The 122,316-nt window shown below is 45.8% G+C and overlaps 1 protein-coding gene across 3 annotated transcripts; it reads right to left on the bottom strand.

The window, feature by feature from the left end:
• Positions 1–1,078: 1,078 nt before the first annotated feature.
• On the bottom strand, positions 1,079–95,893 carry nipal3 (NIPA like domain containing 3). 3 transcript variants are annotated; one of them, XM_041212730.1, is made up of 12 exons: positions 95,750–95,802; positions 87,815–87,883; positions 86,687–86,782; positions 79,354–79,525; positions 78,994–79,053; positions 78,019–78,164; positions 73,810–73,906; positions 70,060–70,195; positions 67,175–67,263; positions 43,977–44,040; positions 28,558–28,649; positions 21,193–21,930 (listed from the first exon to the last, which is right to left on the bottom strand). In XM_041212730.1, exons 3-12 carry the CDS (start codon positions 86,750–86,752, stop codon positions 21,752–21,754), a joined length of 1,101 nt encoding a protein of 366 aa, XP_041068664.1. In that variant the 5' UTR covers positions 86,753–86,782; positions 87,815–87,883; positions 95,750–95,802; the 3' UTR covers positions 21,193–21,751. The 3 variants fall into 3 exon arrangements, with proteins under 3 accessions (XP_041068665.1, XP_041068664.1, XP_041068663.1); XM_041212731.1 differs by lacking the exons at positions 21,193–21,930; positions 86,687–86,782 and adding an exon at positions 1,079–1,173 and having other exon boundaries at positions 95,750–95,893; XM_041212729.1 differs by lacking the exon at positions 86,687–86,782 and having other exon boundaries at positions 95,750–95,893.
• Positions 95,894–122,316: the final 26,423 nt, after the last annotated feature.

The following is a 122,316-nucleotide window of genomic DNA, read 5'->3' as shown; positions in this document are numbered from 1 at the left end:
CTGCCAAGCTTGCTGAGTGTCTCCAGCATTTCATTTTATATTCCAGATTTCCAGCATGTGGGATATGTTGTTCTTGTTAATGTTGGAGCAGTACTGGAGCCTGACACCTGGTGGAAAATCAGTGATGGTGTTTGCATAGCTTCACAATAACTCCTCTCTCAGCCTGCATTACTGGAATGGAATCTGTGACTGTGGGGCCAGTGAGAGACAGCATTACTGGGTGTGAGGAACCAGTGAGAGACAGCGTTACTGGGTGTGAGGAACCAGTGACAGACAGCGTTACTGGGTGTGAGGAACCAGTGAGAGACAGCGTTACTGGGTGTGAGGAACCAGTGAGAGACAGCGTTACTGGGTGTGAGGAACCAGTGAGAGACAGTGTTAATGGGTGTGAGGGGCCAGTGAGAGACAGCGTTACTGGGTGTGAGGGGCCAGTGAGAGACAGTGTTACTGGGTGTGAGGGGCCCATGAGAGACAGCGTTACTGCGTGTGAAGGGCCAGTGAGAGACAGTGTTTCTGGGTGTGAGGGGCCAGTGAGAGATTGTGTTACTGGGTGTGAGGGGCCCGTGAGAGACAGTGTTACTGGGTGTGAGGGGCCAGTGAGAGATTGTGTTACTGGGTGTGAGGGGCCCGTGAGAGACAGTGTTACTTGATGTGAGGGGCCCGTGAGAGACAGTGTTACTTGATGTGAGGGGCCCGTGAGAGAGAGTATTACTGGGTGTGAGGGGCCAGTGAGAGACTGTGTTACTGCATGTGAAGGGCCAATGACACAGAGTTCAGACCAGTGCCTTTACTTCACAGTTTTTACTGGTGTTCAGTTTTAAGGACGTTCTTTTGGGGGAGGGCAAGCAGCTAGAGGTTGTGGTCCACATTGGAATCAATGACATAGGCAGGAAAAGGGACAAGGTCCTGAAAGCAGGTTTTAGGGAGTTAGGGTGGAACTCGAAAAGCAGGATCTCAAGAACAGTAATCTCAGGATTACGCCCAGTGCCATGTGGTAGAGAGCCTACGAATAGGAAGATTGGGCAGTTCAATACGTGGGTGGAGAAATGGAGTAAGAGAGAGGTGTGGAAACACACTCGGGGAGGCTTCTTAGTCAAACGAAACAAATTTTATTTACATGAGAGCTTCCGTGGCTGCTTGTATCCAGCCAGTCCCTCATCCAGACACTTTCCCCTAGGAAACCAGAAGGAAACATAATTCAGACCAGTATTCTTATTTCCCAGTTTTGACTGTTTTCCCTTCTAGGAAACCTCTCCTTAGAATTTATTCCCCTGTGCTAGCCACACATTGCTTGACCAAATCATGCGATCCATACTCAGTTGAACTAATCTCTTAAAAGTGACAATCATCACATCACTCCCCCCTTAACTCCTTTGTACAGCTTTTCAGTTAAGAATTGCTTTATACAATTAAACGAAGGATTTTCTGAATTCTAGAAATAGTTACATATATAGTTATAAATTAAGTCTTTGGGGTGGTTTTCGAATTTGTGTCGAGGTGGGTAGCGCAACAGATTGTGAGGCTTCTACTGGATCGACATCTTCCTGAATTGTTTTAACAGGTACCTCCTGGGGGACCACCAGTTTCTGCTCAGTCCTCCCCCTGCTTGGAGCTCCTCCTTTTGCAGGCACAGGGAAGGTTGCCTCCTGCTCCCTGGCAGTCCTCTGCTCCAGCTGCCCTGGGCTCACAGCCATATTTGGTACAGACAATTCATTATCATTAGCTTTCACAAGGATGTCCTTGACATTTATTACAGGTCAACTAGAATCTTCAGTGTACACAGGTTCACCAACACTCGTTGAGTGAGAGAGTGCCTCTCAACCCCTCAAATGGTCAACATGCTTCTGAACGATCTGTCCCTCTATCCTTACTAGATACGAAAGAGGTCTGGCCTCAGAGACTACCCACCCAGGAATCTACCTAGGACCGCTACCGAAGTTTTTCACCTACACATTTTCATTAGTCGAGAACTTCCTAGCTCTACTGTGGGAATTATGACTCGTCTTCTGGTTGCACTGACTTGATTCTACCCTCCCCTGCAAATTTGGAAACACATGACTTAGCCTCATCCTAAGATTACGTTTCATTAACAGTTCAGCAGGAGGAACACCTGTAGTTGCCTGTGGGGTGGTGTGGTAACTCAGCAGAAAATGTGAGACTCTCGTTGCTAAAGATCCACCTGATAGTTTCTTCATGCCGGATTTAAAAGTTTGGATAGCTCTCTCAGCTAAGCAGTTCAATGCTGGGTTGTAGGGCGCTATCTTTATGTGTTTTATACCATTAGGAGTGGTGAAGTTTTGAAACTCCTCACTTGTGAACACTACCTCATTATCAGATATGATTATTTCAGGCAAACCATGAGTTGCAAAACAGTGCCACAGCTTTGATGGTCACCATCAATGTTGGTGTTTTCACCTCAAAAATTTCTATCTACTTAGAGTGTGCATCAATTATGAGGAGAAACATTATATCCATAAATGGGTCTACAGAATCGACATAGATGCAGAACTATGGCTGCTAAGTTCATTCCCAAGCTGTGGCTGGAGCTGTGGCTGGCAGGTCTTGCTGCAACTGGCACTGTTGGCAGTGCCTTACCATGTTCTCAATATCAGTGTCAATTCCGGGCCATTATACATAACTCCAGGCTAACATTTTCATTTTCGAGATACCAGGGTGGCCACTGTGTAGTTCCATCAGGAGTAGCTCCCTGCCTGGCACAGGAACGACCACTCGCGCTCCCCATAGCACAAGACCATCATGACAACTAAGTTCATGTTTACAGGTGTAGGGGTTCATGCACTCTGAAACTGCCTCATTTCCCCATCCCGTAAGGATTTTATCTTGTACTCCAGATAACAATGGCTTCCGGCTGGTCCAGGTTTTGATTTGTTTTGCACAGACTGGTAGTGTATCCAAAAAGGTTAAGGCCAAGACAATTTCTTGAGGAATAGGTGTACATGTAATACTTTCTCTCAAGGGCAGGTGAGTTGGGCATCCACATTTGCAATATGTACCCCTGGTTGGTGTTTGAAGGTATATTCATATGCAGCCAGGATCAATGCCCACCTCTGTATTCTCGCAGAGGCTATTGGTGGAATAGCTTTGTTCACCTTAAAAAGGCCCAGCAGCAGCTTGTGGTCTTAAACAATAGTGAAGTGCCTCCCATGTAGATATTGATGGAATGTTTTGATGCCAAAAACTATTGATAGGCCCTCTTTTTTGATTTGTGAATAGCCTCTTCCAGCTACTGATAGTGTTCTTGGCACATATCCAATCAGCCTTTGAGCCGTCAACCATTTCATGGGACAACACAGCTCCAATGCCACATGGAGAGGAGTTACACATCAGCATTAGTTCCTTTGATGGGTCAAAGACTGCAGCAATTGCTTTACCTTGTTGAAAGCTGTTTCCTGAGGAATTCCCCAAAACCAGCAATGGTGCTTCTTTAGAATTACCTGGAAAAACTCAGCAGGTCTGGCAGCATCGGCGGAGAAAAGAGTTGACGTTTCGAGTCCTCATGACCCTTCAACAGTTCTGTTGAAGGGTCATGAGGACTCGAAACGTCAACTCTTTTCTTCTCCGCCGATGCTGCCAGACCTGCTGAGTTTTTCCAGGTAATTCTGTTTTTGTTTGGATTTCCAGCATCCGCAGTTTTTTGGTTTTTATCTTTATTAATGGTGCTTCTTTAGTAGGGTCAGTAAGGTGGCCTGCACAGTGGAAAGATTTGGCAAAAACCACCCATAATAATTGACTATTCCTAGAAACGATTTAAGTTCTGACACATTCGTAGGGGAAGGTGCTTCTTTTGTGGCCCTGACTTTCTCCTCGACAGGGTGTAGCACTTGAGCATTGATCCTGTGTCCCAGGTAAGTCAGCTCCATGGCTTGAAAAGTGCACTTTTTTTTCTTGAGGCAAACTTCAGCCTCCTGAAATCTTTTTAAATTTGCCGGATGTTCAGCCTCTGTGGCTCCTGTGATGAGTATATTATTGAGGTATACCACAACCTGTGGCAACCCCTGTAGTAGGCTCTCCATTGTGCGTTAGAATATTGCACATGCTTGCAAAAGGCAGGTGTGTGCACTGAAAATGCCCTTTGTGGGTGTTTATTGTGACATATCCTCAGGAACTGTCATCCAACTCAAGCTGTTGATAAGCATGACTCATATCCATCTTGGCATATGATTGGTTCCCAGCCAGCTTTGCATAAAGATCTTCAACCGTGGAAGAGGATACTTATCCAGCTCTGTGGTTTGATTGATGGTTTGTTTGTAATTACTGCAAATGTGGATAGTATTGTCAGGCTTCAAAACGGGGACCATGGGTGGAGCCCTTTCTGAAAACTGAGCTGGCTGGATAATACCTCGTTCTTCTAACCTCTTTAGTTCAGCCTCCACTTTCTCATGCAGGGCTTACGCAGGGGCTTGCTCTGAAAATCGAGGGGTGGATTTCGGATTCACGTAGATTTTGGCTTGTAAGCCCTTAATTTTACCTAACTCATCCCGGGAGACACTGTCATATTTTCTTAATAATTCTGACAATCCCCCTGACCTCACCTGGAAAACGTTAGCACAATTTAACTTTACTTTGACAAAAGCAAAATACTGCAGATGCTGGAAATCTGAAACAAAAACAGAAAATACTGGAAAAACTCAGCAGGTCTGACAGCATCTGTGGAGAGAAAGACAGAGTTAACGTTTCCAGTCCGTATGACTCTTCAGAGATAAAGAGAAGTAGAAATGTGATGAAATTTATACTCATCTTCCGAGTTTAAGGAGAGGGGGTGGAGCAAGTGAAGCTGGATAGAAGACCAGTGATAGAGGGATATGGACCACGGAAGTGCAAAGTGTTTTAGCTTGACAGGCAATATGATCGGCGCAGGCTTGGAGGGCTGAATGGCCTGTTCCTGTGCTGTACTTTTCTTTGTTCTGATAGGTGGAGGCAAAGGAGAGAGATTGCCAGAGATGTCATGGACAAAAAGTCAAAGGGGTGTTAATACTAGTGGTACTGGCTAAAGGAGGTGCTGATGGTGGCATTAAGGTCAGAAAGCAGAATGTGATAATAGCAAGACTCTGCACTCTGGAAAGAACAACATGAACAAGTGTCAGATAGCCCTTGTGGGGGTGGGGTGGCGTGGAGGGAGGGGATGGTGGTGGGAAAAAAAGATTGTTTTGTCTCCACCTCGTGTCCTGTTTTCAATGAATAAAAATTAAAATAAATACAAATAAAAATAAGTGGATAAAAAATAAAATGAAATGAACACTGAGAAAAGGGGATAAAAAAAAATGTGAGGATGGAAGAAAGAGTTCATGGAGTTGTTGAACTCAATGTGAAGTCCGGAAGGCTGTAAAGTGCCATGTCGTAAGATGAGGTGCTGTTCCTCCAGTTTGCGTTGAGCTTCACTGGAACAATGCAGCAGGCCAGGGATGGACATGTCACTGTCACCGTCACCAAGTGAAAAAAAAGTGACATCACAGGAAAACCGTAAGTTCATTGGTTGGTAAGTAACTGCTAGTTTGAACTACCTATTCTAAGTTGATTTCAGATTAAGGGTGACTACTGGGGCCAGGATCAGAGGTCTAACACTTCAGCTTTAACTCAGCAGAGAGAGCGAGTTCCAGTTGATTTTAAAAAGGGTATTTTGAATCTCAATTCTAACTTGCTTTCAGATTAAAGGTAAATAGGAGAAATGTTTTACAGATTGATAAACTAAAGACCAGTAGGAAATTTAAAAACTAATTAAATAAAATAGAGATGCAGAGCCAGGCGATGTGTTGTAGCTGCATGATGTGAGAGCTGGTGGATCCCATTGTGGTTCCTAATGACAACTGTAGCAAATGTTGGTTGCTCGAGAAACTCCGGCTCAGGGTTGATGAGCTGGAGTCTGAGCTTCGGACATTGCGACACATCAGGGAGGGGGAGAGTTACCTGGATGCTGTGTTTCAGGAGACAGTCACACCCCTTAGATTAACTATCTTAAATTCGGCCAGTGGTCAAGGACAGGAGGGTGTGACTATGAGTGAGGCAGGTAGAGGGATCCAGGAAGTAGCACTGCAGGAGCCTCAGCCCTTGCCCTTATCCAACAGGTTTGAGATTCTTGCTCCCTGTGTGGAGGAGAGCAGAGACTGTAGGGAGGATGGGCAAACTGACCAAACTGGTACAGGGAGCCATTCAAGTGGGGGGAGAAAAGAGGAATGTAGTTGTAATCGGGGTAGTATAGTTAGGGGAATAAAAACTGTTCTCTGTAGTCAGGATCGAGAGTCCCGAAGGCTGTGTTGCCTACCTGGTGCCAGGGTTAAGGAAATCTCATCTGGGCTGCAGAGGAATTTGGAGTTGGAGGGGAAAGATCCAGTTGTTGTGGTCCACGTAGGTACCAACGATATAGGTAGAATGAAAGAGGTTCTGCTGAGGGAATACGAGCAGCTAGGGGCTAAATTAAAAAACAGAACCAAAAAGGTAATAATCTCCGGATTACTACCTGAGCCACGAGCTAATTGGCACAGGGTCAATAAGATTAAAGAGGTAAATGCATGGCTCAAAAGATTGGTGTGGGAGAAGCAGGTTCGAATTCATGGGACATTGGCACCAGTACTGGGGAAAGAGGGAGCTATTCCGTTTGGATGGGTTCCACTTGAATCAGGCTGGGACCCAGTGTCCTGGCGAATCGCATAACTAGGGTCGTAGATAGGGCTTTAAACTAAATAGTTGGGGGGAGGGTTCAGTTGCATGGAAATATAAAAAATCAAAGTTTAAGGGGAGGGTAAGAGTGCAGGTTAGTGACGAGGCTGATTGCTCTCAAAAAGTGAAAGGAAGGGACAGGGTGTGTGAATGCCATATTACACCAAAGAATCATATACGAATAGGGAAAATTGACAACAGGGCAAACTTAAAGGCTTTGTATCTGTTGTATTTGAATGCACGTAACATTCGGAATAAAAAAAAGATAAATAGGTATGATTTGGTGGCGATTACTGAGACGTGGTTACAGGGAGAACAGGTTTGGGAGTTGAATATCCAAGTTTCAGAGGATATCAGTGTTTCGGAAGGATAGGCAGGAAGGAAAAGGAGGTGGTGTAGCTTTGTTAGTAAAGGAAGAGATCAGTGCTACAATGAGGAATGATATAGGCACTGCAGAGCAAGACGTAGAGTCAGTCTAGGTAGAAATAAGAAATAGCAAGGGAAAGAAGTCCCTGGTGGGAGTAATCTAGAGGTCCCCAAACAGTAGTTCAGAGTATAAACCAGGAAATACTGGGAACGTGTAAGAAAGACACAGCATTAATCATGATTTTAATATGCATATAGACTGGACTAATCAAATTGGCAAGGGTAGCCTCGAGGGAGAGTTCATAGAGCGTATTAGAGATTGTTTCTTAGAGCAATATGTTGTGGAACCAACCAGGGAGCAGGCTATTCTGGATTTGGTTTTGTGTAATGAGTTGGGACTAATTAATGACCTCTTGTAAAGGATCCTCTAGGGAAGAGTGATCATAGCATAATAGAATTTCAAGTTCAGTTTGAGAGTGAGAAACTTGAGTCCCACACTAGTGTTCTGGAGTTAAACAAAGGTAACTACATAGGTATGATGGCAGATTTGGCCCTAGTGGTCTGGGCAGGAAGACTATAAGGTAGAACAGTTGATGAACAATGGCAGATATTTAAGGAGATATTCAATTCCTCCCAAGTAAAATATATCCCAATGAGGAAGAAAGATGGTAAGAGGGAGAAAAGCATCCATGGCTAAGCAAGGAAGTTAAAGATAACATAAAGGCAAAAGCTAAGGTATACCAAATTGCACAGGTCAGTGGGAGGTTGGAAGATTGGGAAACTTTTAAAGATCAACAAAGGGTTACTAAAAAAATAATAAAAAGAGCAAAGGTAAATTAAGAAAAAGATTAGCACAAAAAGTAAAAACTGATAGCAAAAGCTTCTACAAGTGTATAAAAGGAAAGAGTGGCTAAAGTGAATGTTGGTCCCTTGGAGGACGAGACTGGGGAGTTAATAGTGGGGAATGCAGAAATGGCAGAGACGCTTAATCAATATTTTGCCTCAGTTTTCACAGTGGAAGACACTAGTACCAACCCAATAGTAACAGGTAGTGCAGAGGATACAGGGAAGGAGGAACTTAGAACAATTACCATCACTAGAGAAAAAGTACTGAGCAAACTATTGGGATTAAAGAGTGACAAGTTCCCAGGACCTCATAGCCTACATGCCAGGGTCTTAAAGGAAGTGGCAGCGGAGATAGTGGGTGCATTGGCTATAATATTCCAAAATTCCCTGGATTCTGGAAAGGCTCCTGTGGATTGGAAAAATTGTAATATAACACCCTTATTCAAAAAGTGGGGCGGGGGGGGGGGGGGGGGGGGGGGGGGGTGCGGGGTGGAGGCAGAAGGTAGGAAACAATAGACCAGTTAGTTTAGCATCTGTTGTTGGGAAATTGTTGGAATCCATTATTAAGGAAGTAGTAATGGGGCATTTGGAAAGTCAAAATGCAATCCATAAGAGTCGGTATGGTTTTATGAAGAGTAAATGGTGTTTGACTAATTTGCTAGAGCTCTTTGAAGATGTGACAAGCAAAGTGGATAATGGGGATCCTGTAGATGTCATATATCTGGACTTCCAGAAGGCCTTTGATAAGGTGCCGCACAAAAGATTAATACACTAGATAAGATCACACAGAGTTAGTGGTAATATATTAGCTTGGATAGAGGATTGGCTAACCAACAGAAAGCAGAGAGTCGGGATAAATGGGTCTTTTTCTGGATGGGAAGCTGTAACTAGTGGGGTGCCACAGTGTTCGGTCCTTGGGCCCCAACTATTTACAATCTATATTAATGACTTGGATTCAGGGACAGAAGGTAATATAGCTAAATTTTCAGATTACACCAAAATAGGTGGGAAAGTAAGTTGCAATGAAGAAATAAGAAATTTACAATGGATATGGACAGGTTAGGTGAATGGGCCAAGATTTGGCAGATGGAGTTTAACGTGGATAAGTGTGAGGTTATCTATTTTGGTCAGAAGAATAAAAAGGCGACTTATTATTTAAATGGAGAGAAACTTCAGAATGCTTCAGTGCAGAGGGATCTGGGTGTCCTTGTGCATAAATCGCTGAAAGCCAGTATGTAGGTACAGCAGGTAACAAGGAAGGCAAATGGAATTTTGGCATTTATTGCTAAAGGAATAGAGTATAAAAATAGGAAAGTGTTGTTGCAACTGTTCAAGGCATTGGTGAGACCGTACCTGGAGTACTGTGCACAGTTTTGGTCCCCTTACTTGAGGAAGGTTGTAGTTGTACTGGAGGCAGTTCAGAGGAGTTTCACTAGATTGATTCCAGAGATGCAGGACTTGTCTTATGAGGAGAGATTGAGCAGTTTAGGCCTTTACTCGCTAGAGTCTAGAAGGATGAGAGATCTAATTGAGGTATATAAGATGCTAATGGGGATAGACAAAGTAGACGTGGAACTGATGTTTCCCCTTGTGGGGCATTCTAGAATGAGAGGCCATAGTTTTAAGCTAAGGCGTGATAGATTTAAATCAGAGATGAGGAGGAATTACTTTTCTCAAAGTCGTGAATCTGTGGAATTCACTACCTCAGAGTGCAGTGGATGCTGGGACGCTGAATAAATTTAAGGAGGAGATAGACAGATTTTTAAATTGTAACTGGTTGAAAGGTTATAGGGAGAGGGCGGGAAATTATAGTTGAGGCTGAAAGGAGATCAGCCATGATTTTAATGAATGGCACGGCAGGCTCGAGGGGCTGAATTGCCTACTCCTGCTCCTAGTTCTTATGTGGGCATAAGATCAGGACGCGGTGTTGAAATGGCAAGCGACAGGAAGGTCTGGGTCATGCTTGCAAACAGACTGAAGGTGTTCCGCAAAGTGGTCACCCAGTCTGCGTTTGGTCTCTCCAATGTAGAGGAGACCGCATTATCCACTTATTTTTATTTGTATTTATTTTCATTTTTATTCATTGTTTCATCCCCATCTTGTATCCTATTTTCAATCTTTTTTCCCACCCTCACTAGGGCCATCTGTCACTTGTTCATGTTGTTTTTTCCAGAATGCTCACCCTTGTCCTGCTATTATAACATTCTGCTTTCTGACCTTAATGACACCATCAGCACCTCCTTTAGCCAGTACCACTATCATTAATAAAAACAAAAAAACTGCGGATGCTGGAAATCCAAAACAAAAACAGAATTACCTGGAAAAACTCATCAGGTCTGGCAGCATCGGCGGAGAAGAAAAGAGTTGACGTTTCGAGTCCTCATGACCCTTCGACAGAACTTGCGTTCGAGTCCAAGAAAGAGTTGAAATATAAGCTGGTTTAAGGTGTGTGTGTGGGGGGTGGAGAGATAGAGAGACAAAGAGGTGGAGGGGGGGGGGTGTGGTTGTAGGGACAAACAAGCAGTGATAGAAGCAGATCATCAAAAGATGTCAATGACAATAGTACAATAGAACACATAGGTGTTAAAATTAAAGTTGGTGATATTATCTAAACGAATGTGCTAATTAAGAATGGATGGTAGGGCACTCAAGGTATAGCTCTAGTGGGTTTTTTTTTATATAATGGAAATAGGTGGGAAAAGGAAAATCTTTATAACTTATTGGAAAAAAAAGGGAAGGGGGAAACAGAAAGGGGGTGGGGATGGGGGAGGGAGCTTACGACCTAAAGTTGTTGAATTCAATATTCAGTCCGGAAGGCTGTAAAGTCCCTAGTCGGAAGATGAGGTGTTGTTCCTCCAGTTTGCGTTGGGCTTCACTGGAACAATGCAGCAAGCCAAGGACAGACATGTGGGCAAGAGAGCAGGGTGGAGTGTTGAAATGGCAAGCGACAGGGAGGTTTGGGTCATTCTTGCGGACAGACCGCAGGTGTTCTGCAAAGCGGTCGCCCAGTTTACGTTTGGTCTCTCCAATGTAGAGGAGACCACATTGGGAGCAACGAATGCAGTAGACTAAGTTGGGGGAAATGCAAGTGAAATGCTGCTTCACTTGAAAGGAGTGTTTGGGTCCTTGGACGATGAGGAGAGAGGAAGTGAAGGGGCAGGTGTTGCATCTTTTGCGTGGGCATGGGGTGGTGCCATAGGAGGGGGTTGAGGAGTAGGGGGTGATGGAGGAGTGGACCAGGGTGTCCCGGAGGGAGCGATCCCTACGGAATGCCGATAAGGGGGGGTGAAGGGAAGATGTGTTTGGTGGTGGCATCATGCTGGAGTTGGCGGAAATGGCGGAGGATGATCCTTTGAATGCGGAGGCTGGTGGGGTGATAAGTGAGGACAAGGGGGACCCTATCATGTTTCTGGGAGGGAGGAGAAGGCGTGAGGGCGGATGCGCGGGAGATGGGCCGGACACGGTTGAGGCCCCTGTCAACGACCGTGGGTGGAAAACCTCGGTTAAGGAAGAAGGAGGACATGTCAGAGGAACTGTTTTTGAATGTAGCATCATCGGAACAGATGCGACGGAGGCGAAGGAACTGAGAAAATGGGATGGAGTCCTTACAGGAAGCGGGGTGTGAGGAGCTGTAGTCGAGATAGCTGTGGGAGTCGGTGGGTTTGTAATGGATATTGGTGGACAGTCTATCACCAGAGATTGAGACAGAGAGGTCAAGGAAGGGAAGGGAAGTGTCAGAGATGGACCACGTGAAAATGATGGAGGGGTGGAGATTGGAAGCAAAATTAATAAATTTTTCCAAGTCCTGACGAGAGCATGAAGCGGCACCGAAGTAATCATCGATGTACCGGAGAAAGAGTTGTGGAAGGGGGCCGGAGTAGGACTGCAACAAGGAATGTTCCACATATCCCATAAAGAGACAGGCATAGCTGGGGCCTATCATTAACAAACTATCACAAACTATCATTAACACACCTTTGACCTTTTGTTCATGACATCTCTGGCAATCTCTCTTTTGCCTCCACCTATCACTGGCCTTCTATCCAGCTTCACCTTCCCCACCCTCCCTCCCCTTAAACAGTATAAATTTCATCACATTTTTACTTCTCTTTAGCTCTGAAGAAGTCACATAGACTCGAAATGTTAACTATTTATTTTCTTTCCACATGTTTTTAGACATACTGAGTTTTTCCAGCATTTTCTGTTTTTGTTTAACTTTACTTTCTTGAGTCAGTCACAGCCCAGAAGGCTTAGTCTTTCTCCCACTACTACTACGATGGATAGCTGGGCAGACTGCTGTCCATAGCTTAGAGGTACAATGGTGGTACCCCTGTTTACATTTACTTCTTCTCCAGTGTATGTTTTCAGCTTGGCTGAAGTGCTCTTTAAATTTAAAGGCTGGGCACCACTCTCAAATACTGGAATGTGTGCTCGCCCTTCACAGTGACTGATGCACCTGTATCTACTTCCATATTTAGAGGCTTCCCATTTGAACAGAGTGTTACAGTGATTGGGTCTGGCTTAACATCCTTGAGGTTGGAAAGAGCGTAAATATCAGACTTACTGGTACCAGGGTCTTCCACGCTGTTTACTTGCAACATCTTGTTGGATTGGCTATTCGGTTGCCTGAACCTGCATTGTCTCCTCAGGTGTCCTTTTTTCCCCCACAATAATGGTGCTCAGTGTCCTTAAACCGACAAGTTTCAGGAGTGTGGTTACTCCTACACTGATAACACTGGACCTTAGGAATCACTGTCTGACTGTCTCTGCTGTATCTTTTAGTTCCATAGCTTACTGGAACTGCTTCCCGTTTTCCAGTGGCCACGGCCAATTTGGCATCACAGCTGGCTGCTGGTTTCCGCCCTAACTGTGCACAGTGCCACTTTGTGCACCCTGTAGTTCCAATGCACCTACCTCAGTGCTTTCCATAGCGATGCAATGTCCATCGCGCGTTTAAAATAAATATCAACTTCCGCTAACAATTGACGTCGTATGGTATCGTTACACGCCACAGGCTAGTCGATCACACAGCACATCAGTTATGGTCGTACCAAAATTGCAATGCAATGTTTGAGTTTCACAATGTATGTCGCAATCGACTCCCCCGGGGCTCTCACTCGTGAGTTAAACTTAAAGTGTTGCATTATGACTGAACGTTTCGGTAGGAAATGACCCCCTTCCTCTGCAGAGGAGTCGAATCGATCTATCCAGCCAAAAAGCAGCATCGCGGTGAGCAAGATAATTTCCTATTCACATTCGTCGATTAAACACGATGCTCACCGATGCAGGCGGGAGACAGTGCCAGGATAGCTTTGGGAGGCTTCTTAGTCAAACAAAACAAACTTTATTCACACAAGAGCTTCCGTAGCTGCTTATACCCAACCAGCCCCTCATACAGTCCTTTTCCCTAAGAAACCCCTCCCTAGAACCTATTCCCCTTGCGCTAGCCACACATTGGTTGAACAAATCACATGACCCCTACTCAGTTAAACTAACCTTAAAGTGACAGTCATCACAGGTGGGCTTTAGATTTCTGAGGCATTGGGACCAGTTCTGGGGCAGGTGGGACCTGTACAAGGACAGGAGCGTGACCAGTGTCGTTGTTGGAGGTTTGCTAGTGCTGTTGGGGTGGGTTTAAACTAGATTTGTAGGAGGATGGGAACCTGAGGGGAAATTCAGAGAAGAGAGGAGAAAAGCTGGCAGCGGGAAGGAGAGAAGTACTAACTGATAAGGAGAGTTGTCTCATGGCAAATAGAATACTTGGAGAGTTTGACAGAACTCGTTTAGGCAACAGTAATTAGATGGGATCAGAGCAAGAGGGAAAGTTGAAAAGTCTAAATCACTATTAATATGTATGTATGTGAATGCACGGAGTGTGGTTAATAAGATTTTTACTTAGTTCTGTTGAAGAGTCATATGGACTCGAAACGTTAACTGTGTTCCTCTCTGCAGATGCTGCCGGACCTGCTGAGTTTTTCCAGGTATTTTTGTTTCTGTTTTGGATTTCCAGCATCTGCAGTTTTTTGCTTTTATCTTGGTGATCTACAGGCACAGGTTGACAAATGAAATTATGATATTATTGCTATAACAGGAGAGACATGAAAGGAAGAAAAGGGGGGAGGGGGAGTGGCAGTATTGATTAAGATGGTATTACAATACTGGAGAGAGAGGATGTTCCAAAGGGGTCAAGGATGAATCTCTGGCTAGAGGTAAGGAATGAAACAGGTGCAATAACATTGATCGGTGTAGTATATAGACCACCAGCTAGCAGAAGGGATGTAGAGAAACAAATTTGCAAAGAAATTATAGAGGGGTGCAAGAATTATAGAACAATTATAATGAGGGACTTTAATTATCCAAATAAAGACTGGGATAGGAATAGTGCAAAGGGACAAGAGGGGAGAGTGTTCCTGGAATGTGTTCAAGATAATTTTCTGCAGCAGTATGTTTCTGTTCCAATGAAAGGGCAGGCACAGTAGAACCTGGTTCTGGGGAATGAGTTAGCCCAAGTGGATCAAATATCAGTGGGAGACCATTAAGGAGGCAGTGACCATTCTATCATAAGGTTTAGGTTGGCCATGGAGAAGGACAAGGAGCAATCGAGAGCAGGGATAATTAATTGGGGGAAAGCCGACTTCGATGGGATGAGGGTGCATCTGAGTCGAGCGAGTTAGAATCAAACGTTGGCAGAAAAGATGGTGGCTGAACAATGGGCCACCTTAAAAGAGATAGGATTGCAGGCAATGTCAAGGTATATTCCCTTGAAGGGGAAAGGTAGAACAAATAAATCTAGAACACCCTGGATGACAAGAGAAATAGAGGTGAAGATGAAAAGGACAAAGTATGCGTATGACAGATGACACGTAGAAAATACAATGGAGAATCAGGCTGAATATAGAAGGGCCAGAGGGGAAGTGAAAAAAACTAATCAGAAAAGCAAGGAGGGAGCATGAAAAGAGACTAGCAGCTAACATAAAAGGGAATCCCAAGGTCTTCTATTAGCATATAAATAATAAAAGGGCAGTAAAAGAAAGGACAGGGCCAATCAGGGATAAAAGAGGAGACTTGCATGTGGGGGCAAGAGAAGAAGCGGAGTTGTTGAATGAGTTCTTTACATCTGTCTTTAAAAAGGAAGAGGATGCTACCCAGGCTGAGGTGAGAGAGGAGATAACTGGTACACCCTAGGAATTTACAATTGAGAAGAAGGAGGTTTTAGAAAGTCTATCTTTACTCAAAATTGATAAAGAGCCAGGAGTGGATGAGATGCATCTGAGGATACTGAGGGAGATAAGAGTGGAAATTTCAGAGGCACTGGTGATAATCTTCCAGTCTTCCTTAGACACAGGGAGGACTGGAGAATTGCGAATGTTACACCCTTGTTCAAAAAGAGGAGCAAGGATACAGGCCAGTGAGTTTGACCTCAGTGGTAGGGAAACTTCTGGAAACTATAGTACAGGATAAAATCAGTAGTCACTTAGACAGGTGCAGGATAAGTAAGGGAAACCAGCGTGGATTCATTAAGGGAAAATCATGTTTAACTAACGTGCTGAATTTTTTTGAGGAGGTAACAGAGAAGCTTGATAAGGGGAATGCTGTTGATGTGGTGTATATGGATTTTCAAAAGGCATTTGATACAGTGCCATATAATAGACTTGTGAGCAAAATTCTAGCTCATGGAATAAAAGGGAAAGTAGACACTTGGATAAGAAATTGGCTGAGTGACAGGAAACAGAGAGTAGTGATAGATGATTGTTTTTTCAGATTGGAGGAAGGTCTTTAGTGGAAATCCCCATAGGGACAATGTTGGAGCCCTTGCTCTTCTTTATATATATTAATCATCCAGACTGTTGTGAGCAGGGCATGATTTCAAAATTTGTGGATGATACGAAGATTGGAAACTTTGTCAACTGTGATGGGGATAGTCTTGAACTTCAAAAGAATATAGACATGTTGGTGGATTGGGCAGACAAGTGGCAGAAGTGTGAGGTGATCCATTTTGGCAAGAAGAATATGGAGAGACAGTATAAAATAAAGGGAGATCCTCTAAAGGAGGTGCAGGAGCAAAGGGACCTCGGTGTATATGTACATAAGACACTGAAGGTGGCAGGGCATGTTGAGAGAGCAGTTATTGAAGCATAAGGTATACTAGGCTCTATTAATAGGGGCATTGAGTACAAGAGTAAGGAGGTCATGTTAAACTTGTTTAAGATACTATTTAGGCCTCATCTGGAGGACTACATCCAGTTCTGGGCAAAAACAGAATTACCTGGAAAAACTCAGCAGGTCTGGCAGCATCGGCGGAGAAGAAAAGAGTTGACGTTTCGAGTCCTCATGACCTTTCGACAGAACTTGAGTTCGAGTCCCTTGGATTACAGATTTGATGGGTCAAATGGCCTCCTATACTGTACTGATTCTGTAATTAAGGTATACAAGACCAATTCGGACCAGTATTCTTATTTCTCAGTTTTTACTGATTTTTCGTTCTGGGAGTGTTACTGGGTGTGAGGGGCCAGTGAGAGATAGCTGACCAGATTATACAAACAAAATTCTGTTTTTGTTTTGGATTTCCAGCATCCGCAGTTTTTTTGTTTTTATCCAGTTCTGGGCACCTATCTTGATGAAGGATGTGAAGGTATTGGAGAGAATACAGAGGAGATTTACAAGAATGATTCCCGGGATGAAGAACTGTAGCTATGAGGAGAGATTGGAGAGGTTGGGACTGCTTTCCTTGGAGAAAAGGTGGCTGAGAGACTTGATGGAGGTGTTCAAGATCCTGAGGGGTATGGACAGGGTAAATAGTGAGAAACTGTTCCCACTCAAGAGGACATCAAGAACCAGAGGGCACAGATTCAAAATAATTGGCAAAAGGAGTAGAATTAATGTGAGGAAAGGTTTTTCACCAGGAGGGTGGTTGGAGTCTGGAACGAATTTCCTGACAGGGCAGTGGAAGCAGGTTTGATCAAGATATTCAAAAAGGAATTGGATTGCTACCTGCAAAGAAAGAATGTGCAAGGTTACAGGGATAAAGCAGAGGAGTGGGATTAGGTAGAATGCTCTTTCAGTGAGCCAGTACAGATTTGATGGGTCAAATGGCCTCCTATACTGTACTGATTCTGTAATTAAGGTATACAAGACCAATTCGGACCAGTATTCTTATTTCCCAGTTTTTACTGATTTTTCGTTCTGGGAGTGTTACTGGGTGTGAGGGGCCAGTGAGAGATAGCTGACCAGATTATACAACTGAAAATTGGGTGGGCAACTCTCTCACTCTTACGTAAGATATGATGCGATGACATCTGGTCAGCAATCCACCATCATCTTGCCAGTTTCCAATAACATGGAAGGCATGTGGGTGCTGAGATCGGAAGCCTGCCCGCCATTTTGAAAATAAAACAATCTGCAGACTATCGAGCTTGATAAAGAGGCAATCGTACAGACAAAGCTCCATTAGGCCAGCTAGGGTACTTGTCAATTATAAAGATTTTTATTCCATCACTGTCCAACTTGAGTGTGACCATTGTCAAAGAATCATGCAGGTTGTGCCCGCTATCCTGGGAGTAGTCTTACATCCCTAGACACTCCCAGGTGCCACGGATGTTCTGTCTACCAGAGCCATTGGAGGGTTGGCTCCTTGGAGACAAGGGACACCCACTGTAGAGTTGGCTTATGACTTTGGTAAGAAATCCGTGGTCTGCTCAAAGTGAAATTTTGATGCTTGGAGCGTGCAGGCAGCTCTCTACAATATTCTCCAGTTTGTGTCTCACTAATTGTCATGGTCTGCTGTGCCTTACACAACCTGGTGCTCCAGAGAGGAGAAGCCCTGATGGAGATGATCTAATGGAGGCTCCCTTTGCGACACTAATTGGCCGGCCCTCCTGCCAGGCAACCAATTGGCTGAGCAATGCTTTATTCACCGTGCTGAAACGGTGAGGGTGGGAGCAAGCAGACAGCACACTTCCCATTCCACCTCCCTTGCCCCACCTGAAACTGTAAAATCCAGTCCAGTGTTACCGGTTGTGAGGAGCCAGTGACACAGAGTTTTATGGCTTTCATGGGCGAGGGAGAGAGAATGTTACTTGTGAGGACTTGGTTCTTAATATTCAGACATTCAAAGTGTTGAGGAAAGATAGGGAAGGAAATAAAGGGAGGCAGGGTGGCTGTAATGATTAGAGAAGGCATTGTGTGGCAGCATGGAAACAAAGTTAGCTAAGTGACAGGAAACAGAGTAGTGAACTTCTGTTTTTCAAACTGGTGGAAGGTATACAGTGGAGTTTCACAGGAGTCGGTGTGAGGAACACTGCATTGCACAGTTTCAAAGTCTGCAGATGACACAAACTTGCAAGTACTGTGAAGAGGTTGGTGATCCACTCCAAGAGGACAAGGAGTGCGTGGACATGTAGCCAAGAAGTATGAAGTGATATATTTTGGTAGGAGGGGATGCAATATAAACTAAAGTTAAAATTCTAAATGGAGTGCAGAAACAGAGACACAATCTGTGTCCATATGCAGCAAGACCTGGACAACACTCAGGTTTGGGCTGATAAGTGGCAAGTAACATTCACACTACACAAGTGCCAGGTAATTACCATCTCCGACAAGATAATTTAACTTCCTCCCCTTGACATTCAATGACATTACCATCACTGAATCCCCCACGATCAACACCCTGGGGGTTAAAATTGAGCAGAAACTGGACTGGATTGGACTAGCCATTTAAATATGGTGGCTACAAAAGCAGGTCAGAGGCTAGGAATCCTGCAATGAGCAACTCACCTCCTGACTTCCCAAAGCCTGTCCACCATATACAAGGCACGAGTCAGGAGAGTGATGGAATACTCCCCACTTGCCTGGATGAGTGCAGCTCCCAGAACACTCTGGCGACACCATCCAGGACAAAGCAGTCTGCTTGATTGGCATTGCATCCACAAACATTCACTTCCTCCAACACTGCACAGTAGCAGCAGCATGTACCACCTACAAGATGCACTGAGCAGCTCACCAAGGCCCCTTTAATAGTACCTTCCAAACCTGCGACTCTACCACCTAGAAGGACAAGGGCAGCAGATAGATGGGAAAACCACCACTTGGAAGCCACAGGTATTCCTGACTTGGAAATATATCGCTGTTCCTTCACCGTCGTTAGGTCCACATCCTGGAACTCCCTTCCTAAGAGCACTGTGGATGTACCTACAACACAGGGAATGCAGCAGTTCAGGAAGGCAGTTCAGCACCACCTTCACAAGGGCAATTAGGGAATGGGCAATAAAAGCTGGCATAGTCCCATCCTTTAAAAGAATAAAATAAACCTGAGGATGTGTGTGCAAAAAATCATTGAAGGTGGCAGGACAGTTTGAGAAAATGGTTAAAAATACAAGATCCTGGGCTTTATAAATAGAAGCAGAGTACAAAATCAAGGAAGTTATGATTAACTTTTATATTAAAAAAATCTGCTTTGACCAATGCTAGAATACTGTACCCAATTCTGGACAAACATTTTAGAGATGATGCAGAAAAGATTTAAAAGAATGGTTTCCAGGGCTGAGGGACTTCAGTCGTGTAGATATGTTAAAGAAGGTTAAGCAGGGATTTAATAAAGCAGTTCAAAATCTTGAAGGGTCTGGACGGAGTAGATAGGGGAAACTTCTTATTGGGGGAGGGTTAAAACACAGAGGGCACTGATTTAAGGCAATTGGCAAAAGCAGCAAAGGTGGCAGGAAGAAAAGCAGGCCACTTGATTGGCACCACATCCACAAATATTCACACCCTCCACCACTGACGCACGTAGCAGCAGTGTGTACCATCTATAATACACATTGCAGGAATTCACCAAGGAATTCACTTAGCACCTTCCAAACCCACAACCACTACCATCTAGAAGGACAGGGTCAGCAGATAGATGGGAACACCACCACCTGGAAGTTCCCCTCCAAGTCACTCACCATCCTGACTTGGAAATATATCACTGTTTCTTCACTGTCACTGGGTCAAAATCCTGGAACTCCCTCCCTAACAGCACTGTGGGTGTACCTACACCACATGGGCTGCAATGGTTCAAGAAGGCAGCTAACCACCACCTTCTCAAGGGCAATTAGAGGATGGGCAATAAATGCTGGCCCAGCCAGCGAAGCCCACATCCAATGAATGAATAAAAAAAAACATTTTATGCAGTGAATGGTTAGGATCTGGAATTCACTGTCTGAAAGCAATGGAGGCAAATTTAAAAATGTCTTTCAAAAGGGAATTGGGTAATTATCTGAAAGGATAAAATTTGCAGGACTACGTGCAGGACTCAGTTACCCTTACAGCTGGCACAGATTTGATGGGCTTCAACCAGTCTATAATTCGAAGTCCTCAATGTTGGGAGGGAGAGGAAGAGGGAATCTCCTGCTGCTGTCACATTGTCAGTTCATCCACTCCACAGCTGGAAAAATCCAGACTTCAAGCAGCCACTTGTGCAGATAGTTAGCAAAAGGCACTTCAGAATAGAAGGACCGCCTTCCCTGTACCCAACCCCATTGCCTGTCTACCCCCTCCCCACACCTCTCCCCTCAAGCCCGTGTCCCCCGACCCCTTTCTCCCACCAGCCCGTGTCCCCCAACCGCTCTCCTCCGCCAGCCCGTGTCCCCCGACCCCCTCCCCGACCCCTCTCCCCCGCCAGCCCGTGTCCCCGACCCCTCTCCTTTGCCAGCCTGTCTCCCCCGCCAGCCTGTCTCCCACGACCCCCTCCCACACCAGCCCGTGTCCCCTGACCCATCTCCTCCGCCAGCCCGTCCACCTGACCCCCTCCCAAGATAGATGGGAACACCATCTTCTCCCCTGCCAGCCCGTCTCCCGCTGACCCGTCTCCTCGGACCCCTCTCCGCCGCCGACCCCTCTCCGCCGCCGACCCCTCTCCCCCGCCGACCCCTCTCCCCCGCCGACCCCTCTCCCCCGCCGACCCCTCTCCCCCGCCGACCCCTCTCCCCCGCCGACTCCTCTCCCCCGCTGACTCCTCTCCCCCGCCAACCCCTCTCCCCCGCCAGCCCGTCTCCCCCGCCAGCCCGTCTCCCCCGACCCCTCTCCCCAGTCAGCCCGTCTCCCCCGACCCCTTTCCCCCGCCAGCCTGTCTCCCCTGCCAGCCCATCTCCCCTGCCAGCCTGTCTCCCCCGACCCCTTTCCCCCGCCAGCCCGTCTCCCCAACCCCTCTCCCCTGCCAGCCCGTCTTCCACGACCCCTACTCCAAGTGTCTGCCCCCCGACGACCAAACTGTTTGCATCCAGAATCTGCTTCTAGCCTAGAATGGGATTATCTGCATGTCCAGGGCAGTCAGTGTTGACTTTGATTTATTAGCCTATACAGAAATTTCACACCAGTCTTCTTCATTTAGCAGTTAGAGTGCAGGAAGTAACGAACAGGTACCCTTACACCTCCACCACAACCCCAACCCCCACCAACCCAGGAACTCCATTCTTTCACACAACACAAAGAAGTACATATAATCATTAAATAAACTGAAACTTCGCATTTCAAATAAATGATCACACTGCATGCAGGGGCCTGGACAAGGTAAGGAATTTGGCAGTAGATCATGTGAGCGAGTGAGGACCAACAATAGATCGGGTAACCCAGCACACTAGGGATGGGGACAAGGCCATCCATGTTATATGTCTCCATTATTCTACATACATTTCACGTACATTTTTTTCTGTCGCTCCAACAGGCCCAGCAGTGGCAGAACAGGATCTTGAGGTATAGTGCTGCTTCACTCAGCTGTTGATGCTGCATCACCACAGGATGCAGTGTCCAAGAGAAACTGGGAGTAGAGCCTAGAAACCAGGGCTGCCTCACATGGGCTGAGTTTCACATTCCCCTGTCTGGTCAGAGTTCAGTCCAGCTTTGACTCCAAGGCTGGGTAAGGCGTGTCAGGTTCCTGCTGTGTCTCAGGCAGCGCCTGTAGCTGCTGGCTATCGGTGGGATTGACACTGTTCTCCAGGGTGCCATAGGAAAAGGAGCCGCTCAACTCTGGCTGCACTGGGCTCTTCCTATCAAATATACTCCTGAGTCCTGCAAAAAAGACAAGCTTTCGTTCACCATCAGGGCTCAGTGAAGGGTGAAACCCAGGGGAGGTGGGGGTAGACGGCAGAAACCCCCAGGCAGGGCAGCATATGTTGGAGAATTGGGATGAGGAGAAAGGGGCAGGGCTAAGAGACCTGGGAATATAAAATGATAGAGGGAAAGAGAGAGAGAGACACACACATAGCAGAACTAGGTGGTTACAACTTCAGAATAGGCTGAACAGAGGAAAGAGAAGACTGAGAGGTGATCTGATAATTAAAATCAAAATGGTAAAAGGTTGAATAATGTATTCACAGAGATGTTCCCACTTCTGGGGAGTCCAGAACTAGAGGTCATAAGTATAAGATAATCACTAATAAATCCAATCAAGGATTCAGGAGAAACTTCTTTACCCAGAGAGTAGTGGGAATGTGGAAATCACTCTCAGAACAACTGGTTGAGGTGAAGAGCAAAGGTGTATTTAAGAAGCAATTAGTTTGAAAATGAGGGAAAAAAAAGAATAAAGATATGTTGGTGGGGTGAGATGAAGTAGGGTGGGAGGGAGGATGTTCATGTGGAGCATAAACATAGGCATGGGTCATTTGTGCTGGACATCCTCTTTCTGCGCTATCTTTGCTATGTAACAATATCTAACAAGCAAGGGCTAATATAAGCAACTTTAAATAAATAAATAGTAACCTCGAATAAAATGATGAACAGCTGAGACCCAAAACATTTCAAAAAACCTGGATAGCCATGTCTGCAGGGAGCTCCCCCAGCTGCTCCAACTCAAGCTCAGGGTTTCTGGAGCCTCTGTAGACCTTATTCGAGGCTTGAAGCACAGACTCCAGAGTCCAGGAGGATATAGAGTGAGTGGCCACCTGGCAGGGTAGGGAGAAGCAGATGGTACAGAAATCCTCTGGGGCTATAACAACCTCAACCAACTTTCAGCACTTAATACCAGTGAGGGTGACCAGAGGCTGGGAAATGTAGTCTAAGGCACATGTACAGCACCTTAGGGCAAATGAATGCACGGGTACAACAAAGTGTAGAAATGCAGTAGTCATAGAGGAATTCAACAGTCAGAAGGAAAGACAAATTGTGAGAAGAGTCAAGAAATACAGACATTCAAAATTTACATGCAGGAAAAGACCTGTTGGTCCATAGTCACACCACAATGGCCATAGCATCCTGACTAATAGGAGGGATCAGACAGGGTAAGAAATATTAAGCAGACTATTGTTGACATGGAGTGCATGGTAAATAAGGTTGGTGAGCACAAGTTGCCACATGGGCTTATGATATAGTGGCAATAATGGAAACCTAGCTCAAATATGGGCAGTAACGGGAACTTAATATTCTTGGCTACAATGTATTCAGCAAAGGTAAAAGAAAAGATGTGGCACGTGGGGGGGAGAGATGCATTGGGGTTAATGATAGTATTGATCAAAGATAATGTTACAACACTAGAAAAGGATAATGCACTTGAGGGCTCAAATACAGAATCTATTTATAATTAGCATTAAGGAGCAAAAGAGATGTTACACCACTGAGTGGAAACTTTAGATCGTCAAGTGGAAAGGAGATGGAGGAACAGGTCAAGTACTGATAATAGGAGACTTCAGATATCCTAATATAGACTGGAATAATTACAGTGTAAAAGAAGAATTCCTAAACTGTGTACAATGGGGAAGGAAGCAGTGCCGGATCTAGTTCCAGGGAACAAATGGGGGTTTTCAGTGGGGGAAGCATTTGAGAAACAGTAATTCTAATACATTCCTCTTATGCTTCCTGAAAGGATTCTACTCCATTCTTCTTTTTGTCCGACCATGCCACATCTGTTCCGAAGATACGATCTCTGACACCATTGCTTTCAATATATCTTCCTATTCCACTCCCTAGTGGTTGACAGGTCACTCAGCCGTGGCTATCCTGCTGCACAAACTTTGGCCCTCACACTTCCCCTCCCTCCGAGAACCATGAGAGTTTCCCTTGTTCTGACTTTCCACATGCAAAGGATTTTCCTCTGCCATTCCTGCAAAACATCCCCCCTACCTTCCAGCATTCCCTCCATATCTCAAGTCCACTTTCAATTATCCTCAACACCTGGCCTTTCATCTTCTCCCTTTCCATCATCTAGGCCCCAAATACTCCTCTGAAGTTAAACAGTAATTCACTTGTACTTTTCGCAATTTATTTTGCTGCTCTCTATGCAGTTTCCTCTACACTATGGAGAACAAATGCAGATTGGGTGTCACTTTGCTAAACAGCTCTGCCCATAACCCTGAGCCTCTGATCACCCATTATTTTAATTCTCTCAATTTCTTTCTGTCCTCAAGATTCTACACTGATCCGATGAAACTCAACATAAGCTTGAGGAACCACTCCTCATCTTCCAATCAGACACCTTACATTCTTTCCGATTCAACACTTTCAAAAATCTTTGAGGATGGCAGGACAGGTTGAGAGTGCGGTTAATAAGCATACAGGATTCTGGGCTTTATTAATAGGGGCATAGAGTACAAAAACAAGGAAATTATATTAAACTTGTATAAAACATTGGTTTGATCTCAGCTGAAGTATTGTGCCCAGTTCTGGGCACCACACTTTGGAAGGATGTGAAGGCAGGGTGCAGAAAAGATTCACAAGAATGGTTTCAGGGAACTTCAGTTATGAAGATAGATTGGAGAATCTGGGACGGTTCTCCACAGAAGTGAAAGTTGAAAGGAGATTTGATAGAGATATTCCAAATCATGAGGGGTCTGGACAAAGTACATAGGGAGAAACTGTTCCCATTGGTGGAAGGATTGAGAATGAGAGGGCACAGATTTAAGGTAATTGGCAAAAGAAGCAACAGTGACATGGGGAGAAAGCTATTCATGCTGCGAGTGGTTATGGTCTGGAATGGACTGCCTGAGTGTGAGATAGAGGTAGATTCAATCGAGGCTTTCAAGAGGGAATTAGATCATTATCTGAAAATGAAAAATGTGCAGGGTTACAGGAAAAAGGCAGGGGATTGGCACTAGGTGAATTGCTCTTGCAGAGGGCCAGCACAAACATGATGGACTGAATGATATCCTTCTGTGCTGTAATCATTCTGTGATTCTATAACACTAGAGTTCAACAATTTCAAACACAACCACTACTCCAATTTTTTTCCGGCAGCAGGTGCTGCTAATGATTGTGTCGCAAATTAAATCATTCTGTCTATCCTTTCACTCTCTTCTCCCCTTCATCCTGCTACTCTTGCTGCTGTACTTGCTTAAAGCCTGTTACATCTGTAACATTTCACAGTTTTGATCATCTGGTTCTCTCTCCACAGATGCTGCCTAACTTACGCATTTCCAGAATGTTTTGATTATATTTCCCAATATCCACAGTACTTTGCTTGTCATTAGGTATACAGTAGTTACAGAAAAGGATGAGGAACAATCAAAGGTGAAGATTCTGAACTGGAGAAAGGGTATCTACAGTTGGGTGGGAAGGGATCTTTAAAAAAAATCTTGCATTGATATTGTCCTTCATGACTGCCAGGCATCTCAAAGATTCTTACAGGCAATGAAGTACTCTTGAAGTGTAGTCACTGTTGTGATGTAGGAAATGCAGCAGCCAATTCATACACAGCAAACATCCCTGCTCTTCTTCAAAATAGTGCCAAGAGATCTTTTACATCCACATGAGACAGTAGCCAGGGTCTCAGTATAACATCTCATTCAAAAGATGGCACCTCCAACAACACAGAACTCCCTAAGTATCACATTGGAGTGTCAGCCTAGATGTTCGTACCCAAGTCCTGGAGTGGGGCTTGAACCCACAATCTTCTGTCTCAGGAGCAAGTGTATTACCAACTGAGCCACAGATGACACACAAACTGATTGGAATCAAAGATTAGCAGACCAAATAGTAAAGAAGCTTTAGAAAACCTTCAACAAGATGATAGCTTGGTACAGACTAGACCACATTCCTAGCTGGGGGAAAGAAAGGGCATCCAAAGCTACAGAGCTCCCTGGATGATGAAATAAATTGGCATTTAAATGAAACAAATATGAGGCTTAGATAAAGGTCACAGTAAAATAATCAAGCAAAAATCGCAGGAAAATTGCATGGGAAATAACAGAAGCAATGAAGATGGTTGGGAAAAATTAGCAGGAAAGAGGAAAGAATATTTTATTAACATATAAATAGTAAAAGGGTAGTCAAAGGAAGTGTGGGGTTCGTTAGTGACTGAAAAGAAAATCTACTTGAGAAGGCACACAGCATGGCTGAGGTACTAAAAGAATACATTGCATCTGTCTTCATCAAGGAAGACGATGCTGCTAATGTAGCAGTTCAGGAGGGGGTAGTGCAGAAAATGAAGATTAAAAAGATAAAGAAAAAGTGCCCAAAGTGAAAAAGTCACATGGCTTGAATGGGATGCATCCCAGGCCATTGAGCGAAGGGTGTAAAATTGCGGAGGTCTGGGCAGAATCTTTTAGTCGTCCTTGGCTGTGGGAGTGGTGCCAGAGGCCTGAAAATGATACAGCTCTATTCAAAAAAAGAGAGGGATAAACCAGACAAACTCCAGGTAAATGCAGCTAATGGAAGTGGGGCAATTTCTAGAAACAATCAGTTGGAACAAAATGTTTACAGAACGCAACTTATACAGTTTCTTTAATATGGTAAAATGTCCCAAATAAGTGTTATCAGCCAAAAATTGACACGCCAGCCAAAAATTGACACCCAACCACAAGGAGATGGATAGGTGACAAAGTTTGGTCAGAGGTAGGTTATAAGGAGCATTTTAAAGGAGGAGAGAGGTAGTCAATTGGAGAGTTTAGGGAGGGAATTCCAGAGCCTAGGGCCAGCCATCTCTGGTAAAACAGTTAAAATTGGGGATGCTCAAAAGGCAAAAAGCTTTTGGGAAGATTGTGAGACTGGAGGAGATTATAGAGACAGGCGAGGGGTAAGGCCATGAAAGGTTGATTGTCGTAAGAGGAGAGATTGGGCTGAATTTAGAAGAATGAGGGGAGGTCTCATTGAAACTTAAAATTCTGACAGGGCTGGACAGACAGATGGATGCAGGGATGATATTTCCTCTGGCTGGGGGATCTAGAACAAGGGGTCACAGTCTCAGGATATGGGGCAGACTATTTAGGACTGAGATACGAGAAACTTCTTCTCTCAGAGGGTGGTGAACCTATGGAATTTTCTACCACAAAGGGCTGTACAAGCCAAGCTACTAAATATATTTAAGGAAATAAATATATTTCTGGACACTAAAGGCATCAGGAGTATGGGGAGAGCGCAGGAGTATGGCGTTGAGATAGGGGATCAGCCATAATCATAATGAATGGTGGAGCAGGCTCGAAGGGCTGAATGCTACTCCTGCCTCTATTTTCTATGTTTCTAGGATTTAAAAACGAGGATGGGAACTTCAAAATTGAGGCATTGCTTCACCGGAAGCCAATATAAGTCGGTGATGGTTGAATGGGGCTTGGTGTGAATAAGGAGATCGGCAGCACAGTTTTGGTTGACATGTTTATAGAAGGTAGAATGTGGGAGGCCAGCCAGGAATGCATTAGAACAGTCAAGTCTATTGGAGCGTTTCAGCAACAATGAACAGGGAAGCAATGGGGTGATGTGGAGGTGGAATTTGTGGCAGGGACCAAAGACAATGTCTTTAGTATTCCCAATATTTAATTGAAGGAAATTTTGGCTCTTTCAGTATTGGATTTCAGACAAGCAGTCTGACAAGTTAGAGACAGTGGAGGGGCCAAGAGAGATGGTGGTGAGGTAGAGCTGGGCATCATTAGCATACTTGTGAAAACTGACACTTTGTAAAACTCTTCAGGAATTCTTCAAGGGTTAATAAATAAGAGCCAACAGTATTTGTAATAGGAAAATGCTATCTGCCATTAGAGTTCTGTGAAGTAGCAGAGAGGATTGAGGACCATAGTGTGGTTCATGTTGTGTATGTGGACTTTCATAGATACTTGACCAAGAATGACATAATAAACCGATTACCAATATTAAAACTCATGGAACTAAAGGGACAGTGCAGCATGGAAATGGACTAACTGCTCTCCCAAAAATGCAATCCAAGAATGATGGGCCAAATGGCGTCTTCATGTATTGGATGGTACTAAACATTTCATATAGACACACACACCTCATTTCCCCAACACACCCTGCCTCCAAAACAGCCTTCTTATTCATTCTCCTCCGCCTCGCTCTCACGCACCCCTTCATTCTCACTCCCTTACCACCTCACCATTTCCACATACTCATCCCTCTAAATCCCGCCTCATGCTCCCTCTCACTCAGCCTCTCCACCCTCTCACTCTCCTTCTCACTCAGCCCCTCCTCCATCTTGCTCGGTCCCTCAGCTCCACTCACTCCCTCAGCCCCTCACCTCACTCACTCCCTCAGCCCCTCTGCGTCGCTCACTCCCTCAGCCCCTCTTTCACTTCGCTTGCTCCCTCAGCTCCTTCTCCACTTCACTCATTCTCTCAGCCTCTCCTCCACCTCGCTCACTCCCTCAGCCCCCCTCCGCCTCGCTCACTCCCTCCTTCAGACATCCCCGCCTTATGCTTGTTCCCTCAGCCCCTCCTCTGCCTCGCTCTCACACTCTCTTCGGTTCATTTTAACATCACTAACCTGGAATTGCATCCATCCTGATGTATGGTTCAAATGTCGTCTTCTTCTTACTCTTTGTAATCAAAAACACGCCTAGGAAAGCCATGCAGGAGCTAAGAAAATGAAGATTAAACGATGAGAGCTGAAATGATTAATTCTGCATACTCCTGTCGCTATCTTACACAAGAATTACTAGCAGAATCCAGAAAGTAATTAGCACCCTTGAGAGCCAAAACAAAGTTAAACATTGGGTATGGGAATTTCTTTGTGCACAAGTGGAGATTAGGTATGATGTGGGAAACATTAGACAAAGAGAGCACAAAAGGAGTTGTAATTGAAAACTGTGCTTTACCCCTGGAAACGCTGCTCCCATGTACAGTACCGAATGCAGAATATATTACACCTTACTCCTGACAACATAGGGCTTAGAAGCAGGAGTAGGCCATTCAGCCCTTCAAGCCTGCTCCAATATTCGACTAGATCATGGCTGACCTGGTTGTGATTTCAACTCTACTTTCCTGTCTGCCCTCCATAACCATTGACTCCCTTGTCTATTAAAAATCTAACAGCCTTGAATAAATTAAATCACCCATCGTCCACTGCTTTCTGGGGAAGTCTATTCCACAGACTAACAACCCTTTGAGAGAAAAAAAAGTCTCCTCACCTCCATCTTAAATTTCCTCATAAGGCATTTTGTCAGCATCGACCCTATCAAATCCCCTCAGGATCTGAAATATTTCAACAAGATCACCTCTCATTCTTCCAAATTCCAAAGGGTAAAGGCTCAACCTGTTCAACCTTTTCTCATAAGATAAGCCCTTCATCCCAGGAATGAGTCAAGTGAACCTCCTCTGATCTGCTTCAAATACAATTACAGCATATCCTTTTTCAAATAAGGAGACCAAAATCAGTGCTCCAGATGTGGTCTCATCAATGCCTCACAGCTGTAATAAAACCTTCCTACTTTTATATTCCATTCCATTCCCTTGCAATAAATGCCAACATTCTATTTGGCTTCCTAATCACTTGCTGTTTCTGCATACTAACCTTTTGTGATTCATGTACCAGGACACCCAGATCCCTCTGTACCACCAAGTTGTACAATCTCTCTCCATTTCAATGGCATATTGCTTTTCTATTCTTTCTGTCAAAGCGAACAAGTTCACATTTTCCCTCATTATACTCCGTCTGCCAAATTTTTGCCCCTCACTTAGCCTATCTAAATCCCTTTGTAGACTCTTTATCTCTTCTTGGCAACTTAGTTTCCTATCTATCCTGGTGTCACTGGAAAATTTAGCTACCATCCTCATCCAAGCTATTGATATAGGTTATAAATAGTTGAGCCCCAGCACTATTCCCTGTGGCTGTCTATTAGTTATAGCTTGCCAATCTGAAAATGACCCACTTACCCCTACTCTCTGCTTCCTGTTTGCTTAACCAATCCTCTATCCATGATATGTTACCCTCCTACACCATGAGCTCTTATTTTGTGTGGCAACCTTTGATTGGTACCTTACCAAATGCCTTTTAGAAATCAAAGTACATCACATCTACAGGTTCCCCTTTGTCCACATTGCTTGTTACTTCTGCAAAGAGTTCTAATAAATTTGTTAAACACTATTTCCCTTGCACAAAACCATGTTGACTCTGCCTGATCCCACTGTGGTTTTCTATGTATCATGCTATAACATCCTTAATAATGATTCTAGCAATTTCCTTGTGTTAGGTTAACTGGCCAATCATTTCTTGCTTTCTGCCTCCCTCTTGTCTTGAATAAAGGGAGGGAGGACACGGGAAAAATACAATCACCCCAAGGGAAGTGTAATTGAGCAAATTGTTGGGGCTGCGGGTCAACAAGTCCCCAGATCCAGATGGACTTCACCCTAAGGTCTGGTTTTAATTTTCCAAAACGCCCTAGATTTGGGGAAGGTTCCAAATAGCAAATATAACTCCTTTATTCAAAAAAGGAGGGAGACTGAAAGCAGGAAACTACAGGCCAGTTAGTCTAACATCTGTCATGGGGAAAATGTTAGAAGCTATTATTAAAGATGTTATAGCAGGGCACTTAGAAAAATTAAAGGCAATCAGGCAGAGTCAACATGTTTTATAAAAGGGAAATTGTGTTTAACCAATTTATTGGAGTTCTTTGAAGGAGTCACATGTGCTGTGGATAAAGGGGAATCACTGGATGTACTGTACATGGATTTCCAGAAGGCATTTGATAAAGTGCCACATCAAAGGTAATTGCAGAAAATAAAAGCTCATGGTGTAGGAAGTAACATATTGGCATGGATAGAAGATTGGCTAGCTAATAGGAAGCAGAGAGTTTGCATAAATGAGTCTTTTTCTGTTTGGCAGGATGTGAGGAATGGTGTGCAACAGGTTAAGTGCTTGGGCCTCAACTTTTTACAATTTATATAAATGACTTGGCTAAATTTGCTGATGACAGAAAGATAAGTAGGATAGTAAATTGTGAAGAGGTCGTAAGGAGGCTACAAAGTGACATAGATAGATTAAGTGAGTGGGCAAGGATCTGGAAAATGGAGGATAATGTGGGCAAATGTAAAATCGCTTATTTTGGCAGGAAGAATAAAGGAGAAGCTTATCATCTAAATGGTGAGAGATTGCAGAGTTCTGAGGTTCAGAGGGATCTGGGTGTTCTAGTACATGAATCACAACAGGTTAGTATGCACGTACTGCAGGTAATTAGGAAAGCAAATAGAATGTTACCATTTACTGAGAGGCGAATTGATTACAAAAGTAGAGAGGTTATGCTTCAGTTGTACAGGGTATTAGTGACACCACATCTGGAGTATTGTGTACGGTACTGGTCTCCTTATTTAAAGAAAGATGTAATGCCTTAGCAGTTCAGAGAAGGTTTACTTGGCTAATACAAAAAATGGGCAGGTTGTCTTATGAGGAAAGGCTAAACAGGTTAGGCTTATATACACTGGAATTTAGAAGAGTAAGAAGTGACTTAATTGAAACCTTTGAGATCTTGGGGGGGTCTTGACAGGTTGGATGTGGAGAGGATGTTTCCTCTTGTGGGAGAATATAGAACGAGAGGTCACTGTTTAAAAATACAGGGTCGCTCATTTAAGACAAAGATGAGGAGAATTTTTTTCTCTCAAAGGTTTGAGAGTCTGTGGAACTCTCTTCCTCAAAAGGCGGTGGAAGCAGAGTCATTGACTATTTTTAAGGCAGAGCTAGAAAGATTCTTGATTAACAAGGGGATGAAAGGTTATCGGGGGTAGGCAAGATTTGAGGTTACATTCAGATCAGCCATGACCATATTGAATGGTGGAGCAGACTCGAGGGGCCAAGTGGCCTACTCCTGCTCCTAATTCGTATGTTAGTATGTAGATTAGACAGTTGGAAATGCTGGGTAGAATTACAGAACAGCAAGATTCTGGTTGACAGAGTGACAGACCTCCTGATAATACTGATGTACTGAAGTGATTTATAAATACAGAGATCAGGGAAGCATGTAGGAGAAATAAAGTGATTCTAATTTTCACAGAGATTGGAGAATCAGAACAGCTCAATTATGAAAGGCAATGGATTTCTAGAATGTTCTCAGAAACTGTCCTGAAAACAGTGTTGTAGAACCAGCAAGGGAACAGGTCACATTAGATTTAGTAAAGGGTAATGGACCAGAATTCATTAACTATTGACAGAAAGGGAATTTCTTAAAAATATTGACTATAATATGATTGAATTTGATATTTGGTTTAAGAGGGAGAATGGATTCTCACACTAACTCTAAGTTACAGAAAGGCAAACTTCAAAGAAACAAAAAATGAATTAGTCCTGGTAAACTGGGTGGAAATGTTAAAGAGAAAACGTTAATGGGAAAATCTACAGGCAGTGGGAAGCATTCAAATTTGTGTGTACAAAATAAAACCTGTCTAAATCCCTAAAAGGCAAAGTTCTACTTGTGTAATCAAGAAATTATGGTTAACAAATGAGATATGAAACAGTTTCAAGCTAAAATAAAAAGGAAAAGTGAAAATCCAACAGACTGTGAGACCTGTAAAAACAACACAGGGATATACAGAAAGTAGGAGGTGCAAAAAAAACTGAAAGCAACTTACAAGGGCAAGCTACATTAAAGAAAGATACAAATTACTGTAATGGACAGTAAGGAAATGGTAGACTTGTTAAATGAGGAATTGTATCTATTTTTCACAGGAAAAGGACAAAATAACAGCTGTAACACAAGAATATAAAAAATAAATCAAGGGGAGGAAGCAACTGAGTTTCATTTGGGTTAAAAAAAGGTGGAAATAGAGAAAATAACAGGACTTAAGTTTGACAAATTTCCAGATCTGGTGGTTTCCACCCTTGTATACTAAAAAAATAAACAAATAAATTGCAGAAGTGTTTTGTGATAATTATCCACATTTTCTAAATTTGGGAATTGTGCTTTGGACTGGTAAATTGTAAATGCCACTTCAGAAAGGAGGAAGGGAGAAACCTGGAAACTACAGACTTGTCAGTTTAACCTCATCTGTGGAGAAATTATTGGAATCTATCAACAGGGAGGAGTGACTAAGCGCTTGGACAAATCATAGAGTCACTATGAGTTTGTGAAGGAGAAATCATGCCTGAGTAATGTAGTTTAAATTTGTGAGGAGCTGGGTGGATAGAGGCACGTCCATTGATGTTGTTTACATGGACTTCCAGACGAAATTTGCTAAGGTTCCACACAAGAATTAGCAAAAATAAACTGGATAGAATTGAAAGTAACCTTATGACAAGACAGGAAGTAGGGATAAATAGGACGTTTTCTGATTGGTAGGATGTGATGGGTGGTGTTCCGCAGGGATCTGTACTGGACCTCAGCTTTTTACTATACACTTTTTTAAAAAATTCACTCATGGGATGTGGGCTTCGCTGGCTAGGCCAGCATTTATTGCCCATCCCTAATTGCCCTTGTTCAGAGGCCATTTAAGAGTCAACCATATTGCTGTGGGTCTGGAGTCACATGTAGGCCAGACCAGGTAAGGACAGCAGATTTCCTTCCCTAAAGGACATCAGTGAACCAGATGGATTTTTACAAAAATCGACAATGGTTCCATGGTCACCATCAGACTTTAGATCTTTTGTTATTGGATTCAAATTTCACCATCTGCCACAGCAGGATTTAAACCTGGGTCCCCAGAGCATTACCCACCGATAATACCACTACGCCAGCATCACCAACATATATCAAAAAAATAACTGAGTGAAGGAATAAAGAACTGTATATCCAAGTTGTGTAGATGGGAGCAGTTACAAAGGGACGTTGATAAATTCAGTGGAAAAAAATGAAGATGGAGTTCCATGTGGGGACATGTGAGGTCATCACCTTTGGATCAAGAAAGGCAAGAGTATCTTCTTAATGAAGAAGCAGACATTTGGCAGTCCATGTACACAAATCATTAAACATCAGTGGACACGTGCAAAAAGCAAATGATAAGGTTAATGGAATGTTGGTCTTTATCACAAGAGGGCTGGAATAGAAAGGGGGTGGAAGGTATGTTACTGTTTCTGAACTCTAACCAAACCCAATCTGGATATAATACCATGTTCAGTTCTGGGCAACACACATTACAAAGAATTTTTTGGCTTTGGAGGGGGTGCAGGAGAGATTCAGCTGAATGATACCAGAGATTAAAGGGTTAAAGAAAAGAGAGACTTGCATTTATCTAACCCTTTTCATGACCATCAGATATCCCAAAGTGCTTTCCAGCCAATTAAGTACTTTTGAAATGTAGTCACTGTTGTAATGTAGGAAACACGGCAGCTAATTTGCTATTTGTGGGAGCTTGCTGTTTGCAATGTGATAATGATTGTTATGTTGACTGAGCAATAAATGTTGACCAGGATACCAAAAATAGCTCCCCTGTTGTTCTTCAGAATAGTGCCATGGGATCTTTTATGCTCACCTGAGGGCAGACTGGGCCTCAAGTTTAATGTTTCATCTGAAAGACAGCACCTTCAACAGCAATTCCCCGGTACTGCACTGGGCTGTCAGCCTTGATTTTTGTGCTAAGGTCGTGGAATGGGACTAGAACGCACAACCTTGTGACTCAAAGTTGAGAGTGCTACCAACCGTGGCACAGCTAATACAATTAATGTTATAGCATGGGCCAGGAGGCATAAGGCGGGGCTTCTCAAATGAAAACAGAAAGCACTGAAAATACTCAGCAGGTCTGACAGCATCCGTGGTGAGAGAAACAGAGTCATATTTGACTTGAAACGTTAACTCTATTTCTCTTTACAGATGCCGAGCTTTTCCAACACTTTTTATTTCAGATTTTCAGCATCCACAGTATTTTGCTTTTATTTTAGACTAGGCTCCTATTGCCTCGAGTTCAAATAGTTGAGGGGTGATCTAACTTGAGGTTTTTAGATTGGTTAAGAAATTTGATAAGGTAGATGGAGACAAACTATTTCTTTTGATAAGGGAATCCAGAACAAGGGGGCACAATGTTAAATTTATACTTTGGCCATCACTGTAATGACAGGAAGAATTTCTTGACACAAAGATAAGTGGACATCTGGAACTCCCTGGATGGTTTGCATCCCCGGTTGCTAGCAGAAAGGCTGGTCATAATCTTCCAATTGCCTCTAAATAGAGGGGAGGTGCCGGAGAATTGAAGAGAGGCAAATGTGACACCCTTATTCAAGAAAAGGTGTAAGGACAGTCAACTATCGGTGCAACTACAGGCCGGTTAGTTTAACGGCAGTGGTAGATAAGGTTTTAGGAACAACAATCAGGGAAAAAAATCAACAGGCAATTGGAAACATTTGAGTTAATCGAGGAGAACCAGCTCAGATTTGTAAAAGGCAGATCATGCTTGACTAATCTAGGTGAATTACTGATGAAAATTAGAGCACATGGGATTGGGGGTAACATACTGGCATGGATTAAGCATTAGTTAATGGACAAAAACAGAGGAATCAAGATAGGTCATTCTTTGGTTGGCAGGCTGTTTCTAGTGGGTACCGCAATGATCAGTACTTGGGCCCCAACTATTCACAATCTATATCAATGATTTGGAGATGGAGGCCAAATGTAATATTTCCAAGTTTTTCTGATGACACAAAACTTGGTGGAAATCTGATTTGTGAGGAAGATGCAAAGAGGCTTCAAGGGGATTTAGACAGGCTGAATGAGTGGGTAAGAATATGGCAGATGGAATTTAATGTTTGAAAATGTGAAGTTATCCACTCTGGTAGGAAAAACAGAAATGCAGAATAATTCTTAAATGGAGAGCTTGGGAAATGTTGATGTTCGAAGAGACCTGGGTGTCTTTGTTTACAAGCCACTGAAAGGTAACATGAGGGTGCAGCAAGCAATTAGAAAGGCAAATGGCACGTTAACCTTTATTGCAAGAAGATTTGAGTACAGGAGTAAAAAAGTCTTGCTGCAATTGTATAGAGCATTGGTGAGACCACATCAGGAATATTGTGTATTTTTTATTCATTCAAGGGATGTGGGCTTTGCTGGCTAGGCCCGCACTTTATTGCCCATTCCTAACTGCCCTTGAGAAGGTGGTGATGAGCTGCCTTCTTGAACCACTGCAGTCTCCTTACCTAAGGAAGGATATACTTGCCACAGGGGGAGTGCAACGAAGGCTCACCAAACTGATTCCTGGGATGGCGTGTTTGACCTATGAGGAGAGACTGAGACTGGGCCTCTATTCGCTAGAGTTTGGAAGAATGAGAGGTGATCTCATTGAAACATACAGAATTCTTACAGGGCTCAGCAGGGTAGATACAGGAAGGATGTTTCCCTGGCTGGAGTGGTCTAGAACCAGGAGACACAGTCTCAGAATAAGAGGCAGGCCATTTAAGACTGAGAAGAGGAGAAATTTCTTTACTCAGAAGGTGTTGAATCTTTGGAATTCTCTACCCCAGGGGGCTCTGAAGGCTCATTGAGTATTGATAGATTTCTAGATATCAAAGACATCAAGGGATATGGGTTAGTGCAGGAAAGTGGAGCTAAGACAGAAGATCAGCCATAAGCTAGTTGAATGGTGCAGCAGACTTGAGGGGCCAAATGAGTTATTCCTGCTACTATTTCCTATGTTCCTCCAAAGTAACCGAAAGCTGATGAAGGGAATGGTATGAAAAAGAGCAGGAACTGTAGTGAGGATGATCAAACTGACCATGAGGGGAGCAAAAAGGAATGTAGTTTGTAGTAGGGGACAGTATAGTTGGGGGTTAAAACTGTTCTCTGCAGCAAAAGTGAGTCCAAAAGGCTGTATTGTTTGCCCAGTGCCAGGCTTAAGGACATCTCCTCAGGGCTAGAAAGGAACTGGGAGTGGGAGAGGAAGGATCCATGGTCTGTATGGGTGTAAACGTCAGAGGTAGGATTAAGATAGAGGTTCTGCTAAAGGAGGAAGAGCATCTACGGGCTAAATTAAAAAGCAGAACTTGCAAAAGACAAGGCTGAAGCATTTGCAGCCATCTTCAGCTCAGAGGTGCAGAGTGGATGATCCATCTCATCTTCCTCTGGAGGTACCCGGAATCACAGAGGCCAGTAATCAGCCAATTCGATTCACCCCACATGATAACAAGAAACGACTGAAGGCACTGGATTCTGCAAATGCAATGGGCCCTGACAATATTCTGGCAATAGGACTGAAAACCTGTGCTCCAGAACTAACCACAACTAGTCAAGTTATACCAGTACAGCTATAAAACTGGCATCTACCTGGCAATGTGAATAATTGCCCAGGTATGTCCTGTACACAAAAAGCAGGACAAATCCAACCCAGCCAATCTACTCTCAATCATCAGCAAAGTGATGAAAGGAGGTGTCGAGAGTGCTATCAAGCAGCAATAACCTGCTCACTGATGCTCAGTTTGGGTTCCACCAAGGCAAACAAGCTCCTGACTTCATTACAACCTTGGTCCAAACATGGAAAAAAGAGCTGAACTCAAGAGGTGAGGTGAGATTGACATCAAGGCAGCATTTGACCAAGTGTGGCATCAAGGAGCCCGAGCAAAACTGAAGTCAATGGGAATTGCAAGAAAACTCTCCACTGGTTAGAGTCATACCTAACGCAAAAGAAGATAATTTTGGATACTGGAGGTCAATCAACTCAGCCCTGGGCCATCACTAGAGGAGCTCCTCAGGCTAGTGTCCTAGCTGCTTTATCAATGTCCTTCCTCCATCATAAGATCAGATGTGGGGATGTTCGCTGATGATTGCACAATGTTCAGCACCGTTCATGACTCCTCATGTACTGAAGCAATCCTTTGTCCATACGCAACAAGACCTGGACAATAGTCAAGTTTGGGCTGATAAGTGGCACACAAGTGCCGGGCAATGGTCATCTTAAACAACAGAGAATCCAACCATATCCCCTTGACATTCAATGCCATTAGTGTCGCTGAATCCTCCATTGTCAATATACTGGGGGGTTACCATTGACTAAAAACTGAACTGGACTAACCATATAATTACTATGGCTACAAGAAGAGAGCAGAGGCTCGGAATCCTACAGTGAGTAACTCACCTCCTGACTCCCCAAAGCCTGTCCACCATCTACAAGACACAAGTTAGGAGTGTGATGAAATACTCCCCACTTGTCTGGATGAGTGCAGCTCCAACAATACTCAAGAAGCTTGACACCATCCAGGACAAAGCAGCCTGCTTGATTGGCACCACATCCACAAACATTCACTCCCTCCACCATGACACACAGTAGCAGCAGTGTGTGCCATCTACAAGATGCACTGCAGGAACTCACCGAGGCTCTTTTGACAGCATCTTTCAAACCCGCGACCTTACCATATAGAACAGGCTTGTCCAAGGTACAGCCTGTGGGCCGATGCGGCCCCCAAGGCATCTTCATCTGGCCCAGTCATCGGACTCAACCGTCCAAGATTTTCCCGGACAGAATTTTTTAAAATGCTGAGAGCCTGCTCATTCAATTACAGGCTGGTTTCTCCCTGCTTTCGTTGCTGATAGGCAGGTACTGGTGAGCCTATCAGCAGCGAGGAACCCACCTATGATTGGACAAGCTTCACGCAATCCATTGCCAGGTAAATTTTAACATCCCAGTTTCCAGCTGGGGAATGCAGAGCAACAGATAGGTTCAGCAGGGAGCAGCTGCAGAAGGCCTGGGGATGCTCAAAGCTACTGGATCTGAGGGGGCGGCGGGGGTCCTCAACCTCTGGAGCCCTGGGCCTCAGGCAGCCTAAATTTTAATTTTCACCTGGTGTCGGGGGGAAGGATACGCTCAGAGATGGCGGACCTAAACCTCAGGAGAACCCAGGTTGCCTCCATTTTAATTTTCACCCCAATCCCGGAGCTAGCAGCCCCAGACATCGGGTGGCCTCTAATTTCGTTGACCCCGGGGGGCACTCAGAACTGCGACTTTGCACTTAAGGGGTGGAATGGGGGGATTAGGCCAGATTTTGGGTGAGGGCCTCACCACAAATTTGAGGCAGGTGGCTAAGTGGGGTCTGTGAATGTGAGAGAGGTGATTGTGTGTGTGTGTGTGTGTGTGTGTGAGAGAGAGAGGGAGAAGGCAAGTGTGTGTGTGAGAGAGGGAGAAGGCAAGTGTGTGTGTCTGAGGGAGAGCATGTGTGTGAGGGAGAAGGTGTATGTATGTGAGAGAGTGTGAGGGAGAGGGTGAGTGTATGCGTGAGTGTATGGGAGAGGGTGAGTGTAAGTGTGTGAGGGAGAGTGTGTGTGTGTGAGGGGGGATAAGGCGAGTACATGTGTGTGTGTGAGGGGGAGAGGGTGAGTGTGTGTGTGAGGGGGAGAGGGTGAGTGTGTGTGAGGGAGAGAGGGTGAGTGTGTGTGTGTGTGTGTGAGGGGGGATAAGGCGAGTACATGTGTTTGTGTGAGGGGGAGAGGGGGAGTGTGTGTGAGAGGGAGAGGGGGAGTGTAAGGGAGTGCATGTGTATGAGGGATAGTATAAGGGAGAGGGTGTATGTGTGCGAGTGTGTGGGAGATGGTGAGTGTGTGTGGGAGAGGGTGAGTGTGTGTGTGTGTCTGGCTCATTCCAGTCTCAAGAGTTCTCATTCACCTTCACCCCCACACACCAACAAGCACTCTCACCCACTCTCGGTGGGTGAGGGTGAGTGATTGAGCACCGAGACTGGGAGTGAGCTGGACATACCCACTCTCACCCTGTCACACTCTATGTATTGCTCATTTTTTAATTGTCAGTTTATGATTGTGACTTTTTTGTGCTCATCAAGTTGTTCTTTTCATATGTCAGTTGTTACTTGAAATTCAGGTTTAATGTTGTGCCATACCTTACCTTTCTGAAATTTGCTCATCATTCCCCCAAGTGTGAGAAAAACTGAAATAAGATCAAGAAGGACAAGGGCAGCAGACACCTGTCAACAAGCCACCTGGAAGTTCCCCTCCAAGCCACTCACCATCCTGACTTGGAAATATATCGCTATTTCCTCAGTGTCACTGGGAACTCCCTCCCTAACAGCACTTGTGGGTGTACCTACACCACGTGGACTGCAGCGGTTGAAAACGGCAGCTCACCACCATCTTCTCAAGGGCAACTAGGGATGGGCACTAAATACTGGTCTAGCCAGTGACATCCACATCCCATGAACAAAAAAAGGTAATAATCTCTGGATTACTGTCTCAGCCATGAGCAAATTGACGTAGGGTCAATAAGTTCAGAGAGTTGAATGAGTGACTCAAAGATTGGTGTGGGAGAAAAGGGTTTGGGTTAATGGGCACTGGCACCAGTATTGAGCAGAGAGGGAGCTGTACTGTTGGGACAGTCTTCACCTGAACAGCGCTGAGACCAGTATTCTCGCAAGTCATTTAACTACAGCTGTAGAGCGGGCATTAATCTAAGTAATGGGAGAAAGGTTCATATGAGGGAAGGTTTAGAAAGTTAAAAAGAAAGAACAAAACAATAGTACAGAGTAGTGATACAGGTAATTATAATTAGAATGTGGTAGGAAGAATCAAAGCATACAAACATAAGAGTGCATAAGGTAAAAGTAGAGGAAAATTGAAAAAGTCAGAATTAAGGGCTATATCTGAACGCATGCAGCATTTCAATAAGATAGATGAATTGAGAGCACAAATAGAAATAAATGATTTATGATATGATAGTCATTACAGGGACATGGTTGCAAAGTGACTATGACTAGGAGCTGAATATTCAAAGATATTTGACTTCCAGAAGGACAAGAAGAAAGGAAAAGTAGGTGAGGTAGCTCTGTTAATCAAGGGTGAGATCAGCAAAGTAGTGAAACATTATCTTGGTTCGAAGATCAAAACGTAGAATCTGTTTGAGTGGAGATAAGAAATGGCAAATGAAAGAAGTCACTAGTGAGTCTGGTTTATACCCACTCTGACAGCAACTACACTGTAGGACAGAGTCTAAATCAAGAAATAATGGGGACTTGTAAGAAAAGTACTGCAATAATCTTGGGAGATTTTAATTTTCATGTAGATTGGACAAATAAAATTGCCAATGGTGGATGATTGCAAATGAAGGATGAGTTCATACAGTGTACTTGGGACAGTTTCCTAGACCAACACTCTCTGGAACCAACCAGGGAACAGGCTATTTTAGATCTGATAATGTATAATGAGAAAGGATTAATAAATGACCTCCTAAAGGATCCTCTAGATATGAGTGATCATAACATGACAGAGTTTCACATTCAACTTGAAGGTGAGAAATTTAGGTCTTAAACTTAAATAAAGGAAATACAAGATTATAAAATCAGAATTGGCTAAAGTGGACTGGGAAAGTGGGTTATGAAAGGTACGATGGTAGAAAAGCAATGGCAAACATTTAAAGAGATGTTTCATAACTCTCATCAAAGATATACTCCATTGAGAAAGAAAGACTCTATGAAAGGGCTGCACCATCCATGGCTAATTAAATTAAGGATGATGTCAAATTGAAAGAAGATGTACAGTGCTGCAAAGATTAGTGGTAGGACAGATGATTGGGAAATTTTAGAAACTAGCAAAGGATGACTGAAAAAAGGGTAGAAATTGGAGTATGACAGAAAACTAGCAAGAACTATAAAAAGACAGCAAAAGCTCCTATAAGTCAACAAAAAGGAAAAAAAGTAGCAACAGTGAGCTCCTTAGAAGGTGAGACTAGGGTATTAATGATGGGAAACAAGGAAATGACAGAGACTTTGAACAAGTATTTTGTATCTGTCTTCACAGTAGAATACACAAAAAGCATCTGAAGAATAGTAGGAAAGCAGGGGGCAAAAGGGAGAGACGAACTTAAAACAATCACAATCACTTGAGAAAAAGTACTAGGAAAACTAATGGGACTAAAGGCTGACATGTCCCCTGGACCTGATGGCCTGCATCCTAGGGTCTTAAAGGAAGTGGCTGAGAGATAGTGGTTGCAATCTTCCGAAATTCCATAGATTCTAGAAAGGTCCCAGAGGATTCGAAAGCTGCATATGTAACATCATTACACAAGATGGGAGACAGAAAGCAGGAAAATATAGGTCAGTCAGCCTAATACTTGTCACTGGGAAAATGCTAGAATCCATTATTAAGGAGGATATTTTAAAAATTATCATACAATCAGGCACAGTCAATATGGTTTTGTGAAAGGAAAATTGTATATAACAAATTTATTAGAGTTCTTTGAAGATATAACGCACAAGGGGAACCAGTGAATGTAGTATATTTGGATTTTTAAAAAGGCATTAGATAAGTTGCCAAGATTGGCAAAGGGGAAAAAATAAAGAGTAATAGTGAATGGTTATATTTTAAAATACTGTGGGGGATTATAAGATCATAAGAAATAGAAGCAGGGGTCAGCCATTCAGCTCATCGAACTTAATCCGCCATTCAAAAAGATCATGGCTGACCTGATCGTGGCCCTAACTCCACTTTCCTCCCTGTCTCCGTAACCTTTAACTGCCTTGTCGATCAAAAAATTTGTATAACTCAACCATAAAGGTCACTGCTCAAGATAAGTGTTCATGGTGTTGGGGGTGATATATCAACATGAACAGAAGATTGGCTAACTAGCAGGGACCAGAGAGTTGGGACAAATGGTAATTTTCAGGCTGACAAACTGTTACTAGTGGAGTGCCACAGGGATCAGTGCTGGGGCCTCAACTATTTACAATCTATATTAATGACTCAGATGAAGGGACCAACTGTATTGTAGCCACGTTAGCTGACAATGCAAAAATAGGAAGGAAAGCAAGTTGTGAGGAGGATACAGAGGTCTGAGAAGGGATACAGATAGGTTTAGTAAGTGGGTAAAAAATTTGGCTGATGGAAGTAAAATGTAGGAAAATGTGAATTTATCCACTTTGGCAGGAAGATTAGAAAAGAGGATTATTATTTAAACAGAAAGTCTGCAGATCTCTGCGGTACAGAGGGATCCGGGTGTCCTGGTGCGTGAATCAGAAAAAGTTAGTATGCAGGTTCAGTTAATGATTAGGGAGGCAAATGGAATGTTGTCGTTTATCGCAAGGTAATGAAAAGTAGGAAGTTTTGCTACTGTTGTATAGGATTTTGGCGAGACCACATGTGGAGTAGGTGTACAGTTTGGTCTCCTTACTTAAGCAAGGATATACTTGCACTGGAAGCAGTTCAGGGAAGGTTCACTAGGTTGATTCCTGGGATGAAAGCGTTATCTTATGAGGAAAGCTTGAGCTAGTTGGAACTATAGTCATTGAAAGTTAGAAGAATGAGAGGTGATCTTATTGAAACATCCTGAGGAAGTTTGACAGGGGAGATGATGTTTTCTTTGTTGGGGGAATCTAGAATTAGCAGACACAGTGTAAACACAAGGGGTGTTCCACTGCAGCTGATGATAAACCAGACAGAAAAGAAAAAGCCCAGCATTTTGAGGAACTATATCATACAATTGCACAGCAGTACAACAACTTCTGCCCAGAACTGATGAGGAGGGATTTCTTCTCTCAGTGAAGGGACTGTATCATTGAATATATTCATGGTTGAGTTATACAAATTTTTTGATCGACAAGGGAGTTAAGGGTTATGGAGACAGGGAGGAAAGTGGATTTAGGGCCACGATCAGGTCAGCCATGATCTTTTTGAATGGCGGGTTAAGTTCGATGAGCTGAATGGCTGACTCCTGCTTCTATTTCTTATGATCTTATAATCCCCCACAGTATTTTAAAATATAACCATTCACTATTACTCTCTATTTTTTCCCCTTTGCCAATTTTGTATCCACCTTGTAGCCAGGAATATGAAGTTCCCAATCCTTTCCTTTTATTCTTTCATGCAATGTGGGCATCGCTGGCAAAGCCTGCATTTGTGGCTCATCCCTAAGTGCCCTTGAACTGAGTATCTCACTAGGGCCATTGAGAGTCAGTCAGATTGATTTTGAAATAAACTGGGAATCAGCATGTGTTTCTGGTGTCTGTTGCCAGACTACAAGTTAATGTAGGCAGTGACCAGGGCGTGTGAATCAGCATCAACCTACCCAAAGATGAACATGCAGATGTGAAGAGCATCGGTACCTCTAAACTCCAAATAGAATGTGGCCCCTAAAGAGCAAAACAAACCAGTCAGAACAGGGCAGACAACCCCACCTGCAGAACTCATTACCCAAGACCCTCCCCCATTGACCCAGCCACACCCAGCCCCCTCCTACTGAGTCATCCAAACCCAAATCCCTTGCCCAACCCGTCCACACTCAACCCCTCCTCCCGACCCGTCCACACACAAACCCCGTCCCACTGACCCATCCACACCCAAACCCCTGCCCCCGAACTGTCCACACCCAACCTCCTCCACGCGACCTGTCCACATCCCCTCCCCCAACCCATCCACACCCAACCCCCTGCCCCCGACCCATCCACACCCAACCCCATCCACATCCAAATCCCTCCCCCCGATCCATCCACACACAACTCAATCCCCCCTGACCCATAACGCTTCAGAGAGCAACGGAAAGGAACCAGAGCAGTGGGATGGGACGAGAACAGATCAGAGCATAACACAGCACAGAAGAGAGCACGAGCTCACCTGGAGAGTGGAATGGGGCATAAAGCAGCAAGCCGCAGACAGCCCGTGCTGCGGGGACGAGCCGCAGACAGCCCGCGCCGTGGGGGCGAGCCGCAGACAGCCCGCGCCATGGGGGCGAGCCGCAGACAGCCCGCGCTGCGGGGGCGAGCCGCAGACAGCCCGTGCCGCGGGGGCGAGCCGTAGAAAGCCCGCGCCGCGGGGGTGAGCCGCAGACAGCCCATGCCGCGGGGGCGAGCCGCAGACAGCCCGTGGGTTCAGAGCCTGATTTTGGAAAGAAAATTGAGGTGTGACATCACAAGGAAGCAGGTACATGATTGATTTGTGAGTATTTCCTATTTATCTGAACTAAGCAATTTTAAATCAGAGTAAAATATGATTTGCAATAAGAATAGAAGCACAGTTAAATTTTAATTAATACCTCTAGTTTAAGAAAATACTTAACTAATTGGCTAACTAAAGCAATAAAAATGGCTGGGGAGGTGATGAGCTGCAGCTGCAGTATGTGGGGCTGGTGGAACTTGTGTGATCCACGGCAAACACATTCGCAGTTATTGTCTGCAGCTCGAGGAACTTCAGCTTAGAGTTAATAAGCTGGAAGCTGAATTGTGGGCACTGCGATACATCAGGGAAGGGGAAAGTTACCTGGACACTTTGTTCCAGGAGGCAGTCACACCCCTTAGTCTTCTGATTTGGTCCATGGTCAGGGACAGGAGGATATGACTGTGAGTGAGGAAGGTTTGGGGATCAAGAAGGTAGAAATGGAGGAGCCTTTGTAATTGTCCAACAGGATTGAGGGTTTTGCAGCTTGTACTGATAAGCAAAGTGACCAAGGCACCATAGTACAAGAAGCCCTTCAAGCAGGGGGATTAAATAGGAACATAATGGTAGGAGTGAACAGTATAGTCAGGGGAATAGACACAGTTCTCTATAGCTGAAAGCTAGAATCCAGACAGCTGTGTCGCCTGGCAGGTGCCAGGGTTTGGGACATCTGCTTCAGTTGAAGAGGAACTTGTAATATAAGCGGGAGGATGCAGTAGTTGTACTCCAAGTAGGTAATGACAACATAGACAAGACTAGGAAAGAGGTTTTACTGAGGAGCATAAGAGTAGTAGAGGGAGTGTCGGGTCATGTGATGGGAGCAGTTATGTGATGGGAATGGAGTAAGAGGTGGCTGAAGACAGCTCCCATGATTTCTGTGGTTTATCCCTGTGGAATTTGCTGATGTTGGGTTGAAAGGTTCAGCTTTTTGACTGTCAGTGTTTTGGGGTTTGCTCTGATGCTCAAAATACATTTGAAATGTCTAAACCCAGAGGCAAACGCAATCAGAATGAAACCGGGCCTCGTGATTTATTGTCTGTGCCATCTGATATTAAAGCTGGTAACAACATAGCAACTTCCTACGCTGAATTTGATTCTGCCAGCACACTTGCTGACTTACAGAGCACTTCTCGCTGAATTTGCTGGACTCCGTTTGGAACTGCGTTCTTCTGTTGCCTCCTCCGATCAAAGGCTGCAGGATGTTGAGCAATCAGCTACTGATGCAAGCGACAGAATTGCAGCTCTAGAAATCTCCTGCCCCCAGCTGGAAGTCCAAAGTGCTAAATTGTTGACGAAGGAGAAGGAGAATCGCAGCCAAAGGCAAAATTTAAGAATTCTCTCGGTGCCCGAGGGTGCGGTACAACCTTTACTAAGGCACTTCTTTTGGAAGTTTTGGCAAGGAGACTTTCGATTCGCTGCCAGTAGTGCATAGAGCCCAGCACTCTTTGGTGTCACAGCCACAGCACACCAAGTCCCCAAGACCATTAATACTGAGACTGCATCACTATAGAGCGAAAGAGCAAACTATGCATCTGTCTAGAGAAAAAGGTCAACTATACTTTCGTGGAAGCAAGAAGCACATCTACCCTGACCTCAGCATGGGTCTAGCCCGGCGTTGTGGAGAATATAAATTTATTAAAGTCTTACTTCGTGAAACCAGGCTTAAATATGGCTTTCTCCCCCTGCTCACCTGCATGTAACTTTCAATGGAGCAAACAAGATTTTAAACACGCTGCAAAAAGCTTCAAAATCTTCAAGGACACAATTATACCTTCTCTTAATAATGTATAATTATATTAATATATCGTGACTTCATCCAGACAAAACAGTACTCAATACTTAATTAGGTAACTATGCATGATGGTTCTGTTACACAATAAGTTTTGTTGATTATACCAATCTCTTTGTATCTTATGTCCAAACTGCACTAATTGTAGGAAATTTTACATAAACCCTATGGGTGTGTAATTTTTTTACCTTTTACTACATGTGCAGTTGAATCTTTCTTTATATTCTCCCTCTCTTGTTGGGTACTAAACTGTTGCTTCGGACAGATTCTGCACCTTGCTTATCATATGCTGAGCTTTACAATGCTTTTGTTTGGGATATTTGATTGTATATTGCTTTAATGTGGGCTGTCTTTTTAAGAAACACTGGTAAGATAGATATGACTAATACGCTAACCGTGGAGGGTAGCATTCACCTCGTTTGGGAAGGTAATGGAAGCTTTTCTTTCTTTTTTCCCCTCATTCTATTTTTTCTCCCTTTTCTTCTCTCTTCCTTTTTCTCTTTCTCTTGTTCTTTTCCAAATATACAGATATATTTTCCTTTTGGACAGTTTTAACATTCTTTAGGTGGATAAGCTCTGGTTCAAAAATATTTAATCCTTTACTTGCAATGGTTAACCAATGGGGGCCATATGCTTTGATACGCTGTTATTATCATAATGTCCAATAATATTAAGGCCTCACTGGGTGGTTGTCCAATCCATTTTATCACATGGAGTGTGAAAGGTCTAAATCACCCAGTTAAAAGAAATAAAGTTCCCTCTCATATACACCATTTGAAAGTGGGCATTGCCTTCATGCAGGAAACTCAGTTACGTACATCTGACCACTTTCGAATGCAGAATGGTTGGGTTGGCAGATGTTTCATTCTAATTTTCATAGTAAAGCAAGAGTGCAGTAATTTTAATCCATAAAGGCATTCTCTTTGTTCACTCTCAGGTTATAGCTGACCCTATTGGCTGTTATGTTAGAGTACAAAGCAGATGTTTTAACTTATAGATCCTAGCTAATATACATGTGTCCAACTGGATACCCTTACGCCCTCACCTCAATGAATTTCGGGCTCGGCATGATACTGAACTCTTCTTCCGCCGTCTTCGTCTCCGGGCTCACTTCTTTGGGCAGGAGTCCTCTCCCAGTTCAACGGATCCTTTTACCCATCTTCAATATTCTCCCTCCACCTGGACCCCTCCCTCTGGATTCTTACCTTCTCTCGATCTTTTCATTGAGAACTGTCGGCGCGACATTAGTCGTCTCAATTTCTCTGCTCCTCTCACCCATTCTAACCTGTCTCTCTCTGAACTTACTGCACTCCATTCTCTCAGGTCCAACCCTGACATTGTCATCAAACCCGCTGACAAGGGTGGTGCTGTTGTTGTCTGGCGCACTGACCTCTACCACGCGGAGGCTGAGCGTCAACTCGCAGACACTTCCTCCTACCTCTCCCTGGACCATGACCCCACCACTGAACATCAAGCCATTGTTTCCAGGACTGTCACTGACCTCATCTCCTCTGGGGATCTCCCTCCCACAGCTTCCAACCTGATAGTTGCCCAACCTCGGACGGCCCGCTTCTATCTCCTACCCAAAATCCACAAACAGAACTGCCCCGGTAGACCGATCGTCTCAGCTTGCTCCTGCCCCACAGAACTCATTTCTCGTTATCTTGACTCCCTTCTCTCTCCCCTTGTCCAGTCCCTTCCCACCTACATCCGTGATTCCTCTGACACCTTACGTCACATCAACAATTTCCAGTTCCCTGGCCCCTACCGCTTCCTCTTCACCATGGACGTCCAATCCCTCTACACCTCCATCCCCCACCAGGATGGTCTGAGGGCCCTTAGCTTCTTCCTCGAACAGAGGCCCGAACAATCCCCATCCACCACTACTCTCCTCCGTCTGGCTGAACTTGTTCTCACGCTGAACAATTTCTCCTTCAACTCCTCTCACTTCCTCCAAATAAAAGGTGTGGCTATGGGTACCCGCATGGGCCCCAGCTATGCCTGTCTCTTTATGGGGTATGTGGAACATTCCTTGTTGCAGTCCTACTCCGGCCCCCTTCCACAACTCTTTCTCCGGTACATCGATGATTATTTCGGTGCTGCTTCATGCTCTCGTCAGGACTTGGAAAAATTTATTAATTTTGCTTCCAATCTCCACCCCTCCATCATTTTCACGTGGTCCATCTCTGACACTTCCCTTCCCTTCCTTGACCTCTCTGTCTCAATCTCTGGTGATAGACTGTCCACCAATATCCATTACAAACCCACCGACACCCACAGCTATCTCGACTACAGCTCCTCACACCCCACTTCCTGTAAGGACTCCATCCCATTCTCTCAGTTCCTTCGCCTCCGTCGCATCTGTTCCGATGATGCTACATTCAAAAACAGTTCCTCTGACATGTCCTCCTTCTTCCTTAACCGAGGTTTTCCACCCACGGTCGTTGACAGGGCCCTCAACCGTGTCCGGCCCATCTCCCGCGCATCCGCCCTCACTCCTTCTCCTCCCTCCCAGAAACATGATAGGGTCCCCCTTGTCCTCACTTATCACCCCACCAGCCTCCGCATTCAAAGGATCATCCTCCGCCATTTCCGCCAACTCCAGCATGATGCCACTACCAAACACATCTTCCCTTCACCCCCCTTATCGGCATTCCGTAGGGATCGCTCCCTCCGGGACACCCTGGTCCACTCCTCCATCACCCCCTACTCCTCAACCCCCTCCTATGGCACAACCCCTTGCCCACGCAAAAGATGCAACACCTGCCCCTTCACTTCCTCTCTCCTCACCGTCCAAGGACCCAAACACTCCTTTCAAGTGAAGCAGCATTTCACTTGCATTTCCCCCAACTTAGTCTACTGCATTCGTTGCTCCCAATGTGGTCTCCTCTACATTGGAGAGACCAAACGTAAACTGGGCGACCGCTTTGCAGAACACCTGCGGTCTGTCCGCAAGAATGACCCAAACCTCCCTGTCGCTTGCCATTTTAACACTCCACCCTGCTCTCTTGCCCACATGTCTGTCCTTGGCTTGCTGCATTGTTCCAGTGAAGCCCAACGCAAACTGGAGGAACAACACCTCATCTTCCGACTAGGGACTTTACAGCCTTCCGGACTGAATATTGAATTCAACAACTTTAGGTCGTGAGTCCCCTCCCCCATCCCCACCCCCTTTCTGTTTCCCCCTTCTCTTTTTTTTTTCCCAATAAATTATAAAGATTTTCCTTTTCCCACCTATTTCCATTATATAAAATAAAAAAAAAAAACCCACTAGAGCTATACCTTGAGTGCCCTACCATCCATTCTTAATTAGCACATTCGTTTAGATAATATCACCAACTTTATCTTTAACACCTATGTGTTCTATTGTACTATTGTTGTTGACATCTTTTGATATTCTGCTTCTATCACTGCTTGTTTGTCGCTACAACCACACCAACCCCCTCCACCTCTCTGTCTCTCTATCTCTCCGCCCCCCACACACACACCTTAAACCAGCTTATATTTCAGCTCTTTCCTGGACTCGATGATCATTGTTTCATTTCAAATTTTGTATTTTCCCTACCTGATTTGGACTCATATCATTTACTTCTTGGAGGAAAGTTTAATTGTGTTCTTAACCCAAATTTAGATCACTCATCCATAAAATGTGTTCCAACATCAAAATCGGCCTCAGCCATCAGTTGGTAGACTCTTGGTGTTTCCTATACCCGTCAGCAAGACAATACTCCTTTTTCTCTCCTGTTCACCATACCCATTCGATATTGACTATTTTTTTCCCTTCAGAAGAAGCTGCTCACTTTAATTCAATCTTGCACATACAATAGTTTTGTGATCTCTAATCATGTCCTCTTAGTTTTAGCAATACAATTCTATGACCATCCTGTTTCTCGTTCACCATGGCGTTTTGATGCTCTTCTTCTGGCAGTCCCGAATTTTACTAAATTCATTTCCTCACAAATATTTACTTTTATAGAATTTAATACTGCTCCAGATATTTATTTTGCTACTGTCTGGGAGAGTATGAAGGCTTACCTACGTGGACAAATTATTTCACATACTGATCAACTTAAATGCAATACCTCAAAATTGTCTCAATTGGTTGATCAAATTCTTTTAGCGGACCAGTAGTATGCTATTGCACCTAACCCAGTATTATACAAACAGCGATAAATACAAAAATAAAAACAAAAAACTGCGGGTGCTGGAAATACAAAACAAAAACAGAATTACCTGGAAAAACTCAGCAGGTCTGGCAGCATCAGCGGAGAAGAAAAAAGTTGACATTTTGAGTCCTCATGACCCTTCAACAGTTCTGTTGAAGGGTCATGAGGACTTGAAACATCAACTTTTTTCTTCTCCGCCGATGCTGCCAGACCTGCTGAGTTTTTCCAGGTAATTCTGTTTTTGTTTTGTATTATACAAACAGCGTCTGGCTCTACAGATTGAATTTGATGTTCTTTCCACTAAACAAACAGAAAAGCTTTATACTTAGATCACGTGGGAATTTTATGAGTATGATGAAAGAACCGGTAGGCTCCTGGCTCACCAGTTTTGCCAGTCCGCTTCCTCTCAACTTATTGTTGAAATTACCTCACCCAACAGGGTCAATCACCACCAGTCATCAGGAGATCAATGGTCAATTCAAACTTTTTTATTCCACTCTTTATACCTCAGACTCCTTTTCAGATCCTGATTTATTTCATTTTTTTTTGATAACATGGACATCCCATCTCTAACATCTGACTCTATGAATGCGTTAGAAGTACCCCTCTCCCAAGATGAAATACTAAAGGCAATTAAATTCATGTAAAATAATAAAGCACCAGAGCCTGATGGATTTCCAATAGAATTTCATTAAATACTCTTATCAAAACTTTCTCCATTATTACTGTCTGTTTTTGGAATGCTTTCTCTCTAAAACACTCCCTCTGCGTGAGGCATCTTTGTCTATTCTTTTAAAAAGGAATAAGGATCTTCTGCATTGCAGTCCATACCAGCCTATTTCCCTTTTAAAAAGTGGATGTCATGATAATCACTAACGCCTTAGCCCATTGTCTTGAACTTGTCCTTCCATCTGTTATTTCTCATGACCAGGCATGATTTTATACAGGGCAGGCAATCCTTCTCTAATCCAAGGCGTCTTTTCAATATTATTTATACACATTCAACTACTCCTCTCCCTGAGACTCTTATAACTATGGCTGCAGAGAAGGCTTTTGACACTAAAAACTAAGGCATACCAAATTGCAAAGTGGCAGGCTAGAAGATTGGGAAACTTTTAAAGATCAACAAAGGGTTACTAAAAAAAAATAAAAAGAGCAACGGTAAAGTATGAAAGAAAATTAGCGCAAAATGTAAACACTGATAGCAAAAGCTTCTACAAGTATATAAAAGGAAAGAGAGTAGCTAAAGTAAATGTTGGTCTCTTGGAGGACGAGACTGGGGAGTTAATAGTGGGGAACTCAGAAATGGCAGAGACGCTTAATCAATATTTTGCCTCAGTTTTCACAGTGGAGGACACGAGTACCACCCCAATAGTAACAGGTAGTGCAGAGGATATAGAGAAGGAGGAACTTAGAACAATCACCATCACTAGAGAAAAAGTATTGAGCAAACTATTAGGATTAAAGGGTGACAAGTCCCCAGGACCTGATGGCCTACATCCCAGGGCCTTAAAGGAAGTGGCAGCGGAGATAGTGGGTGCATTGGCTATAACATTTCAAAATTCCCTGGATTCTGGAAAGGTTCCAGTGGATTGGAAAAATGCAAATATAATGCCTTTTCAAAAAGGGGGGGAGGCAGAAGGTAGGAAACTATAGACCAGTTAGTTTAATGTCTGCCGTTAGGAAATTGTTAGAATCCATTATTAAGGAAGTAGTAATGGGGCATTTGGAAAGTCAAAATGCAGTCCGTCAGAATCAGCATGGTTTTATGAAGAGTAAATTGTGTTTGATTAATTTGCTAGAGTTCTTTGAAGATGTGACAAGCAAAGTGGATAATGGGAATCCTGTAGATGTAGTATATCTAGACTCCCAGAAGGCCTTTGATAAAGTGCCGCACAAAAGATTAATACACAAGATAAGATCACACAGAGTTAGTGGTAATATATTAGCTTGGATAGAGGATTGGCTAACCAACAGAAAGCAGAGAGTCAGGATAAATGGGTCTTTTTCTGGATGGCAAGCTGTAACTAGTGGGGTATCACAGGGTTTGGTCCATGGGCCCCAAATATTTATAATCTATATTAATGACTTGGATTCAGGGACAGAAGGTAATATAGCTAAATTTGCGGATTACACCAAAATAGGAGAGGAAGTAAGTTGCAATGAAGAAATAAGAAATTTACAATGGATATGGACAGGTTAGGTGAATGGGCCAAGATCTTTAATGTGGATAAGTGTAAGGTTATCCATTTTGGTCGGAAGAATAAAAAGGCAACTTATTATTTAAATGGAGAGAAACTTCAGAATGCTTCAGTGCAGAGGGATCTGGGTGTCCTCGTAAATGAATCACTGAAAGCTAGTATGCAGGTAGAGCAGGTAATAAGGAAGGCAAATGGAATTTTGGCATTTATTGCTAAAGGAATAGAGTATAAAAATAGGAAAGTGTTAATGCAACTGGACAAGGCATTTGGTGAGACCGTACCTGGTGTACAGTGCACAGTTTTGGTCCCCTTACTTGAGGAAGGATGTAGTTGCACTGGAGGTGGTTCAGAGGAGGTTCACGAGATAGATTCCAGAGATGTGGGGCTTGTCTAATGAGGAGAGGTTGAGCAGTTTAGGCCTATACTCGCTAGAGTTTAGAAGGACGAGAGGAGATCTAATTGAGGTATATGACATGCTAAAGAGGATAGACAAAGTAGACGCGGAGCTGATGTTTCCCCTTGTGGGGCATTCTAGAATGAGAGGCCATAGTTTTAGGCTAAGAGGTGATAGATTTAAATCAGAGATGAGGAGGAATTCCTCTTCTCAAAGGGTCGTGAATCAGTGGAATTCACGACCTCAGAGTGCAGCGGATGCCAGGATGCTGAATAAATTTAAGGAGAAGATAGACAGATTTTTAATTAGTAATGGGTTGAAAGGTTATAGGAAGGGGGCAGGAAATTGGAGTTGAGGCCGAAATGAGATCAGCCATGATTGCAATGAATGGCGGGGCAGGCTTGAGGGGCCGAATTGCCTGCTCCTGCTCCTAGTTCTTATGTTCTTTTGGCACTGTGGAACGGGACTACCTTTTCTTCATTCTTCAAAAATTTGGATTTGGACCCACTTTTATAAAATGGATTAAACTATTGTATTCCTCACCAGTTACTTCAGTACGTACAAATAATATCCACTCTAAACTCTTTGATAAGGTACCAGATAGGGCTGCCCCCCTTCCCTCCTACTTTCCACTGTTGTTATTGAACTCCTGGCAATTTCACTGCTATGGAGATATACAGAGGAGTTGAGCAGAAACTCTCCCAATATGCTAATGACCTGCTTCTATACATCTCTGATCCGGCCTCATCTCCCACATATTTTCCCTATTCTTGACTGATTATGTCATATTTCAGGTTTTAAAATTAATCTGCAGTAGAGTGAAATGTTTCCTATTAACTCTATTGTGAAGAGTTAGCTTCTTTCTTCCCTTCCGGGTCTCAGTAAACACTTTTAAATATTTAGGAATTTTAGTTACTTGATTCCTTGGAGACTTTATTAAGCTCAACTTTGACCCTTTGTTGGAATGTATAAGCAGGACTTAGCACGTTAGTCTAGCTTACCCATTTCTTTAGTGACATTAGTCGTCTCAATTTCTCTGCTCCTCTCACCCATTCTAATCTCTCTCTCTCTGAACTTACTGCACTCCGTTCTCTCAGGCCCAACCCCAACATTGTCATCAAACTCGCTGTGCTGTTGTTGTCTGGCGCACTGACCTCTACCTCGCGGAGGCTGAGCGTCAACTCGCAGACACTTCCTCCTACCTCTCCCTGGACCATGACCCCACCACTGAACATCAAGCCATTGTTTCCAGGACTGTCACTGACCTCATCTCCTCTGGGGATCTTCCTCCCACAGCTTCCAACCTGATAATCGCCCAAACTCGTCGGCCCGCTTCTATCTCCTACCCAAAATCCACAAACAGAACTGTCCCGACAGACCGATCATGTCAGCCTGTTCCTGCCCCACGGAACTCATTTCTCGTTATCTTGACTCCCTTCTCTCTCCCCTTGTCTAGTCCCTTCCCACCTACATCTGTGATTCATCTGACACCTTACGTCACATCAACAATTTCCAGTTCCCTGGCCCCAACCGCTTCCTCTTCACCATTGACGTCCAATTCCTCTACACCTCCATCCCCCACCAGGATGGTCTGAGGGCCCTTAGTTTCTTCCTCGAACAGAGGCCCGAACAATCCCCATCCACCACTACTCTCCTCCGTCTGGCTGAACTTGTTCTCACACTGAACAATTTCTCCTTTAACTCCTCTCACTTCCTCCAAATAAAAGGTGTGGCTATGGGTACCCGCATGGGCCCCAACTATGCCTGTCTCTTTATGGGATATGTGGAACATTCCTTGTTCCAGTCCTACTCTAGTCCCCTCCCACAACTCTTTCTCCGGTACATCGATGATTACTTCGGTGCTGCTTCATGCTCTCATTGGGACTTGGAAAAATTTATTAATTTTGCTTCCAATCTCCACCCCTCCATCATTTTCACATGGTCCACCTCTGACACTTCCTTTCTCTTCCTTGACCCCTCTGTCTCAATTTCTGGTGATAGACTGTCCACCAATATCCATTACAAGCCTACCAACTCCCACAGCTACCTTGACTACAGCTCCTCACACCCTACTTCCTGTAAGGACTCCATCCCATTCTCTCAATTCCTTCGCCTCCGTCCTGATGATGCTACTTTCAAAATCAGTTCCTCTGACATGTCCTCCTTCTTCCTTAACCGAGGTTTTCCACCCACGGTCGTTGACAGGGCCCTCAACCGTGTCCGGCCCATCTTCCACGCATCCACCCTCACGCCTTCTCCTCCCTCCCAGAAACATGATAGGGTCCCCCTTGTCCTCACTTATCACCCCACCAGCTTCCGCATTCAAAGGATCATCCACCGCCATTTCCGCCAACTCCAGCATGATGCCACCACCAAACACATCTTACCTTCACCCCTCCGGCTGCATTCTGTAGGGATCGTTCCCTCTGGGACACCCTGGTCCACTCCTCCATCACCCCCTACTCCTCAACTCCCACCTATGGCACCTCCCCATGCCCATGCAAAAGATGCAACACCTGCCCCTTCACTTCCTCTCTCCTCACCGTCCAAGGGCCCAAACACTCCTTTCAAGTGAAGCAGCATTTCACTTGCATGTCCCCTAACTTGGTCTACTGCATTCGTTGCTCCCAATGCGGTCTCCTCTACATTGGAGAGACCAAACGTAAACTGGGAGACCGCTTTGCAGAACACCTGCGGTCTGTCCGCAAGAATGACCCAAACCTCCCTGTCGCTTGCCATTTTAACACTCCACCCTGCTCTCTTGCCCACATGTCTGTCTTTGGCTTGCTGCATTGTTCCAGTGAAGCCCATGCAAACTGGAGGAACAGCACCTCATCTTCCGACTAGGCCCTTTACAGCCTTCCGGACTGAATACTGAATTTAACAACTTAATATCTTGAACTCCCTCCTCCATCCCCACCCACTTTCCGTTTCTTCCCCCTTCCTTTTGTTTTTTCCAATAATTTATATAGATTTTTCTTTTCCCACCTATTTCCATTATTTTTAAATCTATATCTTTTATGCCCTGTTAGTTTTCCACCCCCACCCCCCAAGAGCTGTACCTTGAGTGTCCTGCCATCCATTCTTAATTAGCACATTCGTTTAGATAATATCACCACCTTCAACACCTCTTTGTTCTTCTGTCTGTGACATCTTTTGATTATCTGCTCCTATCACTGCTTGCTTGTCCCTACAACCACCACCCCACCCCAACTTCTTCCCCCACACCTTAAACCAGCTTATATTTCACCCCTCTCCTAATATTCACTCAGTTCTGTTGAAGGGTCATGAGGACTCGAAATGTCAACTCTTTTCTTCTCCGCCGATGCTGCCAGACCTGCTGAGTTTTTCCAGGTAATTCTGTTTTTGTTTTACCCATTTCTTTAGTTGGTCATATAAATTCTGTAAAGATGAATATTTTGCCAAAATTTCTATATTTATTTCAGGCATTCCATTGGTTATTCCCAAACATTTTTTTTGTTGGAATAGACCAATTGACTTCTTTCTTCATTTAGAATAAGAAAACATCTAGAATTCATAAAGTTGTTCTACAAAGTCCCAAGCATTTAGGTGGTAGGCACTGTCAAAGTTTCAGTTTTATTATTGGTCTGCTAATATCCATATTTCTTTTTGGCTTAATTTGGACTCGCCTAGTTTAGCGTGGGTGCAATTGGAGGCAGCCTCCTGTCAATCCACATCTCTGCCTGCTCTGTTATGCTCGTCTATTCCTTTCTCAACCTGTCACTTTTCTTCAAACCCTATTGTTAGACAGTCACTTAACATTTGGACCCAGTTCAGAACACACTTTGGGCTATAATCTCCCACTTTACGCAGCCCTATTAATGCAAACCATTTATTTCCACCATCATTAGGAGATTCTGCCTTTCAAGTCTGGCATGCGAGAGGCATAAAAACCCTTGCTAATGTATACATTGATAATATTTTTGCTTCTTTTGATTCTCTCTCGGAAATATGATCTGCCCCACACACACTTCTTTCACTATTTACAAATCAGAGATTTTGGATGGAAAAAAGATCAGTTTCCTTCATTTCCCCCTAAATCATCGATAGATCCTATGTTAGAATTAAATCCTTTTGTAAGGGGGTTCATTTCCAAATTGTATTCTCTAATTTTTTCTCTACATTGCCCTTTGCTTTCTATCTTAAAAACTCTTTGGGAGCAAATCTTTGACTCAGACCTAAGAGAAGCGAACTGGGAGTCTATTCTCTCTCGTGTACATTCCTCACCTGTATGTGCAAGACATGGATTGCTACAATTTAAAATCTTACATCATGTCCATTTATCCAAGATGAAATTATCTAAGATTTATCCAAATTTTGATCCAACCTGTGATAAACGTAATACTGCCCCAACCTCTTTAATTCATATGTACTGGCCGTGTCCTAAATTAGCTTTGTTTGGGACAATAATTTTTAGATCGCTCTTAACATATTTTCAGTAGCAACATTGAACCTTCTCCTATTACAGCACTCTTTGCAGTGGAACCAAATGGCATCCGTCTTACAAAAATTCAGACTGATGCACTTGCCTTTTCAACATTAACGGCTAGACGCATTATTTTAAATTGGAAACAGTCTGCCCTGCCTTCTTTTACTAATTGGATACCAACTGCCCAAACATCTTTAGCTGCTTCATCAATGATATTCCTTCCAACATAAGGTCAGAAGTGGAGGTGTTCGCTGATGATTGCACAATGTTCAGCACCATTCACGACTCCTCAGATACTGAAGCAGTCCATGTCCAAATGCAGCAAGACCTGGACAATATCCAGGCTTCGGCTGACAAGTGGCAAGTAACATTCGGGCCACACAAGTGTCAGGCAATGACTATCCCCAACAAGAGAGAATCCAACCATCGCCCTTGATGTTCAATAGCATTACCATCACTAAATCCCCTACTATCAACATCCTGGGGGTTACCATTGACCAGAAACTGAACTGGACTAGCCATATAAATACTGTAGCTACAAGAGCAGATCAAAGGCTAGGAATCATACGACGAGTAACTCGCCTCCTGACTCCCCAAAGCCTGTCCACCATAAGGCACAAGTCAGGAGTGTGATGGAATACTCCCCACTTGGCTGGATGAGTGCAGCTCCCACAACACTCAAGAAGTTTGACATCATCGAGGACAAAGCAGCCCGCTTGATTGGCTCCACACCCACAAACATTCACTCCCTCCACCACCAACGCACAGTAGCTGCAGTGTGTACCATCTACAAGATGCACTGCAGGAATTCACCAAGGCTCCTTCGACAGCACCTTCCAAACCCATGACCACCACCACCTAGAAGGACAAGGGCATCAGATAGTTGGGAACACCACCACCTGGAAGATCCCTTCCAAGTCACTCATCATCCTGACTTGGAAATATATCGCCGTTCCTTCACTGTTACTGGGTCAAAATCCTGGAATTCCCTCTCTAACAGCACTGTGGACTGCAGCGGTTCAAGAAGGCAGCCCACCACCACCTTCTCAAGGGCAACTAGGGATGGGCAATAAATGCTGGCCCAGCCAGCGAAGCCCACATCCCATGAATGATTTTTAAAAAAATGTGACCTTATGCAGAATCTTAAAACTTGAGAAAATAAAGTACACTATAAGTGGCCCCACTGATGGGTTTTATGTAGCTTGGCAACCTTTCTTCGATTACTTTGAGGAAATACAGCTCTCTACTTTCATATAACTGACCCTAATTAGGTTGTATGTATTATATCAGGTGAAACTATATCTGACCTGTTTTTGTGACTGGATGCCTGTGTCCAGTGGGGTTCCATAGAGATCGGTGTTGGGTCCCTTGCTGTTTGTGGTATATATAAACGATTTAGACTTGAATGTAGGAGGGTTGATCGGTACGTTCACGGATGTTACGAAAATTGGTGGGGTGGTAAATAGTGAGGAGGATAGCCTTAGATTACAGGAGGAGATAGACGGACTGGTCAGATGGGCTGATCAGTGGCAAATGCAATTTAATCTGGATAAGTGTGAGGTGATACACTTGGGCAGGACAAACAAGGCACGGAAATACACGATGAATGGTAGGATCCTGGGAAGTAGCAAAGGTCGGGGGGACCTTGGTGTGCATGTCCATCGGTCCCTTAAGGTAACAGGTAGATAAGGTGGTTAAGAAGGCATATGGGATACTTGCCTTAATTAGCCGAGGCATAGAGTATAAGAGCAGGGAGGTCATGCTGGAACTGTATCAAACACTGGTTAGGCCATAGCTAGAGTATTGTGTGCAGTTCTGGAATCGACATTATAGGAAGGATGTGACTGCACTAAAGAGAGTGCAGAGGAGAATTACCAGGATGTTGCCTGGGCTGGAGAGTTTTAGTTATGAGGAGGGATTGGATAGACTGGGGTTATTTTCCAGCAGAGGACATTGATGGGGGACATGATTGAGGTGTATAATATTATGAGGGGCACAGATAGGGTAGACAGGAAAGAACTTTTCCCCTTGGTGGAGGGATCAATAACCAGGGGGCATAGATTTAAGGTAAGGAGCAGGAGGTTTAGAGGGGATGCGAGCAAGAATTTTTTCACCCAGAGGGTAGTGGGAATCTGGAACTCACTGCCTGAAAGGGTGGTAGAGGCAGAAACCCTCATAACATTTAAGAAGTATTTGGATGTGCACACACAATGCCCATGGCATACAAGGCTATGGGCCTACTGCTGGAAAATGGGATTAGAATAGTTAGGTACCTCTATGATTCTATGACCATTGATTGTTGTTGATTTTATTATTTATTTTTTGGATGGTAGGGGAGTTTTTTTTTCTTTTTCCTTTCTTCTTTTTCATACTTCTCTTTTCCTTTCTTTCTCTTCCAAATGTAAGCGTATTGAATTATTGCTCTACTGTAAGCTTTTCTTTTGTACGGTTACTCATTATGACTGTTGTTAATTTTTTTGCTTTTAAAAAATAAAGAAGAAAAAAAAGAAAAAAAATACTTGGGGAGCATGAGCAGCTAAGGGCTAGATTAAAAAGCAGAATCGCATGGTAATAATCTCTGGATTATTACCTGAGCCACGAGCAAATTGGCATAGGGTAAATAAGATTAGGGAGTTGAATGTGTGGCTCAAAAATTGGTGTGGGAGAAATGGGTTTCAATTAATGGGGCCCTGGCACCAGTACTGGCAAAACTGGGAGCTGTACCGTTGCGATGGTCTTCACTTGAACAGTCCTGGCGAGTTACATAACTAGGACAGTAGAAAGGGCTTTAGACTAATGGTGGGAGTGAGGAATCATGGGCGGGAAGATGTGGTAAATTAAAGGGGAAGGACAAGACAAGAGCCAAGTAGCAATAAGGATAATGATAATCAGAGGATGGCAGGAAGGGACAGAGTGTACAAACTTGAGAGTGTGAAAGCAGATAAGACCAGAGTTTACAAACATAGTAAAAAGACAGAACTAAAGGCTCTTTATCCGAATGTCTGTAGCATTCATAACAAAACAGGTGAATTGTGAGCTCAAATAGAAATAAATATGTATGATCTGATAGCCATTACTAAGAAGTGGCTGTAAGGTGATCAAGGTTGGAGCCTTCAAGGGTACTTGACGTTCTAGAAGGACAGGAGGCTGGGAAAAGGTGATGGGGTTGCTCTGTTAATTAAGGATGACATTACAATTGAGAGATGACCTTAGTTCTAAAGATCAAGATGTCGAATCAGTTCAGGTAGAGAAAAGAAATAGCAAGGGTAAGAAGTCACTTGTCAGAGTAGTTTATATGCCCCCCTAACAGTAGCTACAATGTAGGACGGAGTAGACAGACAGAAATAATTGGGACTTTTAAGAAAGGTACGACAATAATCATGGGCGATTATAATCTACATATCGATTGGATGGATCAGATTGTCAAAGGTTACCTGGAAGACGAGTTCATAGAGTGTTTTCGGAACAATTTCTTAGGGCAGTACTTATAGCTAAAGAGAGTGTGGGCTATTCTAGACCCAATATGCAATAAGACAGGATTAATGAATGACTTCAAAATAAAGAAGCCACTGGGTAGCAATGATCATAACATGATTGAATTTCAAATTCAGTTTGAGGGGGAGAAAAGTGGCTCCAAGACTCATGCTCCTTGATCATTTGCTTATTCCCTTAAAGTGACATCACATTAGCACTGAACGGATATACTGTGTCTGTCTTTATTGTAGATGACACAACATTCCAGAAATATTTGTAAATCAAGAGTGAAAGAGCGGAAGAATCTTAAAACAATTACAATCACCAGGAATAGGGCACTGAGAAAACTATTAGAACTAAAGGCTGACAAGTCCCCAGGTTCTGATGCATTTTACCCTTGGGTTGTAAAAGAAGTTGCTGCTGAGATAGTAGAAAGTTCCCATCAGCTTTGAAAATAGCAAATGTAACTCTATTCAGAGAGGGAGACTGAAAACAGGAGAAAGGAAACTACAGGCCAGTTAGCCTAATATCTGTCCTAGGAATAAATGCTAGAATCTATTATTAAGGAGAGTATAATGTAGAAAACCTTGATGCAATCAGGCAGAGTCAACAAGATTCTGCAAAAAAGAAATCATGGGTAGAAACTTCGGCTCGGCGAGCGGGGGCGGGGCCCACTCGCCAAAAAGTAAAATGACACGGGGTGACATCAGGAATGCGTCCCGACATTACCGCGCGTCATTCAAATTCTCACTTCGGCGGGCGTGCATCCGATTCGGATGTAAAAGCAATAGAGTTGTTGTGGTGGGTGATTTTAACTTTCCCTATATTGACTGGGAATCTTTAGTGCTTGGGGTTTGGATGGTGCAGAATTTATAAGGTGCATCCAGGAGGGCTTCCTGAGACGATATGTAGATAGTCCAACTAGGGAAGGGGCAATACTGGACCTGGTATTAGGGAATGAACCCGGCCAGGTGGTCGAAGTTTCAGTAGTGGAGCATTTCGGGAGAAGTGACCATAATTCAGTAAGTTTCAAGGTACTGGTGGATAAGGATAACAGGAGTCCTCAGGTTAAGGTGCTTAATTAGGGGAAGGCTAATTATAACAATATTAGGCAGGAACTGAGGAATCTAGACTGGAGGCGGATACTTGAGGGCAAATCAACAACTGACATACGGGGGGCTTTCAAACGTCAGTCGATAAGAATTCAGGACCGGCATGTTCCTGCTAGGATGAAGGATAAGCATGGCAAGTTTCAGGAACCTTGAATAACGAAGGATATTGTGAGATCAGTCAAAAAGAAAAGTGAAGCATTGGTAAGGGCTAGAAGGCTGGGAACAGATAAAGCCCATGGAGAATATAAAGAAAGTAGGAAGAAACTTAAGCAAGGAGTCAGGAGGGCTAAAAGGGGTCATGAAAAGTCACTGGCAACCAGGATTAAGGAAAATCCCAAGACCTTTTATACATATGTAAAAAACAAGAGGGTAGCCAGGGAAAGGGTAGGCCCACTCAGGGACAGAAGTGGGAATGTGTGTGTGGAGCCAGAAGAAATGGGAGAGATACTAAATGAATATTTCTCATCAGTATTCACCAAAGAGAATGACTTAGTGGTCGATTTGTCTAGGGAAGAGCGTGTAGATAGCCTGGATCATGTTGAGATCAAAAAAGAGATGTTAGGCTTCTTGAAGAATATTAAGGTGGATAAGTCCCCAGGGCCAGATGGGATCAACCCCAGAGTACTGAGGGAGGCAAGGGAGATTGCTGGGGCCTTGACAGAAATCTTTGTAACCTCACTGGCTACGGATGAGGTCCCAGAGGACTGGAGAAAGGCCAATGTTGTTCCATTGTTTTTAAGAAGGGTAGCAGGGATAATCCAGGAAATTACAGGCCGGTGAGCCTTACGTCAGTGGTAGGGAAATTATTGGAGAAGATACTTTGTGACAAGATTTACTACCATTTGGGCGTATTAGTGAGCGGCAGCATGGTTTTGTGAAGGGGAGGTCGTGTCTCACTAACTTGATCGAGTTTTTCGAGGAAGTGACAAAGATGATCGACGATGGAAGGGCAGTGGATGTTATATACATAGATTTCAGTAAGGCCTTTGACAAGGTCCCTCATGGCAGACTGGTACAGAAGATAAAGTCATAGGGGATCAGAGGTGAGCTGGCAAGATGGATACAGAATTGGCTTGGTCATAGAAGACAGAGGGTAGCAGTGGAAGGGTGCTTTTTTGAATGGAGAGCTATGACTAGTGGAGTTCTGCAGGGATCAGTGCTGGGACCTTTGCTGTTTGTAGTATACATAAATGATTTGGAGGAAAATGTAACTGAACTAATTAGTAAGTTTGCAGATGACCCTAAGGTTGGAGGAGTTGCAGATAGTGAAGAGGATTGTCAAAGGATACAACGGGATATAGATCGGTTGGAGACTTGGGCGGAGAAATGGCAGGTGGAGTTTAATCCAGACAAATGTGAGGTAATGCATTTTGGAAGGTCTAATACAGGCAGGAATTATACAGTATAAATGGCAGAACCCTTAAGTGCATCGACGAGCAGAGGGATCTGGGTGTACAGGTCCACAGGTCACTGAAAGTGGCAACGCAGGTGGATAAGGTAGTAGGAAGGCATATGACATGCTTGCCTTCATTAGCAGGGATACTGAGTATAAAAGCTGGGAAGTCATGCTGCAGTTGTATAGAACCTTGGTTAGGCCAGAATTGGAATATTGCGTACAATTCTGGTCGCCACATTACCAGAAGGATATGGAGGCGTTGGAGAGGGTGCAGAGGAGGTTTACCAGGATGCTGCCTGGTCTGGAGGTTATTAGCTATAAGGAAAAGTTGGAGAAACTCGGATTGTTCTCACTAGAGCGACGGAGATTGAGGGGCGACTTGATAGAAGTTTATAAAATTATGAGTGGCATGGACAGAGTAGATAGTCAGAAGCTTTTTCCCAGGGTGGAAGAGTTAATTACTAGGGGACATAGATTTAAGGTGAGAGGAGAAAACTATAGAGATGTGCGGGGCAAGTTTTTTACGCAGAGGGTAGTGAGTGTCTGGAATTCGCTGCCAGAGGAGGTGGTGGAAGCAGGTACGATAGTGGTGTTTAAGAGGCAACTTGACAAATACATGAATAGGATGTGAATAGAGGGATACGGACCCCAGAAGTGCAAAATGTTTTAGTTGACAGGCAATATGATCTTGCGGGGCCGAAGGGCCTGTTCCTGTGCTGTACTTTTCTTTGTTCTTTGTTCTAACTGTCAAAGGCCTATTCAGGCCATTTAGCAATCCATTAAATCATTGATCTGAGCTGCCCATCTAACCTTAAGGTTGGCGGGCAGGCGAAGAGCCCAGGCGGCCTTCGCATTTTTCATGGAGCCTCATCCATGGGCAAGATGAGGTTTCATGAAGCTTTTTAAAGTGTTGGAAAAATTTTTATTAACGTTAATGCACATGTCCCAGCTCATGTGACAGTTTCACATGAGGGGACATGTCCTTAAAATTTTTTTCTTCCTTTATTCAATGTTTTATACTTGAAACTAATCTCCCTGAGGCACCTCTGTGCCTCAGGGAGATTTCTGCGCTCTTTCGTGCGCACACGCAAAAGATCGCACTCCCTAACACAGCCTACTCCCTCTGCCTGCACAGGGAGCTCTCGGCCTTAATTGGTCTACCCACGTAAAATGGCTGCGTGCCCGCCCGCCCCCACCCCCCACCCAACCCCGACGGGGAGAAAATTCTCCCCCATGTTTGGTTAATTTATTAGTTATTTGAGGAAGCAACAAACAATGTAGATAAAGGGGAACTGTAAATGTAGTGTATCTGGATTTCCAAAAGCATTTGATAGGTCCTAGATCAAAGATTACTACACAAAATAAGAATTCATGGTGTAGGGGTTAACATATTAGTATGGATAGAGGATTGTTTAGCTAAAAGGAAGCAGAGAGTAGTGATAAATTAGTCATTTTCGGGTTGGCAAGCTGTAACCAGTGGAGTGCCACGGGGATCAGTGCTGGGGATTCAACTCTTTACAATTTGCATCAATGACACTTGTGAAGAGGACATAAGGAGTCCACAAAGGGATAGATAGGTTGAGTGGATGGGCAAAAATTTGGCAGATGGAGTATAATGTGGGAAAATGTAAACTTGTCCACTTTGGCAAGAAGAATAAAAAAGCAGCATATTATTTAAATGGAGAGAGATTGCAGAACTCTGCAGTACATGGAGATCTGGGTATCCTGATACATGAATCACAAAATGATAGTATGCAGGTACAGCAAGTGATTAGGGAGGCAACTGGAATTTTGTTGTTTATTGCAAGGGGATTGGAATATAAAAGTGGGGAAGTTTTGTTACAGTTGTACAGAATATTGGTGAGGCCACACCTGGAGTATGTGTACAGTTTTGGTCTTCTTACTTATTCGTTAATAGCCAATTAAGGCCCACCCAGCATGACGCGTGCCCGGAAGCGCTGAGCGCTCCCTGTGCTCCTGGCATTGGAAGCAGTTCAGAGAAGGTTCACGCAACTGATTCCTGGAGTGAAGGCGTTATCCTATAAAAAAAGGTTGGACAGGTTGGGCCTATATCCATTAGAGTTTAGAAGAATGAAGGGTGATTGAAACAGATAAAATCCTGAGGGGATTAACAGGCTGAAAGGATGTTTCCCCTTATGGGAGAGACTGGAACTAAGAAACAGATTTTAAAAATAAAAATGGGTCTCCCATTTAAGAAATATATTATGAGAATTTTTTTCTCTCAGTGAGTCGTTAGTCTGTGGAATTCTTTTCCCCAGAGAGCAGTGGAGGCAGGGTTTTTGAATCTTTTTAAGACTTAGTTAGGTAGATCCTTGACTGACAAGTGAGTCAAAAGACTATAGAGAGCAGACAGGAAAGTAAAGTTGAGGCCATAATCAATTGAGCCACGATCTGATCAAATGGCAGAGCAAGCTCGAGGGGCTGAACGGCCTATCCCTGCTCCTAATTTGTATGCTCATATATATATTTCTATAGTACTCTAACAATATAACAAGTCAAGGCACTTCACAGGAGCAACATTTAACACTGAGCCACAATGTTACGGCAGATGGCTAAATGCTTGGTCAGACAGGTACATTTTAAGGAGTGTCTTGAAGGAGGAAAGAAGGGCAGAGAGTCAGAGGTTTAAGGAAGAAATGGAAGGATTTCATGCCTTGACAGCTGAAAACAGTCACCAATGCTGCAGCGATTAAAATTGGAGACACTCAAGAGGTCAGAATTGGATAAGTGTACACATCTCAGAGGGTACTGGAATTGGAAGAGATTACCGAGATAGAAAGAGGGTGAGACCATGGTGAAATTTGAAAGCAAGGATGAGAATTTTAAAATCAAGGCATTGCTTAACCAGCGCCAATGAAGGTCAGCGAGCACAGTGGGTGATAGGTAGATGGAACTTGGTGTGAGTTTGGATATGGGCAGCAGTTTATGAAGGGTAGAATGTGGGAGACCAGCAAGGAGAGAATTGGAATAATCAACAGCAGAAAGGCATAGATAAGAATTTCAGCAGCAGATGAGTTGAGACTGGGGTGAAGTCAGACAATTTTACAAAGATGGTAATAGATGGCCTTAGAGATGAAGTAAATATGTGGTTAGAAGCTCATTGCAGGATCAAATCTGACACCCAGGTTGTGGGTACTCTGGATCAATATCAGTTTGAGGGAGACGGATGGAGTCAGCAGCAAGGGAACAGACTCCTCAGTAACACAGGAGTTGTTACCCCACTCCCAGACTCCACACTAACACCTGGAGGCTGATATCCCATTCCAACAGTCCTCACTAACTCCCGGGGTCCCTGTTACATCAGTTGCTCATTGGTCTGCACAGATACTCACCAGCGATGACAGCAATTATTGTGGAGAGAATGTAGCTAAGGCTGGCAATCTGGGATGCATCATGTAACTTAGATACCTCATGCAGAAACCTTCAATAAAACAAAGAACAGTTTCACTCTCAGGATCCCCAACACCAAACTCCCACAACAAGAACACGGTGTTCTGACATTTAACACTCAGTGCTTCCCACATCATTTAGCTGACTCAGTACAAAAGGAAAGTAACCCACTATCCCAGGGTGCAAAAGGAGAGTAACCCACTGTCCCAGGGTGCAAAAGGAGAGTAACTCACTGTCCCAGAGTGCAAAAGGAGAGTAACCCTCTGTCTCAGAGTGCAAAAGGAGAGTAACCTACTGTCCCAGAGTGCAAAAGGAGAGTAACCCACTGTCCCAGAGTGTGTAAGGCCGGACAGTGACCCACTGTCCTACCCAGTTCACTATTGTTAGCCTCAGCTGTGGCTCAGTTGTGATCACTCTTGCCTCTGAGTCACAAGGTTCTGGGTTCAAGTCCCACTCCAGGGCTCAAGTACAAAAATCAAGGCTGACACTTCAGTGCAGTACTGAGGTGTGCAGTACTGAGGGAGTGCTCTAATGTCAGCTGTGTCATTTTCCAGATGAGATGTTAAACTGAGGCACATCTGCCTCCTTGGCTGATGTAAAAGATCCCATTGCACCAGTTCGAACAAGAGAAGGGGAGCTCTCGGGATGCTGGCCAATGTTTAACCCTCAATCAACATCATGAAAACAGATGATCTGGTCACGATCACAGTGCTTTTTGTGGGTGTTGGCTGCCATATATCTTACATTATTACAGTAGTTCATTGGCTGCTCAGGTGGTCCTGAAAACTGCAAGTCTTTTTTCTTTCTATATCAGTGAAAATTTTGTATTAAATCATGGAAAAAATGTTGTTTAATGAAAAAACAAATGAGATCTTGGATTTGATATATTGGGGCACAGAACAGAGAAGCAGAGAGGTAACAATAATCTTAGGTAGTGCTTTGTACAGGTTTAGCATGTTTAGTTTGGGTGCCCCACTTTATGGCAAGAGGGATTGTATAAGAGATGAGCTATGATGATCCTCAGGAGAAATGATTTAGTTCTAAGGAGAGACTAGAGAAACAGGAACAGAGACAGAGAAGGTATCAGTTCAAATTGTGTGGGGGCTTGAACAAATAAATCAGGGAAACTACTTCCGTTGGCCAATAAATTGCTAACTAGAGAGGATCAGAACAGACAAGAGAACAGGACCCATGCACGAGCTCTTTGTGAGCTCTACACAGGCATAGCCAACAGACCAAATCACCACCTTCTGTGAGGAAAAGTCTATGGTTTTATCATCGCTAACACTGCAATTTCAAGCAGGCTTTAATGGGTTTGTAATTCAGTAAATTCCAAACCTTAACATGTCTTTTTTCTGTCCTGGATAAACCTAGCTGCCAAAATACAACGGCTGGCCCTGGCTGGTACAACAGCAACAGGCCATGGGGCAGTGCTGATGCAGTGAAATCATGTGGGACACAGCGATGTATCTAATTCAATAGAACTTTGCCGCAGCAAGACATAACAAAGTCCTTTACTGAACTATGACATTTTTTCAAGTTTCACCAGAGCCCCAATCTATAGGGAGTTAGTAAATCTCAGACATATGTCAAACCTTTTGGGAAAGGGAATGGTGGGAATAGGCGTTTTGTAGTTAATTGCTTGGTCGAATAGCAAAACAACATTCACCAGCAAGGCTCACACTTGAATACTTGATCCTCACTGGGGGTAAAGAACTCGGTGTCCCATGAACCAGATCCAGGAGAGTGCACATTACCTGAGGAACTGAATCCCAAAGGAATGCTCCTTACCTGAGGAACTGAATCCCAAAGGAGTACTCCTTACCCATGGAACTGAATCCCAAAGGAGTACTCCTTACCCATGGAACTGAATCCCAAAGGAGTACTCCTTACCCATGGAACTGAATCCCAAAGGAGTACTCCTTACCCATGGAACTGAATCCCAAAGGAGTACTCCTTACCCATGGAACTGAATCCCAAAGGAGTACTCCTTACCCATGGAACTGAATCCCAGGTGAGTGCACCGTGCCTGAGGAACTGAATCCCAAGGAAGTGCTCAATACCTGATCAACTGAATCTCAGGGGAGTGCACCTTACCCAAGGAATTAAATCCCAGGGAAGTGCTCATTACCTGAGGAACTGTATCCCAGTGGAGTGCTCATTGCCCAAGGAACTGAATCCCAGGGAGCGCTCATTACCCAAGGAACTGAATCCCAGGAGCGTGCTCATTACCTGAAGAACTGAATCCCAGGAGAGTGCTCCGTACCAGAGGAACTGAATCCCAGGAGAGTGCTCCATACCCGAGGAACTGAATCCCAGGAGAGTGCTCCGTACCCGAGGAACTGAATCCCAGGAGAGTGCCCTGTACCTGAGGAACTGAATCCCAGGAGAGTGCTCCAAAGCCGAGGAACTGAATGCCAGGGGAGTGCTAATTATCCGAGGAACTGAATCCCAGGAGAGTGCTCATTACCCAAGGAACTGAATCCCACGGGAGTGCTCATTATCCGAGGAACTGAATCCCAGGAGAGTGCTCATTATCCGAGGAACTGAATCCCAGGAGAGTGTTCATTACTCGAGGAACTGAATCCCACGAGAGTGCTCATTTTCCGAGGAACTGAATCCCATGAGAGTACTCATTATCCGAGGAACTGAATCCCAGGAGAGCGCTCATTACCCGAGGAACTGAATCCCAGGGAAGTGCTCGTTAGCCAGGGAACTGAATCCCAGTTGGGTGCTCACGATCTGAGAAACTGAATCCAGTGGCAAATCTATAACAACGCATGGTGAAAAAAGAAAATGAAACCCCTTTTTAAAGGCATTGACTCACGCTGCTTGATAAACTGCCGTTGCGACCATACACACAAACATCACGTAGAATATAGGATAAGTCAGCTGTATGTTCCCCTGAATCGACAGAATGACCATTCCTGACACACCTTTTGCTGCAACAACAGTCACTGATCCTGGAGGAGTAAACAACACAATAACAGTATGAGTAATAACTCTGTACAGTTACACAACCAGTAATCCTTATTCTGCTGAATTAACAACGAATCAGTAGTTACACAGTTAGAAGAGTTATCTCACTGAGATAACACTGACTGCACACAGCCATATCAATACCAGAGCTCGTTGAGCAAGTCAGAAGCTGGATAAATGTAATGACTGACTCTGCCTCAAAGCCTCCCCACCACCTACAGGACACAAGTCAGGAATGTGATAAATACACGCCCAACGTTTACTTCCTCAACCCCTGTGCCACTGAACTCAGTATCCACCCCTCAGGCACCCATTCACTGTGATAGCAGCATCTACAGACCACAGAGCAGCACCATGCGCGGCCTCCTGTGCCATACACCACCTCCAATGTCACATCTCCAGCCCCGCACACTGCACTCAAGATGCACTGTAACTACTTGCTTCAACAGCCCCTCCCAGCCCGGTGACCTCCCCTAAGGTCAGCGTATAGCAAAATTACGAGAATGTGGCTATGTCTATCTTGCATATAATCCTGACTTCGCTATACCGCCGTATCTTCATTACCACTAAAATTTCCTACTCAACATCCTGGTCACTATCAGTGCAAGGACTGTGGCAGTTTGAGTGGAATTGCCTGCATCAGTTCATCCTAAAAGCAAACAGTAACACTGTACAGTTAGTGAGTAGCCCCTACTGAATAGACAACAAATCACAATAACTTCAATGACTATAATATTACGCTGCTGAACCCTATCTTCGCTCCCACTACACCAAAGGGAACGCATGAGAGTACGTCTGGCACATAGCTGAGTTATCCATCATCAGGTCTAGCTAGACCGTACCAAGCTCCATCAGACTGCACTCTCCTCTGCTAAAACTGCCCACCACTCCTGGTGAGCAAAAATAAAGCCCAGCTTCCTTTCTCCACAACTAAATGTCTCCCTAAAGCTCTCCTCCCTGCCCCCTATACTCCAACATGTACATGGGCTTCATTGCTACTAATTGTGACCATCAATTCAACTACTTCTGATGTTGCTCTCTGTTTTGCACTGGCCTCACCCCTGTCCATATTGCTCTCCACTGTCTCCCTGTTGTCAAGCTGCTGGGTGAACATCGAGTCCTGTATGAACCTCAACACAAGCATCAGCTAAACATTGGGTCTTCTGCCTGCAGTCAAAAACTTCATTGTAATGTCATTCACTCCAATTCCAAAGCCACCACGAACAGTCTGGTTCCACCTCAGATAACCTTGGCATCCTATTTGACCCTGAGCTGAGTATGAGGCTATATTCCCCACCCCTCACCACAAAGACCATTTACTTCTGCAACATCACCTATTACGACAACACCTCAGCTCATCTTCTGCTGAAACCCTCGTACATGTCTTTGCTCCAGACTCAACTATTTTAGCATCATCTACTGTGAAGACTGAAGCAAAGTGTTTTTGTTCAACTCCTCTGCCATTTCCTGATTCCTCATTATTATTTCCCCAACCTCATTCTCTAAGGGGCCTGTGTTCACTTTGGCCTTTCTCTTCCTTTTTATACATTTAAAGAAGCTCTTACTGTCCGTTTTTATATTATTTGCTACTTTATCCTCAAAGTTTATTTTGTCCCTGTTTATTATTTTTTGGTCACCTTTTGTTGGATTTTAAAACTTCCCCAATCATCTGGCTCATCACTAGTCTTTACCACATTGTACGTCTTTTCCTTCAATTTGATAATGTCCTTAACTTCCTTGGTTAACCATGGTTGGTTTATCCCCTTCCTTGAATCCTTCTTCCTCACTGGGATATATCTTTGCTGAGAGTCATGAACTATTTTCTTAAACGTCTGCCATTGTTCATCAACCATCTTTTCTGTTAAGCTGCTTTCCCAGTTCACTCCAGCCAACTCTGCCCTCATTCCTTTGTAATTACCCTCTTTTAAGTTTAGCACAGTTGTTTCTAACCCAAGTTTCTCACTCTCAAACTGAATGCTAAATTTTACTATATTATGGTCACTAAGGGATCCTTTACTCTCAGAACATTTATTAAACCTGCCTCATTACACATTACCAGATCCAAAGTAGCCTGATTCCTTGTTGGATTCATAGGGTAGCCATTATCCCACAGGAAGGCTTTGATGCGCCCTATTTCAGCTTCAAGATTGCACAGTGGGCACACAACTCAGGCCCTATTTATGGGATTGTTGATAAGGCCAATCTTGTAGCATGTGGAAGTGTAGGAATCCCAACATCTGTATTGACCAGTGAAGATAGGCTTGCAATAGACAGTAACTGAGAACATATTGGTGGGTTTCTAAATTAGCACATTGAGGAAAAGGAGCTCTCAATGTGAGTCACTTACACTTGGTACAGGCCACCTATCGTCTGCAGGCAAAAGGAACAGGCATTGCACCTTTTTGAATTAAACAAAAACATGGAGGATAGTAGCTTCCTGGTACATTCTCTATGGCAACACCTCGCCAAGAGTCTGTTTGCCAACCACTCAGCACCCTTTTCTCCTGCAGTATAAATTGTTGTTCCCTTTGAAATTTGGCATTCTTGCATCTTTCCTGATGAGTGGAAGGTGAAAAGGTTTAACAGCATGCCTCTTTTTTCACCAATACTCTCTTAACTTCCATTTGTCATTTGGTGTCTGTTTTCTCCCCTTGCCTCTATCGCGACATCTTGATTATACAATTGCAAACTGCTTTGACCATATAATTACCCAGGAATAAATTTTACAACTCTCAAAATACTGAGGATCTGAGTAAAAATCATCCTGAGGAGCTTGTGGCAGAATGTTCAGTGTATCTTTGTTGATTAATTATATGCAGGTGATGAACAGTAACTAGGGTTTCACTTGTGCCAGAGATGCACAGAATAAAACTGTGGTTGTTGGACGAGAAGATGCATACTTGTAATGTGTCCGTCTGTAAATCATGTTTATAAAGAGTGTGTAATGATTGACTCCAGCAAAGTGTCCTAGTGACAGTTTTGGTCTGCTGGATGGAGCCTGGGGAGAGGCAAGGAACAGACTCTCAAGGGCAGTCTGAGGGAGTAGGGTTAAACAGTCACTGACAGACAGTCTGAGGGGGGAAGGTTAAACAATCACTCACCGACAGTCTGAGGGGAAGGATTAGACAGTCACTGACAGACAGTCTCGGGGAGAGGGATACATAGTCACTCAAAGATAGTCTGAGGGGTGAAGCTTAAACAGTCAGTCAGAGACAGTCTGAGGAGAAGGGTTACAAGTCACTTACAGTCTGAGGGGTGAAGATTAAACAGTCAGTCAGAGACAGACTGAGGAGAAGGGTTACAAGTCACTCACAGATAGTCTGAGGGGGGAGGGGGTTACACAGTCACACACAGGCAGTAGCTCATGTTCTTTCTTGTAGCAAGTGCCTGACCTCAGTTGGAGACATGCAGATGAAGCTACTGTCCAGCTGAAAGACATGGCCCTGTGCAAGAGGAGATAAGATTACATTGGCCAGCTGCAGAACCTCAGCGACAGGGAGGGACATAAGAACTAATTTCTTGTGCAGACAGAATGCTATCCTATCCTTCTGGAAGAAAACCAGTATCCTGCGAGTTTGCAAGCTGATCCTAGACTTACCCAGCAGGGCCACCAGCAGCAGAACAATGACAAGATAGGCCACTTTTTGCCTTTTATAGAAATATAGGAGAAGGCAGAAGATGATGATCACCACAAGCTGGGGTACAAAGAGGAACAGATCAGTGGCAGTAAATTAGAACATTTAAACAAGAATTATTCTTGAAACATTGCTCAAACCTAGCACTTATAACAGTGTTACAAACATGGCTCCTTCTCCAAGTTAGTACCGCTGCCCCCAACCAGCTTCCCCCACCCATCTCTCCTCCATCGTTCCCTTGTCCCCGACCCCCACCATGCCTGCTCCAGCCCTCACCCTCACCAACCCCTTCCCCCTCCTGTCCCACCAACCCCACTCCCCCACTGCACCCTCCACCCCTTCTCCCACACTGCCCCCTCTTTGTCCTCTCCCACACTGCCCCCTTCTTGTCCTCTCCCACACCTCCTCCTGATCGCCAGCCCTCTCCTCCTCCTCTCTCCCATCGCTACTGATTCCACCTCCCCACCCTCACCGCCACCCCCCATCCTCTCTCCCACTGTTCCCACTTCTCAGCCTCTCTCCCACCACTGTGGTATTGTCACTGGATGAATAATGCAGAGACCCAGGGTAATGCTCTGGGGACCCGGGTTCGAATCCCTCACAACAGATGGTGAAATTTGAATTCAATAAAAATCTGGAACTAATGATGACCATGAAACCATTGTCGATTTTTGTAAAAAATCATCTGGTTAGTTCTGTTGAAGGGTCATGAGGACTCGAAACGTCAACTCTTTTCTTCTCCGCCAATGCTCCCAGACCTGCTGAGTTTTTCCAGGTAATTCTGTTTTTGCATCTGGTTCACTAATGTCCTTTAGGGAAGGAAATCAGCCACCCTTACCTGGTCTGGCCTACATGCGAGTCCAGGTCCACAGCAATGTGGTTAACTCTTCATGTCCTCTGAAATGGCCTAGCAAGCCACTCAGTTGTATCAAACTGTGAAAAAGTCTAAAAGGAACAAAACCACACAGACCTCCCGGCACGACCTAGGCACCGGAAGCAACAATGGCAAACTCAGCCCTATCGATCCTGCAAAGTCCTCCTTACTAACATTGAGGAGCTTGTGCCAAAACTGAAAGAGCTATCTCACTGTCGAATCAAACAACAACCTGACATAGTCATACTCACAGAATCAAGCCTTGCAGATAATGTCCCAGATGCCACCATCACCATCCCTGGGTATATCCTGTCCCACCGACAGGACAGATCCAGCAGAGGTGGCGGCACAGTGGTATACAGTGAGGAGGGAGTTGCCCTGGGAATCCTCAACATCGACTCTGGACCCCATGAAATCTCATGACATCAGGTCAAACATGGGCAAGGAAACCTCCTGCTGATTACCACATACTGCCCTCCCTCAGCTGATGAATCAGTGCTCCTCCATGTTGACCACCACTTGGAGGAAGCACTGAGGGTGGCAAGGCTCAGAATGTACTCTGGGTGGGGGACATCATTGTCCATCACCAAGACTGGCTCAATAGCACCACTAGTGACCGAGCTGGCCGAGTCCTGAAGGACATAATGCTAGACTGGGTCTGCGATAGGAGGTAAGGGAACCAAGAAGAGGGAAAAACGTACTTGACCTCATCCTTACCAACCTGGCTGCCACAGATGCATCTGTCCATGACAATATCAGGTGGAGTGACCACTGCACAGTCCTTGTGGAGACGAAGTCACGTCTTCACATTAAGGGTACCCTCCATCGTGTTGTGTGGCACTACCACTGTGCTAAATGGGATAGATTTCAAACAGACCTAGCAACTCAAGACTGGGCAACCATGAGGCGCTGTGGGCCATCAGCAGCAGTAGAATTGTACTCAAACACAATCAGTAAACTCATGGCCCAGCATATCCCCCACTCTACCATTACCATTAAGCCAGGGGATCAACCCTGGTACAATGAAGGCATTCTGCACTAGGAGGAGGACATGCCAGGAGCAGCACCAGGCATACCAAAAAGTGAGGTGTCAACCTGGTAAAGCTATAACACAAGACTACTTGTGTGCTAATCAGTATAAGCAGAAAGCAATAGACAGGGCTAAGCAATCCCACAACCAATGGATCAGATCTAAGCTCTGCAGTCTTGCCACATCTAGTTGTGAATGGTGATGGACAATTAAACAACTCATTAGAGAAAGAGGCTCCACAAATATGCCCATCCTCAAAGATGGGGGAGCCCAACACATCAGTGCAAAAGATCACAGAATCACAATGCAGAGGAGGCCCTGCGGCCCATCAAGTCTGTACTGACATGTGAGAAACACCTGACCTACCTACCTAATCTCATTTACCAGCACTTGGCCCATAGCCTTGAATGTTATGATGTGCCAAGTGCTCATCCAGGTAAAGATAAGCTGAAGCATTTGCAGCCATTTTCAGCCGGAAGTGCCGAGTGGATGATCCATCTCAGCCTCCTCCGAAGGTCCCCAGCATCACAGAATATCATCTCAAGTTAGTCTTCAGCTAATTAGCTTCATTCCACGTGACATCAAGAAACGGCCGAAGGCACTGGATATTGCAAAGGCTATGGCCCTGACAATATTCCGGCAATGGTACTAAAGACTTGTACTCCAGAACTTGCTGCGCCCCTGGCCAAACGGTTCCAGTACAGCTACAACACTGACATCGACTCAGCAACGTAGAAAATTGCCCAGGTATGTCCTGTACACAAGAATCAGGACAAATCCAACCTGGCTAATTACCTACCTATCGCCCCATCAGTCTTTCTCGATCATCAGTAAAGTGATGGAAGGGGTCATCAACAGTGCTATTAAGCAGCACTCTTTTAGCAATAACCTGCTGAGGCTCAGTTTGGATTCTGCCAGGGTCACTCAGCTCCTGATCTCGTTACAGCCATGGTTCAAACATGGACAAAAGAGCTGAATTCCAGAGGTGAGAGTGACTGCCCTTCACATCAAAGCAGCATTTGACCGAGTGTGGCATCAAGCAGTAGTACCAAAACCAGAGTCAATAAGTATAAGGGGAATCGGGGGAAATCTCTCCACTGGTTGGAGTCATACCTAGCACAAAGGAAGTTGGTTATGGTTGTTGGAGGTCAGTCATCTCAGTTTCAGGACATCAATGCATGAGTTCCTCAGGGTAGTGCCCTAGGCTCAACTATCTTCAGCTGCTTCATCATCGATGACCTTCCTTCCATCATAAGGTGAGAAGTGGGGATGTTTGCTGATGATTGCACAATGTTCAGCACCATTCACAACACCTCAGATATTGAAGCAGTCCATGTCCAAATGCAGCAAGACCTGGACAATATCCAGGCTTGTGCTGACAAGTGGCAAGTAACATTCGCACTACACAAGTGTCAGGCAATGACCATCTCCAACAGGGGAGAATCTAACCAATGCCCCTTGCCGTTCAATGGCATTACCATCACTGACTCCTCCACTGTCACATTCCTGTGGGTTACCATTGACCAGAAACTGAACTGGACTAGACATATAAATACTGTGGCTACAAGAGCAGGTCAGAGGCAAGAAATCCTGCAACTCATCTCCTGACTCCCCAAAGCCTGTCCAACATCTATAAGACACAAGTCAGGAGTGTGATGGAAAACTCCCCACTTGCCTGGATGAGTGCTCCTCCAGCAACACTCAAGAAGCTTGACACCATCCAGGACAAAGCAACCCACTTGATTGGAATCCCATCCACAAACATCCACTGCCTCCACCAACGACACACAGTAGCAGCAGTGTGTACCATCTACAAGATGCACTGCAGGAACTCACCAAGGCTCATTAGACAGCACCTTCCAAAACCATGGCCACTACCATCGAGAAGGACAAGGGCAACAGATGCATGGGAACACCACCACCTGAAGTTCCTCTCCATGCCATTCACCATCCTGACTTGGAAATATATTGCCGTTCCTTCACTGTCGCTGGGTCAAAATACTTGAACTCCCTCCGTAACAGCCCTGTGCGTGTCCCTACACGGACTGCAGCAGTTCAAAAAGGCAGCTCACCACCACCTTCTCAAGGGCAATTAGGGATGGGAAATAAATGCTGGCCTAGCCAGTGACACCCACGTTCCGTGAATGAACTAAAAAAAACCCTCCTTCTCCTCTTCTCCCACCGTCACATTTATTCCTCTCCCGACCGGAGCTCACTCCTCCACCTCTCCCCCAATCCTCCTCTCCCCTTGGCCAACCCAGTCCTTACCAGGTACAGGAGGAATGGCAACCCAAGAAGGTGCAGTTCCAGGTTCCTCCCAGAAAGCTTCTCATGAGTATTTGGTCCAAATGTGACCAACAAATAGATACCGATCACTGTCAAAGCGCAGCCAAGAAACGACAGCACATATCGCCCTGAAGACAGAAGAGCACACTAGTCAATAGGCCGCAAATTTCTTCTAAATTACTGCTTACACAACAGAAACAGGACTACTTGGTCATGGAACACCAACTCTTAACATCATAGAACAGTACAGCACATTCAGCCCATTGAGTCTTCTCTTTCCTCATATCCCTGTCATTGCTTCTCCTTAAACTATTTATCCAACTTCCTTCTAAAGACTATACAATATGCGCTACCCTATCAGCCAATGCATTCTCAATCTTAACCATTTGTTTCGAAAATAAGTTTTCCTTCTGTTGCAGCTGGTTCTTTTGCTCATTCACCTGTGCTCTCTGATTATTGACCCTGCAGACATTTGAAACTATTGTCCTTTATTTACTCTAAAACCATTCACAATTTTAAGCATCCCTATCAAAACTTTCTCTGCTTGAAGGGGAACAACCCCAGCTTCACTAATCCATCCATGTAACTGCTTTGTTAACTTGTTCTACAACCTTCAAAGATTGGTGCACAAACATCCCAAAGTCTCGTTCTCCTGGCACTCCCCCAACCCCTCATTTAAATGTACACCATGTGGCTTGTACAGTCTCTGCTTATTCTTCAAACATAGGTTTTCAACTCATCTGACACTTCATTCCTGCAGCTGTCTCTTACAGTCTATTACTATTTTCTTTACTGTTTACTACACTTTCAAGTTTCATAATATCTACAAGTATCAAAACTGTATCTTGTGACTCCATGTTCAAGTGATAAATAGATATCAAAAACATGCTAACATTTACTGAACAAGGATTCCGCTGAAGAAGGATTGAGATATTTTTTCACTTAATAACAACTTACGCAAAAATTCTTTGGGTTTCCACTTCTCCCTCAGGAATATGATTCCTAAAATTGAGCTGGCTGATGAGACAAAAGATACAAATATGAGGTCTGAAGCTCAGCGTCAATGCGCGCATGCAGCCCAACCCATCAGGACCCACCTCCCATCACTTACCAGACACCTCTCTGTCCCCCTGTCCCCTGCTTCACTCCACCATCAGTGGGACCCTCCCTTTGGGATTCTTTCCTCCTTTACCATAAGGCACCCTCTCTTAATTCTTGTGAGATCTGCAGAGAACACCTGCTTTGTTTGCCCAAGTACCTGAGATTTAGTACACCCTGCATCATGTGGATCACTCAGACATAGAAACAATTTCATACCGACAATGGAAACAGCACTGAGTGGTGTGACGACCGATAGTGGTGCGTAGGCGTACGAGGTGAAGATTCCCAGCTCCCCCAGTAACATCAACACCAGTCCCAACCACCAGGTCTTTGTCCGAAAGTACGACCGAGGATCCTTGGTGCCTGATAACCTCACATGGCTGTACTTCTGCAACAGGAGATGGAAGACTGTCACAAGGATATGAACTAAGAGGATAGAGAGAGGAACAGAGGAGAGGAAGAGGCACAACAGAGACAGCCAGGGTGAGGGATGGGAGGAGGGGAGCACAGAAGTAGGGGGAGGGGATGGGGAATGAGAACGATAGGCAGTGGGGTGTGCACAGGGGGTTGGGCAGGCTATTCGGCTCCGCAAGTCAACGAATTTAGGCCAGAGATAAACAGATAGAGATGTGGAGGGCGTGGCAGGGTGGGGGGGGCGGTTACAGTGTGTGTCGGAGGAAGGGGCTAATTACAGTATGTGGGGGAGGGGCTGATTATAGTGTGTGTATATGGGGGGAGGGGTTAATTACAGTGTGTGGGGGGAGGGGCTGATTACAATATGTGTGTTTGATGGGAGAGGGGCTGATTACAGTGTGTATGTGGGGGGGAGAGGGGCTGATTACAGTGTGTGCGGGTCAGGGAGGGGAGGGGCTAATTACAGAGTGTGGGGGAGGGGCTGATTACATTGTGTGTGTAGGGGGTGGGAGAGAAGCTGAGTACAGTGTGTGGGGGGGAAGAGGGGCTGATTACAGTGCGTTGGGGGAGAGGGGTTGATTGCAGTGTGTGTGTGTGTGTGTGTGTGTGTGTGTCGGTGGGGGGAGAGGCTGATTACAGTGTGTTGGGGAGGAAGGGGCTGATTACAGTGTGTGTGTGGGGGTGAGAGGGGCTGATTACAGTGTGTGTGGGGGGGGGGAAGAGATGCTGATTACAGTGTGTGTGGGGGACATAGAAGGGTTGATTACAGTATGTGAGGGGTATAGAGGGGCTGATTACAGTGGGTGTGGGGGGAGAGAGGGGCTGATTACAGTGTGTGTGTGGGCTACAGAGGGGCTGATCACAGTGCATTTGGGGAGCAAAGTAGGGCTGATTACAGTGTGTTTGAGGAGTACAGGGTCTTATTACAGTGTGTGTGGGGTATAGAGGGACTGATTACAGAGTGTGTATTTGGGGTATAGAAGGGCTGATTACAGTACGTCAGGGGTATAGAGAGACTGATTACAGTGTGTGTGTGGGGTACAGAAGGGCTGGTTACCGGGTGTGTGTGGGGGAGGAGATCGGCTGATTCCACTGGGTGTGGGTGGGTGTTGGGGCAGAGGGGGTGATTACAGTCTGTGTGTTGGGGAGGTGAGGGGCTGATTACGGTGTCTGTAGGGGGTATAGAGGGGTTGATAACAGTGTGCGAGGGGTATAGAGGGGCTGATTACAGTGTGCGAGGGATATAGAGGGGCTGATTACAGTGTGTGTGGGGGGGAGAGAGGGGCTGATTAGTGTGTGTGTTTCGGGGAGTTGAGGAGCTGATTACAGTGTGTGGGGGGGGCAGGGAGAGAGGGGCTGATTACAATGTGTGTGGGGGGTATAGAGGGGCTGATTACAGTGTGTTTGGAGGATATAGTAGGGCTGATCACAGTGTGTTTGGGGAATACAGAGTGTCTTCTTACAATGTGTGTGGCGTATAGAGGGGCTGATTACAGTATGTGTGTGGGGTATAGAAGGGCGGGTTACAGGGTGTGTGTGGGGGAGGAGATCGGCTGATTGCAGTTGGTGTGGTTGGGTGTTAGGGAAGTGGGGCTGATTGCAGTGTCTTTGGGGGGTGTCGAGGGGCTGATTACAGTGTGAATGTCGGAGAGGAGAGGTGCGGATTACAGTGTGTGTATTGGGGGAGGGGTGGGGCTGATTACAGTGTGTGTATTGGGGAAGGGGTGTGGCTGATCACTGTGTGTATTGGGGAGAGGGGCTGATTACAGCCTGTGTGTTGGGTATAGAGGGGCTGATTTCAGTGTGTGTGTGGGGTATAGAGGGGCTGATTACAATGTGTTTGGGAGGTATACAGGGGCTGATTACAGTGTGTTTAGGATGTATAGAGAGGCTGATTACAGTGTGTTTGGGGGATATAGAGGGGCTGATTACAGTGTGTTTGGGGGATATAGAGGGGCTGATTACAGTGTGTTTGGGGGATATAGAGGGGCTGATTACAGTGTGTGGGGGGTATAGAGCGGCTGATTACATTGTGTGTGGGGGTATAGAGGGGTTGATTACAGTGTGTTTGGGGTATACAGAGGGACTGATTACGGTGTGTTTGGGGTGTATAGAGGGGCTGATTACGGTGTGTGTGTGGGGGGTATAGAGGGGCTGGTTACTTCATGTGTGGGGTGTAGAGGGGCTGATTACAGTGTATGTGGGGCACAGAGAGGCTGATTACAGTGTGTGTTGCAGGGGGCAGAGGGGCAGATTATGGTGTCTGTGTGTGGGGTATGGAGGAGCTGATTACAGTGTGTGTGTGAGGTATAGAGGGGCTGATTACAGTGCGTGTGTGGAATATAGAGTGGCGGATTCCAGTGTGTGTGGGGTATACAGGGGCTGATTCTAGTGTGTGTGTGGGATATAGAGGGGCTGGATACAGGCTGTGTGTGGGGGAGGAGATTGGCTGATTGCAGAGGGTGTGGGTGGGTGCTGGGGCAGAGGGGGTGATTACAGTCTGTGTATCAGGGAGCAGAGGGGCTGATTACAGTGGGTGTGTCGGGGAGGAGATGGGCTTATTACAGTGTATTTGGAGGGCATAGAGGGGCTGATTACAGCATGTTTGGGAGTTATAGAGGGGTTGATTACAGTGTGTTTGTTGGGGAGGAGAGGGGCTGTTTACAGTTTGATTAGGGTATACAGAGGGGCTGATAACAGTGTGTTTGTGTTTGGGGAATACAGAGGAACCCATTACAGTGTGTGTGGGGTATAGAGGGGCTGATTACAGTGTGTGTGTGGGGGGGTATAGAGGGGCTGATAACAGTACGTGTGTTTAGGGTATAGCGGGGCTGATTACAATGTGTGTGAGGGGTAGGGAGGGGCTGATTACAGTTTGATTTGGGTATACAGAGGAGTGGTTACAGTGTGTTTGGGGAATACCGAGGGCCCCATTACAGTGTGTGTGGGGTATAGAGGGGCTGATTACAGTGTGTGTGTGGGGGGGTATAGAGGGGCTGATAACAGTACGTGTGTTTAGGGTATAGCGGGGCTGATTACAATGTGTGTGAGGGGTAGGGAGGGGCTGATTACAGTTTGATTTGGGTATACAGAGGAGTGATTACAGTGTGTTTGGGGAATACAGAGGGCCCCATTACAGTGTGTGTGGGGTATAGAGGGGCTGATTACAGTGTGTGTGTGGGGGGTATAGAGGGGCTGATTACAGTGTGTGTCAGGGATGAGAGGTGCTGATTACACTGTGTGTATTGGGGGAGGGGTAGGGCTGATGACAGCTTGTGTATTGGGGGAGGGGTGGGACTGATTAGTGTGTGTGTTGGGGGAGGGGTAGGGCTGATTACAGCATGTGTATTGGGGGAGAGGTGGAGCTGATTAGTGTGTGTATTGGGGGAGAGGGGCTGATTATAGTGTGTGTGGGGTATAGAGGGGCTTACAGTGTGTTTGGGGTTATAGAGGGGCTGATTACAGGGTCTGTGTGGGGGAGATTGGCTGATTGCACTGGAATTGGGTGGCTGTTGGGGCAGAGGGGCTGATTAGAGTGTGTGTCGGGGGGGAGAGTGGCTGATTACAGTGTGTGAGGGGTATAGAGGGGCTGATTACAGTGTGTGTATCGGGTATAGATGGGCTGATTACAGTGTGTGTGTGGGTATAGAGGGGCTGATTACAGTGTCTGTGTGGGGTATAGAAGGGCTGGTTACATGGTGTGTGTGAGGGAGGAGATCGGCTGATTGCACTGGGTGTGGGTGGGTGTTGGGGCAGAGGGGCTGATTACAATGTGTTTGGGAGGTATAGAAAGGCTGATTCCAGTGTGTCAGGGAGCAGAGTTGCTGATTATAGTGTGGGTATTGGGGGAGGGGTAGGCTGATTACAGTGCACGTGTCAGTGGTGGGGGGGGGGTGCTGATTACAGTGACTGTGTCGGGGGGAAAGGGGGGCTGATTACAATGTGCGTGTTGTGGGGGAGAGGGGCTGATTACACTGTGTGTGTCATGCGGGGGAGAGGGGTTGATTACAGTGTGGTGTACATGGGGCTGGAAGGGGCTGATTACAGTGTGTGTCGGGAAGGGGTTGATTACAGTCTGTGTGTGGGGGGAGAGGGGGGAGATGAGGAGAAATTTCTTCACCCACAGAGTGATGAGCCTGTGGAATTCGCTGCCAGAGCAAGTAGTTGAGACCAAAACATTGTATGTTTTCAAGGAGTTAGATATAGCTCTTAGGGCGAAAGATATCAAAGGGTATGGGGAGAAAATGGGAGCAGGCTATTGAGTTGGATGATCAGCCATGATCATAATGAATGGCGGAGCAGGCTCAAAAGGCCGAATAGCCTACTCCTGCTCCTCGTTTCTAGCTTTCTATGATTACTGTGTGTGTGTGTGTGTGTGTGTGTGTGTGTGTGTGTGTGTGTGTGTGCGTGTGTGTGTGTGTGTGTCGGGAGTGGGGGAGGGGGAGAGACTGATTACAGTGTGTTTGCGGCGTATAGCGGAGCTGATTACAGTGTGCTGGGGAGTATAGAGGGGCTGATTACAGTGTGTGTCGGGGGGGGGAGAGGGGTTGATTACAGTGTGTTTGCGGTATAGAGGGGCTGATTACAGTGTGCTTGGAGGGTATAGAGGGGTTGATCACAGTGTGTGTCAGTTGGGGGGGGGAAGAGAGGTTGATTACAGTGTGTTTGGGGTATAGAAGGGCTGATTACAGTGTGTTTGGGGGGTATAGAGGGGCTGATTACAGTGTGTGTCGGGGGGGGAGGGGGAGAGGCTCATTACAGTGTGTTTGGGACGTATAGAGGGGCTGATTACAGTGTGTTTGGGGGGTATAGAGGGGCTGATTACAGTGTGCTTGGGGCGTATAGAGGGGTTGATTACAGTGTGTGTCAGGGGGAGAGAGGGGTTGATTAAAGTGTGTGTGTTGGGGGTGAAGAGGGGTTGATTACAGAATGTGAATTGGGGGAGGAGAGGGGTTGATTACAATGTGCGTGTCGGGGGGGAGAGGGGCTGATTAAAATGTGTGTGTCGGGGGGGTGGGAGAGGGGCTGAGTACCGTCTGTGTGGGGCGAGAGGGGCTGATTACAATGTGTGTGTCAGAGGGATGGGCTGATTACAGTGCATTTGTGTCGGGGGTAAGAGGAGCTGATTACGGTGTCTGTGTGGTGGGGAGGAAAGGCTGATTACAGTGTGGGTGTGGGGTATAGAGGGGCTGATTACACTGTGTGTATGTCGGGGAGAAGAGGGGCTGATTACTGTCTGTGTGTGGGGGGAGAAGGGCTGAATACCATGTGTGTGGTGGGGAGAGGGGCTGAATACAGTGTGTGTAGGGGGAGAGGGGCTGATTAAGCTGTGTGTCAGAGGGAGGGGCTGATTACAGTGCATGTGTGTCGGGGGTAAGAGGAACTGAGTATAGCGTGTGTGTGTCGGGAGAGGGGCAGAATGGCTGATTACAGTGTGTGTTGCAGGGGGGAGAGGGGCTGATTACGGTGTCTGTGTGGGTGGGGGAAGAAGGGCTGATTACAGTGTGTGTGTGGGGTATAGAGGGGTTGATTACAGTGTGTGTGTGTCGGGGAGGAGAGGGGCTGATTACGGTATGTTTGGAGGGTACAGAGGGGCTGATTACAGTGTATGCATGGGGTATAGAAGGGCTGGTTACAGGGTGTGTATGGGGGAGGAGATCGGCTGATTGCAATGGGTATGGGTGGGTGCTGGGGCAGAGGGGCTGATTACAGTGTGTTTGGGGGATGTAGAGGGGCTGATTACAGTGTGTTTGAGGGATATAAAGGGGCTGATAACAGTGTGCGTGTCGAGGGTGGGAGAGGGGCTGATTACAGTTTGTGTGTACATGTGGAGCTGGAAGGGGTTCATTACATTGTGTGTGTCGTGGAGAGGTTGATCACAGTCTGTGAGTGTGGGGAGAGGGGGGAGATGAGGAGAAATTTCTTCACCCAGAGAGTGATGAGCCTGTGGAATTCGCTGCCACAGAAAGTAGTTGAGACCAAAACATTGTATGTCTCCAAGAAGGAGATAGATATAGCTCTTGGGGCGAAAGGGATCAAAGGGTATGGGGAGAAAGCAGGAGCATGCTATTGAGCTGGATGTTCAGCCGTGATCATAATGAATGGCGGAGCAGGCTTGAAGGCAGAATGTCCTATTCCTGCTCCTAGTTTCTATGATTACAGTGTGTGTGTGTGTGTGTGTGTGTGTGTGTGTGTGTGTGTGTGTCCGAGGTGGGCGGGGGGAGGCTGATTACAGTGTGTTTGGTGGGTATAGAGGGGCTGATTATAGTGTGTGTGTGGGATATAGGGGGCTGATTACAGTGTCTGTGTGGGGTATAGAAGGGCTGGTTACAGGTTGTGTGTGGGGGAGGAGATCGGCTGATTGCACTGGGTGTGGGTGGGTGTTGTGGCAGAGGGGCTGATTACAGTGTGTTTGGGGGGTATAGAGAGGCTGATTGCAGTGTGTGTCCGGTAGGAGAGGTGCTGATTACAGTGTGTGTATTGGGGGAGGCGTAGGGCTGATTACAGTGTGCGTATTGGGGGAAGGGTGGGGCTGATTACAGTGTGTGTATTGGGGGAGGGGTGGGGCTGATTACAGTGTGTGTGTGGGGTATAGAGGGGCTGATTACAATGTGTTTGGGGGATTTTGAGGGGCTGAATACAGTGTGTGTGGGAGGAGAGGGGCTGATTACAGTGTGTGTGTGTGGGGGGAGCGGCGCTGATTACAGTGTGTGTGTGGGAGGAAGGGAGCTGATTACCGTGTGTGTGTGGGGGGGGAAAGGGCTGAATACAGTGTGTGTGGGGAGAGGGGCTGATTACAGTGTGTGTGTGGGGGCAGAGGGGCTGAATACAGTGTGTGTGAGGGGAGAGGGGCTGATTACGCTGTGTGTCAGAGGGAGGGGCTGATTACAGTGCATGTGTGTCGGGGGTAAGAGGAGCTGATTACAGTGTGTGTGTTGGGGGGGGGGCAGAAGGGCCGATTACAGTGTGTGTTGCAGGTGGGAGAGGGGCTGATTACGCTCTCTGTGTGGGGGGGAGGAACAGCGGCTGTTTACAGTGCATGTATGTGGGGGGAAGAGGGGGTGTATATAGTGTGTGTGTGGGCTAGTGGTGCTGGGGACTGATATATTCAGAATATTAGAAGTTTATTTCAAACCTCTCGCATTACAATCATTGATGTCATGCTGGCCTTCCGGAACCTTGGTGTGAATGCTGCGAACATTAATAGTATTCACTGCTGCCTGGCCAAGGTCTGTGAATTGTAATAGTCACATGTTTACCTATAATATTAATAATTATATACTGAATGCATATGCTGCTTTATTGGATGTTTTTTGGGCACCTGTGTCCACGTTCATTTTCAAGTGTTAAAATGGAGTCACATCGGAAAACAGTTTGGCAAACACTGCATTCGTCTATATTGTATTAAATCTATTACATTTCACTGCTTTCCATTTTTTAGCCAATTTGTTATCTCTTTAGTTATTTGTCCCAACTGACATGCGCTAACCTTTGTCTCAGCCTACTGTTTGATACCTTTGAGGGTTCCAAAAATTCATGTGCATAATAACTTGTCTACGCTTTCTGTCCCCTCTTCAAAAGCAAATTAGTTAAGCATGATTTAACCTTTCCAAAAACATATTTATTCTATTTCCTGTCTCCAGATGCACCATCACTTCTTTTTAACTGTAGAATCCAGTATCTTTCCTATCACAGACATTCAGCTGACTGGATTATAATTCCCAGATTTCATTCTATCTACCCTTTTATATATCTGGGAATTAGCTGTCCATTTAATTATGTGTTTGTATATAAACAAACAATCAGGTTAGATTCCAGCCTGTCACTCACTCCCAGGTTTCCGCTGTTCCATACATAAACTACTTTCAAATAGATTCCGGTCTGTAATGCACTCCTTGGTATCTGCTATTCAATTCATAAGCGATCACAAAGCTCTCTGATTGTATATTTATTTTGTGTTGGTTATATTGTTTTATGGATTATTTAGTTATACATTCTCAAAACTTCCTCCAATGCTTTAACTAGCTGTAACATGTTAACCCACCTGTGCGGTTGCTTATGTTGTGTAGGCTCAGTCTCTCCTGAATTCATTACATACGCCAGCACATATTAGCGTTTAGACAACAAAAGCATACCAACAGCCACAAGCATCGCTGCGTGCTGTCTTCACCCTCACCTAGCCTGATCCTTACTCTTCCCCTAAGAATTGTAGCCTCACTCCAGCCTCAGCTGGAAGCCCACCTGCCTCTAGTCAAAAACTCACCTGCACGTTGAGAGAGATACTGATAACAAGATTTCCAAAGATGGCTAGCAAAGTTCCAATCAGATTTTCCTGTTAATGAAAACAAGAAACACAGTCAGCAAATCACAGCAGAGAACCAGCTCCAAAACCAAACTGAGTGCTCAGATTGAAAGAACAAAGCCCTGAAACTTCCTGCCTCAGTTTTCCTGCCACTTATTGTCACAGCAGCCACCCTCCCAGCTTTTATATATTTCAATAAGATCACCACTCATTCTTCTGAATCTCAGAGAATATAGGCCCATTCTACACATCCTCCATGCACAAACCCAACCCAAACTGCTTCTCCATAGTGGTAATGTTACTGGATGAGTGATCCAGGGCCCAGGCTAATCCTCTGGTCACACGAGTTTAAATCCAACCACAGCAGCTGCTGGAATATAAATGCAATTAGTCAATAAATCTGGAGCTAAGAGCTAGTTTTAGTAATGGTATGAAGCCATCTGATTGCCATAAAAATCTAGCTGGTTCGTTAATGTCCTCCAAGGAAGGAAATCTGCCAAACAATCCACTGTAATCGTCGCTCCCAATGCAGCCTCTTCTACATTGGAGAGACCATACGCAGGCTGGGTCAACGCTTTGTGGAACACCTTCGGTCTGTTCCTGTCCTCCCTGTCGCTTGCCTCTTCAACACACCATCCCGCTCTCATGCCCACTTGTCTGTCCTTGGCCTGCTGCAATGTTCCAGTGAAGCCCAATGCAAAACTGGAGGAACAGCACCTCATCTTCCGATTACAGCCTTCCGGACTTAACAGTGAGTTCAGCAACTTCAGACCATGAACTCCATCTTTACCCCTTTTCTAGTCCAATTTTTTTTTCTTTTTTTTTATATAAATTGTTTTAGTTTTTTATCCTTTTTGCCCCCAACAGACACCCCCACCCTCAACAGGGCCATCCGTTTCTATGTTGTACTTTCATAGGGTGCAGACCCTTGTTCTGCCATTAACATATTCTGCTACCTTACCTTTATGCCACTATCAGCATCTTCTTTAGTCTTTAACACTGCATTAACACCCCCTTTGTCTTGTGTCCATGATATCTTTGTCCAATCTCTCGAGCTCCCACCCATCCCTGACTTTCTATTTTGCTCCACCTCCTCTTAAACAGTATAAAATCCATCACATTTTCTACTCTTTAGCTCTGAAGAAGAGTCCTACGGACTCGAAACGTTAACCCTGTTTCTTTTTCCACAGATGCCACCAGACCTGCTGAGTTTTTCCAGCATTTTCTCTTTTTATTTAATCTGTCATCCTTACCTGGTTTGGCCTACATGCGACTCCAGACCAACAACATGGTTGCCTCTTAACTGCCCTTTGAAATGGCTTAGCAAACCACTCAGTGGTACCAAGCCACAATAGAAAAGTCAAAAAGGAATAAAACCAGATGGGCTACCTGGCAACGGCTGAGGCATCAGAAACAACAAAGACACATTGTGGACAGTCAACCCTGCAAAGGCCTCCTTACTAACATCTGGGGGCTTTCTGCCAAAATTGGGAGAGCTGTCTCACAGGCTAGTCAAGCAACAGCCTGACATAGTTAGATAGGCTGTGTTAGTTTTTTAAAAAATTATTTCATGGGATGTGGGCATCACTGGCTAGGCCAGCATTTATTCCCCATCCCAAACTGCCCTCGAAAAAGCGGTGAGCTGCCTTCTTGAACTGCTTCAGTCCATGTGGTCTAGGTATACCCACAGTGCTGTTAGGAAGAGTGTCCCAGGACTTTGATCCAGCAACAGTGAAGGGATGGCAATACAGTTCAAAATCTTGTGTACCTGGAACTTGTAGTTGGTACTGTTCCCATGCAGTAGATTCAGAACAGGAAGCAGCTCCAAAATGGCATCCAAGAGGTGCTGTGGGCCATCAGCAGCAGAATTGTTTACAACCACAATCTGTAACCTCATGGGCTGGCATATCCCCCACTCTACCATTACCATCAAGCCACGGGATCAACCCTGGCTCAATGAAGAGTGCAGGAGGGCATGCCAAGAGCAGCACCAGGCATATCTAAAAATGAGGTGTCAACCTGGTGGAACTACAACACAGGACTACTTGCATGCCAAACAGGAGAGCAGCATGCGATAGACAGAGCTAAGCAATCCCACAGCTAATGGATCAGTTCAAGATTCAACAGATGCTACATCCAGTCGTGAATGGCGGTGGACAATTAAACAACTCACTGGAGGAGGTGGTTCCACAAATATCCTCATCCTCAATGGTGGGAAGGAGCCAAGCACATCAGTGCAAAAGATAAGGCTGAAGCATTTGCAACAATCATCAGCCAGAAGTGCCAAGTTGATGATCCATCTTGGCCTCCTCCGGAGGTCCCCTCAGATCACAGATGCCAGTCTTCAACCAATTCGATTCATTCTACATGATATCAAGAAACAACTGAAGACACTGACACTATTGCAAAGGCTATGGCTGTGACAATATCCCAGAAGCATTGAAGACATGCTCCGGAACTAGCCATATACTTAGCGAAGCTGATCCGGTACAGTTACAACACTGACATCTACCCGACAAAGTGGAAAATTGGCAGGTATGCCCTGTCCACAGAAAGCAGGACAAATCTAACCTGGCCAATTACTGCTCCATCAGTATACTATTGATCAAGAAGGATCGAGTTCCTTGGAATGTTTCATTGACAGTGCTATCAAGCAGCACCTCCTCAGCAATAACCTGCTCACTGACACTCAGTTTGGCTTCTGCCAGGGTCACTCAGCTCCTGACTTCATTACTGCCTTTGTCTAGTGATGAGAGTGACTGAGCACTTGACTGAGTGTGGCAGCAAGAAGCCCTAGTAAACCTGGAGTCAATGGGAATCGGGGAAAACGCTCCGCTGGTTGGAGTCATTCCTAGCACAAAGGATGGTGGTTCTGATTATTGGAGGCCACTTATCTCAGCCCCAGGTCGTCGCTGCAAGATTCCTCAGGGCAGTGTTCTAGGCCCAACTATCTACAGATGTTTTATCAATGATCTTCCCTCCATAAGTCAAAAGTGGGGATGTATGCTGATGGTGGTAATGCCACACAACATGATGGAGAGCTTTCTCAATGTGTGAACAGGACTTCGTCTCCACAAGGGCTATGCGGTAGTCCTACCAATGCAGGTAGATGGGTGAGGGTGAGGTCAAGTGTTTTTTCCCCTCTTGTTGGTTGCTTCACCACCTGCTCCTGGCCCATTCTAGCAGCTATATCTTTCAGTCAGCTTGGTCAGTCGTGATATTACCAAGCCGTTCTTAGTGAATGGCTTTGAAGTACATCTGCACTGAAGTACATTGTGCCCTTGCCACCCTTACAGCTTCTTCCGATTGGTGTCCAACATGGAGTAATACTGTTTCATCAGCTGACGGAAGGTGGTACGTGGTAGTCAGCAGGAGGTACGTGGTAATCAGCAGGAGGTTTGCTTGCTCATGTTTGACCTGATGCCATTAGACCTCATGGGATCCAGAGTCAATGTTGAGCACTCCTGACTTTTTACTACTGTGTCACCACCTCTGGTTGGTCTGTCCTGTCGGTGGGGTGGAACATACCGAGGGGTGTTTTTTGTGATGTCTGGGGCACTGGCTGCAAGATATGATTTGGTGAGTATGACTATGTTACCTCTCAAAACCCCTAGATATCACCAAGGACAAGGCTGGATGTGGCATTGTTGTTTCTGGTACCCAGTTCACTGCCAGGTGGTCCACCTGCTTTCAATCCTTTTTTACTTTTTTGTAATAGTTTTGTTACCACTAAGTGGTTTGCCAGCAATTTCAGAGGTAATTTAAGAGTCAATCACGTCTAGGCCAGAGCACATAGGGATAGCAGATTTCCTACCCTAAAGAACATTAGCAAAGCAGATAGGTTTTTAAACAATAATCAACAATAGCTCATGGTCACCAGCTTTTAATTTCAGATTTTATTAATTGATTTAAATCCCACCAGCTGCCACGTCCCCATAATATTAGCCTGGACCTCTGGATCACCAAACCAGCGACATTACCACTGTGCCACTGACTCCTTTAATGATTGCACTGCGTTCAGTACCATTTGCAACCCTCAACCTTTTGAGGACAGTCCAGGGAAAATATGGCCACATGCTCCACATGTAAAACATGAGGAACAGCTCAAATTGTGACAATGGCCATCCAAGTCAGACCACTGCCCACGTACTGAACTTCCGCCCCAAGAGATCCATTCCTCACAGCATCACAATCATTCACATGGCATTAGCTGAAGCCATTAAGTGGATTCTCACATTGAATCATAACTGATTCCCCAGCCATAAGAATAAAAGTATCATTTGTGACTCCTCCTGAAGCAGTCCATGTCCAAATGCAGCAAGACCTAGACAATATCCAGGCTTGGGCTGACAAATGGCAAGTAATATTCGTGCCACACAAGTGCCAGGCAATAACCATCTCCAACAAGAGAGAATCTAACCATCTTCCCTTCAAGTTCAGATGCATTACCATCACTGAATCCCCCACTATCAACATCCTGGAGGTTACCATTGAGCAGAAACTGAACTGGACTAGCCATATAAATACTTTGACTACAAGGTAGGTCAGAGGCTAGGAATCGTGTGGTGAATAACTCACCTCCTGACTCCCCAAAGCCATCTACAAGGCACAAGTCAGGAGTGTGACTTGTCACTTGTGACTCTTCACTTGCCTGGATGAGTGGTGGCTCCACCAATGCACAGTAGCAGCAGTGTGTACCATCTACAAGATGCACTGCAGCAACTCACCAAGGCTCCTTCAACAGCACCTTCCAAACCTGCGACCTCTATCACCTAGAAGGACAAACGCAGCAGTTGCATGGGAACACATGCAAGGTCCCCTCCAACCTCCCTTCCAAGTTCCTGACTTGGAAATATATCGCCACTCCTTCACAGTCGCTGGGTCAAAATCCTGGAACTCCGTCCCTAACAGCACAGTGGGTGTACCTACACTTCGTGGACATGGACACAGGATGGGCAATATACAATGGCCTCACAAGCAACGCTCACATCCCACAAAAGAAACAACAAAGAAGACATTGAAATGCAATCACTTAGTTCCTTGATCCTATTCTGGCATTCGATACAATCATGATTGATATGCAGCTTAATTCAACCCACCTCAATACCATTGGTTAATAAAAACCTTTCAATCTCAGATTTAAAATTTACAATTGATCTAACATCAACTACAGTTTCCAGCAGAGAACTCCACACTTCCACAACCCTGCTTTCTAATCTCATCCCTGAAATTATACAATGTTCAGCTAGCCAAAATAGTATTTAATACACCCTTTCCGAAAATGTCAATCACACTGTAACCATCTATATTCCAGGGTATGCTCTCTCTTGGTGCATGTAATCTCTCCTCATAATGACACCTTGGTACAATTCTGGTAAATCTACACTGTACACCCTCCAAGTTGTGGAGCCCAGGACTGCTCTCAGTACTCAGCTGTGATGTAAACAGAGCTTGTATTACAGTAACATAAACTACTACTCACTTGTATTCTCCTCTTCTCGATATAAGGGTCAGCATTTCATTAGCCCTATTTTTTGTACCTGCTCGTAACATTTTAATGATCTATGTACATGGACCCCAAGTCTCTTTAGAAATTTATGTTTCCATCTAGCCTTCTTACAATCAGCAAACAATATGTAAGATTTTATCCCATCATCCAAGTCCTTAATAAATATAGTGAATAGTTGAAGCCACATCACAGATCTTTGCGGAACACCAGTTATACCCTGTCAACAAGAGTGCCTGACCATTATCCCTACTCTACGTCTCCAGTCACTCAGTCAATTTCCTAACCAGGTTAATAATTTGTCCTCAATTCCACTAGCTTCAACTTTAGCTAATAGTCTCTAATCAGGAGCTATATCAAATGCTTAGTCACACTATTGAAAATTATAGCCACCAGTAATTCCCAACAACAGACATTAGGCTAACTGGTCTATAATTCTCCGCTCTCCCTCTCTCTGCTTCCTTAAATGGCAGAGTGACATGTGCAATTTTCCACTCTAAAGGAATGGTTCCTAAATCAAGAGAACATTGGAAAGTTATAGTTAGGCAACCACAACATTCTCACCTATTTCTTTTAAGACTCAAATGGAAACTATCTGATACTGGGTTTTATCCTCTAGTGCCATTGTTTTCTTCATTAGCGTTATTTTGCTTATGGTAATTTTGTTGCCCTACCCCTGATTCGATATTCGTTTCATTGGGATATCCAGCATGCTGACCTCTTCCTCTACTGTAAATACTGATACAAAGTTATTTTGCAACTTGTTCACCAATTCCTTATTTCATTGACTTGCAAGTTTCTTTTCAAATTCCCTGTTTATAGCTCTTCCTATTGGCTTTGCCAATCTTTGCTGGTCTTTATATCTTTCCCATTCACTAGGGTCTGTGCCATTTTTTGCATTTTTATATGTTTCTGCCATTGATTTTATGGTGCTTTTTGTCTCTTTAGTCATCCAGGGTTGTCTTTTTTGTCAAGTAGAGCTCTTGTCCCTTGGATTGGTTTGAATCACATTAAATTCTTTTTGACTATCGCCCATTAACAGATTCACCCAGTTTACTGCAACGGTATCTTTCTCATTCCATTGAAGTCAGGCAAACCAAATCTCTCACACACTTCCCAACATCCCATCCCCAAGTAAACACATGGCAAGTGTAGTTTGTTAGTGTTTCTATCAGGGAGTCTATCAAGGGCTTTGGTCTTCCCGAAAACAGACTGGAAGAAACTGCAGTTCACCCAGGACTGTATGCCAGACAAGCCGTGAGAGAACACGTAAGCGGTGGAGAGACTGAAGGATGCCTGCAGCAGTTCCAAGAAGGCAGCTCACTACTACCCTCTCAAAGACAATTAGGGATGAGCAATAAATGCTGACCTAGCCAGTGACACCTACATCCTGTAAATGGATAATTTTAAAAAAGTGTGGCAGATTGATAGGAATACAGATGAACAGGCAGTTTCTACGCTGATGAGGGAGGAACCATTCATGGAACAGGAGGTTAGAGAGGACATGTAAGTGCTTTAGGAAACGGCTGATATTAGAGAAAAGTTATCTTTGCTCTCGAGGAGGATCGATCAAGGGTGTGCAGTAGCCCAAAAGCAGACAGAGCTTCATCAAGTGTCGCTGAATCGCATGATGGAAGCTAAGTTAGAGTATATGGGATTTGCTGAAGGGGGTCAGACCCACAGTGAGTGACAGAGCTGGAAGTGAGAGAGTTAGAGAGTGAATCAACTGCTCTAGGGACAGGTGGCAAAGACTGGAGTTAGAAAAAATCTTTGTAAACAACAGGCAGTTTTACTGTGTACCTGTCCTGTGAGTGTTTGATGAGGACAGTGTAGAGGGAGCTTTACTCTATAACTAACCCCGTGCTGTACCTGTCCTGGGAGTGTTTGATGGCGACGGTGTAGAGGGAGCTTCACTTTGTATTTAACCCCGTGCTGTACCTGTCCTGGGAGTGTTTGATGGGGACAGTGTACAGGGAGCTTTACTCTGTATCTAACCCCGTGCTGTACCTGCCCTGGGAGTGTTTGATGGCGATGGTGTAGAGGGAGCTTCACTCTGTATGTAAACCAGTGCTGTCTCTAATCCCGTCCTGGGAGTGTTTGATGGAGACAACGTAGACGGAGCTTCACTCTGTATCTAACCCCGTGCTGTCTCTGTTCTGGGAGTGTTTGATGGGGACAGTGTAGAGGGAGCTTTACTCTCTATCTAACCCCGTGCTGTACCTGTCCTGGAGGTTTGCTGGCTGGGGGAGGTTACAGGGCCTCCCCCACCTGCAGGGTGGCTCCTCTCCCAGTTCACGTCCCCCGGGTTACCGGGTGGTGAAGCCTCGGGGGGGTTTCGGGGTCCCGATTCCGGTGTTGTGTCCTGTTTCCCCTCCCAGGCTCGGACCTACCTTATACGAGCTCTCGAGCCTCAGGATGCCACCCGCCCGCTCCATCCGCCCGCTTCAGGCCCGGCGCTGTGCACACGCTGATTGACACATGAACAGACCATTGAGGTGGGCGCAGCGCACTAATCCGTGGCCCCGTCCGCATCCGCCCCCAGCTCCCGGTCTACCCAATCAGAAAGCGAGAAGCAAAAGGCAAACACAACCCCGCCCCCAACAATTCACAGCCCCACCCCCAGCATCTGTAAATCAACAACTGTACATCAATACCTCTACCCTGTACATCAAGACCTGTACACCAATACCTGTACATCAATACCTCTACCCAGTACACCAATACCTGTACATCAACCCTGTACACCAATACCTCTACCCTGTACATCAAGACCTGTACACCAATACCTCTACCCTGTACACCAATACCTGTACATCAACCCTGTACACCAATACCTCTACCTTGTACATCAATACCTGTACACCAATACCTGTACCCTGTACATCAATGCCTGCACACCAATACCTGTACATTAATATGTCTACCCTGTACATCAATACCTGTACACCAATACCTGTACATCAATACTGTACACCAATACCTGTACATCAATACCTGTACACCAATACCTCTACCCTGTACATCAATACCTGTACACCAATACCTGTACATCAATACCTCTATCCTGTACATCAATGCCTGTAAACCAATACCTGCACATCAACATCTCTACCATGTACATCAATACCTGTACCATTTACATCAATACCTGTACAACAATACCTGTACCCTGCACATCAATGCCTGTAACCTGTACATCAATACATGTACATCAGTACCTGTACATAAACACCTCCACCCTGGACATCAATACCTGTACACCAATACCTGTACATCAATATCTTTATCCTAGACATCAATACCTGTAAACCAATACCTGTACATCAATACCTGTGCCCTATACACCAATACCTGTACCCTTTACATCAATAACTGTACAACAATACCTGTACCCTGTCCATCAATATCTGTACACCAATACCTATACCCTATACATCAATACCTGTACCTCACTACCCCTACACCAATACCTGTAACTTGACCTTCAATACCTGTATGCCAATACGTGTACTCCATACATCAATACCTGCAGCCTGTGCATAAATACATGTACACCAATATCTGTACTCATTCTCTCAGGTCCAACCCTGACATTGTCATCAAACCTGCTGACAAGGGTGGTGCTGTTGTTGTCTGGCGCACTGACCTCTACCTCGCGGAGGCTGAGCGTCAACTCGCAGACACTTCCTCCTACCTCTCCCTGGACCATGACCCCACCACTGAACATCAAGCCATTGTTTCCAGGACTGTCACTGACCTCATCTCCTCTGGGGATCTCCGTCCCACAGCTTTCAACCTGATAGTCGCCCAACCTCGGACGGCCCGCTTCTATCTCCTACCCAAAATCCACAAACAGAACTGCCCCAGTAGACCGATCGTCTCAGCTTGCTCCTGCCCCACAGAACTCATTTCTCGTTATCTTGACTCCCTTCTCTCTCCCCTTGTCCAGTCCCTTCCCACCTACATCCGTGATTCCTCTGACACCTTACGTCACATCAACAATTTCCAGTTCCCTGGCCCCAACCGCTTCCTCTTCACCATGGACGTCCAATCCCTCTACACCTCCATCCCCCACCAGGATGGTCTGAGGGCCCTTAGCTTCTTCCTCGAACAGAGGCCCGAACAATCCCCATCCACCACTACTCTCCTCCGTTTGGCTGAACTTGTTCTCACGCTGAACAATTTCTCCTTCAACTCCTCTCACTTCCTCCAAATAAAAGGTGTGCCTATGGGTACCCGAATGGGCCCCAGCTATGCCTGTCTCTTTATGGGGTATGTGGAACATTCCTTGTTCCAGTCCTACTCCGGCCCCCTTCCACAACTCTTTCTCCGGTACATCGATGATTACTTCGGTGCCGCTTCATGCTCTCGTCGGGACTTGGAAAAATTTATTAATTTTGCTTCCAATCTCCACCCCTCCATCATTTTCACGTGGTCCATCTCTGACACTTCCCTTCCTTTCCTTGACCTCTCTGTCTCAATCTCTGGTGATAGACTGTCCACCAATATCCATTACAAACCCACTGACTCCCACAGCTATCTCGACTACAGCTCCTCACACCCCGCTTCCTGTAAGGACTCCATCCCATTCTCTCAGTTCCTTCGCCTCCGTCGCATCTGTTCTGATGATGCTACCTTCAAAAATAGTTCCTCTGACATGTCCTCCTTCTTCCTTAACCGAGGTTTTCCACCCACGGTCGTTGGCAGGGCCCTCAACCGTGTCCGGCCCATCTCCCACGCATCCGCCCTCACGCCTTCTCCTCCCTCCCAGAAACATGATAGGGTCCCCCTTGTCCTCACTTATCACCCACCAGCCTCCGCATTCAAAGGGTCATCCTCCGCCATTTCCGCCAACTCCAGCATGATGCCACCACCAAACACATCTTCCCTTCACCCCCCCTATCGGCATTCCGTAGGGATCGCTCCCTCCGGGACACCCTGGTCCACTCCTCCATCACCCCCTACTCCTCAACCCCCTCCTATGGCACCACCCCATGCCCACGCAAAAGATGCAATACCTGCCCCTTCACTTCCTCTCTCCTCACCGTCCAAGGACCCAAACACTCCTTTCAAGTGAAGCAGCATTTCACTTGCATTTCCCCCAACTTAGTCTACTGCATTCGTTGCTCCCAATGTGGTCTCCCCTACATTGGAGAGACCAAACGTAAAGTGGGCGACCGCTTTGCAGAACACCTGCGGTCTGTCCGCAAGAATGACCCAAACCTCCCTGTCGCTTGCCATTTTAACACTCCACCCTGCTCTCTTGCCCACATGTCTGTCCTTGGCTTGCTGCATTGTTCCAGTGAAGCCCAATGCAAACTGGAGGAACAACACCTCATCTTCCGACTAGACACTTTACAGCCATCCGGACTGAATATTGAATTCAACAAGTTTAGGTCATGAGCTCCCTCCCCCACCCCACCACCTTTCTGTTTCCCCCTTCCTTTTCTTTTTTTTCCAATAAATTATATAGATTTTCCTTTTCCCACCTATTTCCTTTATAAAAAGAGAAAAAGAAAAAATATATATATTTATTTATTTATTTAATTTTTTTTTTTACATCTTTTATGCTCTCCCCACCCCCACTAGAGCTATACCTTGAGTGCCCTACCATCCATTCTTAATTAGCACATTCGTTTAGATAATATCACCAACTTTAACTTTAACATCTATGTGTTCTTTTGTTTTATTGTTGTTGACATCTTTTGATGATCTGCTTCTATCACTGCTTGTTTGTCCCTACAACCACACCCCCCCCCACCTCTCTCTCTCTCTCTCTCTCTCCGCCCCCCACACACACACCTTAAACCAGCTTATATTTCAACTCTTTCTTGGACTCGAGTTCAAGTTCTGTCGAAGGGTCATGAGAACTCAAAACGTCAACTCTTTTCTTCTCCGCCGATGCTGCCAGACCTGCTGAGTATTTCCAGTTAATTGTTTTTGTTTTTGTTTTGGATCTCCCTCCTACTGTTTATCGAACTCTCTCTCCTACTGCTATTCGATTTGTCCCTCCAACTGCTGCTCGATATCTCTCTCCTACTGCTGCCCGATTTCACCATCCTACTGCTGTTCGATATCTCCCTCCATCTGCTCTCGATCTCTCCCTCCATCTGCTGCTCGAAATCTCCCTCCTACTGCTGCTCGATATATCCCTCCTACTGCTGCTCGATCCCTCCCTTCTACTGCTTCCTGATATTTCCTTCCTACAGCTGCTCGATCTCTCCCTCCTACTGCTGCTGGATCTCTCCCTCCTACTGCTGCTCGATCTCTCTCTCATACTGCGGCTCGTCTCTCGCTCCTACTGCTGCTCGATCCCTCCCTCCTACTGCCGCTCGATATCTCCCTCTGACTGCCGCTCGATCTCTCCCTCCTACTGCTGTTCGATCTCTCCCTCATCCTGCTGCTCGTATCTCGCTCCTACTGCTGCTTGATCTACCCTCCTACTGCCACTCGATATCTCTCTCCCACTGCCGCTCGATACCTCCGTCCTACTGCTCCTTGAAATCTCTCTCCGACAGCTGCTCGATCTCTCGTTCCTTCTGCTACTCGATCTCTCCCACGTACTGCTGCTCGATCTCTCCCTTCTCCTTCTGCTCTATATATCCCTCATAATGCATCTCGATATCTCCATACTACTGCTGCTCAATTTCTCCCTCCTGCTGCTGCTCGATCTCCACCTCCTACTGCTGCTCTATATCACCATCCTAAACCAGCTCAATCTCTCCCTCCTTCTGCTTCTCAATCTCTCCCACCTACTGCTGCTCAATCTCTCCCTCCTACTGCTGCTCGATATCTCACCCCAACTGCTGCTCGAACTCGCCCTCCTACTGCTGCTTGATATCTCCCTCTGATGGCTACTCGATATATGCCTCCTACTGCTGCTCGATATCTCCCTCCTGCTGCTGCTCGATATCTACCTCCTACCTATGCTCAATATCTGCCTCCTATTGCTACACGATCTCTCCCACCCTTGCTACTCGATCTCTCCCTCTTTCTGCAGCTCGATCTCTCCCTCCTACTGCAGCTCGAAATCTTCCTCGTACTGCTGCTCAATCTCTACTCCTAATGCTGCTCGATCTCCATCTCCTACTGCTGCTCTATATAACCATCCTTCTCCAGCTCGAACTCTCCCTCCTTCTGCTTCTCAATCATTCCCACCTACTCTTGCTCGATCTCTCCCTCCTACTGCTGCTCGATCCCTCCTTCCTTCTGCTGCATCATATCTACCACCTACTGCTGCTATATTTCTCCGTCCTACTGCTGCTCCATATCACCCTCCTACTGTTGCTCGATCTCTCCCTCTTTCTGCTGTTCAATCTCTCCCACCCACTGCTGCCTGACATCTCCCGCCTACTGTTTCTCAACTCTCTCTCCTACTGCTGTTCGATTTCTCCCTCCAAATGCTGCTCTATAGCTCCCTCCAACTGCTGCTCGATATCACCGTCCTACTACTGTTCGATATCTCCCTCCTACTGCTCTCGATCTCTCCCTCCATCTGCTGCTCAAAATCTCCCTCCTGCTGCTGCTCGATATATCTCTCCTAATCTTGCTTGATCCCTCCCTTCTACTGCTTCCCGATATTTCCTTCCTACAGCTGCTCAATCTCTCCCTGCTACTGCTGCTCGATCCCTCCCTCCTACGCCGCTCAATATTTCCCTCAAACTGCCGCTCAATATCTCCGTCCTACTGCTCCTCGAAATCTCTCTCCTACAGCTGCTCGATCTCTCCCTCATACTGCTGCTCGATCTCTCCCTCCTACTGCTGCTTGTCTCTCGCTCCTACTGCTGCTCGATCCCTCCCTCCTCCTGCCGCTCAATATCTCCGTCCGACTGCCGCTCGATATCTCCGTCCAACTGCTCCTCGAAATCTCTCTCCTACAGCTGCTCGATCTCTCGTTCCTTCTGGTACTCGATCTCTCCCTTCTCCTTCTGCTCTATATATCCCTCATAATGCATCTCGATATCTCCCTACTACTGCTGCTCAATTTCTCCCTCCTACTGCTGCTCGATCTCCACCTCCAACTGCTGCTCTATATCACCATCTTTCTCCAGCCCCACTTCTCACTCCTTCTGCTTCTCAATTACTCCCACCTACTCCTGCATGATCTCTCCCTCCTACTGCTGCTGTATTTCTCCCTCCTACTGCTCCTCGATATCAACCTCTATCTGCTGCTCGAACTCTGCCTCCTACTGCTGCTCCATATCACCCTCCTACTGTTGCTCGATCTCACCCTCTTTCTGCTGTTCAATCTCTCCCACCCACTGCTGCTTGATGTCCCCTGCCTACTGTTTCTCAAACCCTCTCTCCTACTGCTGCTCTATATCTCCCACATACTGCTCACGATCTCTCCCTCCATCTGCTGCTCGATATATCCCTCCTACTCCTGCTCGATCCCTCCCTTCTACTGCTTCCCAATATTTCCTTCGTACAGCTGCTCGATCTCTCCCTCCTACTGCTGCTCGATCTCTTCCTCCTACTGCTGCTCGATCTGTCCCTCATACTTCGGCTCGTCTCTCACTCCTACTGCTGCTTGATATCTCCCTCTAACGGCTACTCGATATATGCCTCCTATTACGGCTAGATATCTCCCTCCTATTTATGCTCCATATATGCCTCCTAATGCTGCTCGTATCTCCCTCCTGCTGCTTCTCGAACTCTCTCTCCTACTGCTGTTTGATTTCTCCCTCCAACTGCTGCTCGATCTCTCCCTCATACTGCTGCTCGATCTCTCCCTCCTACTGCTGCTTGTCTCTCGCTCCTACTGCTGCTCGATCCCTCCCTCCTCCTGCCGCTCAATATCTCCGTCCGACTGCCGCTCGATATCTCCGTCCAACTGCTCCTCGAAATCTCTCTCCTACAGCTGCTCGATCTCTCGTTCCTTCTGCTACTCCATCTCTCCCATGTACTGCTGCTCGATCTCTCCCTTCTCCTTCTGCTCTATATATCCCTCATAATGCATCTCGATATCTCCCTACTACTGCTGCTCAATTTCTCCCTCCTACTGCTGCTCGATCTCCACCTCCTACTGCTGCTCTATATCACCATCCTAAACCAGCTCGATCTCTCCCTCCTTCTGCTGCTCGATCTCTCCCAGCTACTTCTGCTCAATCTCTCCCTCCTACTGCTGCTTGATAACTCCCTCCTGCAGCGGCTCAAATTCCCCCTCCTATTGCTGCTTGATCTCTTCCTCCTACTGCTGTTCGATATCTCCCTCCAACGGTTCCTCGATATATGCCTGCTGCTGCTGTTCGATATCTCCCTCCTCCTGCTGTTCGATATCTCACCCCAACTGCTGCTCGAACTCCCTCTCCTACTGCTGCTTGATAACTTCCTCCTACTGCTGCTTGATATCTCCCTCTAACGGCTACTCGATATATGCCTCCTACTGCGGCTCGATATCTCCTTCCTATTTATGCTCGATATATGCCTCCTGCTGCTGCTCGATATCTCCCTCCTACTTATGCTCGATATCTGCCTCCTATTGCTACATGATCTCTCCCTCCCCCGCTTCTCGATCTCTCCCTCTTTCTGCAGCTCGACCTCTCCCTCCTACTGCAACTCGATATCTTCCTCATACTGCTGCTCATTCTCTACTCCTACTGCTGCTCGATCTCTCCCTCCCGCTGCTACTCGATCTCTCCCTCTTTCTGCAGCTCGACCTCTCCTACCTACTGCTGCTGTATTTCTCCCTCCTACTGCTGCTGTATTTCTCTCTCCCACTGCTGCTGTTTTTCTCCCTCCTACTGCTCCTTGATATCAAACTCCAACTGCTTCTCGATCTCTGCCTCCTACTGCTGCTCCATATCAACGTCCTACTGTTGCTCGATCTCTCCCTCTTTCTGCTGTTCAATCTCTCACACCCACTGCTGCCTGACATCTCCCGCCTACTGTTTATCGAACTCTCTCTCCTACTGCTGTTCGATTTCTCCATCCAACTGCTGCTCGATATCTTCTTCCTACTGCTGTTCGATATCTCCCTCCTACTGCTCTTGATCTCTCCCTCCATCTGCTGCTCGAATTCACCCTCCTACTGCTGCTCAATATACCCCTCCTACTGCTGCTCTATCCCTCCCTTCTACTGCTTCCCAATATTTCCTTCCTACAGCTGCACGATCTCTCCCACCTACTGCTGCTCGATCTCTCCCTCCTACTGCTGCTCGATCTCTCCCTCATACTGCTGCTCGTCTCTCACTCCTACTGCTGCTCGATCCCTCCCTCCTATGCCTCTCCATATCTCCCTCCGACTGCTGCTCGATATCTCTGTCCTACTGCTCCTCGAAATCTCTCTCCTACAGCTGCTTGATCTCTCGTTCCTTCTGCTACTCCATCTCTCCCACGTACTGCTGCTCGATCACTCCCATCTCTTTCTGCTCTATATATCCCTCATAATGCATCTCGATATCTCCCTACAACTGCTGCTCAATTTCTCCCTCCTACTGTTGCTCCATCTCTACCTACTACTGCTGCTCTATATCACCATCCTAAACCAACTCGATCTCTCCCTCTTTCTGCTTCTCGATCTCTCCCAGCTACTTCTGCTCAATCTCTCCCACCTGCTGCTGCTCAAACTATCCCTCCTACTTCTGCTCGATAGCTCCCTCCTTTTGCTACATGATCTCTCCCTCTTTCTGCTGCTCGAACTCCCCCTCCTACTGCTGCTCGATCTCTGCCTCCTACTGCTGCTCCATATCACCCTCCTACTGTTGCTCGATCTCTCCCTCTTTCTGCTGTTCAATCTCTCCCACCCACTGCTGCCTGACATCTCCCGCCTACTGTTTATTGAACTCTATCTCCTACTGCTGTTCGATTTCTCCATCCAACTGCTGCTCGATATCTCCCTCCTACTGTTGCTTGATATCACCGTCCTACTGCTGTTCGATATCTCTCTCTTACTGCTCTCGATCTCTCCCTCCATCTGCTGCTCAAATTCACCCTCCTACTGCTGTTCAATATATCCCTCCTACTGCTGCTCTATCCCTCCATTCTACTGCTTCCCGATATTTCATTCCTACAGCTGCACGATCTCTCCCAACCACTGCTGCTCGATCTCTCCCTCCTACTGCTGCTCGATCTCCATCTCCAACTGCTGCTCATTATCACCATCCTTCTCCAGCTTGACCTCTCCCTCTTTCTGCTTCTCAATCACTCCCACCTACTGCTGCTCGATCTCTCCCTCCTACTGCTGCTCGATCTCTCCCTCCTTCTCCTGCATCATATCTCCCACCTACTGCTGCTGTATCTCTCTCTCGTACTGCTGCTGTATTTCTCCCTCCTACCGCTCCTCGATATCAACATGCAACTGCTGCTCTATCTCTGCCTCCTACTGCTGGTCCGTATCACCCCCCTACTGTTGCTCAATCTCTCCCTCTTTCTGCTGTTCAATCTCTCCCACCCACTGCTGCCTGACATTTCCTGCCTACTGCTTCTCGAACTCTCTCTCCTACTGCTGTTTGATTTCTCCCTCCTACTGCTGCTCGATCTCTCCCTCATACTGCTGCTCGTCTCTCACTCCTACTGCTGCTCGATCCCTCCCTCCTCCTGCCGCTCAACATCTCCGTCCGACTGCCGCTCGATATCTCTGTCCTACTGCTCCTCGAAATCTTTCTCCTACAGCTGCTCGATCTCTTGTTCCTCCTGCTGCTCAATCTCTCCCACGTACTGCTGCTCGATCTCTCCCTTCTCCTTCTGCTCTATATATCCCTCATAATGCATCTCGATGTCTCCCTACTACTGCTGCTCAATTTCTCCCTCCTACTGCTGCTCGATCTCCACCTCCTACTGCTGCTCTATATCACCATCCTAAACCAGCTCGATCTCTCCCTCCTTTTGCTTCTCAATCTCTCCCAGCTACTTCTGCTCAATCTCTCCCTCCTACTGCTGTACGATATCTCACACCTACTACTGCTCAATCTCTCCCTTCTACTGCTGCTTGATATCTCCCTCCTGCGGCGGATCAAATTCCCCCTCCTATTGCTGCTTGATCTCTTCCTCCTACTGCTGTTCGATATCTCCCTCCAACGGTTACTCGATATATGCAAGCTGCTGCTGTTCGATATCTCCCTCCTCCTGCTGCTCGATATCTCACCCCAAATGCAACTCGAACTCCCCCTCCTACTGCTGTTCGATATCATCCTCCCACTGCTGCTTGATATCTCCCTCTAACGGCTACTCGATATATGACTCCTACTGCGGCTCGATATCTCCTTCCTTTTTATGCTCGATATCTGCCTCCTATTGCGACACGATCTCTCCCTCCCCCACTTCTCGATCTCTCCCTTTTTCTGCAGCTCGACCTCTCCCACCTACTGCTGCTGTATTTCTCTCTCCTACTGCTGCGGTATTTCTCCCTCCTACTGCTCCTCGATATCAAGCTCCAACCGCTGCTCGATCTCTGCCTCCTACTGCTGCTCCATATAACCCTCCTACTGTTGCTCGATCTCTCCCTCTTTCTGCTGTTCAATCTCTCCAACCCACTGCTGCCCGCCATCTCCCGCCTACTGTTTATTGAACTCTCTCTCCTACTGCTGCTCGATTTCTCCATTCAACTGCTGCTCAATATCTCCCTCCTACTGCTGTTCGATATCTCCCTCATACTGCTCTCGATCTCTCCCTCCATCTGCTGCTCGAATTCAGCCTCCTAGTGCTGCTCGATATATCCCTCCTACTGCTGCACTATCCCTCCCTTCTACTGCTTCCTGATATTTCCTTCGTACAGCTGCACGATCTCTCCCTCCTACTGCTGCTTGATCTCCACCTCCTACTGCTGTTCTATATCACCATCCTAAACCAGTTCGATCTCTCCCTCCTTCTGCTTCTTGATCTCTCCCACCTACTGCTGCTCGATCTCTCCCTCCGACTGCCGCTCGATATCTCTGTCCTACTGCTCCTCGAAATGTCTCTCCTACAGCTGCTCGATCTCTCATTCCTTCTGCTACTCCATCTCTCCCATGTACTGCTGCTTGATCTCTCCCTTCTCCTTCTGCTCTATATATCCCTCATAATGCATCTTGATATCTCCATACTACTGCTGCTCAATTTCTCCCTCCTTCTGCTTCTCGATCTCTCCCAGCTACTTCTGCTCAATCTCTCCCTCCTACTGCTGTACGATATCTCACCCCAACTGCTGCTCGAACTCCCTCTCCTACTGCTGCTCGATCTCTTCCTCCTATTGCTGCTTGATATCTCCCTCTAACGGCTACTCGATATATGCCTCCTACTGCGGCTCGATATCTCCTTCCTATTTATGCTCGATATATGCCTCCTACTGCTGCTCAATATCTCCCTCCTGCTGCTGCTCGATATCTCCCTGCTACTTATGCTGGATATCTGCCTCCTATTGCTACACGATCTCTCCCTCCCCCGCTTCTCGATCTCTCCCTCTTTCTGCAGCTCGACCTCTCCCACCTACTGCTGCTTTATTTCTCCCTCCTACTGCTGCTGTATTTCTCTCTCCCACTGCTGCTGTATTTCTCCCTCCTACTGCTCCTCGATATCAAGCTCCAACTGCTGCTCGATCTCTGCCTCCTACTGCTGCTCCATATCACCCTCCTACTGTTGCTCGATCTCTCCCTCTTTCTGCTGTTCAACCTCTCCCACCCACTGCTGCCTGACATCTCCCGCCTACTGTTTATCCAACTCTCTCTCCTACTGCTGTTCGATTTCTCCATCCAACTGCTGCTCAATATCTCCCTCCTACTACTGCTCGATATCATCGTCCTACTGCTGTTCGATATCTCCCTCCTACTGCTCTCGATCTCTCCCACCATCTGCTGCTCGAATTCACCCTCCTTATGCTGCTCAATATATCCCTCCTACTGCTGCTATATCCCTCCCTTCTACTGCTTCCCAATATTTCATTCCTACAGCTGCACAATCTCTCCCAACTACTGCTGCTCGATCTCTCCCTCCTACTGCTGCTCGATCTCTCCCTCATACTGCTGCTCGTCTCTCACTCCTACTGCTGCTCGATCTCCATCCTCTACTGCTGCTCATTATCACCATCCTTCTCCAGCTCGACCTCTCCCTCTTTCTGCTTCTCAATCACTCCCACCTACTGCTGCTCCATCTCTCCCTCCTACTGCTGCTCGATCTCTCCCTCCTTCTCCTGCATCATATCTCCCACCTACTGCTGCTGTATCTCTCTCTCATACTGCTGCTGTATTTCTCCCTCCTACTGCTCCTCGATATCAACCTGCAACTGCTGCTTTATCTCTGCCTCCTACTGCTGGTCCATATCACCCTCCTACTGTTGCTCAATCTCTCCCTCTTTCTGCTGTTCAATCTCTCCCACCCACTGCTGCCTGACATCTCCCGCCTACTGCTTCTCGAACTCTCTCTCCTACTACTGTTTGATTTCTCCCTCCTACTGCTGCTCATCTCTCACTCCTACTGCTGCTCGATCCCTCCCTCCTATGCCTCTCCATATCTCCCTCCGACTGCCGCTCGATATCTCTGTCCTACTGCTCCTCGAAATCTCTCTCCTACAGCTGCCCGATCTCTTGTTCCTTCTGCTACTCCATCTCTCCCACGTACTGCTGCTCGATCACTCCCATCTCTTTCTGCTCTATATATCCCTCATAATGCATCTCGATATCTCCCTACTACTGCTGCTCAATTTCTCCCTCCTACTGTTGCTCCATCTCCACCTCCTACTGCTGCTCTATATCACCATCCTAAACCAGCTCGATCTCTCCCTCTTTCTGCTTCTCGATCTCTCCCAGCTACTTCTGCTCAATCTCTCCCACCTGCTGCTGCTCAAACTCTCCCTCCTACTTCTGCTCGATATCTCCCTCCTATTGCTACCTGATCTCTCCCTTTTTCTACTGCTCCATCTCTCCCTCTTTCTGCTGCTCGATCTCTCCCTCCTACTGCAGCTCCATATCTCCCTCCCACTGCTGTTCGATATTTCTCTCCTACTGCTGCTCTAAATCACTCTCTCTGTCCTGCTCCATATCTCACTCCTACTGCTGCTTGATCTCTTCCAACTTCTGCTGCTCCATCTCACCCTCCTACTGCTGCTCGTTCTCTACCTCCTACTCCTGCTCAATCTCTCCTTCCTTCTGCTGCTCGATATCACATTCTTGCTGTTGCTCGATCTCTCCCTTCTCCTTCTACTCTATATATTCCTCCTATTGCTCCTCGATATCTCCCTTCACCTGCTGCTCAATCTCTACTCCTACTGCTGCTCGATCTCCATCTCCTACTGCTGCTCATTATCACCATCCTTCTCCAGCTCGACCTTTCCCTCCTTCTGCTGCTTGATCTCTCCCTCCTACTGCTGCTCGATCTCTCCATCCTTTTGCTGCATCATATCTCCCACCTACTGCTGCTGTATTTCTCACTCCTACTGCTGCTGTATTTCTCTCTCCTACTGCTGCTGTATTTCTCCCTCCTACTGCTCCTCGATATCAACCTGCAACTGCTGCTCGATCTCTGCCTCCTACTGCTGCTCCATATCACCCTCCTACTGTTGCTCCATCGCTCCCTCTTTCTGCTGTTCAATCTCTCCCACCAACTGCTGCCTGACATCTCCCGCCTCCTGCTTCTCAAACTCTCTCTCCTGCTGCTGTTTGATTTCTCCCTCCTCCTGCTGCTCGATATCTCCCTCCTACTGCTGCTCGATCTCTCCCTCATATTCATGCTCGTCTCTCGCTCCTACTGCTGCTCGATTCCTCCCTCCTCCTGCCGCTCGATATCTCTGTCCAACTGCTCCTCGAAATCTCTCTCCAACAGCTGCTCGATCTCTCGTTCCTTCTGCTACTCGATCTCTCCGACATACTGCTGCTCGATCTCTCCCTTCTCCTTCTGCTCTATATATCCCTCATAATGCATCTCAATATCTCCCTACTACTGCTGTTCATTTTCTCCCTCCTACAACTGCTCGATCTCACCTCCTACTGCTGCTCTTTATCACTATCCTAAACCAGCTCAATATCTCCTGCCTACTGCTTCTCGATCTCTCCCACCTACTGCTGCTCAATCACTCCCTCCTACTGCTGTACGATATCTCACACCAACTGCCGTTCAATCTCTCACTCCTACTGCTGCTTGATATCACCCTTCTGCTGCAGCTCATATTCCCCCTCCTGTTGCTGCTTGATCTCTTCCTCCTACTGCTGTTCGATATCTCCCTCCAACGGTTACTCGATATATGCCTCCTGCTGCTGTCCGATATCTCCCTCCTACTACTGCTCGATATCTCACCCCAACTGCTGCTCGAACTCCCCCTCCTACTGCTGCTCGATCTCTGCCTCCTACTGCTGCTCCATATCACCCTCCTACTGTTGCTCGATCTCTCCCTCTTTCTGCTGTTCAATCTCTCCCACCCACTGCTGCCTGACATCTCCCGTCTACTGCTTCTCGACCTCTCTCTCCTACTGCTGTTCGATTTCTCCCTCCTACTGCTGCTCGATATCTCCCTCCTACTGCTGCTCGATATCACCGTCCTACTGCTGTTCGATATCTCCCTCCTACTGCTCTCGATCTCTCCCTCCATCTGCTGCTCGAATTCACCCTCCTACTGCTGCTTGATATATCCCTCCTACTGCTGCACTCTCCCTCCCTTCTACTGCTTCCCGATATTTCCTTCGTACAGCTGCACGATCTCTGCCTCCTTCTGCTGCTCGATCTCTCCCTCATATTGCTGCTCATCTCTCACTCCTTCTGCTGCTTGATCCCTCCCTCCTACGCCGCTCTCTATCTCCCTCCGACCGCCGCTCGATATCTCTGTCCTACTGCTCCTCGAAATCTCTCTCCTACAGCTGCTCGATCTCTCGTTCCTTCTGCTACTCCATCTCTCCCACGTACTGCAGCTCGATCTCTCCCTTCTCCTTCTGTTCTATATATCCCTCATAATGCATCTCGATATCTCCCTACTACTGCTGCTCAATTTCTCCCTCCTACTGTTGCTCGATCTCCACCTCCTGCTGCTGCTCTATATCACCATCCTAAACCAGCTCGATCTCTCCCTCCTTCTGCTTCTCGATCTCTCCCAGCTACTTCTGCTCAATCTCTCCCTCCTACTGCTGTACGATATCTCACACCTACTACTGCTCAATCTCTCCCTCCTACTGCTGCTTGATATCTCCCTCCTGCGGCGGCTCAAATTCCCCCTCCTATTGCTGCTTGATCTCTTCCTCCTACAGCTTTTCGATATCTCCCTCCAACGTTTACTCGATATATGCCTGCTGCTGCTGTTCGATATCTCCCTCCTCCTGCTGCTCGAACTCCCCCTCCTACTGAGAAGAAAAGAGTTGACGTTTCGAGTCCTCATGATGCTTCTTCTCCGCCAATGCTGCCAGACCTGCTGAGTTTTTCCAGGTAATTCTGTTTTTGTTTTGGATTTCCAGCATCCACAGTTTTTTTTGTTTTTATCCCCCTCCTACTGCTGCTCGATATCTCCCTCCTGCTGCTGCTCGATATCTCCCAGCTACTTATGCTCGATATCTGCCTCCTATTGCTACACGATCTCTCCCTCCCCCGCTTCTCGATCTCTCCCTCTTTCTGCAGCTCGACCTCTCCCTCCTACTGCAGCTCGATATCTTCCTCGTACTGCTGCTCATTCTCTACTCCTACTGCTGCTCGATCTCTCCCTCCCGCTGCTACTCGATCTCTCCCTCTTTCTGCAGCTCGACCTCTCCCACCTACTGCTGCTGTATTTCTCCCTCCTACTGCTGCTGTATTTCTCTCTCCTGCTGCTGCTGTATTTCTCCCTCCTACTGCTCCTCGATATCAAGCTCCAACTGCTTCTCGATCTCTGCCTCCTACTGCTGCTCCATATCACCCTCCTACTGTTGCTCGATCTCTCCCTCTTTCTGCTGTTCAATCTCTCCCACCCACTGCTGCCTGACATCTCCCGCCTACTGTTTATTGAACTCTCTCTCCTACTGCTGTTCGATTTCTCCATCCAACTGCTGCTCGATATCTACCTCCTACTACTGCTCGATATCTCCCTCCTATTGCTCTTCGATATCACACTCCTACTGCTGTTCGATATCTCCCTCCTACTGCTCTCGATCTCTCCCTCCATCTGCTGCTCGAATTCACCCTCCTACTGCTGCTCGATATATCCCTCCAACTGCTGCTCGATCCCTCCCTTCTACTGCTTCCCAATATTTCATTCCTACAGCTGCACGATCTCTGCCTCCTACTGCTGCTCATCTCTCACTCCTACTGCTGCTCGATCTCTCCATCCTACTGCCGCTCGATCTCCATCTCCAACTGCTGCTCATTATCACCATCCTTCTCCAGCTCGACCTCTCCCTCTTTCTGCTTCTCAATCACTCCCACCTACTGCTCCTCGATCTCCCCCTCCTACTGTTGCTCGATCTCTCCCTCCTTCTCCTGCATCATATCTCCCACCTACTGCTGCTGTATTTCTCTCTTGTACTGCTCCTCGATATCAACCTGCAACTGCTGCTCGATCTCTGCCTCGTACTGCTGCTCCATATCACCCTCCTACTGTTGCTCAATCTCTCCCTCTTTCTGCTGTTCAATCTCTCCCACCCACTGCTGCCTGACATCTCCCGCCTACTGCTTCTCGAACTCTCTCTCCTACTGCTGTTTGATTTCTCCCTCCTACTGCTGCTCGATCCCTCCCTCCTCCTGCCGCTCAATATCTCCCTCCTCCTGCCGCTCGATATCTCCATCCTACTGCTCCTCGAAATCTCTCTCCTACAGCTGCTCGATGTCTTGTTCCTTCTGCTGCTCGATCTCTCCCTTTCCTTCTGCTCTATATATCCCTCATAATGCATCTCGATATCTCCCTCCTACTGCTGCTCTATATCACCATCCTAAACCAGCTCGATCTCTCCCTCTTTCTGCTTCTCGATCTCTCCCTCCTGCTGCTGCTCGATCTATCCCTCCTACTTCTGCTCGATATCTCCCTCCTATTGCTACATGATCTCTCCCTCCCACTGCTACTCGATCTCTCCCTCTTTCTGCTGCTCGATCTCTCCCTCCTACTGCTGCTCGTTCTCTACCTCCTACTCCTGTTCAATCTCTCCTTCCTTCTACTGCTCGATATCACATTCTTGCTGCTGCTCAATCTCTCCCTTCTCCTTCTGCTCTATATATTCCTCCTATTGCTTCTCGATATCTCCCTTCTACTGCTGCTCAATCTCTACTCCTACTGCTGCTCAATCTCCATCTCCTACTGCTGCTCTATATCACTATCCTTCTCCAGCTAGACCTCTCCCTCCTTCTTCTTCTCAATCACTCCCACCTACTGCTGCTCCATCTCTCCCTCCTACTGCTGCTCCATCTCTCCCTCCTTCTGCTGCATCATATCTCTCACCTACTGCTGCTGTATTTCTCTCTCCTACTGCTGCTGTATTTCTCCCTCCTACTGCTCCTCGATATCAACCTCCAATTGCTGCTCGATCTCTGCCTCCTACTGCTGCTCCATATCACCCTCCTACTGTTGCTCGATCTCTCCCTCTTTCTGCTGTTCAATCTCTCCCACCCACTGCTGCCTGACATCTCCCCCCTACTGCTTCTCGAACTCTCTCTCCTACTGCTGTTGGATTTCTCCCTCCAACTGTTGCTCGATATCTCCCTCCTACTGCTGTTTGATATCTCCCTCCTACTGCTCTCGATCTCTCCCTCCATCTGCTGCTCGAAATCTCCCTCCTACTGCTGCTCTAAATCACCCTCCCAGTCCTGCTCGATATCTCACTCCTACTGCTGTTGATCTCTTCCAACTTCTGCTGCTCCATCTCATCTTCCTACTGCTGCTCGTTCTCAAACTCCTACTCCTTCTTGATCTCTCCTTCCTTCTGCTGCTCGATATCACACTCTTTCTGCTGCTCGATCTCTCCCTTCTCCTTCTGCTCTATAAATTTCTCCTAATGTTGCTCGATATCACCCTTCTACTGCTGATCAATCTCTCCCTCCTACTGCTACTCGATCTCCACCTCCTACTGCTGCTCTATATCACCATCCTTCTCCAGCTCGATCTCTCCCTCCTCCTGCTGCTCGATCTCTCCCTCCTACTGCTGCTCGATCTCTCCATCCTTCTGCTGCACAATATCTCCCACCTACTGCTGCTCGATATCTCCCACCTACTGCTGCTGTATTTCTCCCTCCTACTGCTGCTGTATTTCTCTCTCCTACTGCTATTCGATCTCTCCCTCATACTGCTGCTTGATATCTCCCTCCTTCTATTGCTCGATCTTCCCCTCCTACTGCTGCTCAAAATCTCCCTCCTACTGCTCCTCAGTATCTCCCCCAAACTGCTGCTCGATATCTCCCACCTATTGATGCTTGATATCTCCCTTTTGCTGCTACTTCAACTCCTGCTCCTACTGCTGCTCGATCTCTTCCTCCTAATGCTGCTCGTTCTCTCCCTCCTACTGCTGCTCAATGTCTCCCTCTGACTGCTGCTCGATTTCTCCCTCCGTCTGCTGCTCGATATCTCCCTCCTACAGCTGCTCAATTTCTCCCTCCGACTGCTGTTCGATCGCTCCCTCCTACGGCTGCTCGATATCTCCCTCCTACTTCTGCTCGATCTCTACCTCCTACTACTCGACATCTCTCTCCTACTGCTGTTTGAATTCTCCCTCCAACTGCTGCTCAATATCTCCCTCCTACTGCTGCTCGATATATCCCTCCTACTGCAGCTCTGTATGTCCCTCCTACTGCTGTTCCTTATCACCCTCCTATTGTTGCTCGATCTCTCGCTCTTTCTGCTGTTCGATCTCTCCCTCCCACTGCTGCCTGACATCTCCCACCTACTGCTGCTCGATCTCTACCTCCAACTGCTGCTCGATATCTCCCTCCTATTGCTGCTCAATTCCTCCCTTCTACTGCTTCTCGATATTTCCTTCCTACAGCTGCTCGATCTCTCCCTCCTACAGCTTCTCGATATCTCCCTCCTATTGCTGCTTGTCTCTCCCTCCTACTGCTGCTCGATCTCCCCCGCCTACTGCTGCTCAATCTCTCCCTCCTACTGCTGCTCGATCTCTCCCTCCTACTGCTGCTCGATCTCTCCCTCCTACTGCTGCTCGATCTCTCCCTCCTACTGCTGCTCAATCTCTCCCTCCCCCTACTACTTGATTTCTCCCTCCTATTGCTGCTCGATCTTCCCCTTCTTCTGCTGCTCGATCTCTCCCTCCTAAGGCTGCTCGATATCTCCCTCCTACTTCTGCTCGATCTCTCCCTCCTACTGCTGCTCGATCTCTCCCTCCTACTGCTGCTCGATCTCTCCCTCCTACTGCTGCTCAATCTCTCCCTCCCCCTACTACTTGATTTCTCCCTCCTATTGCTGCTCGATCTTCCCCTTCTTCTGCTGCTCGATCTCTCCCTCCTAAGGCTGCTCGATATCTCCCTCCTACTTCTGCTCGATCTCTCCCTCCTACTGCAGTTCGATCTTCCCCTCCTTCTGCTGCTCGATCTCTCCCTCCTACTGCTGCTCATTATCTCCCTCCTCCTGCTGCTCCATATCACCCTCCTATTGCTGCTCAGTCTCTCCCTCTTTCTGCTGTTCGATCTCTCCCTCCCACTGCTGCCCGACATCTCCCGCCTACTGCTCCTCGATCTCTACCTCCTCCTGCTGCTCGATCTCTCCCTCCTACTGCTGCTGGATATCTCCCTCTTACTGCTGATTTAATCACCCCCGTACTGCTGCTCGATATCTCCATCCTACTGCTGCTGTATTTCTCCCTCCTGCTGCTGCTCGATATCTCCCTCCTACTGCTGCTCCTTCTCTCCCTCCTACTGCTGCTCAAAATCTCCCCCCTACTGCTGCTCAAACTCCCCCTCCTACAGCTGCTCAATATCACCCTCCTACTGCTCCTCGATATCTCCCTCCTACAGAAGCTTGATATCTCCTTCCTACTGCTGCTTGAACACCCCCTCCTACTGCTGCTTGATCTCTCCCTCCTACTGCTGCTCGATATCTCCCTCCTACTGCTGCTCGTTATTTCCCTCCTACCTCTACTCGATCTTCCCCTCCTACTGCTGCTCGATATCTCCCTCCTCCTACTGCTCGAAATCTCCCTCATACTGCTGCTCACTCTCTCCCTCCTACTGCTACTCGATATCTCCCTCCTACTGATGCTTGATATCTCCCTCCTGCTGCTACTCGAACTCCCACTCCGTCTGCTGCTCGATCTCTTCCTCCTACTGCTCCTCGATATCAACCTCCAGCTACTGCTCGATCTCTGCCTCCTTCTGCTGCTCGATTTCTCTCTCCTACTGCTGCTCGATCTCTCCCTCCTACGGCTGCTCGATATCTCCCTCCTGCTTCTGCTCGATCCCTCCCTCCTACTGCTGCTGGATTTCTCCCTCCTACTGCTGCTCGATCTCTCCCTCTACTGCTGCTCGATCTCTCCGTCCTACTGCTGCTCGATCTCTCCCTCCTACTGCTGCGCGATCTCTCCATCCTAATGCTGCTCGACCTCTCCCTCTTTCTGCTGTTCGATCTCTCCCTCCTACTGCTGTTCGATATCATCCTCCTACTGCTGCTCGATATCTCTCTCCGACTGCCGCTCGATATCTCCCTCTTCCTGCTGCTGGATTTCTCCCTCCTACTGCTGCTCGATCTCTGCCTCCTACTGCTGCACTATCTCTCCCTCGTACGATGCTCGATATCTCCCTCCTTCTGCTGCTTGATATCTCCCCCTTACTGCTGCTTGATTTCTTCCTCCTACTGCTGCTCGATATCTCCCTCCTACAATCAGAGACTCTTTTGTAAGTCTGTCATCTTTTCCTAGGGTCGTGTTCTCTTTCTGGTCCACTTTCAAACCTCACACTGTGTTTTCTGTGTTATGATCCCAGCTGTTTTTACCACCAGTCAGATCCCAAGGTGGAACCTGGCTTGAGACATGCTAACTTTTATTTTTTTGTTTGGAAGTGCTGCTGAACAGAGTCACAAGAGTCTGCTAATCAACTTTTAACAAAAGAATAAAACATTTATTAAGTAAGAAAAATAAACTATATTCCACTAGATAAAGAGGTTGAAAAGATTTCAGTAGAAACACTAATTAATGAATCAATTTACACTACTCCTTCAACCCAACTATACCTTTCAGAGGTACATATAAATGCATAAAAGATAATTTTATTTATCTAGCTTAAATTCTAATATTCATGGTAAGGTTGCAATACATGTAAGCTAATGGGCCAACTGTGGTCAGCAATACCACACTCCAAAAATTGAATGCCACCCAAAACAGGCACTATGAATTTCACATCACCCCTGCCCTTCCCCCCAGATGCCATGTTACACCATGAGCCAACCAGTTTCACTGAAACTCTATGTCTCATGAGAGTTTCCAATCTCTATGCTCAAAACTCACCTTGGAATTCTCTCCCAAACAATGCTTTCTCTCAGGCATCTTCAACAAGGGTCACCTCCAGGGTTTCTAGCGCTTCTTCCGATGTTTATTCCCCTGGATCTCTTGTTTCCTTCAAGATTCACCTTCCACATGCACTCTCGCAGGCAGTCAGTCATGCCAATCAGAATACCACTGCTCCAAGTTATCACCAAACTTCAGCTGTCTCCTCAGATCTTCTGGCATCTCTCAAGCCCACCACATTCCAAGTCTGCTCTGTCTCTTTAATTACAGTTTATTCACTCTTAACTTCACTTAACAGGAAGTGTTTCAGATTCCTGTCCTTATCCTTAACTTGACGGTCTTCTTGTCCCACTCCCTAGTTTGGTGACCCTCTTTCTTTGTCCTGGGACCTGCTCCCTGCAGCTCCCATGTGCAGCTTCTGCTGGCATCTTTAGCACAATGGCTTCCTCTTTTAGGTCACCTGACCTTCTTTTCACACTGTTTCACTTTCTTCCTTGTTTCCCTTCTATGTAGGTGCAGGGCTGGCTCCCAATCTAACGAAATATTTAAAAAGCTGCGTATCTACACAGGGCCCTTTACCAGCCTGGAGGCAGGAACATGCACAAACTGCGCATGTGCGGCCATTCACAGCCGGTGTACGTGCAGATCCCAAAGATCATGGAAAAGAACAAACTGCGCATGTGTGGCCATCTACGGCTGGTACATGTGCAGAGAACGCGAAGATATTTTTGGCTTCCTTCCATAAATTAATAGATAGAGACTGTTGTCCCCAACCATTTCAAGTAAATTCTTCACATGGACTGCCCACACCAGGGGCAGAATCTTACAGCAGCGGGATTTTACGTTCCTGCCAAAGTCAATAGAGTTTAGAATGGCTCACCGCATTTATGCCCCTGTCCCTGCCATGATAAGGCCGTAAAATGTCAGTTTACAGCTCAATTGGTCAGCTCAGATTTTGAGAAGCATCTCATCAATTACTGCGTGATTTCTTTCACAATTCCCATTAGTAAAGGGACTTTCTGCTGCTGTGTTCATCGCTATGATGTTCATATTTTCACACATACTTTTAATTTCATCATTGGCAAATTCACCCCATTGTCAGTTAGGAATTTAGCTGGTGCTCCTGGTCCAGATCCTATCCATTTTTCCATCATCTTGTCCCACAATTACTTTTTGTCTTTATTATATATTACCGTTGACAGAATGAATCTAGTTGCCAGGTCAATGAAGTGTAAGAGAAAAATGTTTTTGTCCTCATCCCATAACTTCTAAAACTTCATTAAAGTCTCTTGCTATTGGGAGACTCACTACAGGCCATGTTGGCATCAGCCTATATTTTCTACATATGTTGCATTTTTCATTGATCTCTTCTATAAGTTTAGTATATTCATCATCTATTACCCCTGCATCATTTAGTAGAATTTTTACCCTATGTCAAGATGGATGGGCAAACAGCCAATGTAGTTTTAAAACAATTTGTATTTTTTCCTTTAAACTCCTACACATTGATGTCATCAACACTTCTTTAACATTGTGATTCGAAATGTTAGGTCTTATTTGGGAGATGCGATAACATCCCGATTGTGTAAACTGTAAATCTACAGATTTCCCAAAAACAATTGCCTTATCATGTTCCATATCTAATTTCATTTGAGCCTTTTCCATAGACAGCTTACTCAATAGTAAGGGAATTTCACTGGATACTACATCTGTGCTGATAAAATGGTTTACTCTGGCTATGTTACACAGATTCACCACTCATTTTAGTAATTTTAACATGTTATTGTCTCCGAGCCTGAAGTAAGTGGAACTTCCATATTCCTTAACCTTACTTCGGTCTTTCATATTTAGCAAATCCAAGTAACATTTTAGCCAATCCACTCCACATACTGTGGATATCCACCCACTGTCCAACACTGCGCAACTGAATGAATCTGCAGCTAGAACACTTATTACTGGACTAAAGCTCCTTCTGACCAGTACAATTCCCTCTGATCAGTATCATCATCTTCCCCTTCTGAACCTTCCTTTATCATGTGTCATTTCAAAAACCCTGTTATTCCGTTTCAGACAGTTCATTGCATAATGATGTTTCGGGTCACACCTGAAACACCTTTTTACTTTTCCTCGCTTTTTCCTGGGTTTCATTTTCCTGCCATAGTAACCCAATTCCTCTCATCTGTTGGAGCTACCAAAAGGGTCTCTGTCCTTATTTCTTATGTTTGTTTTTTTTTCATATTGATGCTTGCGTCCCATATCTAAACAGTCACGAAATGCTGCCAGCATTGAATCCTCCATCTTTTCTGTTACTGGTAAATGTTCCATTGGTACCAGGAAAGTGGCTGGAAATGAATGTTTCCCAGAATTATTTTTTAAGGCTTCAGACATTGTTCCAAAAGCAGTTCTCTTTTTGAGAATCTAACTCCAGTCAAGACCAAGAGCCTATCCATTTTCGGTCAATCTGCTTGTTTGCAATTTAGCATTTTAATTATATTTAATGTTTTTATGTTTTAAGTTTCTTAGAGGTTTGGGCAGCGCTAATCAAGTAAATCAAGCCCTCTGCTGGAGAGCAGGTGGGATCAGCAAATTAAGGAACTGGCCTAACCTGGTTCTGTAACTGCCAGATAAGAGATTCATCTGAATCTCAGAAGCATAAATAAGAGAAGTTAAACGCCCTGTCAGAGAGTGCACTGTTACACAGTGGAATTACTGTGAGTTTGGTGAGAAGGGAGTTGGGGTGTTTGGGGAGTTAGGGGAGTTCTGGAGAGAGGGGGAGAGGAAGGGAGGGAGGTGCTCTTTTCTTTTTCATTCTCTATCTTTCTCAGCTTGCAGGAGTTGAAAAGCTGCACGAGAGGACTAAGTTTTGAAAACATCGAAGAGTGACATCAGAGGAGGAACACAAGTTCATTGGTGGGTGAGAAACTGCTGTTAGGGAGGGTCATCAAGCAGTTGAAAATTAGAAAAACACATTCTTTTTAAAAGAAGGAGATACTTAGATTTCAGTAAAAACACAAGCAATAGGGAAGCAAAGTTAAGAAAAGGCCAGGTAAAATAAAGTAGTATAAGTAACCCAAAGTAAAATTAAGTTAACTTAAGGGAAGAAAATTGAATGTGTGTCAATATGTGGGAAGTTGTGGACGCTACTGGTGCCCTTGATGATCACATGTGCAGGAAGTATCACTTGCTGCAGAACCTTGAGGTCAGGTTCCAGAGCTTGAACGGCAGCTGGAGTAACTATGGCGCAACTGTGGGGCTGAGAGCTACGTGGATAGCACATTCAGAGAGGTGGTCACATCACAGCTTAGGAGCTTGGAGGCAGAAAGAGAATGGATGACCACCAGGCAGTCCAAGAGAACTAGGTAGGTAGTGCAGGAATCCCCTGGTGTCCTGCTCACCAATTGCTTTTCCATTTGATGAGGGCACTGGTTCCTCGGAGGAGTGCAGTCAGAGCCAGGTCTGTGGCACCACAGGCAGCTCTGCTGTACAGGCGGGGAGGAAGAAGAGGGGAAGAGCAGTAGTAATCAGAGATTTGTTAGTTCTGGCAACATACAAGCGTGTCTTTGGCAGAAGGTGTGACTCCAGGATGGCATGTTTCCTTCCTGCTGCCAGGGTCAAGGTTGTCACAGAGCTGCAGCAGGACATTCTTCTGGGGGAGGGTGATAAGCCAGAGGTTGTGGTCCACATTGGTACCAATGGCTTAGGTAGGAAAGGGGATGAGGTCCTGAAAGCAAACTTTAGGCAGCTAGGATGGAGATTGAAAAGCAAGACCTCTAAATCAGTAATCTCAGAATTACTCCCAGTCCCACATGCAAGTGGGTATGGAAACAGGACCACAGAGTGATTGAACACATGGCTGTAAAACTGGTGTAGGAGGGAGGCCATCAGATTTCTCAGGCATTGGGATTGATTCTGGGGAAGGTCGGACCTGTACAAGCTGGACAATCTACACCTGAACAAGTCTGGAATGAGTATCCTCACAGGGCGATTTGCTAGTGCTGTTAGAAGTGGTTTAAACTAGATTGGCAGGAGGCTGGGAACCTGAGGGCAAATTCAGAGCAGGGAACAGGAGATGGAGAATTGGTGAGTCTCTCTGAAAGACAGAAACAGCACAGGTTAAAAAGTGTACAGCATAGGAATTTGGCTGTGTTAAAAGGTGCATATGTAAATACAAGGAGTATCGCAAATAAAGTCGAAGGGCTGAGGGCACAGGTAGATACACGGCAGCATGATATCATCGCTATAATGGAAACGTGATTTAAAGAGGGACAAAAATGGCAGCTCAACATCCCTGGATATAAAGTTTTCAGGCAGGATAGAGAGGGGGATAGAAAAAGGTGGGGGTGTATTATTATTGGTTAAAGAATCAATTACAGCTGTGAGGAGGGGTGATTTGCTAAATGAAGCTCAAATGAGGCCATATGGGATGGAGCTCAGCAATAGAAAAGGGGCAGCCATATTGCTAGGAGTGTACTACAGACCCCCAAATAGTGGAAGGAAGTTAGAAGAGCAAATGTGCAGGCAAATTTCTGAGTGTATTAACAGTTGGACAGCAATAGTTGGAGGCTTCAACTACCCTAATTGCAATTGGGATACAAACAGTGTGAAGGGCACAGAGGGCACAAAATTCTTGAACTGCATTCAAGAGACCTTTTTCAGCCAGCACATAACAAGCCCAGCGAGGGAGGTGGGGGGATGGAATTCTAGATTTAATCTTAGGGAATGAAACTGGGCAAGCAGAGGAAGTAGCAGTGGGGAATCAGGTTGGAGACAGTGACCATAATACAGTTAGATTTAGCATCATTATGGAAAAGGAAAAAGATAGAACAGGAGTAAAAACTCTAAATTGGGGGAAGACGAATTTTACAAAACTGAGGGGTGAACTGGTGAAAGTAGAGTGGATACAGCTACTAGGAGGGAAAACAGTGTCAAATCAGTGGGAGGTATTCAAAAACGAGATTCTAGGGGCACAGTGTAGACATGGTCCCACAAAGAAAAAGGGTGGTACTGCCAAATTCAGAGCCCCCTGGCTGTCCAGAAGCATACAGGGTAAGATAAAGCAGAAAAAGAGAGTTTATGACAGTTACAAAAAGCTTAATACTTTTGAAAGCCTAGAGGAATATAGAAAGTTCAGGGGTGAAATAGAAAAGGAAACTAGGAAAGCAAGGAGAGGATATGAAAAAAATATTGGCAAGTAAAATCAAAGAAAACCCAAAGATGTTTTACCAGTACATTAAGAGCAGGAGAATAACTAAGGAAAGGTTAGGGCCTGCCAGAGATGTGCATGGTAACTTGTGCTCTGATGCTGAAGATGTGGGCAGGGTTCTCAATGAGCACTTTGTCCGTGTTGTCACTAACGAGAGGGATGATGTAGACATTCTAGTTAAGGAGGAGGAGTGTGAAATATTAGATGCAATAAACATAATGAGAGAGGAAGTATTGGAGGGACTGGCATCCTTGAAGGTAGATAAATCACCAGGGCCGGATGGATTGTATCCCAGGTCGTTAAAAGGATCCAGGGAGGAAATAACGAATGCCCTGAGGATCGTTTTCCAATCTTCACTAGATACAGGCGAGGTACCAGAGGATTGGAGGTCTGTAAACCTCGTACCATCATTTAAAAAGGGCACGAGGGATAGGCCAGAAAATTATAGGCAGGTCAG

The sequence above is a fragment of the Carcharodon carcharias genome, chromosome 19 (assembly GCF_017639515.1).
Source record: "Carcharodon carcharias isolate sCarCar2 chromosome 19, sCarCar2.pri, whole genome shotgun sequence".
NCBI lineage: Eukaryota > Metazoa > Chordata > Chondrichthyes > Lamniformes > Lamnidae > Carcharodon > Carcharodon carcharias.
Note: the sequence above shows the minus strand (reverse complement) of the source record. Positions and strands in the feature narration are given on the sequence as shown.

Bases quoted from the DNA above. Each gene is read 5' to 3' on its own strand.
- nipal3 (XM_041212729.1), bottom strand. From the start codon at position 95,794: ATGGAGCGGGCGGGTGGCATCCTGAGGCTCGAGAGCTCGTATAAG. The intron at 44,041-67,174 runs GTGAGTATCTGT...TTTGCTCTTTAG, and splicing joins AATAATTGCTGTCATCGCTG to GGGCCACATTCTATTTGGAG. The intron at 21,931-28,557 runs GTTAGTGATGTT...TCTTTTTTGCAG, and splicing joins CAGGATGGATGCAATTCCAG to GACTCAGGAGTATATTTGAT.